General features: G+C 42.1%; 4 protein-coding genes across 11 annotated transcripts; 1 reads left to right on the top strand and 3 right to left on the bottom strand.

Annotated features, from left to right (window-relative positions):
* Nucleotides 1–20,106: 20,106 nt before the first annotated feature.
* LOC139156862 (glutathione S-transferase 3-like) lies at nucleotides 20,107–37,711 on the bottom strand. Its single transcript, XM_070732985.1, has 7 exons — nucleotides 37,554–37,711; nucleotides 29,044–29,157; nucleotides 28,461–28,512; nucleotides 26,516–26,648; nucleotides 24,864–25,005; nucleotides 22,310–22,441; nucleotides 20,107–21,405 (listed from the first exon to the last, which is right to left on the bottom strand). The coding sequence occupies exons 2-7, from the start codon at nucleotides 29,128–29,130 to the stop codon at nucleotides 21,259–21,261; spliced, it is 693 nt and encodes a 230-aa protein (XP_070589086.1). The 5' UTR covers nucleotides 29,131–29,157; nucleotides 37,554–37,711; the 3' UTR covers nucleotides 20,107–21,258.
* Nucleotides 37,712–41,889: 4,178 nt separating this feature from the next.
* LOC139156863 (serine/threonine-protein kinase ICK-like) lies at nucleotides 41,890–75,164 on the bottom strand. Of its 8 annotated transcripts, none has more exons than XR_011557383.1 (15): nucleotides 73,298–73,489; nucleotides 68,269–68,541; nucleotides 66,436–66,490; nucleotides 65,252–65,373; nucleotides 62,812–62,891; nucleotides 61,496–61,628; nucleotides 57,899–58,070; nucleotides 56,012–56,179; nucleotides 54,739–55,041; nucleotides 52,438–52,625; nucleotides 50,626–50,768; nucleotides 49,363–49,491; nucleotides 46,037–46,165; nucleotides 43,447–44,906; nucleotides 41,890–43,330 (listed from the first exon to the last, which is right to left on the bottom strand). XR_011557383.1 is itself a non-coding variant. In XM_070732988.1 (15 exons), exons 3-15 carry the CDS (start codon nucleotides 68,367–68,369, stop codon nucleotides 44,752–44,754), a joined length of 1,878 nt encoding a protein of 625 aa, XP_070589089.1. In that variant the 5' UTR covers nucleotides 68,370–68,541; nucleotides 73,298–73,343; nucleotides 74,602–75,164; the 3' UTR covers nucleotides 41,890–44,751. The 8 variants fall into 8 exon arrangements, 7 of the variants coding, with proteins under 7 accessions (XP_070589089.1, XP_070589088.1, XP_070589087.1 ...); XM_070732988.1 differs by adding an exon at nucleotides 74,602–75,164 and having other exon boundaries at nucleotides 41,890–44,906; nucleotides 73,298–73,343; XM_070732987.1 differs by lacking the exon at nucleotides 73,298–73,489 and adding an exon at nucleotides 74,602–75,164 and having other exon boundaries at nucleotides 41,890–44,906.
* FBXO9 (F-box protein 9) lies at nucleotides 74,727–104,602 on the top strand. Its single transcript, XM_070732993.1, has 13 exons — nucleotides 74,727–75,081; nucleotides 81,263–81,340; nucleotides 81,730–81,882; nucleotides 82,545–82,602; nucleotides 85,927–86,026; nucleotides 88,360–88,487; nucleotides 89,441–89,555; nucleotides 90,897–91,015; nucleotides 93,344–93,434; nucleotides 94,406–94,501; nucleotides 94,847–94,940; nucleotides 95,900–96,054; nucleotides 103,376–104,602. Exons 1-13 carry the CDS (start codon nucleotides 75,079–75,081, stop codon nucleotides 103,482–103,484), a joined length of 1,299 nt encoding a protein of 432 aa, XP_070589094.1. The 5' UTR covers nucleotides 74,727–75,078; the 3' UTR covers nucleotides 103,485–104,602.
* A 24,278-nt stretch (nucleotides 104,603–128,880) lies between these two features.
* Nucleotides 128,881–143,368, bottom strand: GCM1 (glial cells missing transcription factor 1). Its single transcript, XM_070763184.1, has 6 exons — nucleotides 143,267–143,368; nucleotides 140,658–140,910; nucleotides 134,654–134,766; nucleotides 134,385–134,504; nucleotides 130,746–131,488; nucleotides 128,881–129,043 (listed from the first exon to the last, which is right to left on the bottom strand). Exons 1-6 carry the CDS (start codon nucleotides 143,366–143,368, stop codon nucleotides 128,881–128,883), a joined length of 1,494 nt encoding a protein of 497 aa, XP_070619285.1.
* Nucleotides 143,369–144,179: the final 811 nt, after the last annotated feature.

The raw sequence follows: 144,179 nt of genomic DNA on the forward strand, positions 1-144,179 counted from the left end.
GGCTACAAAAAATTTTACTACCACACTGTGGGCGTGGCTTATGCAGGACGCCCTGCATTTTCTTTCAACATCTTTCAGTGCAAATTGGGGGCTCTGGGGTGGAGCTCCATTTTCGCTACCCCACTGCATTTCCCCCCATCCAGGCAGTAGGCCACCCTGGGCAGACCTCACTGAAGCCTCCAGACTCTTTGGATGGTGAAAAACCGACCCAATGGGCCTACCAAAAGTTTGAAAAATGAACTTCTGGTAGGTCAGTTGGGCTGGGGTTTTTTTTGCCATCCATAGGCTCCGGAGGCTTTCCTGAAGTCTGGGGAGAGCTAAAACTGCTTCCCCTGCCCTCCAGAAGGCCGAAAATCAGCTGGCCAGCACACAAACGTGCCCTGGAACTGACATAGGGCAACGCCTTCCATGCCCTCACATGTGGCTCCGCATGCCGCCTGTAGCACATGTGCCATAGATTCGCCATCACTGGCATAGGATTTCCAAGAGTATCATGATTCATAGGTTTAAATTGCCGGCTTTTTAAGAGCCCCTTTTTGCTTCAGATGATGGGTTATACTGATTCCTTAATTTTACCGTTCCTTTTTTTTAAAAAAACTTAAAGTTATATTCTTATTTATTACATTGGTAAATTCTGTGAAAGGAATCCTACAATCCAGTCTTCTAGGGCCTTTAACATTTTTCTCCTAGACTCAGTCAGGTATCTTACTGATTAATATTCTGGTTAAATGGATTAAAGAAATATGTCTAAGCATAACATAACTAGTGACATAGGCTCTGTCTCACACATCTGTGTGCACACACTCCCACTACATTTGTTTTTTAAAATCTTATTTAAAAAAACCCCAAGTTATCTTTTGTGGAGTTACATGCCAACTGTTGAATCCTATGTAAATAGTTGGTTCCATGAAAAAACGCTGTCTGTGCAGAATCGGAAGTCGCGCCTGATTGGCTCAGATGCTGACTGCTCTCTTTTGGCGGGAGCCGCAAAAGTATAAAAGAGCGGCTGCTCTCCAGGTAAAGCCAGACGCGTTCCCGCTGATAGTCACTTACCTTGGAGAGCTGAATAAAGGAACCGTCTTGTTTAAGCCTTGTCTCTGGACTCTTCACTGGCGGCGACGGACGGAAGAACCACGCGTGCAAGATGAACAACCTTCAAATCGGCCGGGCTCCTGAATTCCTCGATCCGGAGAAATCCTCCTGGGACGCCTACATGGCCAAGTTCGAGATCTTCCTCGAAGCTGCCGGAATAAGGGACGCTGACGCCGAACGGAAGCGAGCAATTTTCCTGAATTACTGCGGCCCAGAGATATTCGATCTCGCCCAGACTCTCACCGATCCGCTTCCAGCCAAATCTGTCGCTTGGGACGTCCTGCAAACCAAGCTCGCGAGCCACTTCAAGCCTACGAAACCAGCCGTCGTTTTCCGGCACCAGTTCTCAAGAATGGCCCAGCTCGAATCCGAATCCATTAACCAGTTCGCTATGCGTCTTCGAACAGTGCTTTCAAAATGTAAGTTTGATAGCCCGGAAGCTCGCCTCACTGATGCCCTAATCTTCGGCATGAGAAATGCCATGGTCCGAAACAAGCTCCTCACCGAAGACGAGCCGTCTCTCCAGGCAGTAATCAAGCTGGCACAAACCGCAGAGGTCGCCGACGCTGCTGCCAAAGAGCTGAAGGAGCATGACAAGCAGGAAGTCGTCGCCAAGATCGACTCCACGGTTTCCCGCACAGAAGCCCCAGATGACCTCAGCCCACCTGCCCTCAACGAGGACAGCTGTTTTCTGCTGCAACAGGACCAGCCGAGACAACCCAGATACCCTCGCCCCGTCGCCCCCTGCTCCGGCTGCCGAGGAAACCATCCGCGCCAACGCTGCCCTTTCCGGGACGCCATTTGCCACCGCTGCAACCGACGCGGCCACATTGCCGAAGCCTGCAGAGCACCCTTGCCTGAGGAATCTTTTTCCACACCTCGTCCTCCTCGGTTCCAGACCCAAACACCTCAACCGCGCGAAAACCAGTTTCCTCGGTTTTCCGGCCGCAAGAACTACTCAACCACTAACCGCGACTACTCAACAGGTAACAATCAATTTTCTGTAAATAGCACGGCAACAAAAAATGGGAGCAAGATTGTAATCTCACTGCTCCTAAACAACAAGCCATGCACTATGGAACTTGACACGGGGTCTAAATACACCATTATGCCATGGGAAAAGCTTATAATGTACATGCCTAGCCTCTCAAAGTCTGACCTTTTACAAACTTCATTGGTGATTAGAGATTTTCAAGGGGGGATAATACCTGTTCTGGGCCAAGTGAATGTACCTATTATGTTTAAAACTGTTAAATGTACCCTTCCTATGGTTGTTGTTGCAGGGGCTAGACACTCTCTCCTGGGGTTGGCTTGGATGGAACCATTGGGAATTGAAATTTCTGGTATTTGTACTGTTAACTCTGATAGCATTCCAAATTTCTTACAGGAATTCCCAGAGGTGTTTAGCCCCACCTTGGGATCGTATAAAGGGCCTCCTATCTCCTTCTCTATTGACCCCAAGGTTCCTCCTGTCCAGCTCAAACCACGCAGGGTACCCCTCCCGCTCCTTCCCAAGCTTGACCTACAGCTAGATAAGCTCATAAGCCAGGGCATTTTAGTTCCTGTAGAGCAGGGGCCTTGGGAAACACCCATAGTCACGCCTCTTAAACCTGATGGCTCTTTGAAGGTTTGCGCTGACTATAAGTCAACGCTCAACAAAGCCCTCCAACATCACCCTTACCCCATTCCAGTGGTACAACAGCTCCTTCACTCCCTGGGGGAAGGGAAAGTGTTCGCAAAAATCGATTTAGCCCAAGCTTACCAGCAACTCCCTGTCGATGAACCGACAGCACTCGCACAAACCATTGTCACCCACAGGGGTGCGTTTAAATGTACCAGATTACAATTTGGGATAAGCATAGCCCCTGGGATTTTTCAAAGCATAATGGAACGTTTGTTGTCAGGAATTAAAGGGACCATTCCCTATTTTGATGACATTTTAATTTCAGGAGAAAACCAATCTCAACTCAACAAAAGAATAAGAGAAGTATTACATAGGCTACAAGATAAGGGGCTAAGGATCAAACCTGACAAATGTGTGTGGGGAACCAGCAGTGTAGAATTCTTAGGATATAGAATCAATGGGGTAGGCATCCACCCCACTACTGAAAAATTAAAAGCCATCAGGGAAGCCCCAGAGCCACAGAATAAAACAGAATTGCAGGCATTTTTAGGCCTTCTAAACTTTTACTCTGTTTTTTTAAAACAGAAGGCAACAGCAGCAGAGCCTCTACACCGGCTGCTTCAGAAAGGAACCCTTTGGACATGGGGGAGAACTGAGCACGAAGCCCTTTTACAAATAAAGCAGTTGTTAACTTCCACAAGTGTAGTAGTCCAGTATAGCACTTTGCTACCCGTCAGGCTTACGTGCGATGCGTCCCCATATGGCGTGGGAGGGGTCTTGGCACATGTTTTGCCGAATAGTAGAGACGCCCCAATTGCTTTCTTTTCCAGAACAATGACCAATACTGAGAGAAATTACAGCCAACTAGATAAGGAGGCTCTAGCGTTAGTGGCTGGGGTGAAGAAGTTTCATAACTATCTTTTTGGCAGGAATTTTGAATTGGTTACTGACCACAAGCCTTTACTAGGCCTCCTAGCCCCTAACAAACCAACTCCCCCATTTATGTCTCCAAGACTAATTAGGTGGGCCTTGTTTCTCTCAGGGTACCAGTACGAGCTCATCCACAAAGGGGGTAAAACCATCAACCACGCAGATGGTCTTAGTAGGTGCCCAATGGCAGAGTTAGTAGAGGACCCTGCCCCATCTGCAGATGTTTTAATGATAGAACTCGAAGATAACCCACTAACAACAGCAAGGGAGGTGGCTGTGCACACGCAGCAAGACCCAATTTTGAAAAAGGTGGTAAACTGTGTACTCAAGGGATGGCAAAATGACTCTGTAGAAACAAACTTAAGTGAATTTAAAACCAAAAGATTGGAATTGTCATATGTTAAAGGTTGCCTGTTGTGGGGTGATAGAGTAATCATTCCTGAAAGTCTAAAGATCAAAGTACTCAACATGCTACATGTGGGCCACCCTGGTATTGTCAGGATGAAGGGTCTAGCTAGGGGGCACTTATGGTGGCCAGGTCTGGATACTGATATTGAAAAGTGGGTAGCCAAGTGTGATCCATGCCAAGAGTCTCGGCCAAATCCCCCCAAAACAACTCCAGCTGAGTGGGAGCAACCTGCAGGGCCTTGGTCCAGGGTCCATATTGATTTTGCAGGGCCAGTGGGGTCACAATATTTCTTAATAGTGGTAGATGCATTTTCCAGGTGGGTTGAAATCATTGCAATGAATAATATAACCACTAGTGCTACAATTAAGGTTCTGCGCCATTTGTTTGCCACCCATGGCTGTCCTGACATCTTAGTGTCAGACAATGGGCCCCAATTGACAGCCAGGCAATTTGAATTGTTTTTAGATAACTTGGGGATCAGATATGCTCTCATCTCGCCTTACTCACCCTGGGCTAACGGGTTGGCAGAACGGTACGTTCGGGTTGCAAAAGAAGCATTGCGCAAGTCAGGCCCTGGAGATGTACAACAGCATCTGGACCAATTTTTGTTAACACAACATATTACACCAAATTCCCACACACACATAAGTCCTGCTGAAATACTAATGGGAAGGAAACTTAGATCCCCACTGGATAGATTACACCCAAGGTATTGTACTCATAATTCTATGTATGTAAATCCTGAAAGACAATTGTACTTGGGTCAAAGTATTTTTGCAAAGAATTTTGATGGGGGTTTGAATTGGATGAAGGGAACAATTGTACAACAAACTGCTCCTAAAACATATACTGTAAAATTGGAAGATGGTCGAATGTGGAAGCGGCACATTGACCATTTACGAAGGCGCATTGAAACCTCCCCTGTGCAAACCGCTAATACAGACTCTTCCCCTCTAATAGACTTTAACGCGCAACCTGCTTTAATGGACATTCAAATGGACTTACCGAGCCAGGAAAGGTCCTCCAGCGATGCCGAGCCATCTTCGTCCTCAGAGGCCGGTGTTGTGCCTGCCCACTCGACTCAGCAGGCCGGAGCTCAAACTCGGCCCCAGCCGCACTGGGGAGGTACAGGCGAACCGACCTCCACCGTTGGAAGCGAGGACTCAAATGATCTGCGCAGGTCGGAGAGAACCCTGCGTAGACCGAGCAGATTGGAGGATTTTGTCACATGGCTTACTTGATTGATGTATTCTTGACTAAGGAGGGAGGGGTGTTGAATCCTATGTAAATAGTTGGTTCCATGAAAAAACGCTGTCTGTGCAGAATCGGAAGTCGCGCCTGATTGGCTCAGATGCTGACTGCTCTCTTTTGGCGGGAGCCGCAAAAGTATAAAAGAGCGGCTGCTCTCCAGGTAAAGCCAGACGCGTTCCCGCTGATAGTCACTTACCTTGGAGAGCTGAATAAAGGAACCGTCTTGTTTAAGCCTTGTCTCTGGACTCTTCACCAACAATACATTTTGGAACTTAGGAAAGGGATAAAATCCTTAACAAATCTTAAGATCACTTTTCGGGGACATTGGGGGTTGCCTCTGAGTAAGTGTCAACTCTTGGTGACTGTCAGAATTAGTTCCAGCAGTTTTCTTGCCAAAATTATGGAAGTGGCTTGCCGTTGTCTCCTTCAGCAGGCTAAGAGGGAGTGACTGGCCCAAGGTCACCCAGCTGGCTTCATACCTAAGGCGGCAATAGAACTGTCTCTTGCTTTCTAGCCTGATGTCTTAATTCACTATCCCAATGATGGCGAACCTTTTTTTCCTCTGGTGCCAAAGGAGCATGGGCGTCTGCTATCACACATGCTGAAAGTGCCCACACCCATAATACAATGCCTGGGTAGGGCGAAAACAGCTTCCTCTGCCCCCCGGAGGCCTTCTGGAGGCTGCAAATGGCCTGTTTCCCAACTTCCGGTGGGCCCAGTAGGCTCGTGTTTTGCCCTCCCCAAGTTCCAAAGGCTTCTCTGGAGCTGGGGGGGAGGTAAAACACCCTCCCCGGAGGCTCTCTGGAAGCCGAAAACGCCCTACCAGAGCCTCTGTACAAGCCCAAAATCAGCTGGCCGGCACACACATGCACGCTAGGGTAATGGCTCGCGTGCCGGCAGATATGGCTCTGCATGCCACTTGTGGCACCCGTGCCATAGGTTCACCATCCCTGATTTAGGGCCTCGTAACATCTGAAAGGCACCAAATTGGGAAGACCTGAGAGAATTCTAGTTCTTCAACTGCCATAGGTTTGCCATCACTGCATTATCCTGTCCTGTTGCCATGTAGTGGTTAAAGGATGACATCTTAGTTAAGAACACTAACTGCACATTTTCAGCAAAAGTGTTTCATGCAGTGCAGTTGTGATGTGGTGCTTTATGACCATGTTACTTAGTCAAGGTAGTTCTAATCCCAATTGCTGTTAACTATGGGTTACCTGTAAAAAAAAAAACCCCAAGCAAACGCAGTGGAAGAGCCTTGTTTAATACGTTCAATATTGATTAGCTCCCATTTCCATTGCAGTAGAAAAATGATCGGAGCTCAAACAAGATCATTATCCTGTAGTCTACCAAAGTGTGTAGGAATATTATAAATTAGTATTAACCCACTCCCTTAAAACATTTCTCAGAATGTTCACTGTTTTTCTAGTGCACCAAAATATCTGATTTCCTGCCCAGAAGAACACTGAGCTCTTGTATTGACTATCTGTGGTTAGGATGGAAGTCAGCAAACTCAGTTCTTGTTCATACAGAAGAAATATTTATTTATTTATTTATTTAATTTTATTGATTTAGTCCAATACATAATACACATTGAAGAGAATAGATATGTAGCAATACTGTATAACAAAAGAAATGAATAGAAGAAAAGATATAAAAGTATAGGTGAACATACAGTGATCCCCGAGTTTCGCGATCTCGATCTTTGCGAAACGCTATATCGCGATTTTTTTACCCGATGACGTCACTCCCTTCCTTTCTCATCTTTCTTTCTCTCTCTCTTTCTCTATCTTGCTTCTTCCTCTCTCACACTCTCTTCCTCCCTCTCTCATCTCTTTCTTTCCTTCTCTCTCTTTCTCTATCTCTCCCCCTCTTGCTCTCGAGCGGCAGGCGGCACCCAGGGAAGGTTCCTTCGGCCGCCCACCAGCTGATCTGCTCGGCAGCGCAGTAGCAGCGAGGAGCTGAAGATGGGGTTTCCCCTTTGCGTGGGCAACGGGGAAACCCCATCTTCGGCTCCTCGCTGCTACTGCGCTGCCGAGCAGATCAGCTGCGGCGGCCGGACAAGTGGACAAGCGGCGGACAAGCAGCGGCCGGACAAGCGGAAAAGCGGCGGACAAGCGGCGGCCGGAAAAGCGGCGGAAAAGCGGCGGAAAAGCGGCGGCCGGACAAGCGGAAAAGCGGCGGACAAGCGGCGGAAAAGTGGCGGGCGGACAAGCGGACAAGCGGTGGACAAGCGGCGGAAAAGCGGCGGTCGGACAAGCGGACAAGCGGCGGACAAGTGGGCAGGCAGGCGGCTCCTCAGCTGCTGGGTCTTCCCAGGTGCGGAAGTAAAAACACCATCTGCGCATGCGCGGCCATGGAAAAAGGGGCGCGCATGCGCAGATGGTGTTTTTACTTCCGCACCACTACATCCCGAAAAATCGATTATCGCGAGGGGTCTTGGAACAGAACCCTCACGATAATAGAGGGATAACTGTATTTGAAAGGAAGAAAAGATAAATGAGATAAGGAGAGACAATTAAATAGGGGACGGAAGGCAAACTGGTGCACTTATGCACACCCCTTACTGACCTCTAAGGAACCTGGAGAGGTCAATCATGGATAGTCTAAGGGAAAAATGTTGGGGGTTAGGGGTTGACACTACTGAGTCAGGTAATGAGTTCCACGCTTCGACAACTCGGTTGCTGAAGTCATATTTTTTACAGTCAAGTTTGGAGCGGTTAATATTACGTTTGAATCTGTTGCGTGCTCTTGTCTTTTTCCGGTTCCGGTTGAGTAGCAGGAGGGAGGGAAGAGACTGCTGCTCCGCTGGACTACGGCATTAAGATCAAATATAGGGAAACTTTTCAGTTAATTTTGAAAAACAACAGATAGTTCAGAAGGATTAGACTCCCCCGTTTCGGAGGATCGTGTTACCTTGTGTCTCGGCAGTGCTTTTCTCTTTATTTCCTGCTGTGAGAAAGCTGGGAGCCCCGATCAGCTGGGGCTCGGAAAATGGCGATTGTGACCGAGCTGGTTTGATTCTGCCCTGAATCCACACTTTTTAAGAGCATTCTGCAGTGGGGTGAGCTGTATTGTTGCAATTACATTGAGGCTCAACCCGGGGGCTGGCAGAGATAAGAAGAGTGGGGGTTGCCGCCCAGCATTGACTCATACTGACACGGACAGAGGTGGAAAAGGAGAGGTGGAGAGGGACTGAGAAGGAGCGAGCGAGTGTGTGAATGTTCAGGGCAAGCATGCTGGGCCGACTGTGCACGGGCCGAGGAGGAAAGTAGATGGAGGAAAACGTCCCCCACAACAGCAGGACGTTCCCAAAAACAACGGGATCTACCGGATAGACGCTGGACGTCGAGTGGTTACATGGTGGGCACGCTTGACGTCGGAGGGCTTTGCAGTGGACATACTCGGTGCTGGAGTGCCTGGAAGAAGGAGGGTCTGCCATTATAGTGAACAAGGAGATTGTGAGAAAGAAACTGCCAGATTGAAATTGACAGTATGAAAACCTTGTGGCTGCTGGATGCTATAACTGAAGACCAGGGGATACAGAGATACCTCTCAAATAACAGCAGAGGTACTGGTAGACATTTGGGGCGACCCATGAGAGACCGGGGGTGTCGTGGAGGTGAGAAAGCTGATAACAACGACAGTGGCAAAGAGAAAACCTGGGACGACAGAGGACAGAGTTTATACTCAGGACTGTTTGTCCTACTAATAACATCATACATCCCTCAGACTCACCTTTTTAGACTGGATGATATCTATATGAACTTGGCTTAATTGATTAATTAACTGACCAGTTGAAATATCTTCTACCTATATATTTATTTTTATTACTTATATTTATCTATATTTTTAATAATTAATATTTTAATAATATGAACTATTAGTTTTATATTAACTCTTTTTAATTAAATTATTGTGGGGATTTTTAAGTGGATGGGAGGATGATAGTGATGGCATGAATGAATGGCACTATTTTAGTAATTATTGGAATGAATGGAATACTGTGAATGAAAATGAATGGGAGGGGAGTGATAGATGGAATGGAGTGGGTGGGAGGGATTATAATATGTATGGAATGAATGAATATGACATGAATGGAATTTTTGGCACACCTGATGCTGGAGGGGCAGGAGGGGAGGGGACACTTATCTCTGGGGTGGCAGAGGGTCAAAATATCCCAGTCTTGCTGGGGAGAGGCAGGTATGGCGGAAGCCATGGAGCTAGCCGTTCCAGGGGAAGGAGGAATCGCTGCTTAGTAGCGATCCCTTCTTCAGGCTCCATGAGCTTAACTCAAAGCACTGGTGATGAGTGTAATTCTGGCCCTGGGCTCAAGTTGTTGCTACTCAATGCCAGGTCGGTGGTAAATAAAGCTCTCCTCATCCGGGATCTGATCCTGGATGAGGAGGCCGACCTGGCTTGTGTGACCGAAACCTGGCTGGGCCCGGAGGGAGGAGTTCCTCTCTCTGAAATTTGCCCAGCTGGGTTTCGGGTATGGCACCAACCTCGACCCCAGGGAAGGGGGGGAGGAGTGGCTATTATAGCCAGGGAGAGTCTTGGCCTGCGTAGGCTCATTGCTCCAGAGGTTGCGGGTTGTGAGTCCCTCCTGGTGAAGTTGGACTTAGGGGTTCAGGTGGGCTTGTTACTCACGTACCTGCCTCCCAGCTGCATGTCAACAGCCCTGTCTGTGCTGCTCGAGGAGGTGGCCGGGCTGGCGGTGGAGTTCCCCGGACTTATCGTCCTGGGGGACTTCAATCTGCCATCGCTCGGCGGTTCCTCTGGACTGGCACAGGAGTTCATGGCCACCATGACAGCCATGGACCTGACTCAAGTAGTTCAGGGTCCGACTCACGAGGGTGGGCACGCACCCGATATGATATTCCTCTCTGAGCAACTGAGTAATGATCTGAGATTAAGGGGCTTAGAAGTGCTGCCTTTGTCGTGGTCAGATCATTTCCTACTGCGGCTTAACTTCCTGGATCCAATCCTTCCCCGCAGGGAGGCAGAACCAATTAAGATGTTCCGCCCCAGACGCCTGATGGACCCAGAAGGCTTCCAGATGGCGCTTGGGGTTATTCCAGATACACTTGTCCACAGTTCGGCAGAGTCTCTTGCTGAGGCCTGGAACAAGGCTGCAGGGGAGGCTCTTGACCGGATTGCGCCGTTGCGACCTCTCCGCGGCACTAGACCCCGTAGAGCTCCATGGTTCAACGAGGAGCTCCGGGTGTTGAAGCGCCAGAAGAGACGTCTGGAGAAGCGATGGAGGAAGAGTAAGTCCGAATCCGATCGAACACTTGTAAGAGCTCATATTAAGACTTACAAAGTGGCGCTCAAGGCGGCAAGATGCGCGTATCATGCCGCCTTGATTGCATCAGCGGAATCCCGCCCGGCCGCTCTGTTTAGGGTAACCCGCTCCCTTCTTAATCAGAGGGGAGTTGGGGAGCCCTTGCAGAGTAGTGCCGAGGATTTTAACACGTTTTTCGCTGATAAAATCGCCCGGATCCGAGCAGACCTCGACTCCAATTGTGAAACAGAGTCGACTGACAATGAGTCAGTCGAGGTGACTGGGGCTAAACGTCTTTGTCCATCTGTCTGGGAGGAGTTTGACTTGGTGACACCTGATGAAGTGGACAAGGCCATTGGAGCTGTGAGTTTCGCCACCTGTTTACTGGATCCGTGTCCCTCTTGGCTGGTTTCGGCCAGTCGAGGGGTGACACGGAGCTGGGTCCAGGAGATTGTCAACGCCTCCTTGGGGAGGGGGTCCTTTCCGCCACTTTATAAGGAGGCGGTTGTGCGCCCCCTCCTCAAGAAGCCTTCCCTGGACCCAGCCGTGCTTAATAACTACCGTCCAGTCTCCAACCTTCCCTTCATGGGGAAGGTTGTCGAGAAGGTGGTGGCACTTCAACTCCAGCGGTCCTTGGATGAAGCCGATTATCTAGGTCCTCAGCAGTCTGGATTCAGGCCCGGCTACAGCACGGAAACTGCTTTGGTCGCGTTGATGGATGATCTCTGGCGGGCCCGGGACAGGGGCTTGTCCTCTGTCCTGGTGCTCCTTGACCTCTCAGCGGCTTTCGATACCATCGACCATGGTATCCTTCTGCGCCGGCTGGAGGGGTTGGGAGTGGGAGGCACTGTTCTTCAGTGGTTCTCCTCCTACCTCTCCGGTCGGTCGCAGTCGGTGTTAGTGGGGGGTCAGAGGTCGACCCCGAGGTTTCTCCCTTGTGGGGTGCCTCAGGGGTCGGTCCTCTCCCCCCTGCTATTTAATATCTACATGAAACCGCTGGGTGAGATCATCCAAGGGCATGGGGTGAGGTATCATCAATATGCCGATGATACCCAGTTGTACATCTCCACCCCATGTCCAGTCAACAAAGCAGTGGAAGTGATGTGCCAGTGCCTGGAGGCTGTTGGGGCCTGGATGGGTGTCAACAAACTCAAACTCAACCCAGACAAGACGGAGTGGCTGTGGGTCTTGCATCCCAAGGACAATTCTATCTGTCCGTCCATTACCCTGGGGGGGGAATTATTGACCCCCTCAGAGAGGGTCCGCAACTTGGGCGTCCTCCTCGATCCACAGCTCACATTAGAAAAACACCTTTCAGCTGTGGCGAGGGGGGCGTTTGCCCAGGTTCGCCTGGTGCGCCAGTTGCGGCCCTATTTGGACCGGGAGTCACTGCTCACAGTCACTCATGCCCTCATCACCTCGAGGCTCGACTACTGTAACGCTCTCTACATGGGGCTACCTTTGAAAAGTGTTCGGAAACTTCAGATCGTGCAGAATGCAGCTGCGAGAGCAATTATGGGCTTCTCCAAGTATGCCCATATCACTCCAACACTCCGCAGTCTGCATTGGCTGCCGATCAGTTTCCGGTCACAATTCAAAGTGTTGGTTATGACCTATAAAGCCCTTCATGGCACCGGACCAGAATATCTTCGGGACCGCCTCCTGCCGCACAAATCCCAGCGACCGGTTAGGTCCCACAGAGTTGGCCTTCTCCGGGTCCCGTCGACTAAACAATGTCGTCTGGCGGGACCCAGGGGAAGAGCCTTCTCTGTGGGGGCCCCGACCCTCTGGAACCAGCTCCCCCCTGAGATTAGGATTGCCCCCACCCTCCCTGCCTTTCGTAAACTCCTTAAGACCCACCTTTGCCGTCAGGCATGGGGGAACTAAAACACCTCCCCCTTGCCCATGTTGTTTTGTTGATTGATTGACTGTGTGCCTGTTTTTTATATATACTGTTTTTTTATGAGATTATTCATTTCAATTGGAATCTGGATGGGTGGGCATTGGATTTGGTATTGTGTACTGTACTGTTTTTTATTATTGTTGTGAGCCGCCCCGAGTTTGCGGAGAGGGGCGGCATATAAATCCAATAAACCTAACCTAACCTAACCTAACCTTGTTGTGGTTGAAGCTGAAGTAGTCATTGACAGGTAGAACGTTGCAGCATATGATCTTGTGGGCAATACTTAGATCGTGTTTTAGGCGTTGTAATTCTAAGCTTTCAAGACCTAGGATTGATAGTCTGCTTTCGTAGGGTGTTCTGTTTTGAGTGGAGGAGTGAATGGCTCTTCTGGTGAAGTATCTTTGGACATTTTCAAGGGTGTTGATGTCCGAGATGTGGTATGGGTTCCAGACAGATGAACTGTATTCAAGGATGGGTCTGGCAAAAGTTTTGTAGGCTCTCGTGAGTAGTGTGAGATTGCCAGAGCAGAAGCTGCGTAGGATCAGGTTAACAACTCTAAAAGCCTTTTTGGCGATATTGTTGCAGTGGGCTTTGGCACTTAGATCATTTGATATTAGTATTCCTAGGTCTTTTACTGAGTGGGGGTTGGCTGTGAGATTTTGTTTATTCCGTATATATATGAGGTTCGGATTCTTTTTGCCGATGTGGAGGGTAGAACATTTGCTGGTTGATATTTGAAGTTGCCAGGTGTTAGACCAATCTGCGACAAAGTCGAGGTCTTTTTGGAGAGTAGATGTGTTGTCTGTGGTGTTGAAAAGTTTTACATCGTCGGCGAAAAGAACACAGTTGCTTGTAATATGATCGCAGAGGTGGTTGATGTAGAGAATAAATAAAGTAGGTCCTAGTACGCTGCCTTGGGGGATGCCACTTTTAACTTTGTTATCTCCTTTGTTCTTCTCCAAAATCAGAAACATAATTTACCTTTTTGTCAAAACCACAATGAAATTAGATTAACAGAGTGTGTTGATACAACATTTAATTGATAAGACTTTATTTAAAAAATTAATATAAATTTAGAAAAGAATTTGATGTGATGTGCAAAGCAAGAGAGAAAAGCCACTGAATGAAAGTGCAGTTTTAATCCTGTAATACTGACCCAGAGACAGCCTAATAAGTTCCCACATATCCATGTGTTTAGGTAAAGTTTCCTTCCAGACTCTGTCAGTAACATGCCGACAGTCAAGCTGCTTAAAAACAGTAAGGGCGGCAATGTTTTCTGGAGACTTAGTTTGGAATGAACACTTTTCCCAGGAATCCTATTTCTTCTTTTAGAATCTTTTGCATCATAAAATTCTATTAGGAATCTAGAAGCAAGGGAAAAGTTTAAAAATGAGATTTATTAATTATGTATTGGACTAAATAAATAAATGAAATAAATAAAAAGGCTTAAGATACGTTTCTTTCATAAATATGTATCTACCTACTTATAACATATCGTTTGTGTTTATACTGGTTCAAATGGAGCAGTGAATGGATTTTCTAGCATTATTTAGTTTATTACAAAAACTCTTACATCATAAACTAAAACCATACTTGTTTCTACTGAACCCCTTCTCTATTTGAATCTAGATAAGTTTTTTTCAGTTTTGAAAAAATCAGAAAGTCAGAAAATAAAATTTTGATCCTGTTATGTGGTTAGTTAACTTCAGTTTTGTTTTGTTTTTTATCCACAAAGTATAGTTTTTATTTGAACACCTTAAATTTGTACATGAGTAATTATATCTTCAAAACAGATAATGCAGTAACTGAGGCTCATTCAGTTATAAGTTTACCAAATTTCTAGAACACTTCAATTAAACTGCCAGTTAAGAAAAGTTCATGGATATTCCAAGTTCCTGTTTAACTGGCTGCAACAACAATTAGAGCTGTAAAATGTTATTGGTGAAATGAGTATGAACTGAAATAAGCAATCCTGCTGAGCAATGAAAAGTACATTTTATGGAAATGAGGAATATTTATATGTTCTTGCCAAAATATAAAATACATGCCTTTGGTCCTGCAGTCTAATTATTATGATTCAGTCTTACTTTGGGGTACTTTGAAATTTTTTGCACTTGATGTGTGCTTCTGATAAACAGGAGATTGAGATTAGGTTTTTGAGCTCTCTGGTTTGCAATGTGAAAAATATTCTATTAATATTTTACCTGCAGAAGAACATTTCTTGTCACTGTTTGGAGACATACCAGTATACAATTTCATAAAATTTAGCATCTGTCTATCCTGTATCTAGTAGGAACAGGGATGCTCTTTTATATTGTTGTTTTATACAACAAAGGAAAACTCTCACAATTTCAAAATTAGAATAAAAAAACATGAAAGGCTTTTAAAAATCTTTCATGTCCAGTTTTTGCTGACTTTGCGAAAGCTCAAGGTGTTTGATGCAAAAGGACCTAAAATGATCAGATTTGAGGGTTTTTAAAAAATATATAATATTGAACATATTTTACTCCTGTATGTAAAGAAAAGCTAATTGTTCTTTATGTTTGTCCTAAAATTATATAATGTATTTATTATTCTGTAGATGATCATTTTCATCTGCTTCACTGTTTGTTCTCAGGTTAATGGAAAAATCCAGTCACAAATTTTATGGGAGGAAAGTTTTGAATATTTAGAATGATGCATTGTGCCACATCAAAGCAAGCACATTTCAGATGGCTACATACTTGTAATTGGTTTGGATTAATATTCCTCTCTTCAAAAATAATTAGTTGGAAATTTAAAATTATAAACTTCAGATTTATAATCTTAGGAGCCAGTTCACTTGAGCTGTGGAAGTGATGTGCCGGTGCCTGGAGGCTGTTGGGGCCTGGATGGGTGTCAACAAACTCAAACTCAATCCAGACAAGACGGAGTGGCTGTGGGTCTTGCCTCCCAAGGACAATTCCATCTGTCCGTCCATTACCCTGGGGGGGGGGAATTATTGACCCCCTCAGAGAGGGTCCGCAACTTGGGCGTCCTCCTCGATCCACAGCTCATATTAGAGAAACATCTTTCAGCTGTGGCGAGGGGGGCGTTTGCCCAGGTTCGCCTGGTGCGCCAGTTGCGGCCCTACTTGGACCGGGAGTCATTGCTCACAGTCACTCATGCCCTCATCACCTCGAGGTTCGACTACTGTAACGCTCTCTACATGGGGCTACCTTTGAAAAGTGTTCGGAAACTTCAGATCGTGCAGAATGCAGCTGCGAGAGCAATCATGGGCTTTCCCAAATATGCCCATATCACTCCAACACTCCGCAGTCTGCATTGGTTGCCGATCAGTTTCCGGTCACAATTCAAAGTGTTGGTTATGACCTATAAAGCCCTTCATGGCACCGGACCAGAATACCTTCGGGACCGCCTTCTGCCGCACGAATCCCAGCGACCGGTTCGGTCCCACAGAGTTGGCCTTCTCCGGGTCCCGTCGACTAAACAATGTCGTCTGGCGGGACCCAGGGGAAGAGCCTTCTCTGTGGCGGTTCCGACCCTCTGGAACCAGCTCCCCCCTGAGATTAGGATTGCCCCCACCCTCCTTGCCTTTCGCAAACTTCTTAAAACCCACCTCTGCCGTCAGGCATGGGGGAACTGAAACATCTCCCCCTTGCCCATGTTGTTTTGGTATTAGATTGATTGTATGCGTGTTTTGTTTATTTGTTTTAATACTCTGGGGTTGTTTTTTATGAATTTTAGCTTAAAATTGTCATTGGATTGGTGGGTATTGGATTGTCATTATGTATTGTTTTTGTCTTGCTGTGAGCCGCCCCGAGTTTTCGGAGAGGGGCGGCATATAAATCCAATAAATCTAATCTAATCTAATCTCTTGCAATGATCTGCCCAGAATTTCTTCAATGCCTTTCACTGAAAAAGTCAATTATAAATGGAATGAAAGTAGTCTTATTTAATTTTATTATTTCTGTTTCACATTTGGACAGGCCCTATTTGGACAGGGAGTCATTGCTCACAGTCACTCATGCCCTCATCACCTCGAGGTTCGAGTACTGTAACGCTCTCTACATGGGGCTACCTTTGAAAAATGTTCGGAAACTTCAGATCGTGCAGAATGCATCCGCAAGAGCCATTGTGGGGCTTCCTAGATTCGCCCACATTTCTACAACACTCCGTGGCCTGCACTGGCTGCTGATCAGTTTCCGGTCACAATTCAAAGTGTTGGTTATGACCTTTAAAGCCCTACATGGCAATGGGCCAGAGTACCTCCAGAACCGCCTGCTACCGCACGAATCCCAGCGGCCGATAAAGTCCCACAGAGTTGGCCTTCTCTGGATCCCATCGACTAAACTATGTCGTATGGCAGGTCCCAGGGGAAGAGCCTTCTCTGTGGCAGCCCCGGCCCTCTGGAATCAACTCCCCCCAGAGATTAGAACAGCCCCCACCCTCCTTGTATTTCGCAAATTACTCAAGACCCACCTATATCGCCAGGAATGGGGGAGGGGCGGCATACAAATCTGATTAAACTAAACTGAGACACCTCCCCCAGGTTTCTATATTTTATGTTTGGTATGTATGTGTTGTATGGTTTTAATTGTTGGGGTTTTATATACTTTTTCTTATATATCAAATATTAGATTTGTTTACTGTTATATTGTTTTCATTATTGTTGTGAGCCGCCCCGAATCTTCGGAGAGGGGCGGCATACAAATCTAATACTGTAAATTGAATTGAATTGAATTCCTCTTGCTACTTCATTAACTAGTTTTTATTTCAGTTGAAGAAAACGAGGGCATACTCACAGAGGTTTAGGAAACAATTGTGTGGTCTGGTGCAATTCAGACTGCAACGTTTCTTGCAAAAGAGTACCAAAGGAGCTATTGGTTGCTTTATCTTTGTTTTAGGTTGGAATCCTCTTCAGAAATTTGTCAGGTTCTCTTATCAGTTTTAAGGGACCCACCTCTTTTGAAATGGTTACATTATGAAAAAAGTGAAGCATTTATGGCAGGATTAAATTAAATCACGCATTACCATGGAAACTTCTTTGAATAGATCACTTTTTTTTTTGTTTCCAAACATGCATAATCACAAATATGTTTTGTGGACCTGGAATAAATTTCATAAATAACTGGTATTTTGTGTCCATATTCTATAGCACCCATCTCAACATCTGCCCACTGGGATTGCTGTTGCTAAGCACTGTGGGCGCATGACATAGCTCTTTACAATTGCACTACTTAGTGATGAAAATTTCAGACCCAATTGCTGTCATAATCAGAGCCCGCATATTGCCCCCACAATCCGAGTCCTCATTTTACCCACCTCGGAAGGATGGAAGGCTGAGTCAATCTTGAGCCAGTGATGAGATTTGAACTACTGACCTACAGATCTACAGTCAGCTTCAGTGACCTGCAGTACAGCACTCTGCCTGCTGCACCACCCCGGCTCTACATAACTCTTAATGGTCAGAGAAGGGGATACATTAGTTGCCCCGTGCCTGGCGATATAGATAGGTTTTCAGGGTCTTGCGGAAGGCAAGGAGGGTGGAGGCAGTTCGAATCTCCAGAGGGAGTTGATTCCAGAGGGCCAGGGCCGCCACAGAGAAGGCTCTTCCCCTAGACCCCACAAGACGACATTATTTAGTCAACGGGACGCGGAGAAGGCCAACTCTGTGGGACCTAATCAGCCGCTGGGATTCATGTAGGATTCCTTTCACACGATTTACCAATGTAATGAATAAGAATATAACTTTCAGTTTAAAAAAAAGGAAGGGTAAAATTAAGGAATCAGTGTAACCCAGGGACAGGCAAAGTTGGCTCTTCTATGACATGTGGACTTCAACTCCCAGAATTCCTGAGCTAGCATGATTGGCTCAGAACTGCTGGAAATTGAAGTCCACAAGTCATAGAAGAGTCAACTTTACCTGTCCCTGGTATAACCCATCATCTGAAGCAAAAAGGGCCTCTTAAAAAGCAGGCAAATTTAAACCTATGAATAATGATACTCTTAGAAATCCTATGCCAGTGATGGCGAACCTATGGCACATGTGCTGCAGGTGGCATGTGGAGCCACATGTGAGGGCATGGAAGGCGTTGCCCTATGTCAGTTCCATGGTATGTGTGTGTGCTGGCCAGCTGATTTTTGGCCTTCTGGAGGGCAGGGGAGGCAGTTTTAGCTCTCCCCAGACTTCAGAAAAGCCTCCGGAACCTATGGATGGCAAAAAAAAACCAGCCCAACCGACCTACCAGAAGTTCATTTTCAAACTTCTGGTATGCCCATTGGGTCGGTTTTTTGCCATCCAAAGAGTCTGGAGGCTTCAGTGAGGTCTTCCCAGGGTGGCCTACTGCCTGGATGGGGGGGAACGCAGTGGGGTAGCGAAAATGGAGCTCCACCCCAGAGCACCCAATTTGCACTGAAAGATATTGAAAGAAAATGCAGGGTGTCCTGCATAAGTCACACCCACAGTATGGTAGTAAAATGTTTGGTAGCCCTTCTGCCCACATGCAAGAGGGGGAGAGAGCACAGTGGGGGTTGTGCACATGTGCGTGGGGGAAGGACATTACATTATGGGTGTGGACACACACGTGTGCAATATTGTGCGCAAGCGTGTCCTATTGACACTCGAGCAAAAAAAAGGTTTGCCCTCACTGTCCTATGCATTATGTTTAAGGTTCTAAAATACTCACCTGAAGTAGGTATTCTTGAATTATAAAATTGTAAATTGCATTCAGGGAGTTTAATGAATGAATACATGGTTCTTAAAAAGTACAGTACAATATTTGTTTTATCTATAATTGTCACTCATAAAAAGATTACAAGAACAAGAGCCTAATAAAATCAGAAATAGGCGTTCTTTGTGGGCAATCAGGCAAAAAATATTGTTCTGTACAAGAAAAACTCATTAGGAACAATAAAATTCCAAAGCATGGGAGCCACAAATGATTTGTTATTTATTTATTAATCCGATTTATATGCTGCCCAATTCCCAAAGTACTCTGGGCGATTTACAACAAGAATATCATCTAAAAACAATGTAAAAAAATCATTTAAAACCCCTTCATAAAAACATTTTGTGGCTGAATCCGGGAGGTATATTATTTACTCAGAGCCCGGTCTTTAAGGCTTTCCAGAACGCCAGTAGGGTGTGGGCAGTATGGATCTTAGAAGGTAGTTTCTTCCAGAGAGTCGGTGCTGCCACAGAAAAGGTCCTCCCCCACAGCCCCGCCAACCAACACTGCCTAGTGAGCAGAACCTGGAGAAGACCAACCCTGTGGGCCCTTATTGGTTTAGTACATTTACATTAAATGTAAATGTTCTAAAATCTTGACATGTATACCTTTGAAGAGATTGATAAGATACTATGGAAACCTGGACATATTTGTTTCAATCCTAAACATATTTAATTTGAGTAATTTTTATACCATGTTATATTTAACACTGTGCTAAATCGTGGTTCGTTGTGTATGCTACAATGGCTGAATTTGAAACAACTTCGAATCAAAATCAAGGAATACACTATGGTTTGAAAGAACAGAAAGACTAGGGGAAGGAAAAAGAAGGTATGAACAACCCAAAAAACCTTTGTACAATGTTAAATACATTATTAAAATACAATGTTAGATAGAAAATGATTTTTTCTGTTTCTTGATAGGTTTTATTTTATTGGATTAGTAAAAAATATTACTTCATGCAACGCAATGATTAACAATACAATTTAAAACAGTAGGTAACTTTTGATAGATCACAGTTTACAAAAAGAAAAGAACATAAAAATGGTGGTGATGAAGACTGCAGTGGCCTGGGTAACTATGCTTTGACATACTGAATGGTAGGACAGAGTTTCTTCAAAGGGGTTGTATGCTTGGTTTACTTATTTGAATTAACTTTTTTGACTGACACACATTTTGTTTTCTACCAAAACTTGTGAGTTCCTATTTTGAAGATTATACAGTAAATGTCAATAGTATACCGTATTTTTCAGAGTATAAGACGCAACTTTTCCTTCCCTAAGAGACTGAAAATTTGGGTGTGTTTTATACGCTGAATGTAGCTTTTTTTGAAGTTTGTTTTCCAGCCCTAACTAGGTGCTAATTATCTTCCCACCTCTTACCTTGCAGGCCCTTTCGTTGTTACTCTCCGCAAAGAATGTTTTTCCAGCCCTGAGTTTTTGCAGGCTTTTTTTCATTGCTCTACTTGCTCCAAATATGTTTCTTTCCAGCCCTAACCAGGTGCTAACGATGTTCCCAGTTCTTACCTGCTTGCAAGCTCTTTCATTGTTACTCTCTCCGAATAAGGTTTTTAAAAGCCCTAACGAGGGGATAAAATAATATGCTGAAGCTGACCAGACTAAGGACACTAGCCAGATGAATACCTGCTAGGCAGATTTCTTTCCCCTATTTTCCTTCCCAAAACTAAGGTGCGTCTTATACTCAGAAAAATATGTTGATTTCAGGGAGTCTATTGAGTTGTCAAAATTTAAAAAAGAGAGATTACAGATAGTCTAGAATTAAAACACCACTTCTTAAAAATATGATTCTGTTAGTGAATGTTGATCTTAATCAGTCATATGTCAAATCCCTTTACAATGATCATCCTTTTTCTTTGATACAACTGTCACTATCATCTAAAAAAGAAGCTATTTTCACAGCATATAATCTAGTTTGCAAGGATTGTGTGATATTCTTGCAAGCTGTATGCGTCTCCAGTGCGAAAGCATGGCTTTTGTCTTGGGCATATTACAAAATTCTGTAATTCTGAAATCATCAGAACAACTTGATGGGATCTCAAGGACTTGGCTTCAGCTGGTGATACATCTGGAGAACATTTCTCACTGTCTCCACGTATTTACCATCAGGGATAGGTTTCCTCTGGCTTCCGGGTTCCATAAACTTCTTAATTGTTGGGATGCGACTGATCCTTGTTTTAAAAGCCTAGCGAGGAGGATGAAAACACTTTCATCAAGTGGACTTTAGCATTAAACAGTCAAAAAGCTACAATTATGACACAAGTCACAATATACGCATGTAAAACCAGCCATGTCTACTGTATTTTTCGGAGTATAAGATGCACTATTTTACACCCTGCAAAAGAGGGTGAAAACTTGGGTGCGTCTTATACACCGAATGTTCTTGTGCTAGTCAGTTGCTGAATCTGGATGCAAGGAGGTAAGCCAATAAACTATAAATATCTGTAGAATCTCCAATTATTAGACTTATTTTTAAAATACTGCTTTATTATTGTTCTAGACAACTTAACAAAATGAAAAAGCTTGTTAAAATAAATGCTTGATCTGAAGAGGCCCAGTGCTATTCTATCTTCTTTTAAATAATAGAGAATACTGTAATATATACTTCCAGAAAGCCACATCAGTTTTAAAGATCCATATAAGTATAATCTGAAATGTAACAGTGTCCTGTTTTAGTATTAAGATAAGGCAGCTGAATTAAACCCCGACTTAGTCATTTTTGGAGTAGATCTATTTAACTAGCTGGGAAGAGTTAATGTGATTACATTTAAGAAAAAATTATGGCATGAATATACTGCCATAATGTACATTTCTCCAATTCTTCGCTATTTCTATGGGTCAGGCACACATGCATAGAAGTAAATATACAACAAACAGTGTATATCATTTGTACTGTTTGCTATTTGGAAAATGGCTGGGAGGCAGAGGCCTTTTTTCCTTATTTCCACCCTAAAATAAGGTGTGTATTATACTCCAGTGCATTTTATAATCTGAAAAATACGGCAATTCATTTGATAAAATCCTGTTCAAAGCCCATAGCATAGTCTTTAAATTTAAAGGACTGCTAGGACTTTATTTGTTTTCTATACCTGCAATTGAGGAAATTCATTCAGGATAGTGGGGATTTTTTCCTCTGTCATTAAAATAGTTTCAAAGAGGTGAATGTCAGCCAAGCTAAACCGATTGCCAACAAGGAATTCTTGTCCGTGATCTTTCAGCACCTGTAAGGGCAACAGGGTTAGATGAAACCTAACAGCAGCCGCTCAATGGTCTCCAAGATTCCCGTGAAGATAACTTCTATGAGGAAAGTAAGAAATGAATTAGCCTTGTTTAGTATGAGAAACAAAAGTATTGAAACGATGGTTTCATTGTCATATATTACTCAGAAGGAACACCATAGCCATATTTCTACCCTTATCATTATAGCACTTAGACTTATATACCCTTTCATAGTTTTATGAAGCAGCAAACACCTAGAAGCAAACAAAGTAATAAGCAAAAGCCAACATGGCTTTGTCAAAAACAGATTATGCCAGACAAATCTTATTGCATTCTTTGACAAAGTGACAAAATTAGTTGACCAGAGGAATGCTGTCGATATAATTTTACTTGGATTTTAGTGAGGCATTTGATAAAGTAGACCATAAACTACTACTTGATAAGAATATGGATTAGACAGCATCACCACCAGATGGATTTGTGAACAACTGACCTACTGCACTCAATGTATTGTCCTCAATGGAACTACCTCTACATGGAGGGAAGCATGCTGTGAGGTACCCAAGGCTCTGTTTTAGGCCCAGTACTCATCAACATCCTCATCAATGATTTGCAAAACTTTCCTGTGCTCTGGAGTGGAGAGGAGTTCTTTCCCTCCCGATGGGTCGTTCCTCCCTCCCCTACCAGCCAGGCTGGGTACCGACCCTCTCTGCCCCTTCCCCCCATGGGAGCTCAGGGTGCCGGCAAAAGAAGGAGCGTTTTCTGCGTGGGACTGGGTGGATCTTGTGGGGTAGCGAAATCCCCTATTTCCAGAGTGGGGTTCAATACTGAGCCCAAAGTGGAGCTCTGTGCTGAGAGGGTCCATTTGGCTGTTGCAGAAACGCCGTCGCTACTCAGCCAATGGGAAAAGGGGGAGGGAGGGCAAAGCCAGCTGCTTCCATCAGATTTGAAAAATGGTGCATTGTATCAGGAATGGGCTCCTAGAGGGACGGCGAGCTCGGGACGGCTGCCGCTGTAGCTTCACTTGGCATTTTCTTGCTTCCAGCATGGAAGCAATAAAATGCCAAGCGAAGCAACAGCAGCAGCCAGCCCAAGCTCTGCTATGCTGTCCCGCGCTGCTGCTTCTCAGACCGCATCGATGGGACAACTCACTTGTCCACCCCATCGCCATGGCCTGAGCGGCTGGACTCCCTTTGATTTGTCCTCCCCACGGAGGCGCCGCTGGCCGGCCCTTCTACTCATTCTTAGATCCCAGCTGCATGGCCGGAGCTGGTGGGGGACTTCACTTTCTGCCTGCCCCGTGCCAAGGCTCCTGCCAGGTGAAAAATCTTTTGCCAGATAAGCTGTGGATCCCACTGAAGACATTTTAGAGAATACTCAAAATGATTCTTCATTTGCTTTGTAACCTTAAGTAAAAACCAGTACAGTATTGACTGTGTAATTTACCGGGGGGGGGGGAGAAAGAAAGATGCTAGGAAGGAAGGAAGACAGACAGACAGACAGACAGGAAAGGAAGGAAGGCAGACAGAAAAAGATGGTAGGAAGGAAGAGAGAGAGACAAAGAAAGATGGTAGGTGGGAAGGAAGGAAGACAGACAAAAAAGGAAAGGGGGGAGGGACAGAAGAAGGAAAGAAAAAAGGAAGGAAGGAAGACAGGCAGACATAAAAAGAAAGGGGAGAGGGAAGAAGGAAAGAAGAAGGAAGGAAGGAGAAAGAAAGAAAGAGAGAGAAAGAAAGAAAGAAAGAAAGACAGACAGACCTATGACCACAATTGAGCCCCAAATTTTGATTGTTAAGCAAAAGTGTTGTTAAGTGAGAATCACCACATTTTACTCAATCCATGACATTTCCTAGCTGTAACAGTGATGTGCAAGCTAGGGAAGTACCGGTACATCTGAAGGCATGTGTAATGTTCTAGTTATGGTTAAATGTGTGGCAGAAAGTGGACTCTGGATTTGTTTTTCCTATCACAGTAAGTAAGGTTGAATGTATATAATTTTACAAGAGTTCTCTCTCTCTCTGTGTATATATACGCATACAGTTTATATAGTAGATAATGTACAGTATATTTTTGTGTGCCTGTGTGTAATATTTATGTACACGTATGGCATGTATATATAGAATTAAATAGTATATTTTGGATGTTCAGTAATAGTAAATAGAGAGGGAAATTGTATCTCTTTGAGGCAAGGAGAGGCCAGGTACCCTAACCCTAACCCAAACCAGTGGGAACAGCGGAGGATTGAGGTAAGTACTTGCAATTTTTTTGCCTATACCTTACTTGGGAGGACATATACCTGTTTACCCTCTTTTAAACTTACAGAGCTAGTTTACTGGTTTTCTTTGAAATAAATAAAAGTAGGTGCCTCGGCTTATAATCGGGTCGGCTTATACTCGAGTATATACGGTATTTAGTAACACTTACCTTTTCATAAACTGGAAAATATCTTTTCGTTGATTTTTCTTTAATAGTAACAAGTTGGCGCTCTTGATCCTCCGGTGTCAAGAAAGGGAAGGACAAAATAAAGAGAGTCAGGTCCGTTGTTCCTTCCACATACATGTCAATCCTAAGAAGACAGAATATCTTGCATCACTTTGAGCGCTTATCTTACAATCTGTCAAGTGTGGATGACTTCCAATTCTTGAATCCTTTTTTTCAGAATGCCCTCTAAACAAGATCACCAATTGGCCATCATGCTGAAGAACACATAATAACTGCAGTAAAATCCTAAAATAGGTGTAGTCTGGTTAAAAATAAAATTGAATATCCCCAAACGTTAGCTTTTTAAATGGCTATACATGAACAATTTTTTCAGGAAATGTAATTAACCAGATAGCTTTAGTGGCCATAAGTAATATCTAATCAAGGAGTTAAACTTGGTTTGCAGATGCTAGACATTTATCGTTCCTTGGATTTCAGCTGACCAGTGGCAAATGTAGAGCAGATGGCTATAGTAGGAATAGCATAGCACTCGGAGAAGTTCATACCAGTTCAGTTTCTCTAATTCAAATAATTAAAGACACACAAGGAAAGTTGCTTTCCAAGGACCAGCCTGAGTAGATTTTCTTTTGGTGCAAGCCAATGTTTCTTAAATAGTGGGGTGCCCCTCCCCTGGGGAAGTACGGAGCGATGCCAAGGGTGTGGCAACAAAAACATGCTTTTTGTTGCTGCAGGGAATAGGGGGGTTTTGCACCAAACCACAGCACATAGCAGGAGATATGAAGTGCAGATAACAAACCCTTAAGAGACACCATGGAAAAATCTTTAACAGGGATGAAAAGAAAGGATGAGAGAGAGGGAGATAATGAGACAAACGTAAGTCACCCAAAAGCTAAGACAAGGAAATTCACTGTGACTACGGTGGGAGACAAGGAAAAACCAATATGTTTACTGTGTCTAAAAATGTTGGCAGTGGACAGCATGAAGCCAAATAAATTAAGGCATCACTTAAACACATTACACCCCAATCATGCTGATTAGCCGCTTGAGTTTTTTCAGCAAAAACTTGCCAGATATTGCAAACAATCGTCCCAGCGGAGAGTTGGGGGGGGGGGCAAAATGTTTAATTCTTCTGGGATGAGGGGGATTGTAACAGAAAATAATTGAGAAGCACTGGTGTAAGCAAAGAGGTACTCTGAAGCATAATCATAGTCCAATGGATGAGTTACTCACAGCTTGTATGCCAACATGCCTGTACGTTGTGTTAAGCCACAAAGTTTGTTTAGTGACAGACACGCAGGGCTCTGCCTAATGGCTCCAACAACATCCTACATGCTGTGCTTCAGCTTCCCAGAAGGAATTGGGAAGGAGAGAGGGGAGAACCACACAAACCTGATGCAGCCCGGCTAGCAAAATCACAGGTGGTTGGTTACCTGCATGGGCCTGCAAGCAAAACTAGCAGGTGGTGCTAAACAGAACTCATGGTTTCACATGGTTGACTAGCCCATGTAGTATTTTGAGGAGTGGGCCACAAATTATTTCAGTGAGGGGGATGCTTTTATGTGACTGAATCAAAGGCAGGCATAAGAGGACTGCAGCTGAAATTTCAAGTTAGCTAAATACAGTAGGGACATTACAATGCTCTCTCCTTCAGGTTTGTCCCATACAAGTTGTACTTCGTGGCAATGTAACGGAGGATGGCCCGTGTCTGCACTAGCTTCATCCCATCAATTTCCACCATGGGTGTTTGCTGAAACAGGAAGAAGCCATCTTTGGAAAGAAGAAAAACACAGCAAATGTAAATATTCTGTCCACAAAGCACATGTTTACTTTACAATAGAAGGCAAGAGCAGCCAAGGTCATTTTATATTTGTTCCGGACCATTTCTGCAATACTGATATAAAGAAATGCTTCATTCAACCAATATGGGGTTTGCTGTTCTGCTATTAGTTCTGCACAATATATCAAGACCTCATTATGCTCAATAAAACAATAAGAATATGCTAAGGCATAAAACATAATTACAAGCCACAACGGATTTCACATAATATCATGATTCAATGCACTGCATGAATAATGGCACTCATTCCCATTCCCATATTTCTGTTTAGACAAAAAGTATCATTGAACCTTTCAGCTGTCTACCCATACTATATTTGGGATTTTTACACAGCTGATTTAAGGAACGTGCCACGAGAACAGAAGCTCTATTTAAAAAGTTACAGGAGAAAAATGCACCTGTATGTTCCCATATGTTCCCATGTGTTTTCTGAAATGAGATATCTATTCTTTCATTTTTCAAGCAAGGTTTCTTCCCCATTCTGTTTGCAATTTAAAAATATGGAAATGTCTGCAGCAGATGCTTATGTTCTCCCAGAGTCTCATTCAATTTGTTATTAGAATAAGCTTAGTTTAATAATAAAACGTATGTACTGTGTCCTACTGGTCAACCAACCAAGAACTGCAAACAGTGTTTTGAGAAATAAACACATAGTAATATTTAATTAAAGTTGTCCAAATAAGGCAGTGAGTGTTGCTAGAAAGAGTACAGGCTAGAAAGGCTAGAAAGAGTACAGCATAATAGTCCAGCTGTATTATAATTCTCTCTCTGGATTACAATAAAACATAAAACCAGAATTAAAACCAGAGATACTTAAAAGACAAAAAAAACCACCCCACACAATATATTGAGCCAGAATTGCATTCCAAAGTTAGGCAACACCACATTCAGTTACTGCAAGAACACCACCAGCAAATAAGAGTTATAGTTATTCTAAATATAAAATATTGCAAATTCTTAACATCAGTTAATGGAGACTTCAGATAGTACTTTCACGAATCTGAGAAATATAGATTTGATATGCGGAAACTGATCCTTTCCTCCCAACGAACGTAGGATAATGTATATTTTCAAGGGCACGGATCCTGCGCCCTTCCAAATGTTGAGTCTTCATCTCTGGCCAGGCTGGGAGCTATAACTCAACATCTGGAACAGCACAGGATTCCTGCCCTTGAAAATGTAAATTATTCTACATTTGTGGGAAGGACCAGTTTTTGGATATTAAATCTATATTTCTTAGATTTATGAAGGTACTTTCGTAACATCAACAGATGTTACGAATTTGCAATATTTTATATTTAGAATAACTACAACTTTTCCATGCTGATGGGACTCATCCATTAGTAATGCTTCAAATATGGTTTATCAGGCCATAAAGATATACTCTGTGTTGTACCAAAATTTGAGGGGGTTCTGTGAGAGACTAAAGCCCCCCAAAAGTTCACTCAAATGGAGCAAATTTCCTATCACCAGAGCTTTTCCTCTTAATTAGGGACATTGGGATTTTTTCTTAAATTAACAGGTTTTGTGGTTTAAAAGAGTTGGACAATCCCTGGCTTAGAAGGCCACGGCTTCCCAACCTTACATTGGGTCATGATGGATTATGCCTAAGTAAAAATGTAACCGTTTTTATTATGCATTGTTCTTCAGGAACAAGGCCATAGTTCTTCTCCATCAAGAATTACAACATCTATTTGTTTCCATTGGTGCAGCAAAATATTTTCAGTTCCATCACAAATAACCTTGAAGCAGCTTCTCATATTGTTCTCGGGTCTCCAAAAATTCCTCTTCAAACTAAAAGACAGAAAAAATGCAAAGGGAATTGTTTTCAGAATTCTAAAACTCAAGTTCATAATTGAATAAAAAGACAGTTTCATGTAGTCATTCAAATGTCTTGAAATTTGACTCTTTCCTCTGCAGTATAATCAAAAGTTTTGATATTCCCTTTTTGGGTTGTGCAAGTCAGATCCACACAATTAGCAAGAAAAAGATATAGTAGTAAAGTACATGCCTTACAAGACAAAAAGGTTGCAATTGTGTGTTATTAACAAAATCAATTGGAAAGGCCAGATTCACTTAATAATGTCATTAAGTGGGGTTTGCTTAATGATGCCCATGGAAAAATGATCATAAATGGCCATAAAAGTAGGTCCAGTCATATGACAACTCACTTCAGGGCTGCATCACTTGGAAACCAAAATTATGGTTGTAAGTTGAGAATGACCTGTAGATCTTTCCTTGAAAATGGTTTGATTCTTTCGGAGAAAAGAAATTGGCAACAATATTCCAACAACCTTCTGGGTCTATAAATAAGGAAACACAGACCTCTACGCCAGCAGCTGCTAACAACCACCGTATCTGTTCCATTCGGCCTCGTCCATTAAAATAATACAATTTAGGTTTCTGGGCCATTGTTTCTTAATCTCCTGGGATGGGGTCCTGAGGAGGGAACAAACAAAGAACAAAAAGTAACAAAGCGATCGTTCTATTGCATGAACACAGGGAAGTTGAGGCAGAGGAAAGCTAATTGATCAGAACAAAATAATAGATATACAGTGGTACTTCTACCAACAAACACCTCTACTTATGAACTTTTCTATATAAGAATGGGGTGTTCAAGATTTTTTTGCCTCTTCTCAAGAAACATTTTCTACTTACAAACCCGAGCCTCCAAAACTGTAACCAGAAAAGGCAGGGAGAAGCCTCTGTGGGGCCTCTCCAGGAATCTCCTGGGAAGAAACAGGGCTGGAAAAGGTGGGGAGAAGCCTTCGTGGGGCCTTTCTAGGAATCTCCTGGGACGAAACAGGGCCGGAAAAGGTGGGGGAAAGCCTTCGTGGGGCCTTTCTAGGAATCTCCTGGGAGGAAACAGGGCCAGAAAAGGCGGGGAGAAGCCTCTGTGGGACCTCTCTAGGAATCTCCTGGGAGGAAACAGGGCCTCCACCCTCCTTGTGGTTTCTCCAATCGCACGCATTATTTCCTTTTACATTGATTCCTATGGGAAAAATTGCTTCTTCTTAAAAAAAATTCTACTTAAGAACCTGGTCATGGAACGAATTAAGTTCATAAGTTGAGGTACCACTATACTGCTACCACTTAGCATCATCTTTGCTTTGTTTGTGCAGGAGGCCATGACTCCTGTGGTTTGACACAAGGCAGGACAGTTCAGTAAGTACACTCTTACTAACGTAACCACAATGCCAGCATACAAAACAGTTTATATATTTCCATATTCAGAGAAACCTTGTAAAAAACATTAGTTAAGAGCAACATTGGGCTAACCCAGAATTGGGTCTCAATAAATCAACTGCTAATTCAGAAGTGATGTCCAGATAACTTACCTCTCACTTGATCCAGCTTCTGTGTCAACATATGACAAAATATCCTGTGCAGGTGGGAGCTCCTACTTGCCGCTGCTACTGGTGCGATGCGCACACAGTTCTGGGTGATCAGCAGTTGTACACCTCTGAGTGAGATTTGGCTTCTGCGCAGGAAGTGAAATTGTGGAGAGGCCATGCGGTCGCACAAGATTTAAGTGATTTTTTGCTTCCCTGTATGCACGAAAGCAAAAGATCACCGAAAATTGGCAAAATCTTTCTCACGCGTACATCCTCTTGCAAGATTTCGCTTCCTGTGCATGCGCAAAAGCCAAATCTCACTCAATCTGCTTGCCAGTTACCTGGAGATGTATGAACAGCTTCATTTTCGCTACCGGTAGGCAGTGTGGTGTGTACCAGGTAGCAACCCACTACTGCTCCTGTGTGAATGTCTTTGAACCCAACTATAATGGCCAGCCGAAAGGTGGACTCCAGGAAGGACGTCTTCGTGACATCAAAGCTCTGCCCATGGAATTCCCTATTGGGATTCCCCACCTCCGTTTGAGCCTCCCGACCGGCCGACAGCTCTGCAGCTCTTTTGCAAAGCTGACAGCTGGGCGGCGGGGCTTCTTGGCGTTCTCCTGAATCCGAACGCCGAACCTGAACTTTTGCCAAATTTCCGGGTTCGGCGTTTGGGAGAACACCGAAAAGCCCCCCCCCCCCGGCTGTTTCAAAAGGCGGCAACCGGGCGGCGGGGCTTCTCGGTGGCCTCCCAAACGCCGAACCTGGAAGTTCGGTAAAAGTTCGGGTTTGGTGTTCGGGTTTGGGAGGACGCCGAGAAGCCCCCCGGCTGTTTCAAAAGGCGACAGCCAGGCGGTGGGGCTTCTCAGCGGCCACCCAAACCCAAACTTTTGCCGAACTTCCGGATTCGGCGTTCGGGCAGCGGGTTCGTAAGGCGGAAAAAGTTCATAAGAAGAGGCAAAAAATTTCCAAACCCCGGGTTCATATCTCGGAAAGTTCGTATGACGAGGGGTTCGTATCACAAGGTACTACTGTACTTAGTTGCCTCCTCCAGTTCTTTTTCCTTTACAGATTTTGCAGGAAAAGCAGAAACTCCCTTTGAAACAGGGACTTTAATCTACTTTTCTACAGCAGGGGCCTTCAAACTTGGCAACTTTTTGACGTGTGGACTTCAATTCCCAGAATTCCTCAGCCCATGGATCTTAAAGTTGCCAAGTTTGGAAATCTGTTGATGTATGAGCAGAGTCAGCCTTGTTTACCAAGGTTGTGAACACACAGAAACATTTAGATTGAGATTAGTTATGAATAACTACTCAGCCACACCCAGACATACTAACTTGAATTAAAGTTTGCTTTGAGAAATAACATATTCCTATAAACAGTCTAAAGTCATACACATAATAAGTCAGAATAACAATCCAGATAGTCTTTCTTACCAGTTGTCTTTGTCATAATCAGCAAACAAAGATATCAAGCCTAAACATGTTTTATCTGTAATACATAACTAAATACAGAGAGATTGCAGACCTAACAGCAAGTAGCCATTAACAGTGAGTAACTTAGACAAAGAGAAACAGAGAGGGTAACTCAGAGAAATAAGCTATGAACTCTAGCTCTCTCTTGTAGCTGTCTGCAACACCTCAGCTAAATAGACATAGCTCAGTTATAACACATATTGTTGGTTTATATATATTGTCAACCCAAAATATTATGGACAGAGTCCTAGCAAGATCCCTGTTCTAAATGGCTGGATGCACACCTAGATTGGTTTTCTTCTCGTTGCAATGGATTCAGAATTGGAGGATAGCTCCAATCTTTGTTACTCAAAAGTGATCAAACCATAGCTCCTATCTATGGTTTGATCACTCCCTAAAAATCAAGAGATCCTCTCCCCCCTCCCCCCCCCCCACGGGGAACTCACTACCGGACTCCGTAGTATCATCCCCTAACCCCCAACACTTTACCCTACGGTTGACCTCACCAGGTTCCTAAGAGGTCAGTAAGGGGTGTACATAAGTGCACCAGAGTGCCTACCATCCCCTGTCCTATAGTCTCTCCTATATCTCTTATATCTTCTCTTCTATCCCTTCTATCTTTTCTGCTATTCACTCTAGTTATATTTTACTCCTATATTTTCTGTTCTATACTCTCTTTGATACATTCTACTCGCATATATCCTCTATAAATTTTCACTGTGTATTATTGTGTATTGGACAAAACAAACAAATGAATGAATAAAAAAAATAAAAAAAATAAAAAAATAAGATGGACATTTGTTGTTTATCTAATTGATAGAACCTAATGGGTCCCAAAGGGAACTGGGGGCTGTTCCTGATGGTGTGCTGCATGGCCTAGTTGAGGCCATGGATCAGGTCATGCCTATGTAGCCTCTCCTTTCCCACAGATCCTGCCATCCCCCATCGTTTATAGAAGGAAATGAAATAAGCTAAGAGACTTCTAGTGTGCCTCTGGAAGTCAAGAAGGAGTAAACTGGAGCAAACACATGCCAGAGCCACTATTAAGGCTTACCTTGCAGAGGTAAGGGCGCTAAAGCATAAATATACCTCCACCCTTATTGTGTCCTCAAGAAGCTATCATTGGATCCAACCATACTGGACAATTTTCATCCTGTATCCTTTTGAGAGGCCGCAAAGATATGAGTTGTACTTTTGGGTAACCTCTACTGAGAGCAGAATGGAAATAGTGCATTCATCCTTGCTCTTCTTGTCTTCCTGGTGCCCTTCAGTATCACTGAAATGATGGTATCCTTCTGGACCAGGTTTGGGGATGGGAGGCAATATATTGTGCTAGTTCTCTTCTTTCTTTCACGGTTAGTTTCAGTAAGTGTTGATCAGAAGGAGAGGAGCCTCGGTCCTTACTCTGTGGGATGCTAAAGAGCTCTGCACTCTCTTGAGTGTCTACATAAAACCACTGGGTCAGTATGCTGTTGATACCCAATTGTACATCACCAACCTGGCAAACTAAGATGTTGTTGATATTCTGTCCTAGTTTCTGGAGGCTGTGTGGATTTGAATGGGGAACAATAAGCTTCAGCTCAATCTAAATGGGTTTCTGGGACCACGGGTAACAGGAACTTACCATTTTTGGTGCTGAACAGGGTTGTACTGTCCCCAAGAGATCTGCTGCCCAATCTGTGGGTCTTTCCGAATTCTAACTCCTGTCTGAAGAGCAAGTGGCAAGTATTGCTAGGAAGAGCTTTGCCCAACTGCAAGTTATGCACAGTTGCACCTGCTCCTGGATCGAGAACTTCTACCGTATTTGGAGTCACTCATGCCTTGGTCCTCTCCAGAATGGATTACTGTAATGTGCTGTTCACAGGGCTGCCCTTGAAGGACATCAACCCACTACAACTGTGTCAGAGAGAGACTGGCAAGCCAGGGGAAAAAGTCGAGCAGGGGATTAGTCTGGAATCCTTACGTACTATAGGTACTTACCTACTCTAGGTACAAGAGGGCAAAGTCTGGCCTCCCTCCCCTCTTGAATGAACCATACCTAGTCTGGCCCAGATACAAATTACCAATCTGGGAAGATTCCTGTGTAAAATGCATTAATAATAAAATAGCTAATGGAAATCTTCACATGTGGATCTTGTTGTTCCCATCTAACATTCATCTTCTCAGATTCATTACCTACTTGACACTTAACTCTTGCCCCACAGACAATCTCTCTCCCTGACAGTCTGGTGCAAAATGCAGTAGTAGGGATAGTTATGTGTACTCCTTGACCAGTGCCTGATAACATCTCTGTTCTACCAGTTGTACTGACAGCCAGTTCACTTCCAGGCTCAATTCAAGAAGCCGGTAATCCTCTAGCTCAGGGCCAGTTATCTGCGAAACCACCTCTCCTCAATTGCATCTACCCTTCCTATCAGGGTCTGCAGGAAAGGCCTCTGACAGATTCCTTTTACTGAGGAATGTCCTCTGATGGGAAGGAGGAGAACCTGTTCTGCTGTGGGCCTCATTGGCCTTTTGAAAGACTCTTAAGGCATGGTTTTGTCTTCAGGCCTGGGGGGGGGGGGTTTCCAGTGTTTTTTATGGCACTGATTAGCTACTTGTATTGTGAAGACATTGTATAGATTATCCCTTCTGGCAAATTGCATTTTGAATTGGTTTAATATATTTTTCCTTAATGTTTTTTAATTATTGAGTTATAATTCTTTATTCCTCTTTGGTTTTCAATTGTATCAGCTTCCCTGAGTTACATACTGTATGTAAGATGGGAGGCTTTGAATCAATCCAATCAATCCAGTTACATAGTTTCTGAAGAACAGTGATACAATTGCAACTGTGATATTTATCACAATGAAGTGACAAAGCAGCAGAAGCTTTATGGTAGTAATCAGTGGTCTGCCACTACTATTAATCTTCTCATCGTTCTCATCACCCATCTTCTCCCACTAATGACTGTACAACTGTAACTTTGTTGCTTGTATCCGTACGATTTATATTGTCCAGTTCCTAATGTGATTTGATTGCTTATATGTATCCTATGACTATCGTTAAGTGTTGTACCTTATGATTCTTGATGAACATTTATTTATTTATTATTTATTTTATTTATTTATTTATTACTTAGATTTGTATACCGCTCCTCTCCGAAGACTCGGGGCGGCTCACAACACGTGGAAACAAATCATAAATAATCTAACAAATTTAAAATTAAAAGATTTAAAAGACCCCATATACTAACAGACATACACACAAGCATACCAAATATAAATTAAACATGCCCAGGGGAAGATGTTTCAGTTCCCCCATGCCTGACGGCAAAGGTGGGTTTTAAGGAGTTTACGGAAGGCAGGAAGAGTAGGGGCAGTTCTAATCTCCGGTTCTAATCTCTGGGGGGAGTTGGTTCCAGAGGGCCGGTGCCGCCACAGAGAAGTCTCTTCCCCTGGGGCCCGCCAACCGACATTGTTTAGTTGACGGGACCCGGAGAAGGCCCACTCTGTGGGACCTGATCGGTCGCTGGGATTTGTGCGGCAGGAGGCGGTCTCGGAGATATTCTGGTCCAATGCCATGAAGGGCTTTAAAGGTCATAACCAACACTTTGAATTGTGACCGGAAACTGATCGGCAACCAATGCAGACTGCGGAGTGATGGTGAAACATGGGCATACCTAGGTAAGCCCATGACTGCTCTCGCAGCTGCATTCTGCACGATCTGAAGTTTCCGAACACTTTTCAAAGGTAGCCCCATGTAGAGAGCATTACAGTAGTCGAACCTCGAGGTGATGAGGGCATGAGTGACTGTGAGTAATGAGTCCCGGTCCAGATAGGGCCGCAACTGGTGCACCAGGCGAACCTGGGCAAACGCCCCCCTCAGCACAGCTGAGAGATGTTTTTCTAATGTGAGCTGTGGATCGAGGAGGACGCCCAAATTGCAGACCCTCTCTGAGGGGGTCAATAATTCCCCCCCCCAGGGTAATGGACGGACAGATGGAATTGTCCTTGGGAGGCAAAACCCACAGCCACTCCGTCTTATCCGGGTTGAGCCTGAGTCTGTTGACACCCATCCAGGCCCCAATAGCCTCCAGGCACCGGCACATCACTTCCACCGCTTCGTTGACTTTTATGTACACTGAGAGCATATGCACCAAGACAATTTCGTTATGTGTCCAATCACACTTGACCTATTAACAATTCAATTCAACTCCACTCCACTCTATTCTACTTAAGGTCCAGCAGGGGAGCCACAGAAAATCCTCATAAGATTTGGCCACTGGAAAAAATTGACTCATTTTTGAAAGTATAATTTTCCCTTGATGGGGAGGGGGTTATTTTAAGCTTGGAAACCAGCGTGCCAGGCCTCTGCAAGACAGATTACTTCAATTCCCATCTGAGTGGAAGGGATGGCTACTAAAGCTCTTTTTTTAAAAAAAGAAGAAAGATAAAGATCAGATGCACGAAGATTAAACAAGCAGAAAGGTAGTTCTGAAAAGGAGATCTGAAGTCACGCGCTTCGCCTGTCAATATTTGTTTTCCCCCTATCATATTCATGGACAAGAGTGGTGGCAATGGAGAGAACCAACTCATGAAAGAGCATTTAGATTTAGAATTGGCTGTCCTGCTGAAGAAATATAAAAATACCTTCTCACGCCAAAATAGAAAGGCCAAAGTATTGAACTGTTTGAAGTTCTGCTAGCTGTTTGATGGGGAATAAATAAAGATGATTTTGTATGTGACATCTACAGTAATTTGGCTGCAGGGCTGAGCATCGCCAGTGTGATATCTACAAAGCTCCAGATAAGATCTTAACTACTTTATTCTTTACAAGGAGAGAGAACGCAGCAACAAAAATATCTGAAAACAAAAAGTCTTGACGCATCTCAGGAGTTTTTACGAATTACATCTGAAATTATGCGGGCAGTCAGAGGGAACAGAAGGGCAAATTCCTTTCTAAATGGAATGCTAAGAAGTGTTGCCAACAAAGGTCATAACTCATTTCGTTAAAAAAGTGATGTCCGTCCATCGTGTACGAAGAGGACCTTGACATCTAATGGGTTGTGGGCTGTACATGATGTGTCCGCAGGTGGCTATAAGGCCTATACAGGCACGAAATGTTCTGCAGACATGCGTGGGCACCATTATCACAGCATTTGCAGCTCTGGCTTTGTGGAGCGCTCGCTTCTCTTCTGCTATGGTTGTTCTTCTGTCCTCAGATGACTGGCAGGCTTGGTGGTTCAGCATGCGCCATGCTGGTCGATCTTGTGCCAGGATTTCCCAGGAGGTGGTGTCGATATGGAGGCACTTGAAGGAGGCTTTCAATTCTTATTCTATTCAATTATTTCAATGCCATTCTTTAACAAGTATGTTATGAAACACAGCTGGTGCTTGCTTCCGGGAAACCGATAAAACCAATATTATAATAATAATAATAATAATAATAATAATAATAATAATAATAATAATAATAAAAAACATGTATTTTTACTAAAATCCAAACTAATTTCGCTCTTCTCTTTCAGAAACAAAATTTCACTTCCTTTGAATCAATTCGAGGCACCGGGCATTCTTAGAATTCTCTATTGGAACATTTAGAATTTAGAATTTTTAGGATTTAGAATTTTTAGAACTTAGAATTTTTAGAATTTGGAATTTTTAGAATGTTTAGAATTTAGAATTTCTTAAGAAAGAAGTGGGAAATGGGGAAGAAAAAAGTTTTCAAAACTCCTACCGATTGTCCCAAAAGCACTCTAGTTTCTATGCCGTGTTGTGCCCCCTTTGTTTTTACCCACTGCAACCAGCCTAATTCAGAACCCCTCGGCAGTGTTGGGAACCCCCCAAAAGGGGCGAAGTTGTCCGGGTAAATTCTGTATTTTGCAGCTCCATTCCACCGCCCTCCTCCCCGGAAAAAAAAATTACCTTCCCTCTAACAAAACTTCTCCCACGATCAAAGCAAGCAAATCTGGGTAGCAAGCGATCCACCATCCTTCTCAAGCACCATTCATGGTGCTTTTCTTTCCCTGTATAGGATCTAGTACCTGTCCAAGCAGAAGAGCACCTCGTGGTCCCTTTCTTTCCCGAGCTTCCCCAGCCTCTGCTCCCGGACCGGTCTTAGAACGGAGACGTCAGATTCTCGCCGCCGCAGACCCAATTTATTCCGAGCCGGCTCCCTCCTCCCTCGCAGCAGATTGGAGGCGGGACGGGGGGGGGGATAGAGAGGGGATGAGCCGCTGGGAAGGAGGCGCTTGAGACGGTTACTTTGCATTTTTCTCAAAGCCTTTTGGAGACGCGTTTAAGGACGGGCTGGAACGGATTTTGCAGGTTACAAACCTCGCGGTTGGTTCGCGGAGTCTTTGTGCCAAGGCGTGAATAACTCCACATTTTATTTTTAAACGATGCCAAATTAGTGCCACCGTAACCTGGAAGGCGGCAGTGTTTTCTCCTTCATATAATAGGAGGCACCCTCTCTTCTTTGGATGTGAGGGCGATCTGGCTGCGACATCTGTCACCCCATTGATCGCCAGGGTTGATTCGGCTGATCTGGCTGGCTAGGCGGGTGTCCCCTTCCTCCCTCACCGCTCCATGTGCGTCCCTCCCGAAGCTGCGCGCTCGGTCGAAGAGGACGACCTACCCAGATAGAAGGAGTGTACCGATCTCCGGTCAAGGGTTTACGATAGCTGCGCTCCCCTGCTAGAACCTCCAAACAAGCTCAAGGTCCATTGTAGGAGAACGTAGGGTAGTCAAGCTTCCAAGACTCCAGACACATCCAAGTGAGGCGCTGCATGTGGCAGTCTGCCATTCTTTTCCCCCCCGCTTTTACACCTACAATTATAGAAGAGCAGTTAGTCCTAAACAGCCCAAATTTAAAAAAAAAATTCCAAGCAGAATTTATTAAGACTTTCTGGAAAGCTTAGGTCAGTGATGGCAAAACTTTTTCCCCTCAGGTGCCGAAAGAGCAGCAGAATTTATTAAGACTTTCTGGAAAGCTTAGGTCAGTGATGGCAAAACTTTTTTTCCTCAGGTACCAAAAGAGCATGTGTGCACACTATCACACATGCGTGAGTGCCCACACACATAAGTCAATGTCTGGGGTGGGCGAAAACAGCTTCTCCCCCCCTCCCTCGAAGGCCCCTTTGGAGGCTGGAAAGGGCTTGTTTCCCAACTTCTGGTGGGCCCAGTAGACTTATGTTTTGCCCTCCCCAGGCTCCAAAGGCTTCCCTGGAGCAGGGTGAAGATAAAAACGCCCTCCCCCATCCCCCTGGAGAAACAGAGAAACATAGAAGTCTGACGGCAGAAAAAGACCTCATGGTCCATCTAGTCTGCCCTTATACTATTTCCTGTATTTTATCTTACAATGGATATATGTTTATCCCAGGCATGTTTAAATTCAGTTACTGTGGATTTATCTACCAAGTCTGCTGGAAGTTTGTTCCAAGGATCTACTACTCTTTCAACAAAATAATATTTTCTGATACGTTTTATGCTTAAGACCTTCCACCATTCTTGTAGCCCGTCTTTGGACCCGTTCAATTTTGTCAATATCTTTTTGTAGGTGTGGTCTCCAGAACTGAGCACAGTATTCCAAATGTGGTCTCACCAGCGCTCTATATAGCGGGATCATAATTCATAGTTCTTTTGAAGAGAACAACACCCTCCCTGAGCCTCTGTGCAAACCAAAAATCAGCTGGTTATCACACACATGCACATTGGTGCTGAGCGAGGGCAACAACTGGCGTGCCAGCAGATGTGGCTCCATGTGCCACCTGTGGCACCCGTGCCATAGGTTTGCCATCACTGGCTTAGGTTTTTTTTAGCTATGTAACGTATGCTTTTCTCTTGATTCTAAGGCTGCGGTGCATTCATAAATTTCTTCCTCCTTTCCAACTTTCAGCAAGACGATCAGGCTCAGCAGTAAATGAGCAACCTTTGGGCCATGGCCTTGGGATATTAAATGGATATTATTATTATTATTGTTGTTGTTGTTTGTTGTTGTTATTGTTATTTATTAGATTTGTATGCTGCCCCTCTCCGGAGACTTGGAGCGGCTCACAACAACAAAATACAGTACAAATCTAATGATTAAAAAACAGTTTAAAACCCATTAATATAAAAAACAGTCATACATCCTAAACAAACCATACACAAAATGGAACGGCCCGGGGGAATCAATTTCCCCATGCCTGACGGCAGAGGTGGGTTTTAGGGGGAGTTGATTCCAGAGGGTCGGGGCTGCCACAAAGAAGGCTCTTCCTCTGGGTCCCGCCAGACGACATTGTTTCGTCGACGGGACCTGGAAAAGGCCAACTCTGTGGGACCTAACCGGTCGCTGGGATTCATGCGGCAGAATGGGGTCCCAGAGATATTTTGGTCCGATGCCATGAAGGGCTTTATAGGTCATAACCAACAGTTTGACTTGTGACCAGAAACTGATCGGCAACCAATGCAGACTGCAGAGTGTTGGTGTGATATGGGCATATTTGGGAAAGCCCATGATTGCTCTCGCAGCTGCATTCTGCACGATCTGAAGTTTCCAAACACTCTTCAAAGGTAACCCCATGTAGAGAGCATTACAGTAGTCAAACCTCGAGGTGATGAGGGCATGAGTGACCGTGAGCAGTGACTCCCGGTCCAGATAGGGCCGCAACTGGTGCACCAGGTGAACCTGGGCAAACGCCCTCCTTGCCACAGTTGAAAGATGGTTCTCTAATATTAGCTGTGAATCGAGGAAGACGGCCAAGTTGCAGACCCTCTCTGAGGGGTCAGTAATTCCCCCCCCCAGGGTAATGGACAGACAGATGGAATTGTCCTTAGGAGCCAAAACCCACAGCCATTCCATCTTATCAGGGTTGAGTCTGAGTCTGTTGACACTCATCCAGACCCTAACAGCCTCCAGGCACCCACTTCTGTCGTCAGGCATGGGGGAATTGAGATATACCCTAAGCACATATAGTTTTATGAATGGTATGATTCTATTAAATGGTTCTTAATGATGGGCTTTTTAAAATATTTTGTTTCTTTTAAAATATTGGATTTGTATATTGTTGTGATTGTTGTGAGCCTCTCTGAGTCTCCGGAGAGGGGCGGCATACAAATCTAATAAATTAAATTAAATTATTAATAAAATGGCATTTATTGCATGCTCTCTGCCCCCTCTACATCTCTTTAACTTTTATTTCCTACACATTTTTCTTTTTTGCTTGTCATTCTGTGATGCACAGGGGGCCTTTTGAGATGATGGGTCAGCAAAAGGTCAGCAGAAGTCCTTTTAGGAGGAAGTTTGATGCACTGAATAATAGAATTTGTTTCAGAACCTTCTTCAGTTATTTTTTTCTTTGCCTTGTGTCCAATTTTTAAGCTTTAATTTCATTATTAGCTCTTCTCCTGAGCATACTAGTATTATCTTATTTCATACTGAAATTATTTATTGAATTGTTCAGTGTTCTTGTGGTCCAGGTATCTTCAGCAGTTTCTCTAGCATTACAGGACAACGGCCCAGACTTTTCTATTCAGGTTTTTTGGTGATCAAGGTTCTATAAGCATGATATGGCTTGGAAAACCATGGCCTTGACTCTATGTATCTTTGTTGTCAGTGCAATGTATCTGAACTTTAATACTTTATAAAAGCTGCAATTCTCTCTCTCAAGTAGCAGATGTCTCTGTTTCATGCTTACATACACCATATCTAAGGATTTTTGAACATAGGAAAATTAAAGCCTATTATTACTTGAACATCTTAACCTATTTGCCATAATTTTATCTGCTTTTGTTTTTAAAAAAATAAGTTTTGCCTACAACAAAAAGTTTCTTACGTCTACTTGCTTTGCAGATTTTAAATTTAATTCCAATGTCCATCCCTTCCAACATCCATCTCATCCAATCCAGCATTTCTCACAATCATTAAAACTCACAAGTGGCTCTTAGTGAGTTAATTTTGAGAGCTATCTCACTTGTTAAAATTCCCTTGTTTCAATTATAAATATTTACATCATTTATTTCCTAAGAGCATATAAATCACCTTGGAAAAAGGTGATATACACTGCTCAAAAAAATAAAGGGAACACTTAAACAACACAATATAATTCCAAGTAAATCAAACTTCTGTGAAATCAAACTATCCACTTAGGAAGCAACACTGATTGACAATCAATTTCACATGCTGTTGTGCACATTCAACTTTGTACAGAACAAAGTATTCAATGAGAATATTTCATTCATTCAGATCTAGGATGTGTTAGAGTGTTCCCTTTATTTTTTTGAGCAGTATATATTATCAACTATATATCAGGCAGAAGACTTTAAAGTGTAATTATTTTCAAAGGGTATTTAAGAAATAATATCGATATTTGTTAATGCAGAAATTATGAAACAGTAATCAATGTTTAAATAATTTTATTTCAAAAAGGACTTTCTGAGATAGAAAAGGAAACAAATACAAACACAAACACAAGGAGGAAAAAATGGACAATTTTCATTTGTCAAATACACCTGCTTATTCAAATTACATTTTAATACTTTCTATACCTACTGTTCTCGACCAAAGAAAACAATACTTTTATTTTTAAAAATACCTAAAGCTTTCTATGGATGCAATGATCTGCAAACCATAGATTTCTCATGGCAGTGTCATTCAACACTGATAAATTTGTACTGACAGAAGTATTAACAGAATTATTTTTACATCCTTAACAAATATTATGAATAAGTATTGCTCAATAGGATGACAGAAACTTTGTTTACTCATGAGTAACTTACCAGGAATGTATTATGAGTAATTATATTAAGGATGGCTTAAATAAATGAAAAATAGATAGGTTTGCGCTACTTTAAAATAGGATAAAGGGAATATTTATCTTTCAAGTTCTAATATGCTGCATGAGTATATGAACTAGTTTGTAGTTTTTATCTGGTACAAATCTAATTTTACCACAAAGTAGGCATGGACACTTCTTAAATCATCTCACATTTTTGATAGAATTTTTAAAAATGGCTCTGATTTCCCCCCCCCTTTCCAGGTTACTTCCTTCCAGAAGGAAAGAAGAACTATGGGGGACAGTAGTGGAAGAATTGCTTTGGTGCATATTCCACTATATGGTTATATTATTCTGTAGTTTCTCAAAAGAACTAATGACCAAATGTACCTGGTATATAATTTCAATTTAGACAATGATATAATTCTAGACATTGCAGATATTTTTACAATCTAGAACTAGCATAAAATCCAATACCAGTGAAGATGGCTAGAAGAGTTTGCATATTTTTGTCATCAGCATAAATGCCGATCTATTTATATAGCACATCCGTTTCTGGGGAAAAGAATCTTGCTGTCTTAGGCTAATATTGGACCAGCCTTGTTGAAAATGTTATTTTCCAAGGCACTTCTGCTATCTTTGATATTGATTGTTGTCTTTAGTAATCAATTGCAATTGAACAATTATTATTTATATTGACAGTTCTGCCACATTGTCACTTCTCACAAGTTGAGCAGCACCAGGGAGGAAAACTCTGCTGCAATCAATGAGGATGAAGGCATGTAACACGGTGTCTGAACAAAGGAATGCTTTTTTCCAGCTTTAATCTGGAATTTTCAGATCCAACACAAAAACTATTGAGTTTGCTATTGAACTAATTGTTTTAACAGGGATAACTTAACATATACAAACTATAGCTTTTCTATCTACAGTGTCTGTTTTATGAAAAGGGGAAAAGGAAATAACACGAAACAGACTGAGAGGTCTAGAAAACAACGCTACAGAAGAGATATGGATACTACATCGAATGCTTAAATGGAATGCTTATTTGGGATTATTATTTCTCCCTGAGAAGATGCAGCTTCCAGCCTTCTTTCTGAATTGACATGCACAAAGTTTAATTCTTCAATTTTTATTTTTATTTTTTAGTATAAGAAGAGATAGGGCCACTGAACTTCAACACCTTTTCTATCCCAAAGCTCCCAGATTTCCATTTCTACTTTACCAAAAGCAAAACAAAAAAACCCCTCTATGTTGATTTGTAGAAGGAATGAAATTTACTTCTAACTAAAAATGAGCAATGCCAACTTATTCTTGAAAGTAAGCCTTTAATTATATGAAATATTTTTTCTACTCACTGTATACTGAAACAAGAAAATTGCATTTGGGCAAAAGAAAAGCTTAAGAAATTAAAAATAAAATGTAGGCTATGAATATATAAAAAATTTCAACTCTGATGCTGCTGCTGGTACTTACTTTAATACTTTATACTTCATTATATTACTCTACAAACCCAGCTTTGTCATATTTAATATTGCTTTAAATAGTTTCTAAGACTTACTACCCTAAAAAACATATTGCTCGCAACTGAAGCAGGATTCCCTATAATAAACTTAGTTTTCACTGTGAAACGAGGCTAGTGTTAAGTATGAAATGGCATGGGGTCCAAATGTGACCATCCTAGTGCACGACTACGCTAATATTTCACTGCCATTAACAATGAGAAGAACTATATTGTAATGCTTATGGTGAATTATACCAACCAGTAACTTTAGAATTCCATAGAAGTATGATACTCCGACCAAATACTATTCAAAATATAATTAAAGAAAACGCCTCTTTCCCTGCCAAAAGTACACGTTACCATCTATATCCTAAAATTATACAAGATTGTGGTCAAGATTGTGCTGTGCTGAATTTATACACTGGCTCTAATAATTCCCAGTCATGTAAAAACAAAATGCCAAACTTGTATTTTACTACAAAAACTGTGTGTGGCTATTTCATTATGGAGTTAGAGAAGAATGTAGCTACTCAGTGGGTTATTTTCCCAGCATACCATATTCAGAAACTTAACATAGAATATTGGATAAATGTCATTACAGTATGAACAGTACCTTAATTATATTAAATACTGCCTTATTGCTACATTTATTTGTTTATATAAAATGTGGTCAAAAAAGAAAAGAAAAATCCTTTTCTTTCTAAAAATTTGAATTTTAAAAGTTATTTAAAAAAGCCCCCAGGTCAAAAAAAAATTTCCACAATTCTGTGCTGATATACAAATGTGCACTGGTCCTATGAAAATAAATGCTCAATCATAAAATAAGAACAATACAAAAGTTACACAATTTTGCATTCAAATACATACAAAAAGTAAACTCTCTTAAAAGGTCCGGAAATGTCATAGAAAATACGGACAGGAGAAATGTTACAGGAGACTGGGTGTTTAGCCAGTGTCATGGAAAGCAAGCTCCAATCCCATAATTCAGCGGCGAGCAGAATATTTTGAAGACCAGTCAATCCTTCCATGCACTGGTTGAACAGGAGGTGGAGCCGGCAGCAACCCTGGTGTGCTTTTCATAGACATGTTAAATGATGGCCTCAAAATATGAGGTCTGATAGTCTTCAAGGAACTGTATTCTACAAATGAAGAAGGACAACATGAAAAAGAGAGAGCAAGTCAAGGTGACAGTCAGATGTGGAACTCAGATTAAAACATCCTATTCCAAATTAAAGCAGTGGATTCAGAATTCCGACGAATAGAAGAAGACCTGGTTGGGTCTTGGTTCCTCCAAAATCTACTCAGATTTTGACACTGTTATTCCCAAATAAAATGTAGTTGGGATGAGTGATATTCTATATCAGAATAGGGAATGGTAGGAAAGAGGTTCCGCTCCTAAGAACAATTTAATTGAAAGGGAAGCAAAATGCTGGGTGTCTTTTAAATTATATTTTAAATTATAAAATATATTGTAGATTATAAAAATTACAGGAGTTTAGTAATGATTCTATTTTATCTGCACATATGTTGCATCCTGTGTGATTGGTGGTGTTGATAACTCTGTAGGCATCCCATCACACAGGTCTGGTCACAGAGGTGTTAGCCATGTGAGGTTGTCCAGACAAGAAGCACAACAAGTAGTATCAGCACTATCTTTATTGTAAGTTTACTTTAAGGAGAACCTTAATCTCCTCTCATTGTAGTCTCTGAAAAGGCTCCTTCCTGAAATGCTTCTCATAGTTTTTTTTCTACCTGCAGACTGAGCTGCTAGGCATCACCCAGATAAGCAGGGATTAACACCTGGCAAACTGTCAAGTAAAGGAACTATCAAGGAGAAACTAATTCCCACCAACATTGACATACTCATTAGCACTGATGAAGTTACCTAATTGGGTAATGAGAAACCTGTAAGCAAACAACCAAGCTCAGAGACTACTTAGCACTCCGCCATTCAATTCTGAGCTACAAATATTCTCTTCTATTGAAAGAAAACATTATTATGTATTACGTGCAAGGCACAGTAGAGCATACAATTATAGCATCTATATTTCTTCTTGTTTTTTACTGTCTAACACAGAAAGTCATACATTTCCCCCCAAAAAATCCTTTCAAAACAGTTACTTATTAACATGAGGTTTTCCTGACTCAATTAACATTGAGTTGAAACCCAAGAAGTTGTGAACTGTGAGGATTTCCCAAACAAAATGCCAGAGTAGTGACTTTACTCTCATAGTAGATAACATCATTTCCAGAGGGAAACAGAGCTTACGAGAAGATGAATCTGCAGGAGATGGATCAAGAACTGGTGCCAACTGCACTCTCTGGCCAGCAGAGCCAACTTCTTTTTTCACAAAGGAAGGGACATAAGCACCCAGAAGGCCACTTGATCCTGTACAATCTAAAATAAATTACAAAAAAAGGGGGATGCATCAATGCAGAAGGTCAAGAGAAACATTCCTTAGGCACCATACACCATTTGCAATTGCTTCTTTAAAAGGAACATCAGTTCATTCCTAGTCAAAATGTGTTGGCTAGGACACTGGCATTTAATTAACATAACTTCAAATGCAAACATTATTTCAATCAGCATAAGCCCCAACTATCTATCTATCTATCTATCTATCTATCTATCTATCTATCTATCTATCTATCTATCTATCTATCTATCTATCTATCTATCTACTCTATTTATCTATCTACTCTATCTATCCATCCATCCATCCATCATACTAGATCTATACTAGTCTCCCTTCCTTTTCATTATCAGCAAAAATATGGTGATAATATATAAAATATATACAAATAATGTAATATAATATACAGTGAACCCTCGAGTTTCGCGTCCTCAAGGATCGCGAAAGGGCTATTTCGCTAGTTTGCAACCCGGAAGTAAACTCCACCATCTGCGCATGCGTGCCCTTCCACGCATGCGTAGATGGTGGAGTTTCCCCGCCGGGCAGAGGCTTCCCTGGGTCTTCCCCCTCTTGCCCCGGTAAGACCCCAGCGGCGGTGGGCTGGAGCGCGAGCTTGGGGCACCCTAGCTCCGCTTCCCAGCTGGGAAGCGGATCTAGGGAGTCCCCACCGCGCGCGCGTTGCTGGGGAAAGCGCGCGCGCTTGGGAACATCCCAGCTTCGCTCCCCAGCTGGGAAGCGGATCTAGGGAGTCCCCACCGCGCGCGCGTTGCTGGGGAAAGCGCGCGCGCTTGGGAACATCCCAGCTTCGCTCCCCAGCTGGGAAGCAGATCTAGGGAGTCCCCACCGCGCGCGCGTTGCTGGGGAAAGCGCGCGCGCTTGGGAACATCCCAGCTTCGCTCCCCAGCTGGGAAGCGGATCTAGGGAGTCCCCACCGCGCGCGCGTTGCTGGGGAAAGCGCGCGCGGTGGGGACTCCCTAGATCCGCTTCCCAGCTGGGGAGCGAAGCTGGGATGTTCCCAAGCGCGCGCGCTTTCCCCAGCAACGCGCGCGCGGTGGGGACTCCCTAGATCCGCTTCCCAGCTGGGGAGCGGAGCTGGGATGTTCCCAAGCGCGCGCGCTTTCCCCAGCAACGCGCGCGCGGTGGGGACTCCCTAGATCCGCTTCCCAGCTGGGGAGCGGAGCTGGGATGTTCCCAAGCGAGCGGGCACCCAGGGAAGCCGTTGCGCGAGCAACGGGGTGGGCGGGCGAAGGGCGGGCGGCAGTAGAAGCAAAAACACCATCTGCGCACGCGCAGATGGTGTTTTTACTTCCGCACCGCTACTTCGCTAAAAATCGATCATCGCGTGGGGTCCTGGAACGGAACCCTCGCGATGATCGAGGGTTCACTGTAATATAATATAATATAATATAATATAATATAATATAATATAATATAATATAATATAATATAATATAATATAATATAATATAATATAATATAATATAATATAATATAATAAACACACATGCACAGTAAGAGTCCTGTTTTACTATCATATGGGGAAAAAAACCATGCCATCAATCTCTAAAACAAGGGTGTCAAAATGGCAGCCCATTGGCCCGATGTGTCATGTGCAGGCCACAACCACCCCAGTTCCACGAAGTGGAAAAATGTCATGAAACATCACGTGACAGCAAGGCAGCAGATTTGACACCTGTGCTTTAAAGGGACACTATCCCTCCTACTTTGTAGTATTGGCAGTTCTGTGTTAGCAAATACTTCAAAAGAAAAGGATTTAGGCGTAGTGATTTCTGACAGTCTCAAAATGGGTGAACAGTGCAATCAGGCGGTAGGGAAAGCAAGTAGGATGCTTGGCTGCATAGCTAGAGGTATAACAAGCAGGAAGAGGGAGATCATGATCCCGCTATATAGAATGCTGGTGAGACCACATTTGGAATACTGTGTTCAGTTCTGGAGACCTCACCTACAAAAAGATATTGACAAAATTGAACGGGTCCAAAGACGGGCTACAAGAATGGTGGAAGGTCTTAAGTATAAAACGTATCAGGAAAGACTTAATGAACTCAATCTGTATAGTCTGGAGGACAGAAGGAAAAGGGGGGACATGATCGAAACATTTAAATATATTAAAGGGTTAAATAAGGTTCAGGAGGGAAGTGTTTTTAATAGGAAAGTGAACACAAGAACAAGGGGACACAATCTGAGGTTAGTTGGGGGTAAGATCAAAAGCAACATGAGAAAATATTATTTTACTGAAAGAGTAGTGGATCCTTGGAACAAACTTCCAGCAGACGTGGTAGATAAATCCACAGTAACTGAATTTAAACATGCCTGGGATAAACATATATCCATCCTAAGATAAAATACAGAGAATAGTATAAGGGCAGACTAGATGGACCATGGGGTCTTTTTCTGCCGTCAGACTTCTATGTTTCTATGTTTTGTTTAGAATGATGCTTATTAGAAGCTGTTATCCTTGTAATAAACCCCAGTCCATATGAAAAGATGCCATAGAAGTTTTAGCTTTATTTATTTCTCTGGTATTCATTTCTCTGATAAGGTCACATAAAACAGCAACCTGAATGAAATATAACTAGCAATGGGCCAAATTTCTGCTATAGCCAGCAGACTTTCTGAACTGGCAGTGAAAGGCATACTGTTATTTTTTAAAAGGAGTGGTTTTTTGTCATAAGAATATTAAAAGTCCGATTCATAGGAAATCAAAGAATGTAATCTATCCAGAATTATTAGGGAGAAAATATCCACTGGACTCAGTCAAACTAAGAATGCCTTTGAGAACTTGGTTCAGGGATCTTTTAGAAGTATCCCATTCAGAAGATGGGACAGGGTCAGAGGTTTTATGGCTAGTAGAATTCGAGACCAAGCCATAAAGAACAAATTGGAATCACTCTACACTTTGTAAATATGTTGTTGTTTCTGGTTTTAAAAAATTATAAATTAGTACACCCTCATTTGGTAGAGGGACTGAATAACTGTTGTTGGGTGGTGGGAGCACAATTCACTGTGCACTGTTTTGTATTGTGGGTAGTTTTTTACATTATAAAAATCAATAAAATATATATTTTTAAAAAATAGAAGTATTCCCATTCAGAAAACTGGGAATGGTGAGGATCAGAATGACTTTAATAAATCCCTCAGAAGTTTTAGTAATACTTCTTACTGGTATTCAGCCTGGTGATCCCGCCTGCTGTTGCCGACATCTTTCTAGGCAAACTAGAACTTGGCCATGGATTTGGTAGGACAGAATCTTTGCTTGAACTAGACACCAAATTATTCCTTGGGCTTATTCCTAAGGTCAAAACAAGACAACTATTAAAATGCCGCAGATGTATTACAAACTGATATATCTTTTTCTCTTCTATTTCTGTGCTGTTGTAATTCCCAACTAATGTAATTATTTGCAACCGTTACTGCAGATTGGTGCTGATTATTTTTTTTTAGAAAAAGAAGATTCTTAAAAGATTCTTTCATCCTAGAGATTTGGACAGTTAATCAGTATGTGCCTTTAGAGAAAAGAAACAAGAGGTGCTGGAATAATGAAGAAATGGCAAAGTGGGCTGCTCAATGCTAACATTGTGTCACTTTCCTTAGTTAATTTAAACAGTTAGATGGTGCAAATACTGACTAATTAGTACAAAAGATCTTTCTGTTGCCATTCTTAGTTTTCAATCAGATGATGACTTCCCAATGTACTCCTTAGGTTCAACACAAAATCACAAGCTTGCATTCTGTCTTGTCTTGATAGATACTCCATTTAGCTTGGATATCACCGTTGCTTTGACTGAAAAGCTGTTTGATTATAGTTGCTGACCCTATAGAAAAAGGTGAGCAACCTTCTACCAATTAGTTATTGCAGTCTTTATTTATTTTATTTTATATTTTTGAAGGAAGCAGTTGTAAGCCACAATGGAAGAAGAATTCATTGTCTGATTCGACATGGGAGAATTACTTTGCTTGGTTTTGGGTGTGTTAAAGCAAACAAGAGTTGACATCTTTTTAGAATGCTTTCTACCAAAAACCTATGAGAAATTCAGTTTCTGTTTGCCAGCAAAGTTTTTTCTATAAAAGCAAACCAGTTACTATCAAAAAATAGACTGAACTTCGTGGAGGAAAGATGGCATAAGTAAACATACAGATCATAAATTGAATAGAATTTAATCTGTGAAAATATTGTCTGCAAAGCGCATAACAAAGATACTGCTTTCACATGGTAGAGCAAATTTATAGCATTTTGAAAAGTCTACCATTTGTCACATCTGCTACTATTTGGACACACAAGCAAAGGAAACAAAAACAAGTATTTATACAACAAGCAGTTTGAGGTTGTGAATTCATATGGTACTACTCCCCCTCCCAATTTAAACGCTATTTCTATGAAATATTACAGAAATGATTATGGTTTGGATTTGCTTGTTTTACTAACCAGGTAAATACCTAGAATGTTTCAAATAATGTTGTTTGGCTGCAGAAACTTGGCATGCTGGCATGTCCTGTTGAAGATAGGAAGGTGCGCTGTTTCCTGTCCCTAAACAGGCTGAAGATTTCAGATCCAAAATACTTTCAAATCTGTAACATAAAATAAATAACCTACTTCAGATGCTCACAATACACCCCTCTATATCAATTCACATGCTTTCTCCCCCCCCCCCCCCCCGACCAAAAGAAGTTTCAACTGAATCCTTCCAGGGCTGCTGTTGTGAGATGAAAATGGAAGAAGGAATGAGTATTGATATGTTGAGTTGCATATAAAATAAAAGGTGGGATAAAAATCTAAAACAAAAACACAAAAGTTCAGGGCAAATTCCCACATGTTTTTCTGATGCTCAAATACCAAAAATAACTACATACTAAAACGATTAATTAAGATCACATAGAAAGAAATCTGTAATGTTCAAATAACTTTTGCCTTGCTCCATCACATACTTGTTAGGTAAGGTTACTTAGACAGGAGTTTCCAGTGAAGGAAATAGGTCTCAAGCCTTAATAAATATACATGTAACTAAGTTGTTCTCCTCTGAGAGTAAGTTCCATTAAATTAATTTGGATAATCTTCTAAATAAAGATGTGAACAAACAGCTAGATAGCTATTGAACAGGCTCAATAATTATTGATGAGACAGTTTTTTACCTTAATATCAAGAGATGTTTGTATATTAACTGAGCAAAATCACCATATGACACACAAATGCATATTTACACAGGATACTGGAAATGTGATTTTGTGCCATTTGTTGCTCTGTAGGAGAATAAACTGGCTGCACACATGGTGACAATACAATTTGTGCATTCATATTTTCTCGGAAAAGGATATTACTAAGTTCAGCTTTAATAGATCTTATATAGATCTTTGAAGAATGGTCGGAAACTTCAGATTGTGCAGAATGCAGCTGCGAGAGCAATCATGGGTTTTTCTGAATATGCCCATGTTACTCCAATACTCTGCAGTCTGCATTGGTTGCCGATCAATTTCCGGTCACAATTCAAAGTGTTGGTTATTACCTATAAAGCCCTTCATGGCACCGGACCAGGATATCTGTGAGACCGCCTTCTGCCGCACAAATCCCAGCGACTGGTCAGGTCCCACAGAGTTGGTCTTCTCCGGTCCTGTCGACTAAACAATGTCGTCTGGCGGGACACAGGAGAAGAGCCTTCTCTGTGGCGGCGCCGACCCTCTGGAATCAGCTCCCTCCAGAGATTAGAACTGCCCCTACCCTCCTTGCCTTTCGTAAATTTCTTAAAACCCATCTCTGTCGTCAAGCGTGGGGGAACTGAGACATCTCCCCCTGCCTATGTAGTTTTAGTGCATGATATGACTATATGTATGTTTTTTTATTGGGGTCTTTGCTTTTAGATTTTTAAATGTACAAGTGTTATTTTAGATTTTGAATTATTAGATTGTCAATGTATATTGTTTTTTGTCACTGCTGTGAGCCGCCCCGAGTCTGCGGAGAGGGGCGGCATACAAATCTAAAAACAACATCAACAATAACAATATTAAGCAGGAATGGAATATAGCCTATAAATCAGGGAGGAGTTATATGAATCCCTACAAGGGTGTCTGAACTTTCTATCAGTTCTAGCCAACATGGCCAACAGTCCTCCATCATTGGAGAAGCCATATATTGCCCATCCTTATTTTTAAAATATATCACTAAGATAAGAATGGCTGGCTGGGAAAGTCCAAACATCTTAAAGGCTGAGAAACCTATCATACACATGGGAATTCAAAAGCTTACCTACAAAGAGCATCATCACTCTGCCCTTTGTTTTTAAAATCTGTTCTACTCAGGGAAGAGTTCCTATCACTCTCTTCCACGGTATCCCACTCCTCAGAATTTTTTAGTGTTCCAATAATGTGGCTCCATTTTTGCCGGTTCTTTGGTTTGAGATCACCATTGGCTTCTTCTGTGGGAATGGAAGTTCTCTGTCAAGATAAAAATATGCCAGAGTTTAAATAGCTTTGTAAATGCAAAGAAATTGGGGGTCACTCTCTGTGAGCATATGATCAGCTTCCAGATTTCTCATACTCCTATAGCTGCTGGAATCTGATCCCTCTCTTGGTCTACTACCTTCTTAAAAATGAAGGTATTGCAATCATAGGAAAGCAATAGTTCAGCAGCAGATACAGTCGAATCACTGATCACGAAAGTTTCTGACCATGATCAAATCAGGTTCCAAACAAAAAAAAAAATCACATTTTTTCCCCCACAGCCAATTTCCCCTTCTGTGCCATTTGTTTTTTCTTTTGTAAGTATCAAATTTTCAAAATTAGGTTCAGGTCATGACCAAATCGGCTTGTGACCAAAGTTATGGAACAAATAATGGTTCTGACCAGAGGTTCTATTCTATGTATAATTGATTCCAATCACAGAAAGCTTCTCCAATTAAAAAAAAAGCTTAGCTAGATAAACAGTTTGTTACAAGATAAAGTATCTCACAGATCAGGGGTGAAATGCTCCGGGTTCGCTCGTGCCTATTAGTCGTCGGAGAGCTGGTTGCAAAGAAAGATGCATTCATTCATTCAATTTTTATGCCGCCCTTCTCCTTAGACTCAAGGCAGCTTACAACAGGTAAGCAATAGCACTTTTTTTTTAACAGAGCCAGGCTATTGCCCCCACAATCTGGGTCCTCATTTTACCTACCTTGGAAGGATGGAAGGCTGAGTCAACCTTGAGCCGGTGATGAGATTTGAACTGCTGACCTTCAGATCTACAGTCAGCTTCAGTGGCCTGCAGTACAGCACTCTACCTGCTGCGCCACCCCGGCTCTGCCCGTCTGCTCGGACACAGCCATTTGGGGTTTTTTACCCTTTGTGCATGCACAGAATGCTTTGCACATGTGCAGAGGGTAAAAGACCCAAATGGTGGAGTTAAATTTATTTGCTGCCCAACTCCCGAGGGACTCTGGACGGCTTACAATAAAACTGAAGATCAAAAACAATTTTTAAAACGATTTAAAATTCACTCAATAAAATCATACATCTCTTTTGGGGCCGGATCCACGACATAAATCACCCGATCAATGGCCCCAGGCCTGCTTGCAAAGCCAGGTCTTTAAGGCTTTCCAGAAGGTCAGTAGGGTGGGGCAGTACAGATCTCAGGAGGTAGATGGCTCCAGAGAGCTGGTGCCACCACAGAGAAGGCCCTCCTGCAGTCCTGCTAACCAACATTGCTTAACTGACAGGACCCGGAGAAGGCCAACCCTGTGGGCTCTTATCAGTCGCTGGGAGCTATGTGGTAAGAGGCGGTCTGGAAGATAGTCTAGCCCTAAGCTATGTAGGGCTTTAAAGGTGATAACCAACACCTTGAATTGCATCCAGAGTCTGATTAAGAGCCAGTGCAGCTCACGGAGAGTTGATGTGATGTGGGTGTACCTAAGTGCACCCACAACAGCTTGTGCAGCTGCATTCTGGACTATTTGTAGTCTCTGAATGTTTTTTCAAGGGTAGCCCCATGTAGAGAGCATAATATCAGTCTATAAAGCCTTAGTAAGACCACACCTAGAGTACTGCATCCAGTTTTGGTCACCACACTATAAAAAAGATGTTGAAACACTGAAAAAGCACAGAGAAGAGCAGCCAAGATTATTAAGGGACTGGAGGCTAAACCATACGATGAACACTTGCAAGTACTCAGCATGGCTAGTCTAGTGAAGAGAAGGACCACGATAGCAGTGTTGCAATATTTGAGGGGCTGCCACAGAGTGGAAGGGATGAAGCTATTTTCCAAAGCACCTTTGGGCCAGACAAGGAATAATGGATGGAAACTAGACAAGGAGAGATTTAACATGGAAATAAGGGGAAATGTTCTGACAGTGAGAATAATCAATCAATGGGACAGCTTGCCTTCAGAAGTTGTGGGAGCTTCATCACTGGAAGGTTTCAAGAAGAGACTGGATTGCCATCTGTCAGAAATTATGTAGGGTCTCCTGCTTAGGCAGGGAGTTGGACTAGATGCCCTACACAGTCCCTTCCAACTCTAATTAATCTGTAATAATTGCACCTGTTTAAAAAATGCAAAGTGTTCAAAGCTTCTTACCTGTAGAGAAAGCGTGGTGTGGATTTCTGGGAAGACTCCCTGACTTGTCTTGGCTTCCTTTAAGTGATCCCTCACTGTTGAGTCTGCTTTGTGTGGGTAGGACAGGGATTGAGAAGAGTAGCTCTGCGGACATGGTCTCAATGAGAGGCCACTTTGTGCTTTAGGCGGGGGTGCTGCTGGCGGAACGGGCTTAAGGTGACTTTGGCTTTTGTCAAGAAGGTCTCGTTGTTGCTTTCCCAGCTCCCGAATACATTGAGAAGGGCCCAGGGCTTGGCCAACTTGGAAGTAAGGATATCGAAGTGCCTAAAATCCAAAGGAAAAATTCATTATTTAGTGAAGAAGTCCAAGCAATCAAACAAGGGTAGGAATATGGGAATATTTTCAGCCTCAATAGCCAGAGCTGGATTTCCTATAATTCTGAAAATGGGAAGGAAAAGCCCAAGACATCCTAATACGTGCAGGATTCAAGTTCCAGAAACTTTTTGTTTTTATGTGATTTATTTAAAAAAAACCTTCAGTTTCTTTTGATGCTTTTGACAGGCTTTTGAGCCCAGTTGACAAAGAGTGCCATGCTTGGTAACAGGAACGAGTGAACTGTGCGACCTGCTTTAACTCAAATGGACATTTTCCTGTAATCCTGCAGTCACTTTGCCTAGGGAAAGGCTCTTTTTAAACAGGTACAGTTTGCGCAACTATTCCGGGAAAAAGAAAAAGGTTCCAGCTTTGGCTCTAAAGGGTAACACATCTCTCAAGAATACCAGTTGCTGGGGGGAAATTAGCGGGAGGGTGCCCTTTATGTCCTTTCCTGCCTATGGGCAGATGGCTATCCTCTGTAGGGAACTGAATGCTCAGCCAGGTAGCAAACCTCATCATATGTTTTCAGAAAATGAGATGCTGTGTTAATGTAACAATTGCATGAAGAACTGAAGAATATGTTGCAGCAGTAGTAGCCACAACACATATATTATAGAGGACAGTTCTCCAATGTCTCCAGCTTTGCGGACTGGCGAGAGGTGGGGAAAGCGGATGGTTCCGCAGTCTGGTTGCAAACCCCTCACTGACCACTAGTGGCAACAAATTGCCCACCCTGCATAATGAGGAGACTGATTTAGGGCTTGTAGCAAAAGGAAATCAACAATAGTTAGAAGCATAACGGGCAAAAACCTTTCTGCATATTCTCCTCTTTGATGGTTCTTTCAGTTTTGAAAGAGAAAATGTGCTATGTTATCAACAACATTATCTATAAAGAGCTATTACTAAAAGAATATCAAACCTGACTGGCAGTTGGCCGCTTTTTGGAGTCCCATTGCAGCATGTCTCTCATGAGCTGGATGGCCTCACTGCTGGCATTGGGGATGAGGGTTTTCAGGTTATTTGGTACACACTGGAGCCACCGGAAATGCATGATGCCTGCAAGCTGGTAGCCTTCGGGCCAATCGTTCTGAAAAAGGGTTAAAGAGGACTTATATGAAGAGAACTTTTGTAATATTATTGCAGCCTTCCATCCATATTGTAGATAATCCTCAACCTGTGATGGCTGGACTTGTTAGGACTGCAATTTTCATTGCTAAGTGATGCAGCTGTAAAACATGACTGTGTCACTTTAGTAAAGTGCAAACCTGCAAACCTGGTTGATGCTGGTAGGCGAGGCAACTTCCTGCTGGCTTTCCACAATAAGTCAGTTGGGAAACTGGTAGGAAACTGCAAGTCCCAGGCTGGAAGGCAGATAAGTTACTGCTGTTAGGTAGGGAAGGGAGTGAGGAGGTGCATTGGTGATATGGGGAGAAGTGGAGGGTGTACAAGAGTTTGGGGCTGCATGAAAGGTACAGCATGGGTCAGGAAAGCATGAGACAGTAGACAAGAGGCACAGTGTGGACCAGAGAGGATGCACGAGAGGAATGGCATGGGCTGGAGAGGGGAGAAATGGTGCAGCACAAGTCAGATGTGCAGGGGTATGGTGCAGGTTGAGGTAGGAATGTGAAGCCATAAAAGCGGCTGATATAACATGGGTATACAAAGGCTGAGAGATGGTTTGCAGATAGGGGAGACTTGTGGCCTTCCCTACAGGCTTCTCCATTGTCTTTCTGGGGAAGCTAGCAGTAAAGGTTGCAAAAGCAGGGTACAAAACAGTTGCTAAGTGCCCAGATAATGATCATGTGACAGTAGAGTGCCTGGGATAGTTGGAACTCTGAGGTTGCATTGACTACTACCGAGGACAGTTCATAAAAATCTGGCTTGAATTGAAAGTTTTAATATGATTATCGAAACTGTTAGAGAGAATCATATTGAGTTATGCTTTTAAATCAACACAATTATTTTGACAATTTATATTGAAATAATCTGTTATCCAAACATGCCAACTTGAAAAAATGTCAAAACTAATTTTTGAAAACAACTTTTAACAGTGTCTGCAGTACTATGAAGAATTAAAATGACCATTCTCAATTATGGTCAGTAACTAGTGGGCTTTGAAAGTAAGTATCCCTACCACATCTGATGCCAAGCCTACAGAATAGGATCTAATGTACTTGGAGCAGAAGAACAAAGGCACAACACAATTCACCTTAAGAATGGACAATTATTGCAGTATAATCAACTGAACCTATACTGAACCTATACTACAATCAAAAGACACCTCATCTAGGCTTGATTGAACACATACTAAGGGAAAGAGAGAGGAGGATCCTTCAATCATCCAAATTTTCTTGCCCTACAGCTTTCATCTTCCCTAACTCTAGGACACATTATCTTCGAGAATATTTTTTGCTGATAAAAATTTGGGAAAGTCATAGGAACTAATCTTAAAAGGAAATAATCTTAAAAGCAATCATCATCATCATCATCATTTTAAAAACTCCAAATATGAGCAATCTAGGCATATCTTTTTCCCAAATGCTTAGTCCCACTGAACTCACTTAGTTTCAAGTAAATGTACACATGATCAAGAGATATAATCTATGCTATTTTGGGTTCTTCATGCAATGTGTCATTGTTTAGCTGTTGATAATATACTGTAAACCTGGAGTCATTTTAATTGTCTATCTGATATCAACCCAGCATAATGGGACCTGTAATGCACTGAGAAAAAGACAAAGTCCTTAGAAGCTATTCAGGTCTGCAATATTCTATACCCAACAAAGGCCAGATCGCATTTAACTACCTTTTTCGGCGTTCCAAGCACTTGGCAAATTTTGAAAATAGTATCAATTTCACTGCTCCCGGGAAAGAGTGGCCTGAGGGTATAAACTTCTGCCATGATGCAACCAACAGCCCAGATATCAATGGGAGAACTGTAATTAGTGGACCTCAAGAGCACTTCAGGAGCTCTGTACCTGAAAGCCAAAAATAAGCAAAACAGCAATATTTTTTTCATGAATTATAGTACTTAAAGCAGCTGCTAATGCAGGATAAAGACATTGTGGGTGTTCACTACCCACTCCTTTCTCGGGGTAAAACTCTATAGTAATTACACTGAGTTGCAGCTTAAGTGTTCTATCAGGGCTCATGAGTTTTCTTATCTCATTGGATGGCCTGTTACATATACTGTGTTAAGCCATTCACTGTGAATTCGCCCGCAGTTCTTATCTATCAACAGGATTATAGAAAGCATTTATGGAAAGACTATATATGGTTCATGCCAGTAATGGGTTCTAAATCCTGTCCCTACCAGTTCGGTCGTGTGCGCATGCTCATTCATGCACGCAACACTTAAACAGAACATAGCTTAAGACAATGAAGAAACACAGCCTCTGCAGTTGTATAACACAAAGTACTCATGAACCACTATGCATCAGTACTTGTTTAATAATCTCTTAATTTTCATGTAGTTGTGGGGAATACCGATGGGTTCTCTAGGAGTCAAACACAACTTGATTGATGGCACATATTAATTAATTAATTAATCAATTCCATGTAACCTGGCTGGAATAAAGCCATTGGAGCCTATTGATAGCTTTCAATTACTGTACAGCCAATTGGCTACTAATTTTTCATAAAATGATAGGCTTACTTACGACTCAGATTTGAATTCTAATTGTCATCCTCCCCTGGTCATAAAACTGAATTTCAGGGGCCTTGCAACTGGGTTGCATTGACTACTGTTTGTGGTATCCTGTTTGAGTCTTCGGAGAAGGGCAGCATACAAGCCCAACCAACCAACCAATAAATCCATCCTGTGGTCACATGACTGCATTGAGCTACAGTTTTGCCCCAAACTAGCATTTACTTTGTTTTTAGCAAAATTGTACCCAGACTAAACCACTGGTTTGCTTAACAACCATAGCATTCACTTAACCACAGCAAAACACGATTTACAACTGTGATGGACAGGCACCATTATGGTTGTAAGTTGAGAACTATCTGTACAAATGTGGAGCAGGTATAAAATGCCTTGGATTCGCTACAAGTTAATAAATGCTGAAGCCCCTATACTAAGTCAAGGAAATCTTGTTGCTGAAAGAATCTTCAAAATTTTCTTCAAACACAGAAATACTATTCCTATGTACAATTGCCTTTGTCTGGCTACTCACTGTTAGGTTAGCTCTGCATGCTTTGTATTGTGGTCATGTACTATAGCTAAAATGTGTTTAAGCTTGATATCTTTGTTTGCTGATTGTGACAAAGATAACTGGTAAGAAAGACTATGTACTTTAAAGTATTTGGACTGTTATTCTGACTTAATACAGTGGAACCTCGACATACGAGCAGCTCTACTTACGAGCTACTCGAGATAAGAGCTGGGAGGGGAGCGACATTTTTGTTCGTCTCCCGAGCTCACATTCGGGATACGAGCGCCAAGGAGCTGTCTCCTGAAGCCGAACACTAACTTCCGCTTTCGGCTTCAGGAGACAGCTCCTTGGCGCTCGTATCCCGCGTGTTTTAAAAGGTTGCAGCCGGCCTGGGGGGCTCGGGGGGGAGCCCCTGAGCCCCCCAGGCCGGCTGCAACCTTTTAAAACACGCGCGCCGCTTCGCAGCTCTCTGCTGAATCCGGAACGCTAACTTCCGCGTTCGGATTCAGCAGACAGCTGCGAAGCAGCGCGTGTGTTTTAAAAGGTGACAGCCGGCCTGGGGGGCTCGGGGGGAAGCCCCCGAGCCCCCCAGGCCGGCTGTGACGTTTTAAAACACGCGCGCTGCTTCGCAGCTCTCTGCTGAATCCGGAACGCTAACTTCCGCGTTCGGATTCAGCAGACAGCTGCGAAGCAGCGCGCGTGTTTTAAAAGGTTGCAGCCGGCCTGGGGGGCTCGGGGGGAAGCCCCCGAGCCCCCCAGGCCGGCTGTGACGTTTTAAAACACGCGCGCCGCTTCGCAGCTCTCTGCTGAATCCGGAACGCTAACTTCCGCGTTCGGATTCAGCAGACAGCTGCGAAGCAGCGCGCGTGTTTTAAAACGTGGCAGCCGGTCTGGGGGGCTCGGGGGGAAGCCCCCGAGCCCCCCAGGCCGGCTGTGACGTTTTAAAACACGCGCGCTGCTTCGCAGCTCTCTGCTGAATCCGGAACGCTAACTTCCGCGTTCGGATTCAGCAGACAGCTGCGAAGCAGCGCGCGTGTTTTAAAACGTGGCAGCCGGTCTGGGGGGCTCGGGGGGAAGCCCCCGAGCCCCCCAGGCCGGCTGTGACGTTTTAAAACATGCGTGCTGCTTCGCAGCTGTCTGCTGAATCCGAACGCGGAAGTTAGCGTTCCGGATTCAGCAGAGAGCTGCGAAGCAGCGCGCGTGTTTTAAAACGTCACAGCCGGCCTGGGGGGCTCGGGGGCTTCCCCCCGAGCCCCCCAGGCCGGCTGTCACGTTTTAAAACACGCGCGCTGCTTCGCAGCTCTCTGCTGAATCCGAACGCGGAAGTTAGCGTTCCGGATTCAGCAGAGAGCTGCGAAGTGGCGCGTGTGTTTTAAAAGGTTGCAGCCGGCCTGGGGGGCTCGGGGGCTTCCCCCCGAGCCCCCCAGGCCGGCTGCCACGTTTTAAAACACGCACGCTGCATCGCAGCTGTCTCTGAACGCTAACTTCCGCGTTCGGCGGCAGCGGTTTTTTTTGTTGTTGCACGGATTAATTGACTTTACATTGTTTCCTATAGGAAACAATGTTTCGTCATACGAGCGTTCTGACTTACGAGCCTCCTTCCGGAACCAATTAGTCTCGTAAGTCGGGGTTCTACTGTATGTGTATGACTTTAGACTGTTTATAGGAATATGTTATTTCTCAAAATAAACTTTAATTCAAGTTAGTATACAGTATTTATTTATTTTTTTGTTCGATTTTTTATGCCGCCCTTCGCACAGCCAGCAAATTGCCCCCACAATCCAGGTCCTCATTTTACCCACCTCTGAAGGATGGAAGGCTGAGTTAACCTAATTCACATATATCTGTGTGTGGCTGAATAGTTATTCTCAACTAATCTCAATCTAAACATTTCTGTGTGTGCACAGCCTTGGTAAACAAAGATTACTCTGCTCATACATTAACAGTTTCCTAACCTTGGCAACTTTGAGACACGTGGACTTCAACTCCCAGAATTCCCTAGCCAGCCATGGGGAATTCTAAGAGTTGGAAGTCCATGCATCTTAAAAGTTGTCATGGTTGGGAAGCCCTGCATTAGAGAGATTGATACAGAAAGGAGCGCTCTTTTTTTTAAATCAGCCCTGTTGCCTATATTCAAAGCCGGATTCTACTTCATTATTTACCTAACAGATACAAAACAGAAAATTTAAATAGAAGTGTGAATAATTATCACTAATAGTCCAAGTAATGACTCTAACCTAAGTACTTACCACCGTGTCGAAACATAGTCTGTATAGGGAGGTCTGGATCTAATTTCACGTGCAAGCCCAAAATCTGCTATTTTCACAAGTTCTGGTCCCATGCAAAGGAGATTCTCAGGTTTTAAGTCCCTATGAAAAAAACCTGTAAAAAAAAAACACGGGTTAGGCTTTTTTCTCATCGTTCTGCTTAGTTTTCACTTTATAGGCCCTTTTTAAGAATTACAAGAATGAACTGTTTGGAAAACATCACACTGCAATTTCGCTTTTGTAATATTTGGTCATTGCTTTCATTTTAGGCGGAGGGGTTTTTAAATTAGGAAAAAAAGTTATTTGGTTATGCTTTATATTTGGAAGTAAAGATCAGAACAGATACCTTACTAAACAAAGCAAACATGGAAATGAGTAAAAACAGTTACATAGTTGGGGGAAAGATCAAAAGCAACATGAGAAAATATTATTTTACTGAAAGAGTAGTAGATCCTTGGAACAAACTTCCAGCAGATGTGGTAGATAAATCCACAGTAACTGAATTTAAACATGCCTGGGATAAACATATATCCATCCTAAGATAAAATACAGAAAATAGTATAAGGGCAGACTAGATGGACCATGAGGTCTTTTTCTGCCGTCAGACTTCTATGTTTCTATGTTTCTATGATTATATATAGACTCTAAAAGGACAACTGAAGAAAGAATTGATGCTTTCACATTGTGGTGCTGGAGAAGATTAAGAATCCCTTGGATTGCAAGGAGATCAAATATATCAATCCTGTGGAACCTCCACCCTGACTGTTCTTTAGGATAGATACTGATGCTGAAGATTAAATATTTGGCCACCCAATGGTAAGAGAGGACTCCTTGAAAAAAATCCTGATGTTGGGGAAGATGGAAGGCAAAAGAAGAAGAGGACAGCAGAAGATGAGATAGTGTCATTGACGCAGTGGACATGAGATCAGGCAATCTCTAGAAGGCAGTGGAGGACAGGGGCCCCTGGTGTGCTATGGTTCAGGGGGTGCAAAGAGTCGGACACAATGCAGTGACTGAACAGCAACAACAAAAATTAGAGACTGAAAGATTCCTGGGTTTTATGGATAAAATATTTAAAATTTGGAACGATACTAACATGAGCTCCTTTTACAGCCTGAAATAATAATAATAATAATAATAATAATAATAATAATAATAATAATAATAATAATAATAATAATAATTGTTTTACTCTTTGAACTCAAACAAGAAGTTTCTGTCCAAATATATCTGAGATATTCCTTCTGTGTTATACATACAGATGCGGAGAATCATCCAATTTGTCATTTAAATCTTACCGTGTTTATGTATGAATGCAAGGCCTTGAAGAATCTGATACATAATATTCCTGACAGTGGACTCTGGAAACAATTTGTTCCTGTAAAGCAGAAACAGAACTCAAAGTCATTATTCACATATGAGGTTTCTTATCTTCAGTCCTTTCCAAGTGCCGATATAGTGGGAAGCTATCAATAGATCAGAACGCAAGCAAATTAGCTCAGACATTCTGAAATGGTTTGGTTCTGGAGCAAGTCCTCTTCTATTTATTTACAGATAATCCTCGATTTATAACAATTTGCTTAAGGACCATTTGAAGTTATAATACTGAAAAAAGTGACTTATTACTATTACATATTACTATTTTTTACACTTATAAACTGTTGCAGCATCCCAATGGTCACATGATTTACATCCAGATGTTTGACAGCTGGTTCACATTTCTGATAGCTGGGGTCATGATCACCTTTGGAAACTTTCTGACAAGCTAAGTCAATGGGGAAGCCAGATTCACTTAACAGCTGTGTTACTGACTTAACAACTGCTTACTGAGTTAACAACTGGTTCACTTAACCAATGTAGCAAGAAAAGTCTTAAATGAGAAAAAAACTCATGTAATAGAATTCTCAATTAGCAATATAAATTTTGATCTCAATTGCAGTTGTAAGTTGAGGACTACCTGTATTTAGGACATTCACATGTAGCTTTACTGTTGCTGATGTCGTATAAGCAACTGAGAAAAAGATTCTCACAGTAACTTACTCAGCTTCAGAACAGTGATGGAAATGCCATGCTAGTCAGGGTGCCAGCCGACTGATTGAGTATTGGCATTAGCACTTGGTATCCTTGAGCACGTGGTGAAGTTAAAGCAGAATCCATCGCATGAAACGTTGCGATGCAAACCGCTGGCGAGGGTAAGTGAAACTCATACCTGATGGTTGGTCAGTTAGCCAGATGACTGGATTTGGCATTTTTGTCTACCTATCGACTCCTTTCCAAAGATCTGGGATAGGCAGATGTTGTTGTTTAATACTATTAAAGGTATCATAGCAAAATGTCAACTGTAAAGTAAAACTGTCTTTTGCAACTGACTGATTTTTTTCAATGTGAATGGTATTCAAGTGTACTCCAGATGTTTTGGGATTGCACCCAAGGTGCCTATTTTACTATTCCTACTACCTTTACTTCCTTTTGCCACAGTAATTCTACTTTTGTTTGCAGGTCTTTGTATTTTGTGATGCTGCTCCAGTTCTTTCTCTGCTATTCTGCTGTCTCCAGGTAATGCAGTGTTTACAATCCAAACTCTGGTCTTTCTTGTCAACAGTTGCTAAGCCTGGGATGTTGAGTTACAGATGCTTGTCTGCTTGAATTTTAAAGTCCCAGATCATTTTATTTTCTATTTATTTTGTTTATTTTATAGTCCAACTAATTCTTACTTGCAGGCAAATGATTTTTTTTGCAGATCTGTTCCTTCTCTATCATGTTATTGTTTGTAATAGATCTGGGCGATCTTGCAGCATTTAACTAGAGGGTCTACTGTTTCAACTTTTTTGCAGAGGCAGCATTTGTTGTATATAAAATATATATTTAATGACAAAGAAGTTTGACTTCAATTTTTATTACTTTACCACAGTTTTATATCTATATCTACACTCACTCACTCACTCTCTCCCCACCACATATGTTGGTGGGTTAACACCTTGAGTAATTGATGTAGTTGATGTTTGCAGATTAGGGGTGACATCCTGAATAGTTGTGGCAGTTGATGCCTGCAGACTAGTCATCTGTTTTATAATGTATGTCTGCGGTGCAATATCCCGGGTTTTGGTTTGGCTCCGAGTTTATGATCTGGCTATGTGTTTATGGCATGTGTCAGTTTGCTTTGTGTGTGTGTCGGAGGGGGATGCAGCAGTTGGAGGCGCCATCGTGGTTCTTTCAAAATCAATTTCATTTCCTGTTGTTTTGAGATGTTGGGAAAGGGAGGAAGTTTTTTCTTCTTTTCTGACTTTGTTCTACGATGTGTGCGTTTATTCTCCTATTAGTTTATAACTAACATCAGACCCAGAAGAGCACAGGGAGCCACCACCACCAATCACCCTCACCAGACCCAAACCCATACCCACCCCACAGACAAAATACAACCAACATCCAGAAGCCAAGCCACGGCTTCTGAATTCCTGAGCTAGCATGATTGGCTCAGGAATTCTGGGAGCTGAAATCCACTAGTCATATAAGAGCCAACTTTGCCTACCCTGTCCTAACCTAATATTTTTGCTCGCCCTTGAACTGGTTGTTTAATACATGCCTTCTGAGAACTACAAATGATCATTCTTATCATCCTTTGTCTAAGTGCAGAGAGCTATTGCACATATTAGTTTAATAACATCTGGGAAGCCAAATGACCTCTCCTTCTTTCTTAGGTTATGCCATGCAACTGTCTCTGTAAGAAAAACAACATACCTTTCTTTCATTAACTGATAAAGGTTTTCTTTCATATACTCAAATACAAAGTACAGATTATCATTTTCTCTGATAACTTCTTTTAGTTTCACTACGTTGGCATGGTTAAGTTTCTTCAAGGACTGGGGGGGGGAAAAACAGAAAACAATTACAGACATTGTGACACAGCAGACTTCAAGATAAGTGACAATGAATCATTGTTCTAGAAATGTAATTTAAGATGCAGCTAAACTTAAATAGGACGCCATTCAACAAACAAACTCGGATCTCTAGAACTGGATGTGTACAGTCTTTCAAGTTGTGTACTGATGGTAATTCGCACTACACACTTTCCAGCATCACGAAAGCCAATTTCTTTACAGAAATCTTCATGCAGTGAAACACAACATCTATCCATAAGCTTTTGATTAACAGTCCTTCCAGCTCTGAGAAAGGCAGTATAACACTGCAGTCTCATGTTTTTTCTTCCACATCTTCCCATTACGCTTACAACATATTCACCAACTAATGTTAATTTTTCACAATTGTTTCGTTATTTAGATGCTTACATGCCAGCTGCTGGGCAATGGATATGTCAGTCAACTTCACAGCAGTCTTAGAAGGCCTGTCATTAGATCTCCCTTTTCATAGCTAGGGAAGGACCAAGCATGTTACCAAACCTACCTAAGCTGATTCGTAAAACAACTCTGATCTGAAGAGCAAAATAACTTCAAAGAAACGCTAAGAAAAGTGATCTGAAACCCAATATAAACAAATTTATAAACATGGATATGGTCCCACTGGAGATGAAAGCCCTTTTATAGCTGTTTTGCAATACAGTATACCAAATTCCAAACTCCTATTAATTCAACAGTGCATGCATCTGTTGTGGGGGGTTTTGGGGGACGGGGTGGCATTAATGTCCTGTTGCTTCTTTTATCTACTACTGATCGCCCAAATCAGATGTTTATTTATAACAGTCTCCACCTACGATTTAAATGTAGCACTAAACTTTTACCTTTGAAGTCTCAAGAAAGCCCGTTTAGCTTTCTTGCATCATTTATAAACACAAACAACATAGGTCTGTCTTACTCTCAGGAAAAAAATATTTTAGAAAAACAAAAGTGTAGGTTACAACATTAAACAGCTGATTTAACACTAAAACTCCTTCAGGGAGTTTAGAATCAGAAGGAAGTGCAAAGTACCTTGACTTCACGAAGATTCATGCATTCCTCCCAGGAATAAAATTTCCTCTTCATTCTGCAAAAGGAATAAGAACTCTATTATTGGACACAATTTGTGTTCCAGTTCCATTGTAATATAAGACTGGAGAAATAAATTCAAAGTCACAACAACGAAAAATTTACAAACAACCGAAAATCTACAAACTCATTCTTTGCCTCTAAGCTTTTGTTTTTTGTCTCTCAAACATTTGTTTTCATTTTCTAACATGAAAAGAACTTTCAAAAGCAGATTGTGTGATATGAAAATCTAATTATGTAAGAGGGGAAACATTCAAAAAGCCATTTTGTATTCCCAAGTGGTTGAAAATCAGTCTCAAGGTTAGTACAATTGAAAATCTGAGCTTTTGGTTTCAAAATAAAGTACCAATTTTTCCCAACTAAAGGATCAATTTTGCCTTGACAAGTTGAAGCCATATTGTTGTGTTAGAACACGTTTGAACCACAGTCTTCAAAAATATGAACATGCGTCATTGTCTGATGCTCAGATATGATATTTAGGGTTAAAATAGAATTCTTTATTGGTCAAGTATGATTGGATACTCAAGGAATTTGTCTTTGGTGTATATGCTCTTAGTGAACATAAGGAGAATAAAAGATATTAATCGAGAGTAAAAAGATACACCACTTAGTGATAGTCAAGATTACTAATAAGCTACCAAATCGCACTAGGAAACAAATAAAAACAATATACATTGAAAGATACAAGCAACATGGTTATAATAATAATAAGCAGGAAGAGATAGAAAGAATAATAGTAATACAATCTTAGTAAATTAATTATGACAATGTTGTGGGAATTAGTTGTTAAGCAGTGTGATGGCATTTGGGGAAAAACTGTCTTTGTGTCTAGTTCTGGTGTGCAGAGCCCTATAGCATCATTTTGAAAGTGGAAGTTGAAATAATTTGTGTCCAGGATTGTGAGGGGTCTGTAGATATTTTCACATCCCTCTTTTTGACTTGCACACTATATAGATCCTCAATGGAAGGTTGGTTGGTAGCAATTAGCATTGGTTGCCGATCAATTTCCGGTCACAATTCAAAGGGTTGGTTATGATCTATAAAGCCCTTCATGGCATCGGACCAGAATATCTCCGGGACCGCCTTCTGCCGCACGAATCCCAGCGACCGGTTAGGTCCCACAGAGTTGGCCTTCTCCGGGTCCCGTCGACTAAACAATGTCGTTTGGTGGGACCCAGTAGAGCCTTCTCTGTGGTGGCCCTGACCCTCTGGAACCAGCTCCCCCCAGATATCAGAGTTGCCCCCACCCTCCTTGCCTTTCGCAAGCTCCTTAAAACCCACCTCTGTCGTCAGGCATGGGGGAATTGAAATTTTCCCTTCTCCCTAGGCTTATAGAATTTATACATGGTATGCTTGTATGTATGAGTGGTTTTTTAAATTGGGGTTTTTTAGATTGTTTTTAATATTAGATTTGTTTACATTGTCTTTTTTATTGTTGTTAGCCACCCCGAGTCTTCGGAGAGGGGCGGCATACAAATCTAATAAATAAATAAATAAATAAAATAAATAAATTATTTTTTCTGCAGTTCTAATTATCCACTGAAGTCTGTGTTTGTCTTGTTTGGTTGCAGAACCAAACCAGACAGTTATGGAGGTGCAGATGACAGACTCAATAATTCCTCTGTTGAACTGAATGAGCAGCTTCTTGGGCAGTTTGTCCTTTCTAAGTTGACACAGAAAGAATATTCTATGTTGTGCTTTTCTGATGACATTTTGATGGACAGCAATTTTGAAAGGACAACTTTGAAAGGATGGCAATTCAGAAAGATCCTTTACCTCTTAATGGCAATCAGCTCTCCTGATTCAATACTTCTACCTAGGAGGACAGAGCCATATGTCCCATCTCCCAGCTGCTTGATAGTTGTGTATCGATTCATGATAGGGATCCTCCAGAAGGCAATCTCATTTCAGTCCTTGGCATTCTCTTTGCTGTGGATGAAGCATTTCCCCTCAGACTGAAGCCAGATTTTCTAATGACAGCACAACCCCAAAGTATCCAGGATTTTGTGAATGTTGCCAAGTTCATATTTTCAGAGATTCTCTTTTGGTCTGTGAAAATACAGAAAAATTGTCATCACCTGGCATGCCTTATCGTATGAAGGCTTATACGGTATTTTTCTTAATGGTATCATCTGAATACTTTCGAGTCTGCTAAGCAGAAGCTATAGCTGACCGTTGAATAACAGTGTATGACAAAAAGCTCACACAGCCTAGTCTAATATTCAGATCTTCCTAGTAGTAGATATATTCTTTTAGCTCTTCTCTAGAGTAGCAGTTTTCTATCTTTCATACTCTTCTGTCAAAGAGTCTAGATCCACCAGCTATTTATTTATTTAAATGGGTAAAATAACCCTGTGTGGTTCACAAAAAAAGCAACACAACAGAAAGGTATACAGTGATCCCCCGGTTATTGCGTCCCCGACCATTGCGAACAGGGTAATTTGTGATTTTTCAACCCAGAAGTCAAAACACCATCTGCGCATGTGTGCCCTTTTTTTCTATGGGCACGCATGCGTAGATGGGGCCCGGCAGATCAGCTGCTGGGCGGCTTCCCTGGGTCTTCCCCCTCTTGCTGGCGGGAGGGCGAGCAGCGGGCATCAGCAAGGAGTTTCCCCACCGCCCACGCAAACTCCTCGCTGCCGCCTGCCCTTCGCCCGCCCACGCCGTTCATTCTCGCCGCTTTCGAGCTGAGTCCTGAAGCGAATTCGCTCCGGGACTCATCTCGAAAGCGGCGACAGCCAGCGCGGAGAAGCCGTTCGCCGGCGCTGGCTGTCGGCGCTTTGGGGCTGAGTCCCGGAGCGAATTCGCTCCGGGACTCAGCTCGAAAGCGGCGACAGCCAGCGCGGAGAAGCCATTCGCCGGCGCTGGCTGTCGGCGCTTTGGGGCTGAGTCCCGGAGCGAATTCGCTCCGGGACTCAGCTCGAAAGCGCCGACAGCCAGCGCGGAGAAGCCGTTCGCCGGCGCTGGCTGTCGGCGCTTTGGAGCTGAGTCCCGGAGCGAATTCGCTCCGGGACTCAGCTCGAAAGCGGCGACAGCCAGCGCGGAGAAGCCGTTCGCCGACGCTGGCTGTCGGCGCTTTTGAGCTGAGTCCCGGAGCGAATTCGCTCCGGGACTCAGCTCGAAAGCGGCGACAGCCAGCGCGGAGAAGCCGTTCGCCGGCGCTGGCTGTCGGCGCTTTTGAGCTGAGTCCCGGAGCGAATTCGCTCCGGGACTCAGCTCAAAAGCGCCGACAGCCAGCGCGGCGTGGCTATTTTAAAATGTCGCCGCCGGCATGGGGGGCTTGCCAGCACCCCCAGGACCCCCAACCCGGGTTTGGGGGGCTGCTAGGAAGCCCCCCATGCCGGCGGCGACATTTTAAAACAGCCGCGCCGCCCCCAATCTTCGGCTCCTCGCTAGCGCTGCGGGAGTAAAAACACCATCTGCACATGCGCAGATGGTGTTTTTACTTCCGCAGCGCTACTTCGCGAAAACCCGCTCGTTGCGGGGGGTCCTGGAACGGAACCCTCGCAACGAGCGGGGGATCACTGTAAACCCAACATTAAAACTATACCTCATGGCACCCCAAATGCAACACTCTCATACATTTGTTGAGCTCCCATCTCATTGTAGGCCATTGCCTTGAGGAAGAGGCAGCATTTCACAACCTATTAAAAGAGTGGAGGCCTAGTCAGGATGGAGGCTAATTCCACAGAGCAGGGGCAGCTACAGAAAAGGGGTACCTCCTAGGTCCCTCTTTCTAAGATGACAACAGTTAAGAGAAGAGACTTGAAGTACACCCACACAATTAGTTGTGGGGAAGACCTCAGGGAGAGGAAATCCACAAATAATTTGGTCTTGTGCCATTGAAAGCTTATCAAAGGTGATAACCAATGCCTCCGGCTGTGGGTCTTGCCTCCCAAGGACAATTCCATCTGTCCGTCCATTACCCTGGGGGGAGAATCATTGGCCCCCTCAGAGAGGGTTCGCAACTTGGGCGTCCTCCTCGATCCACAGCTCACATTAGAGAAACATCTTTCAGCTGTGGCGAGGGGGCGTCAGTTGTGACCCTATTTGGACCGGGAGTCACTGCTCACAGTCACTAATGCCCTCATCACCTCAAGGCTCACCTACTGTAACGCTCTCTACATGGGGCTACCCTTGAAAAGTGTTCGGAAACTTCAGATCATGCAGAATGCAGCTGCGAGAGCAATCATGGGCTTTTCTAAATATGCCCATGTCACACCAACACTCCGCAATCTGCATTGGTTGCCAATCAGTTTCCGGTCACAATTCAAAGTGTTGGTTATGACCTATAAAGCCCTTCATGGCATCGGACCAGATTACCTCAGGGACCGCCTTCTGCCGCAGGAATCCCAGCGACCAGTTAGGTCCCACAGAGTGGGTCTTCTCCGGGTCCCGTCAACTAAACAATGTCGCTTGGCGGGACCCAGGGGAAGAGCCTTCTCTGTGGCGGCCCCGGCCCTCTGGAACCAACTCCCCCCAGAGATTAGAATTGCCCCCACCCTCCTTGCCTTTCGCAAGCTACTTAAAACCCACCTCTGCTGCCAGGCATGGGGGAATTAAGATTTCTTCTCCCCCTAGGCCGTTACAATGGTATGCATGGTATGTTTGTATGCGTGTTTGGTTTTGTATATTAAGGGGTTTTAATTTGCTTTTAGTATTGGATTATTATTGTATACTGTCTATGATTGCTGTTAGCTGCCCCGAGTTTTCGGAGAGGGGCGGCATATAAATCCAATAAAACTTGAAACTTGAACTCCGGATGCGTCTCCGGAGAGGGGCGGCATACAAATCCAATAAATAATAATAATAATAATAGTAATAGTAATAATAATAATAATAATAATAATTCTCAGTAGCTGATAGTTGTTGGAGTTCTTTCTCAATAATAATAATAATCTGGAAAGAAATTAAAAACCAGGGTAGCTTGCATTGTAGCAGCGTAATACAGGTAGCCCTCAACTTATAATCATTCATTTAGTGGCCATTCACAATTACAACGGCACTGCAGTGAAAAAAAGAGACTTATGACTGTTTTTCACTTATGACAGTTGCAGCATCTCCATGATAATGTGATTCCCCTGTTGCAACCTTCTGACAAGCAAAGTAAATGGGAAATCATATTCACTTAATAATGATATCACTAACTTTATAAATTGCAATGATTCACTTAACAGCTCTGGCAAGAAAAATCATAACATGAGGGCAAAATGCACTTGAGAATTATCTTGCTTAGAAATGGAAATTTTGGGTTAAATTGTGGTGGTAAGTAGACAAATAAACTAACTGTACAGATACAAAGGGGCATTTTCTCCCAAAAAGAAATGTACTATATTTACATGTATTGTGACATTTGTAAATTGTTATTTTTATTATATAAAACTAGAAAAATACTTTGGACTACACATACATATACTTGCAAAACACATACATAATTATGTACAATTGATTTTTAAAATATTAGGGATTTTAGTTTAGTTATTTAGTTAATTAATTGGATTTGCCATTGTATTTTATTGTTTTTATTATATGCTGTAAGCCACCCTGAGTCTTCGGAGAAGGGCAACATAGAAATCCAATCAATCAATCAATAAATCAATAATCAGAAAATTGTGATAATTCAAACAAGACTTGAGGTGGTGTTTCACTAAATTGCCCAAATCCAAAGAACATCAAATCTCACAGAAATAAAAGTGGTAGGCATTTCATCTACTTTCTTCCATATTCTTTTACTGATTTCTAATTATGAAAGGAGTGAAATCCAAGCAAAAGGGATATATTTACATATATCCAAACCTTCTCCAGTTGGGAATCAGCAAAGAATCTAGGGTCTTTTAGAAATTTGGCAAATGCAAACACTCTCAGTCCATCTTCTACAGAACCATCACTTCCTTTTTGACCTTTCTGATGATATCAGCCTTTCCTGACCCTGGAAGAAATCAATCTCAGTGGTTGATAGTGGTTGGAGTTCTTTCTCAACCCCTGGAAGAAGAAATGGCTGACTTTCAAAAGCTATCCCAGGATTATGAAGTCACAAATTTGGGCCACAGCTCTAGGAGTTTTAGAAGTGTAACACAAGGATTGTTTAATATTTGAAGTATAGGAGATAATACCTCCTATAATTGTTTTTATATAACATTTGTTAAAAGAATAGAAAATAAAGCAGATCAAATTGTTGTAAGTCGCTCTGAGTCTAAGGAGAAGGGTGGCATAAAAATTGAATAAATACATAAATAAATAAATACATAAATAAATACATAAATAAATTGCTTAGTAACAATTACCTCAATATTCTTGGAAGATTGCATTTATCATTTTTTTTTTAAGTTCATCCAAAGAAGCATTTGTATTAGATCAGTTGCAAATTAATAGCTTTATACATTGCAATTGTTTAAAAGCAGTAGCTTTAGAATCTTTCTAATAATAGAAATCTAATCAAAATTAGCCAAATTTCGTACATGAAAATCTTCAATTTAGCAAATAAATCCCGTTTTAACTATTTACACACACACACCACAAAGTTTCCATTTCCCATTTATTAGTCAGGCCCAGAGACATAACTCAATAATTTTGAGCATAAACAAAGGCTGGAGGATTAACTTCAGCTTCTGAAGCCCCAAATCTATCATATCTGGAGGAAGATGTAAACAAGCTTACATCACTTATCCAGATGAAGTCTATTAATTTTACAGCACATGCAACCTCCACATTTAGAAGGTTGCAACGGCTACAATTAAGGAATTCATCCTCAATAAAGAAAGAAAATGTGAGCGTGGAGAACTAGAATCACAAAGATTATACAAACCGTGCTAAGAGAAGCTGTGGATTCTTCCATCAGAGGGAAAACAAAGCTGAGAAGGATTCAGTGCATTCAGATGGGTAATGACAATATTTCCGCCCAAAAGAAAAATGCATACACAAAAGGAAAATACAGCCACATTGGAGAACAACCAGGAGCTTTTTCTGGTGAAAGCAACTCAGCAGCTCCCCCATAAGGACTTTTGTTAGGTCTGCCTGGAGGTCGGTGAAATTTTTCCACCCCTTGAGAAGCAGTGAACCCAATTTAAGTTTGATGTAAAAGTACTACTGTATCTGTAAAAATTCTCCACTTTTTTTCAAATGGGGTTTAATGTCCAGTATGTGAGAAAAGGCCTCATCATATATAGTGTATATTTATCAGTGGGTTATTGTAGGTACCATAATGCAAATTTGAGCTCAACCAATTTTTATATACTGTACAGTTAAGGCTCGGTACCCATTCTTTATCCATACACATTTTACCACACCACAGACCAGGAATAAAATGTATTTTGTGCTATGAATATTGATGTCACCAAGCAATTTACAGAACTTTTTATAGGTTTAGGAACATGGGATAAATCACTACCTCAAACAGGGCAGGAACTGAAATCTAACAGCAGACACCAAACAAGATTAGTGTCAAAAATAATGAAGGGATAAAATTGCAGTCCACATACTAAATCTTAGCTTTAGTAAAGAATGGAGAAAATAAAACTTTGGTGTGTCTAGTAAATGCATTACATATACATTATACTATTCTGCTTTAGTACGCAAAAATTGTGACAGATCACACAATTATGTAGAGCAGGGGTGTGCAATCTTGAATATTTTAAGAACTGTGGACTTCAATTCCCAGAATTCCCTAGCCATTCATAGGGAATTCTGGGAATTGAAGTCCACAAGTTTTTAAAAGTGGCCAAGGTGGGACACCCCTGATGTGAAAATTCTGCTAGTGCAGGGGTAGGTAAAGTTGGCTCTTCTATGACTTGTAGACTTCAACTCCCAAAAATTCCTGAGCCAATCAGGCTAGCTAAGGAATTCTGGGAAGTCCAAATATCATAGAAGAGCCAACTTTATCTACCCCTTGTGCTAGTGCAACCTAAAAATTGAACTGCGGTACAGTATTTGAGGGAGTCCTGGGACAATACAGAGAACAATTCCCCTATTCCTCTTAATGTGGCTTCCTTTCCATAGCCGCAACTGGAGGGAAAAAACCGTTCCCTGGTTTCTAAATTCGAAAGCCCTAAACCAGCCAATCCCAAGAGCCGACTGGCTTGGCCACCTCCCAGAATCCCTTACGACGCTTACGTTTCCTAGCGCAAAATACGCAGGGAATGAGTCACAGGGCCGCGCGCAGTCTTCTGGGAAGCGCAGTCCACGTGAAGCCCTCCGCTCCTTGTGTTTATGTTGGCGTCTGCGCATGCGCGCTCCGCTGATTTGCCTGCTCCATCTCGTTCGGTCGCTGACGTTCCCTCGCGCGCTCGCAATCGCTCCTCGTTGTCTTGAGAAAATGGCTGCCGTACGCCGCGCTCGCAGTGACCCCCGCTGCGTAGTTCGCTTTTCTGACCGAGAACTCTGCTAAATTTTCTTCCCTGCTTGGTACCCCGTTCGAGAGGGAGGTGAATAAAAAGAGTCCCAAAAAAGAGACCCGACGGCCGTTGAAGAGGCGGCGGAAACCTTCAACCAACCGGACAGGCCGCCCGAGTTCGAAACGGCCACAGCGCTGCCGTTTGGCGAGAGCGACAGTTGGACGGACGGCCTGGCTGCCTCAGCCTCGGCCTCAGCATGGTGAGGGGAGGGGCTGCGGAGCGGATGCGCGTGACGAGACGCGCGAGAAAGGGCGGGTTGGTGGGGGTCTCGCGCTCTAACGGACTGCCGCCGAAGCGGAGAGATGGCCCCGCCCTTGAGAAGGGTCGACGCGTGAGGGGGAGGCGAGCCGGTCGATGCGCGTGGAACTCAAATCGCCTCAGTTCGGCCCTTTGCTGAATGTTTGTGGAACGTTATAATAGGCTTAGAATGGGAAGGTGCTTCGCGAATAAAGAAGCCCCTTGTTAACCAAGTGCGCGAGACACCTTTAGGATATATTAAAAAACAAACCCAAAGGGTCACAAATGAGCACGCCATCCAGTTTAAAACGCAATAAAGATTTCCAAGGCCAAGCTGTGCATCACGTTAAGGGTCTCCAACCCAAGCTGGCTGGACAATTCTGGGAGTTGCAAGTCCTCCAAGCTTAAAGTGGCCAAGGTTGGAGACCCCTGTTTTAAGTAGATTCGATCGAAAAGATCAAACATACCCGTCCATCGCCAGAAGGTGCTGAAGCCTTTAGTTTAAATAAGCGGTTTCTGCTTGATGTCAGAAACAGAATAAGAGATTGGATGAATGCAGTTCAGAATGTCAGAATAGAACTAGGCACTTGTTTCTACCAAATCTCTGGAAAGTGCTAGCAAAGAGACTTAAGGTGACATCGGCACTGCCTGCTCTCTTTTTCATGTGGTGGTTTCCAAGGGGAAAAAACAATATAATCAGCCTAATAACTTTGGCAAAGGTAATTTTTTTAATCAGTCAGACACAATCATACTAGAGAAAATTAGGTGGACACATGCAATTTAATTGTTGATTTGTTAGACAAGCTGTAGTGAATATATAGCTATTGATTTTTTTTGGACCCACTTGCCAATTCTAATGTGGTTTACAATATATGAAATAAAATTTTAAAGTGTCATAGTAAAACCAATAAATATAGACATCTTTAAAAGATCTATTTTATTCATCATGGAAGAAACATGGAAGAGGCACACCTGATTTGGGCACTGGTGTTCCAGTGGGAAGGGTCTATTGCTGAGAAAATCAAGTCTACAGGTTTACACACACACAAATCCATCTGGGGTATCCATTCTCTAATAGATCAACATATATAACAATATCTCTAATAGTACAGATTTTACATGAAGGAGACTGTTACAAAAGTGATTATGAAGGCCCACCTTGACATCTCTGCAACAGTATTAAATTGATACCACCCTCTCAGAAAAGAGTGGACTACTACAAAACTGTCTCCAATCCTCTCTTGCAAGTACAGTAATACCTCATGATACGAACTTAATTGGTGCAAGGAGGAGGTTCGTAAGACGAAAGGTTCGTAAGACGAAACATTGTTTCCCATAGGAAACAATGTAAAGTCAATTAATCCGTGCAACCAAAAAACCCCCCGCAAAAAAACGGCTTTCGGCGACTGCTGGGAAGCCGTGCGGCTGTTTTAAAAGGTGACAGCCGGCCTGGGGGGCTTCCCAGCACCCCCCCGAACCCGGGTTCGGGGGGTGCTGGCAAGCCCCCAGGCTGGCTGCGACCTTTTAAAACACCCGCGCCGCTTCCCAGCTGTCTCCTGAAGCCAAATGCTAAAGCCGAACTTCCGCGTTCGGCTTCGGGAGACAGCTGCGAAGCGGCGCGGGTGTTTTAAAAGGTCGCAGCCGGCCTGGGGGCTTCCCAGCAACCTCCCGAACCGAACCCGGGGTTCAGCAAAATTTTGCCTCTTCTTACGAACTTTGTTCGAGTTACGAACCGGCGTTCGGGAGGCTTCTGGGAAGCCCCGCCGCCCGGCTGTTACCTTTTAAAACAGCCGCGCGGCTTCCCAGCAGTCTCCGAACGCCGGTTCGTAACTCGAAAAAAGTTCGTAAGAAGAGGCAAAATTTTTCTGAACCCCGGGTTCGTATCACGAGTTGTTCGTAAGACGAGGGGTTCGTATCTTGAGGTACCACTGTAACTCAAAAAGATACCATGTTATAATACTGAAACCTGCAGAGAGGTGCACAGAATAGGAGAGTGCATCACAGCTGGGTTTTTTTCAGAGTAATTTTTTTTAAAAATTTTTTCCTGCACATCATAAAATACAAAAAGCAATATACCTTCTCTTTTGTTACAATAAAATAGTTTTGGATTAGTAAATCTTATATAATCAAATTATACATTCTTAAATCCCATCTATTTAATTTCAGGTATCATCACACACCCCTTATTCCCTTCTTTCTAATTTCATCATCCAGATAAATCTTTATTAATGTCTAGTTATGTCCATCATTAATATTCCTTAAACTATTTGTAAAATCTAAATCCTTTGGATCTTACAATCTTAATGTCTAAGCCATAGTGCCTTCTTCCCTCTAGTAAAAATCTCAAAACAAACTAAAATCCCTTATATCTAAATTTATCAATATAAAATTATATACTTTATCAATTTAAAAAACAAATAAATACAAACATTTAAATTCATTACTTCTTATTATGCCATTATTATATTTCATCAAACCCCTCTTGATAAATTAAAATTAAGCAATAAAAACAAATACTCTGATTTTCAAATCTGTAAACTCCATTTAACACACTAGTCCAAATTGAATAAACCTTAGAAGTCTAAATAAAATCTACTTAAGTCACCTTAATATATTTCATTTACTGTACTTATAAATTTTATCAAAATTCATAAATCTACTGCTAAATGAATAAAAAAATAACTACTAAAATTTAAAAAACCTATTATAAAGTATTATAAAATATTCTAAATACAATCAACCATTTTCAAAAAGCCCTTTTCCTTGTCTATATTTAATATCTGTCTCTGCCATCTTTTTATCTTTCATTTTCATTTTACTCTTCTTCATCATCCATCTCTTCTTTAAATAAATAAAAAGTCCCCTTTACAAATCCTCTTTTTGCAAATTCCCATTCCTTTTGAAATTGGCAAAAATCTGATAACCTTGCTTATATCTTCTCTTAACAGTGCTTTTTAAGACAGGGGCATTGATATCTTCATCCACCAAACCTTTTTCAGAAGTTTCTATAATTTTACCCCTAGATTTCTCTTGTTCCACCTCAGCATGTAAAAATACACCATCAAAAAATATGTAATATATCCCCCAATTAATTCATCCTTAATCCCAAAATTATTTTTATTTCCACATTCAGTAATTGTCTCTTTATATGTTTCAAGTCCATCTTGTTCTGGTACATCTTCTACTCCCACTTCATGTTCTTCAGCTTTTTCTATTCCAATTCCAAATTCAACAATTCCATTATAACATTTGTCAATGTCCTCTTTGCCATCTCCAATTTGTAATCCTATTCCAGTTCCAATTCCAATGTCAATTATTAATCCCATTTCATGGTGGAAACCTTTAATGTCCTCAGAAATCTCCATGTGAAGCTCATCCAACAAGTCTCTTATTTCTCTTAATTCCTCCATCTCCTTTTCCTTTACGTAAAAAATGGCTAATTTTGTCCAGCTGCTTAAACAGCCTACAAAAAAGCCAACAAGGCGCTGTGTGTGTGTGTGTGTGTGTGTGTGTGTGTGCAGAAGCAACAACAGGTTTAATTAATCCATTTCATGAAGGTCGAGACTAAGTAAACAAAAAATTCCAACTCGAAAACTTTCTCACGAATACAGTCTCTACCAACAGATGGCAACCATACCGTCCTTAAATCTCTCATTGTTTTTTAAGTTTTCAACTTTTCAATCCAAATAATATATATCTAAAAAAATTAAAAATAAAATTTTACAAATTCAATATTCTTCCAAAATTATTTTTAGACATTAACTTCTATTCCCATTCAAAACAAAAACAGCAATTGTAGTATCCATTTAGCCACTCTCCCCAATTTCTCTAACTCCTTTTGCAGTAATCCATAAGCAGAAAGTAACAAAAAGATTTCTTCCTCCGGCAGCAATGCTCAACTTGACAGTTAATTCTCCTCGCCACAACACCAGCACAAAACTTATATTTCCTTTTCTTTTCTGGATGACTTCCAATTCTTCAAGCAACTCTTTCTAGCACGCAGTCTCCTCAGCTAATGTCGGCTAGCTGCCTTCGCACCACTGATGGTGGAGGCTCCAGGTCTGGTCAACCCTGGGGTTTGCCGACCCCAAACAGGGACCAAACCAAGTCCCCTTCTTCCCCTCCCCTCCAGGGAGGTTTGGGCCAATTCAAACTGAATCAGCACCCCCAAACAGCAGGGAATCGGCGTTTCCCCGCGGGAACGAAAGAAACGCCGCTGCCACCAAGGCGCTGACCACGCTCCTTCACATCACAGCTGTTTCAAGTTGCAGCTACAAAAACAAGTGCTCTGTTTCATGTTTTGCTTAGAAAGGATCCAGATAATCTGTCTCATCTTTTGTAGTTGAAGCCTAACTGCCTTTTCTGCAGCTTTTTTAAGCAGTAATAGTTGGATAAGTGAATCCAGGGAAGTATTTTTTAAGAAGAGAACAGTTTCTTTAATGGCTGTAGGCATTGCCCCTTCCTCCTTTAACAGTGTGTTGATTAACAGCTGAACTATGTACTCCAGTTGTTGTTAGAAGTTCACATTGAAAAGCAAGGATCTAATTTGCACATAGCCTCCTCAGGGATCTGCCTTGAAGAAATACCACAAAACAATAGTTTACAAATTACAATTTCCATACTGCACCAAATAAAATCTAAACTGTATACATTTGATTGTCCTTCTTCCCCTGCTTCCTGAGTCGTTTTACAATTTAAATTCGTGGAGATTAATAGTTCACAGAAAGCCCTGAGAAGTGGGACAGTTTTACAAATTGATTAAAGAAATAAAATAATTGCAATACATTCTCGATATAGAGAGTGAAAAGCATGGGGGTGGGGAAACGTCAGACTGGATGAGCCTTTTAACTGAACAGTTTTTAAACCAGGGATGATGTTCATCTCTATTATCATCTAGTTCCAAGAAGCAGTTAGTTTTCTTCAACATTAAACTTGATAACAGAAATGAGAGAGAACAAGTTGAAATTAAATCCAGATAAAACAAAGGTGCTTTTGGAAAAAGTTGGACTTGGAGAGAGTGGTAAAACCTGTTTTGGATGAGATTATCCTTCCTCAAGAGGAACAGATTTGCCACTTGACAAGAGTTCTGAATCTGCAGGTGAAAGCTATTATATAACATCCATTCTTTGGTTGTAACCTGTCTTGAGTTCTGAATTATATTTATCTCATAGCTGTCCTTGAAGAGTACTTGAAAATAGCAATAGATAGGTTGCTGTCTGATACAAAGTGCAAAGATCAGACAATGTTTGTAGTGAAAGATTTGTATTGGACTTGATTATTTGAGGTACTGCCTTTGTTATTGTGAATCTACCACAATAACATAATAGAAAAGATAATAATGGTTAACATAATAAGAAAAATAAAATAAAAATAAGATAATGAGATATTTTGGAAGATTGCTTTGTGGTACCTCTTGTAGAGCATCAAAGCAATAGCTCAAAAAAAGTATTTATGGTTTGCAGTCTCCCACCCATGCCACTAGCGGATCCTATTTTGTCACAGTATTTTAGAGTTGGCTTCAAATCAATGAAATTTTGCTCCATCTTAGAAGGAATTAGTTTCCCAGTTGTATACTGGAAAATTTTGAATGTATACACTGAACATACGAAATATTTGTTGAGTTTCCTACATTGTAATAATGCAAACCTCAAACATATGAAACAATTCTGAAATTTTAAATGAAGCAATGCAAAATCCTTAAAACCAATGAAATAAACAATTACCCTGATAAGTAAAATCAAAGGGGAATAGATACATTGTCAGGTAGCCACCCTGAGTCCACGGAGAGGGGCAGCACACAAATCCAGTTAATAAATAACAAAATCTTTGCACTATGGAAGATTTCCTAATCTTCAGAATCAATTTATTCCCAGAGTGGATATACCACAGGAAACATCTGTAACATTAAAGGAATTTCAGTAAGCCATAGAATCACTAAGATATAAACTATAAACTATAAAGATTGATTAGGCCTATGTTGAAGCAATTACTTAGGTAACAAGTTGTTTAGGGCTTTTTATTAACATTGCAAAGCTTTGCGCAACAGATTAAAATGGACCATCTCTTAACATTTTTGTTAATATCTGATTTTGCGATACTGCTATATAATGACTTGGAGTACTAACTTGATGTTTCTTTATTAGGCAGAAGGAGAAGAAGATTCTTGCTCTGACATAGTAAAGGAGGATGACAATGACAGTTCTGGTGAAGCAAATCTTGAGGTGTGCTGTTTTATCTTCACTCGTGTAGTCATATAATTTTATTCTGTATTCCATGTGCCTTTGTACTTTTGTCTCAACACTTTAAAACTTTCCTGTATATTACCTTTAAAAGGAAACAGTTTTATTTTGGGGGATGCAGTTGCAATGATCCTAGAAATAATTATTTTTTCCTGATCCTAGAAATAATTATTTTTTCATAAGAATAATTATTTATTAGAAAGCATGAAAAATCAACAGAAAAGTATTTCTGTCTATGTGACAGAAATAACTTATATTCTTGATGGGAACACATCCCTAGAAATGCAGTATTCCTTTTATTTCTCTCTCTAGAACTTCAGCCGCTTCATCTTATAATGTTTATTGATCATTCTTTAAAAATTGATTTTTAGGCAGAGCTTCAAATGTTCAGAGCCCAGTGGATGTTTGAACTTACCCCAGGGGGGAGCTGTACAGGTCTGGAAACTCGATCCTGCAGAACAAGAGGGTCTTTATTAAAGACTGTAGATACCAAAGGGAAACTCGAACTTGCAAAAGAGGAAAAGGTAAACAATTTAAACCTCCAAAGAGTCATGGGGTGCAGTGGTTACAATGCAGTACTGCAGGCTAATTCTGCTGACTGCCAGCAGTTTGGTTTCCACTGGCTCAAGATTGACTCATCCTTCCAAGTCAGGAAGAGGACACAGATTGTTGTGGGTAATATGTTGATTCAACCACTTAAAGAGGGCTGTAAAAGCACTATGAAATGGTGTATAGCATCTTAGGGCTATTGTTATTGCTTTTGCTATTTCTAAACTGTTAACATTCATCTTTAAGTGTTTCAGTATGTAGAAACTATAACCTATTTTTTAAAAAATTCTATTCTTACAATTGAGCTGTATCTTACTGAAATAAAGCTGGTCCTGAATTCCCTGTACATTTGTTTGGATTTATGTTCAAGTAAAGCACAAATACTATTATCGGTCAGATATTGCAATAAAAAAAACACAGGATTGCAGTGCAGTTAACATGAGTAACATTGAAGTAATCAGTTTTGGTCCATAATTAGGATACTTATTAAAATTTAATTAGCCATGGAAAAACTGCGTTGACTTATTTTTAAAATAGTATTAAAAAAAATACTAATAGAAGGTTGTATTTCATTACTTGTCAATTTTCTTTGCTTACATGTAAAGAATTCCAAAACAAATGTCTAATTTTTATGCAGGCAAGAGAACTATTCCTGAAGGCAGTGGAACAAGAGCAAAATGGAGCTCTTTATGAAGGTAATTTAACATTCCGATTTAATGTCATATATTAATTTCTTGGACCATGCTCCTTATGAGCTCAAACTATTTACTATTATAATGAAAAATACAATGTAAAGATTAATTATTAAGAGGCAAAGTGGTTGTCAAGCCGCCAGCATATAATTTATGTATATACAGTGGTACCTCATCTTACGAGCGCCACGAACCCGGTGTTTAAGATTTTTTTTGCCTCTTCTTCTGAACTATTTTCACCTTACAAACCCAAGCCACTGCTGCTGGGATGAAGGGGTTTCTTTTTTTCCCCTTTTTTGAAGAAAGAAAAGGGAGGGGTGGCTTGGAGGGGGAAAGAGTTTGCAGAGAACAGTGTGCTTGCAGAGGCACTGAAAGGGTGTCTTTTGAAGAAAGAAAAGGGAGGGGCGGCTTGGAGGGAGAAAGACTTTGCAGAGAACAGCGTGCTTTTAGCTGTTCCCCTTTAGCTTCATCTGTTCCTGTCAGTATCTCATCCAGTTCCCATTTTCTGAAATTAAAACCATATTCTTTTAAATCCTCGTTATGTCTTCATTGTATTTGCAAACATGTATACAAATCTAACTTAATTCCTTGTTTTTCTATGTCTTTTTTTCACTTCTCCCTTTTCTGTTAAAATGTCTTTGTATCTAATAATATTTTGTATATTTTTCAGTTTTGGATATGTCAACACTTCCCTAGTTGAAAGCCACATTGCTATTTCTCTATAGTGTTTTTCTTTTACTTTCTCCTACACCTTTAATAAGCTATTTCTTATATAGTGTCTCTGGAAATATGAATGCATTCTATTTTTCCTGTACCATAAGAATGCATGCCATCCTAATCGCAAATCATGTCCTTCCAACGTTAAGAACCTTACATGATCCCTATCACAATCATTAAGTGTTGTACCATAATGCACTTGGGGAAAAGGAATCCTAAATCTGCGTATTGCATTGGCAGTTCTGTGTTAGCAAAAACTTCAGAAGAGAAGGATTTAGGGGTAGTGATTTCTGACAGTCTCAAAATGGGTGAGCAGTGTGGTCGGGCGGTAGGAAAGGCAAGTAGGATGCTTGGCTGCATAGCTAGAGGTGTAACAAGCAGGAAGAGGGAGATTGTGATCCCCTTATATAGAGCGCTGGTGAGACCACATTTGGAGTACTGTGTTCAGTTCTGGAGACCTCACCTACAAAAAGATATTGACAAAATTGAACGGGTCCAAAGATGGGCTACAAGAATGGTGGAAGGTCTTAAGCATAAAACGTATCAGGAAAGACTTAATGAACTCAATCTGTATAGTCTGGAAGACAGAAGGAAAAGGGGGGGCATGATCAAAACATTTAAATATGTTAAAGGGTTAAATAGGGTTCAGGGGGGAAGTGTTTTTAACAGGAAAGTGAACACAAGAACAAGGGGACACAATCTGAAGTTAGTTGGGGGAAAGATCAAAGGCAACATGAGAAAATATTTTACTGAAAGAGTAGTAGATCCTTGGAACAAACTTTCAGCAGACGTGGTTGGTAAATCCACAGTAACCGAATTTAAACATGCCTGGGATAAACATATATCCATTGTAAGATAAAATACAGGAAATAGTAAAAGGGCAGACTAGATGGACCATGAGGTCTTTTTCTGCCGTCAGTCTTCTATGTTTCTACCACATATTCTTGACAAATCTATATTTTCTATTATGTATACCGAGAGCATATGCACCAAGACAAATTCCTTGTGTGTCCAATCACACTTTGCCGATAAATAATTCTATTCTATTCTATTTCTCATTCCTTCAACCATGTTAGCATTGCCGTTTTATAATAAATCTCCCAATTCAATAGACTGAACTCTCCTCTAAGTCTTGTATCCTGCAACATTTTGACATTTAATCTTTTCTTCTTCCCTTGCCATATATATTTCCATATTATTTTATTCAAATAATATTTTTTCTCCAGTTTTATCAGTATTGTCTGGAATAAAAATAAAATGATTGGCAACATATTTATTTTAATTAAAGCTGTTCTTCCCATTAGTGTTATTTGTAGATTTTTCCACTCTTAAGTCTCAATTTCATTTCTCAATTTATAATAATTATCTTCTTTTATTGTTGCCCATCTAGCTGATAATTGGATACCCAGATATATAACTTGCTTGACTATTGGTATGCCTAGCTGCTCCACTATTTTACTCTTGTTTTTCTGTCACATTTTTTACTATTATTTTTGCTTTGTCTTTATTGATTTTCAGCCCTGCCACTTCTTCTTATTGCTCTATTTGTCTCATAATCTTGGGCCTGTTTCTACTGGAAAAATTCATCATTTGTAGTTGCGTTATCATAAATTTCCAATTCACGTTGTCAAAGGCTTTCTGTGCGCCTAAGAACAGCAATGCCATTTGTCTCTCTGGATGTTTAAAGATAAATCAGCAAAATATGGATGAACATGAACCATATTCCAAGTTATGCTCAACTTTGAGTTGAATTAGGTAGACATTTGGAAAATAAAGATTTCTGACTAACCTACCCACAGGGTTATTATAAAGATTAAAATTTATTTGAAAACATTTTGAATTGCAAATGATATTATAAACAACCAATTTACTGCCACAATAATTTTGAAGCAAGTATTGTGATAAATGGACATTGGGATGTTTTAAAATATTTTTAATAAAGACAGCAATACGGTTAATGTACAAAATCCCCTCTCCTGTCCCTCCTGATTTATCCCCCCCCCTATTTTTTTAAATGGGAGAGGAATATGTTGCAAAGCAACTTCATATGTTTTTATTCCAATAATGTTTTTGATCCTCATGTATTCAAGCAGGCATCTTGGGATCATTGATGGATGATAAAGTCACAACCTTACCAATTTATCTTAACCGTGAATGGATGCTTTGTGATTGATCTTACTAATAAAGACAGTGGCTAAATATATCCTCAATATTTCAAATGTGCTAACTGGCCAAGCCAATTGTGCCAGTTTTATTGTTACACTTTAATCTCAGAGTACTTACCTTGCCCTGTCTATTAACTATGCAATGATCGTTGCTGATTCAATCCATTGCTCCATTCTCCCCAGCCTGGTCACCACATTTTATGAGTACCTGTAAAAATATGGAAATAGTTAAATATACTATTAAAATGGCCTTTCATTAATTACAGTGATTGTACTCTCCTACTATCATTTTTTTTGCAAAATATGTTTTGCATTAATAATATAATAACAAAAGAAAAGTTGCATAAGAACTCTGCTAATGCATTGATTTTTAAAAGTTTATCTTTAATAGTTATTCCAAAGTGTATGAACAATCAATTTAAATAAGCATTGCTTTTATTTTTAGCTATTAAATTTTATCGTCTGGCTATGCAATTGGTCCCAGATATTGAGTTTAAAATTACCTATACCAGATCTCCAGAAGGTGACAGTATTGGGAAAAGCTAGTAAGTATATATTTATGTAGATAAGCATGTATTATTTTAAAAGATTGTACTCAGTATAAATTGGAGATCTCTCCCTGTGTGTGTGTGTGTGTGTAGAAAGAGTGAAGCTGTTAGATTGACATGACCCCAGTAAACCGATCTTAGTGAATTAGACTATTACTATAATGTATATTTACAGATAGCTCAAATATAGAAAATATTCTTCCGAATTTACATGGTAAAAGGGATCTTACTGCACAATTAAGGTACTGTATTTTTTGGAATATGACACACCTTTTTTACCCACCCACCCTCAAAAAAGGATGAAAACTTGGCTGCATCTTATACTGCAAATGTAGCCCCACTCAGCCACCCTCATCCTTTGGCCTCTGCCTCCCAGCACTTTATCTCCTTGAAACAAACAGGGTAGAGCCTGATTAGCACAAGCAACTCATTATCAGCTTCCCAACTGTCAGCTGATATGAGGTTGCAGCCAGTGCTAAACTTGTTTTCCTCCCCCAAAATTAAGGTGCATCTTATACTCCGAAAAACATGGTAGTTTCCAAAGGCTTACTGTGTGTGTGTGTGTGTGTGTGTGTGTGTGTGTGTGTGTGTGTGACAGTAAGGGTTTTTTCAAAATGACTTTGTGTGTGTGTGTGTGTGTGTGTATAACATATTTTTGCTGATAATGAAAAGGAAGGGAGACTAGTATAGATTTATTTCAAGCTATTTTGCTCTTATCAACTAGCTATACCTTTACTGGGATTTGAAACTGGGAAGTCTGCCTATAAGGCAGTAGCTTTAACCTATTAATTCGACAGAAAGAAAACCCATGTATGTATGTATATCTGAATGATAAACCAAAAATCTATTGAATCATGAGAAATTTTAAGAGTGTTCTAGGTCTCAAATTACCACTTTTCTAACAGAATTTACTTTCTCATATACTATTGGTGAAGAAACTAGAAGAAGTTTTAAAAAAAGGCAGTATCCCCAAACAAGGCAAAACAATGTGATACATACACGGTTATTCTAATATTGAAAATCCAATATGAGCTGAAGGAGCCAACTCTCTTATCACCATTAGAAAATACATGGAGCCCTCAACCTACAACCATTTCTTTAGTGACCATTCAAAATTACAAGGGTGAAAGTGATTTATGACCATTTCACACACACTTGTAGCATCCCTATCATTACATATTCAAAATTCAGATGCTTGGCAACTGGCATGTATTTAAATAGTTGCAATGTCCTGGGATCATGTGATCACCTTTTGCAACTTTCTGAGAAAATCACTGGGGAAGCAGATTCACTTAACTGTTATTAATTTAATTTCAGTGGTTCACTTAACAAGTGTGGGGAGAAAAATTGTAAAATGGAGCAAAATTCATTTAACAACTTGCTTTGTAACAGAAATTTTGGGCTCAATTGTGGTCACATTCTTTCTCCCACTCTCAAAATCAAAATATGTGCTTTTGTAGTAATAAAAGAAAATCCTTTGAAACATTAAAAACTGGAAAAAATGACAGTTGGGAAAACCATTATAGCATTCTCTTTTAATGGTCTTTGTGTCTCATATGAACTCTTGGAAGCTGTTAAGGCAATATTATATACAATGGTGTGTACTTGACTTCACGTTTGGGACCATTTTTTTTTGCAAAATACTAATTAGTATGTAAATGTATGGACTTGAATATTAACAGGATTGGTCTATTCATCTGTTGTACAGGTAGTCCTTCAGTTACAAATGCAAAAGAGCTTTCCTATTCCATTCGTAACCTGATTCATTGGAGTGAATCTTATACCTTGAACAGGGTCACTCCCTCCTTTCTCTCACTCATTGCTAATTGAATGTGAGGCTCATTAAATGCACATAATATCTGCCCCTCCGATGCTCCGTTTGGGCCTTTGTGGGCCTCCCCCAGTCCGTTGCAAGCCGAAATGGAACTTTCAGACCCACTCCCTCAAATTTCATTTCAGCTTGTAATGGGCTAGGTAGGCCCACAGTGGCCCGAATGGAGCGTCAAAGCGGTGAATCTGCCATTCGGAAGCTCCATTTTGGCCTGCAATGGGTCTGGGCAAGCCTGTGGAAGCCCGAATGGAGCATCGGAGGGGCAGATGTGCTCCTCAGAAGTTCCATTTCAAATCGCAACATGCAGAATGAATGTTGCAGAGCCTCGGCAGTTGTTCGTAAGGGTGAACAATTGCTGTGGTGCTACAAGATTTCTAGTTTTGAGACTTGTTCGTAAATGCTAGAAAACACTTATCATGTACTTTTGAACGTTTGCTAAGGAAACGCTCATAACCTCTATTATAATTTTCTGGTCTCATATTATGCCTGTGTTTTGTAGTATTGAAGATAATGAAGACGATAGCAAAATGGCTGACCTTCTCTCTTACTTTCAACAACTCACTCTTCAAGAATCATCCATCAAGCTATGTCAGCCTGAGCTTAATCTGAGTCAGACTCATATCTCAGGTAAATGAACATTTCTGTAAGAAATTAGTAAGCACGTTTTAGTATAGAAGATCATGAAAGGGGTGTTTGGAAACCATGCTGAACAGTAAAAAACAATTTGAGATGTTTAATAGGAACTTAAAGATTTTAGCAATAAAATAGTTCCTTCATTATTATAATTCATATATGTTGCAGGTTTAACATAATGCTTTCCTGGCAGTAAATACATTTAGCACAAGAAATTTATTCTAAATATAGGGATCTATAGAATTTTTTTTGTTTAAAGTTATAAATTGTAACTCACATTTTGTACTAAATTTCACTGGGTTCCTAACTGAATGCCGATTTATAAAAAGAATCTGTTAATTGTGACAGGTGCTGTAAATGCTTGTTCTAGAATTCTAAATCTAACAATTAAAATAAAATAAAATACATGCTCTTGCCATATATTTTGTTATGTGAAATTGAACAGAGAAAATTTCATGTTTAGATATTCACATCCATTGTTATTAGAGTACATACATGTAAACATGTTGACATGCAGACTATTTTTTATAAAATGAATAATTTATTAATAATTCAGCAACCTGCAAAAATAGCTGTTGGGATGAAAATATGCGATGTTTTAAAAACACTATATTTGAAGATGCATTAATGTTTGTTTAGTATAATATAATATCACATTAAGAGTAGAATCCTTTGTTCATTCTTGTAAGCAGAAGGGAGGTTTCCCTAAAGCGTCCCATATCCCCCCACCCCTCAATTTATTGAGTTCAGTGATTCTCTAGTTGCTTTTTGCTGCTTGCTTGCTTTTGGTGCCAAGGGCTATAAGAGGGAGGAGAAATAATAGCAGCACTGCATTCTATTTCATCCCAAGCCAGTACTTTGGATGCTAAGAGCCTCCCCCAAATTGGTGGGTTTTTTAGCATTGGACTACTGGAATAATTCTAATTTTTACATTTTTCCCCCCATAGTGTTACCTATGGAGCTGTTAATGTATATTTTTCGATGGGTAGTTTCCAGTGATCTGGACCTGAGATCTTTAGAACAGTTATCATTGGTCTGCAGAGGTTTTTACATTTGTGCCAGGTAAAATTAAAGCTATCATTCAATTAAAAATTCATTTATCCAGATAAAAGGGAGCAATTCTAGGATTTTGAAATAAGTGGTGACAACCAATTTTTTGTGGTTATAAAAATAAGGCCTTTACTAAAAGTTACTGAGTTTTTTGAAGTTTTAGGTAAAAGATGTAGTCAGTTAACTAATAAAGAAGCTTCACTAAAACAACTAAAAACTTAATTATCCGGCACTATTCACAGCGAGTTACCAAATAAATCTGTTAGGGTAAAATAATAAATGTATTCCTTTAAAATGTTTAAATGAATTACTATTGCTGCAGTTAGGTAAGTTAAGGTAATGCTTTTATAAATGTAAATTATTCAGTGATTAATTCTTTTAATTTTGTTCTGAAAAACCAAGGCCACCTTAAGATTATAGTTTTAAAATCATGAAAGTAAAAAATTATGAAATAAAAAACAAGTATTAAAAAAAATCAGAAACTTATGAAAGTGTGAATATTAGTGATGGAAAGTAGTTATATGTTTCCATTAATGGAAAAGTATTGAGGCAATTTATCTCTAGTTCTCTAAGTCTTTGGATTCTCTTCTGAAAAATTTATTGGAGGTGTGCAGATTGATTTCATTTCAAATAGCTGATTTGATTTCATCTGTTAACTTAATTAAATTTAACTATTCAACTCAATTTGGAACAAAAGTTGTTTTGACTTTTCTATGCAGTTTGATTCAGTTCCAAGATTTGATCAAAGTGATTTTGAATTAAGCATCCGAATAAAACTCTGCTGAGCATATTACTGTATTCCATAATGTTTTGTTGCACGAGAAGCTCTTGTTATTCTGATTTGGCACGTATAACACTTATGCATATATACAGAAAGGGGGGAGTTTTAAAGATAATTCTAGCATCGATTATGATATCTGATTCTAGTCTAATTAAGTTTAAAGCATATGCCTATGCACACACAGAATACAAAACTGATGAAGGAGGGAACAGGGTGAATTAAATCTTATCAAAGTGCAATTTTCCAAAATTTATTTAAAACCAAATAATAAAATCTCATTTAAAGATACTATACAACCAGTGAAGGGCTACCAAAATTTTTACTACCACACAGTGGGCGTGGCTTATGCAGGACGCCCTGCATTTTCATTCAAGATCTTTCAGTGCAAATTGGGTGCTCTGGGGTGGAGCTCCATTTTTGCTACTCCACTACGTTCCCCCCTGTCCAAGCAGTAGCCCACCCCTGCATACAACTGTCATTTGCACTGTTTGATAATCAGTAACATACAATATTTCTGAAACTCTTGTTTGTGTTAACATTTCTATAGTCAGATTACACCGTCTTTTTTCCAGGGATCCTGAAATCTGGCGTCAGGCTTGTTTGAAAGTTTGGGGCAGGACATGTAATAAAATGGTTCCTTATACCTCGTGGAGGGAAATGTTTGTGAAAAGACCTAGAGTTCGATTTGATGGTAAGAAACAGCAATGTTGAAATGATAATCAGGAAAATCAGGGGCCATATAATTACATCAATAGTTTCTGATTATAAATGGAAAGATTGGTTGGAAATGTGACTGAAACATACTTGGGATTACAGTGATCCCCCGCTCGTTGCGAGGGTTCCGTTCCAGGACCCCCCGCAACGAGCGGGTTTTCGCGAAGTAGCGCTGCGGAAGTAAAAACACCATCTGCGCATGTGCAGATGGTGTTTAACTTCCGCAGCGCTAGCGAGGAGCCGAAGATTGGGGGCGGTGCGGCTGTTTTAAAAACGTCGCCGCCGACATGGGGGGCTCGCTAGCACCCCCCCGAATCCCCCAACCCGGGTTTTGGGGGGTGCTAGCAAGCCCCCCATGTCGGCGGCGACGTTTTAAAACACCCGCACGGCTTTCCAATGAGTCCCGAAGACAAACGCGGAAGTTTGACGTTTGTCTTCGGGACTCATTGGAAAGCTCCATTTGTTTTAATATAGGCGCGCCGTTCTCCGCTGACTCCTGGCGAACTTCCCCGCTTTAGGAGTCAGCGGAGAACGGCGCGCCTGCTTTAAAACGATCGGAGCCGGCTCCGATCGCTTCCCCCGCTTTAGGAGTCAGCGGAGAACGGCGCGCCTGCTTTAAAACGATCGGAGCCGGCTCCGATCGCTTCCCCGCTTTAGGAGTCAGCGGAGAACGGCGCGCCTGCTTTAAAACGATCGGAGCCGGCTCCGATCGCTTCCCCCGCTTTAGGAGTCAGCGGAGAACGGCGCGCCTGCTTTAAAACGATCGGCCGGCTCCGATCATTTTAAAGCAGGCGCGCCGTTCTCCGCTGACTCCTGGCGAACTTCCAGGGCGAAGGGCGGGCGAGCGGGGTGCTGGGGGGGGCTTCGCCCTCCCGCCAGCAAGAGGGGGAAGACCCAGGGAAGCCGCCCAGCAGCTGATCTGCCGGGCGCCATCTACACATGCGTGCCCATAGAAAAAAAGGGCACGCATGCGTAGATGGTGTTTTGACTTCCGGGTTAAAAAATCGCAAATTACCCTGTTCGCAATGGTTGGGGACGCAATAACCGGGGGATCACTGTACTAACAATTATTGGCATTGTAAATATATACTTTGGCCTTATAATATAGTTGCACTTAAAAAAACATATAATCACCTTTGTAATAAACTTTTTTACTGAATAGAATAATTGGGATATTTGCTTTTAATGAGCTATTCTCTGGGAAGGATCTTTCCAGGAATTGCTAATGAAGCCCTCCCAAAAACAAAGTGGCAAGGACACAGTTTTCCTGGATAATAAGGAAAATTTTAATTCAATAAAGATGTTTCAATTTGTGTGTGGGTATATCCAGAAGCTGCTTTGTAATAAAGACAGGATCATGAAAAAAGTTAATTGAATTATTCATTAAAACAATTGCTTATAAATAAAGTGCTCCATTTGCAAAATTAATTCACTTTTTCTGTAAACACTTAAATAGTATTCGGTTGGAAGAAAGCCTCTGCTCCTTCCAACAGAATTAAAAAAGAAATAGTACCATAGAGGAAATGGCAGAAAGGAAAGAAACATTTACAATAAGAAAATGAAGAAAAGTGAAATGAGAGAAAGAGGGAAACAAACTAATTGAGTGATTAGGGTACAAAGAAGAAAAGATAAGAGAAAGATTGAAAAAAGATGAACAGAAGCCTTTAGGCATGAGTGCATGAATGATTATTATGTGTGACTTCTAGTAATTTGAAGTACTTTATTCCCAGCCAAGTATGCCTAGCACTTGCCCCTGTTTAGACATTATGCCTACTCTATATGTGACCATTTCCTCAAACCTAAAGGAGAATAGTGTAAAACTTTATTAGTCCCATCTATCTTATTCTGGCTTTTCACATATTGAGGTGAGCCTATGTGGAAGGTGAGAGGAGAAGGAATTACTTATGTAACTCTTGTCTCACTGAGAGTAAGAACTAATCAGTGTGTAAACACCAAGAATTATTCTTTCTCTCTCCTGCCTCTATTGAATTCAGTTTCCTGTATGATTTTCAAGTAGATGCTCTATATCATCTTTGTTTGCGCAGCAATCTTTATTTCAAAAATATAACAAGACTTTCCAACTTAAAGATAATAATTTGAAGGAAAAAATATATCATGTATTTGAATGCATATTAATTGAATTATATAATTCAATGCAATGATATAATAATTGTAATAGATGAGATTATAATTGGTAAATTAAATGTGTGCAAAGAAGATTGAAAATTGTAATATGCTGTCTCAGAATCCTAAAATATACATAATTGAATATTTAAAGTATAATAAGCAGGTAACTATTTTGTAGGGGTATATATCAGCAAGACAACATACATTCGTCAAGGAGAACAATCTCTTGATGGTTTCTATCGGGCATGGCACCAAGTGGACTACTACAGGTACAGTAATTTTAAAATAAATTCAATTATCTCTCTTGCCTTCCTTCCAATGCAGTTCACATATAATGCTGCAGCCAAGATATATAGTGAATTAAAATGATTACATGTGTGTAAAAAGTAATGATGGTTTAGATTAGAGCCATGTATTTTGCGACACTTTTTTAAATAATTCTGCTTTTTAGACATTTCTAAAGTATTTAAAAATTATTAGGAGAAAAATGTGTGGGGATTCCAAACTCTGAATTTTCCATGACTTCCAGGCTATGAATAAACGGAGCTAGATTATAGTATGTAAATTAAATCCTGAAATGAGCTGTTTTTGAATGATAATTTGATACCCTAGTATTTAATCTTCTTGTTAATAATCCACTACTGGAATAATTCCAGTAACAAAACTGATTCATCATAATCATGAAGTTCTGTTGACATGTTCTTTTGGTGCATTCTGTGACAAGGTTCTTTGTATGCAGTGAGGATTCAGAGCTTTTTTTAATTTCATATCCATATCATTCACTTTTAATTTCTTTATACTTGGAGACTTTGGGAAAAGCCACATGAAAAGCTCACTTTTCTTTGTACCCAGAAAAAACAGAACACTCCCGATTGATTAATACTTCATATATTATCTGGCTTTTTTTTGGTGGACAAAAAAATGAGTCCCACATTTAATGCATGACAGTTTGCTCATTGTATCCACGTGTGAGTAATACATGCATTTGAGCCTGTTGCTCCTAATTCAGGCATAGGCTGACATACAACTAACCTGATTTCTGTATGAAATTGAGCAACAGTCAGATATATTTGGAACTTTGTGCAAAGCCTTTTGTATCCTTACATTTATCATTTGTACATTAATATTTGTTTTTACCTAAAGTATGTTTGTTGGGAAAGATGTTTCTTCATTTTATTGTTATTTTTAATACATTTTTATGACAAAACCAAATTGGGAAAATGTTAAACAATTCTTTTAGGTACCTGAGATTTTTCCCAGATGGCCAAGTAATAATGCTAACAACTCCAGAAGAACCTCAGTCTATTGTTCCTCGATTACGGACTAAAAACACAAGGTATCTTCAACATCTGAATTAAATAATTATATTGTCTAAGGGATCCCTGATACTTTTAATGAAAAATAATTAGTAGAGCTTTATAGTAAAGCGACTATAATTTTTGATTGCTTAGATGATTAGACTAAAGAGTGTTATTTGGAAACTACATTTAAAGTTATCTTTGATGAAAGAAAATCGTGGTTTCAATCTAAAATTAATTATAATTTCATTTTAAGCTCTTTGAATCTTAGGGATTTAAATTGGTCATTATTAATTTAAATCCTATTAATTCTTGGACCTAATTTAATACCAGCAGTGTTTTTATTAGCACTTGAATGAATATGTTTTCATTCTAAATCTCAGAACTGATGCAATCCTGCTTGGACATTATCGCCTTTCCCAGGATACAGACAATCAAACCAAAGTATTTGCTGTAATGACAAAGAAGAAGGAAGAGGTATTTATGTAAGAAAATATTAATGGTCAAAAGTAATCAACTGATTAATAAAACAAGAACACAAATAAATATTGTACTTCAGGGTAATTCATTAAGTAAAAATGCAACTTTGGACTAGTTCTTTTTGCAAAATACTCTGTCCAGATATTCTTAAATTCTGAATTTAAAGGAAACTATCTTTTGGCATATTTTTTTCTTTTAAAATTTGGAAGAACTTTAAAAACAAATTTAAAATTCTTGCACATCTAGAAAGTAGTGAAATATAAGGATTCTGCATCCATCTTTGGACATTGTTTTATAATTTTAATTGCTCTTCCTCCTCCTGCTTTGAACTAGCGAAGACAAACTATAAATTTAAAGATAAGACTTATTTGGAATTAAGGGCTAGAAGGTGAAGAAGAAAAGACTGAGGAAGTGTTGAAAGTTAAGGGGAAAATTGAAGGCTAGGCATATTAGAAATTAATAAGACTTTTCCTGTTTTCTACCACTCAGTAATTTTCATAGATGCTTAATATTTTCACTATCAACATTTAAAAGTCTAGTTTTAGAAGTAGGATACTTATATTATTTTTAAGTATCATGTTATATTTTATATCACTCTGTAGAAAAATACACTTATAAATGCAGAAATGTTTTTGTCTAAATGAAAATCAGCATTCATAGACTCCTAGAAGAAACTGATGTAGAAAAATATATCTTTCACAATTGTATCAATGCTGATTTTCATTCAGACAATAAACATGTTCTGTGTTTTATCATTTCTTACAATAGGATCATTGTATTTTAATTTTATCCATTAGCATAGGATATTGCTTATTATGGTTTATTAGTACCGGAATATTTTGTATAAATGAAAATGTCTTTAAAATGTAACATCTTTTTTAACTAGGATACAGATTTAGTAGTTATCTTTTGCTGCATATTCTTGACAGCCTATTCTTTTCTTGTTTGCTGTGTAGAAACCAATTGACTATCACAAGTTCAGATATTTCTGTCGTGTCCCTGTGCAAGAAACTGATCACAGTTTTCATATAGGGTTACAGCTGAATTCCAGTGGCCGTCAGAAATTTAATAAACTCATTTGGATTCATCATTCTTGCCACATAACTTACAAGTAAGGTTTTTTCCCCAAATGTTATTTATTTATTTTTTTAAATCCTTGAAACCTAATCTTTCAATCCTAGCTAATAGAAGATATTTTATTTCTTCCTTTTTTACAAGCACTTTTGTGCCTTCATACAACATGTAACAAAACTTGACAACAAAAGGAATTATATAGACATTTATAGCACATAATCATACCACTTATGTAGTAAGAAATGTCTGCATCACTACATTTTATTCTGGAGCCTGTAAGATTAGAAGAGTTAGAGTTCATTTTGTAATATAAAAATACAGTGATCCCCCGGGTATTGCGATCCCGATCATTGCAAAACGGCTATATGGCGATTTTTGAACCCAGAAGTAAAAACACCATCTGCGCATGCGCGCCCTTTTTTCTATGGGCACGCATGCGTAGATGGCGCCGGGCAGATCAGCTGCTGGGCGGCTTCCCTGGGTCTTCCCCCTCTTGCTGGCGGGAGGGCGAGCGGCGGGCATCAGCAAGGAGTTTCCCCACCACCCACGCAAACTCCTCGCTGCTGCCGCGCCCGCCGCTTGTCTTGTCCGCCGCCTGCCTGCCCGCCGCTCGCCCGCCCACGCCGTTCGCCTCGCGCCGCTTCCCAGCTGAGTCCTGAAGCGAATTGGCTTCAGGACTCAGCTGGGAAGCGGCGCGAGCGGCGCGAGAGAGCGGCTTGTCCGCCGCCTGCCTGCCCGCGCGCCCATGGCTCGCCCGCCCACGCCGTTCGCTTGCGCCGCTTCCCAGCTGAGTCCTGAAGCGAATTGGCTTCAGGACTCAGCTGGGAAGCGGCGCGAGGCGAACGGCTTGTCCGCCGCCTGCCTGCCCGCGCGCCCGCGGCTCGCCCCGCCCTTCGCCCCGCCCACGCTGTTTGCTTGCGCCGCTTCCCAGCTGAGTCCTGAAGCAAATTGGCTTCAGGACTCAGTTGGGAAGCGGCGCGAGCGAGCGGTGTGGGCGGGCAAAGGGCGGGCGAGCGGCAGCGAGGAGTTTGCCGCTTCCCAGCTGAGTCCCCTTCCCAGGAACCCCAATCTTCGGCTCCTCGCTAGCACTGCGGAAGTAAAAACACCATCTGCGCATGCGCAGATGGTGTTTTTACTTCCGCAGCGCTACTTCGCGAAAACCCGATCATTGCTAGGGGTCCTGGAACGGAACCCTCGCAATGATCGGGGGATCACTGTAAATACAACTACAGTGATCCCTCGATTTTCGCGATCTCGATCATCGCGAAACGCTATATCGCGAGTTTTCAACCCGGAAGTAAACTCCACCATCTGCGCATGCGTGCCCTTCCATGCATGCGTAGATGGTGGAGTTTCCCCGCCGGGCAGAGGCTTCCCTGGGTCGGCGGCGCGAGCAACGGCGTGGGCGGGCGGCACGAGCGCAGGGAAACCCCAGCTCCGCTTCCCAGCTGGGAAGCGGCCCCAGCAAAGGCGTGGGCGGGCGGGGCGACGCGCGCGCACTTGGGGACACCCCAGCTTCGTTTCCCCAGCTGGGAAGCGGAGGTGGGGTGTCCCCCAAGCCCGCGCGCGTTGCTGGGGCAGCTTCCCAGCTGGGAAGCGAAGCTGGCAACAGCGTGGGCGGGCGGGGTGTCACTTCGCCGCTCGTGTCCTGGCTAAACCGGGCGGCAGGAGACAGACTTTGAGTTTTTGGCTGCGGGGGGAGAAGTACGTAGGACTTTCCTAACTCCCTCCCCCCGCAGCCAAAACTCAAAGCCTGTCTCTTTTTTTTCTTGCGGCGAGCCCAAGCCGTTCCTCTCTCGACCGCAGCCGAGCTTCCCTCGGCCACCTTTGGCCCCGTTGCCTCCTCCCCGCCTGCCTTTCCTCGCCAAGCGCACAAAAAAAAAGATAGAAGGCTTCTACCAGAAGCCGGGGACGGCGGGCAGGGGGCATGAAGGATCTCCCCGCCGGCCTCGGGAGCGCGTGGGAGGGTGGCGAGCCTAGGAAGACCAGGCGACACCGGCCGCCGTCGAGATAGAGGAGGAAGCGGATCGGCGCTCCGCCCCGCCAGGGTTCCTCTCCATGAGGGCGTTCGCCGAGCTGCCCGTCTTCAATTCGCAGTCTCACCCGGGCTCCCGATCCTGCTAGGCGGCGGGGAGACTCGGCGGGGAGCACGCGCGTCAGGGACCCAGAGCACCCTTGTGGCCGCCCATTCATGCCGCTCCGTCGCTCGCCATGCCGGTTTCCCCTCAGGAGACGCGCCTGAGTGGCCTTTTTGCTGTTCCTCTCAAGAGTTCTTGCGGGGGAAAAGCCGCTAGCCGGCTTTCGGAGCTCCTCCGCCATCACCCGGCTTCTGGTAGAAGCCTTCTCTCTTTTTTTTCTACCAGAAGCCGGGTGATGGCGGAGGAGCTCCGAAAGCCGGCTAGCGGCTTTTCCCCCGCAAGAACTCTTGAGAGGAACAGCAAAAAGGCCACTCAGGCGCGTCTCCTGAGGGGAAACCGGCATGGCGAGCGACGGAGCAGCATGAATGGGCGGCCACAAGGGCGCTCTGGGTCCCTGACGCGCGCGCTCCCCGCCGAGTCTCCCCGCCGCCTAGCAGGATCGGGAGCCCGGGTGAGACGGCGAATTGAAGACGGGCAGCTCGGCGAACACCCTCATGGAGAGGAACCCTGGCGGGGCGGAGCGCCGATCCGCTTCCTCCTCTATCTCGACGGCGGCCGGTGTCGCCTCGTCTTCCTAGGCTTCCTATGCAATACAGTATGTATGTAGCACGTTCACGCGACCCCCGTGAGGCGGTGGAGAGAGGTGGTGGGTAGAACCTCTCTCTCCCTCTTCCCCCACCCACGGAAAAAATAAAGCAGCCCCAGCCAAAGACGCCCAGCGAGAAAGAGGCCTCCGAGCCGGACTTGTTGCTTCTGCCTGCCAAGAGAGCCGGGCGTGGGCAGCAGCCGAGAAAAGTCGGCGCGGAGGTCTCTTTCTCGCTGGGCGTCTTTGGCTGGGGCTGCTTTATTTTTTCCGGGGGGGGGGGAGGGAGAGAGAGCTTCTCCCCGCCACCTCTCCTCCGCCGGAGCTCTGCCGCGTGCGCCCCTTCGCAGCCCCCTCGCTCCTTGTCCTGACAGCCCCACCCCACCCCAGCACTTTGAATCATTGTTCTCCGGACCCCTCCCGCTCAGCCCGGCTGCTGGATTCAAAGTGCTGGGGTGGGGTGGGGCTGTCAGGACAAGGAGCGAGGGGGCTGCGAAGGGGCGCACGCGGCAGAGCTCCGGCGGAGGAGAGGTGGCGGGGAGAAGCTCTCTCTCCCTCCCCCCCCCCCGGAAAAAATAAAGCAGCCCCAGCCAAAGACGCCCAGCGAGAAAGAGGCCTCCGAGCCGGACTTGTTGCTTCTGCCTGCCAAGAGAGCCGGGCGTGGGCAGCAGCCGAGAAAAGTCGGCGCGGAGGTCTCTTTCTCGCTGGGCGTCTTTGGCTGGGGCTGCTTTATTTTTTCCGGGGGGGGGGAGGGAGAGAGAGCTTCTCCCCGCCACCTCTCCTCCGCCGGAGCTCTGCCGCGTGCGCCCCTTCGCAGCCCCCTCGCTCCTTGTCCTGACAGCCCCCACCCCAGCACTTTGAATCATTGTTCTCCGGACCCCTCCCGCTCAGCCCGGCTGCTGGATTCAAAGTGCTGGGGTGGGGTGGGGCTGTCAGGACAAGGAGCGAGGGGGCTGCGAAGGGGCGCACGCGGCAGAGCTCCGGCGGAGGAGAGGTGGCGGGGAGAAGCTCTCTCTCCCTCCCCCCCCCCGGAAAAAATAAAGCAGCCCCAGCCAAAGACGCCCAGCGAGAAAGAGACCTCCGCGCCGACTTTTCTCGGCTGCTGCCCACGCCCGGCTCTCTTGGCAGGCAGAAGCAACAAGTCCGGCTCGGAGGTCTCTTTCTCGCTGGGCGTCTTTGGCTGGGGCTGCTTTATTTTTTCCGGGGGGGGGGAGGGAGAGAGAGCTTCTCCCCGCCACCTCTCCTCCGCCGGAGCTCTGCCGCGTGCGCCCCTTCGCAGCCCCCTCGCTCCTTGTCCTGACAGCCCCACCCCACCCCAGCACTTTGAATCCAGCAGCCGGGCTGAGCGGGCGGGGTCCGGAGAACAATGCCTGGCGCCGCGCTCCGATGCCCGAGCTCCTTTCGCCTGCGGCTCCTAGCCCACCGCCTCGCTGGTTGGCTTCTCCTGCTCAGCCTCGCCTCGGCCTTTGTGCACGGCTTGTCCCGAAAGCCGCCCCCACCGCAGCACTTTGAATCCCGCCGCTTCTGCTGGATACGGGCGGTGGGTGGGACCAGCGGCGCGGAAGCCAGGGCTGTGGCAGCTCGCCCCCCCATCGCCCGTATCCAGCAGAAGCGGCGGGATTCAAAGTACTGGGGTGGGGGGGTGTCCCGACAGCGGCGGGTGAACGGGGCGAGCGAACGAGGCGGGCAAACGAGGCGAGCGGGGGGGGGCGAACGAGGCGGGCAAACGAGGCGAGCGGGGGGTGAACGAGGCGAGTGGCGAACGAGGCGGGCAAACGAGGCGAGCGGGGGGGTGAACGAGGCGAGTGGCGAACGAGGCGGGCAAACGAGGCGAGCGGGGGGGGTGAACGAGGCGAGTGGCGAACGAGGCGGGCAAACGAGGCGAGCGGGGGGTGAACGAGGCGAGTGGCGAACGAGGCGGGCGAACGAGGCGAGCGGGGGGGGTGAACGAGGCGAGTGGCGAACGAGGCGGGTGAACGAGGCGAGCGGGGGGGTGAACGAGGCGGGCAAACGAGGCGAGCGGGGGGGGGCGAACGAGGCGGGCAAACGAGGCGAGCGGGGGGGTGAACGAGGCGAGTGGCGAACGAGGCGGGCAAACGAGGCGAGCGGGGGGGTGAACGAGGCGAGTGGCGAACGAGGCGGGCAAACGAGGCGAGCGGGGGGGGTGAACGAGGCGAGTGGCGAACGAGGCGGGCAAACGAGGCGAGCGGGGGGGTGAACGAGGCGAGCGGGGGGGGTGAACGAGGCGAGTGGCGAACGAGGCGGGTGAACGAGGCGAGCGGGGGGGTGAACGAGGCGGGCAAACGAGGCGAGCGGGGGGGCGAACGAGGCGGGCAAACGAGGCGAGCGGGGGGGTGAACGAGGCGAGTGGCGAACGAGGCGGGCAAACGAGGCGAGCGGGGGGGGTGAACGAGGCGAGTGGCGAACGAGGCGGGTGAACGAGGCGAGCGGGGGGTGAACGAGGCGGGGCGAACGAGGCGAGCGGGGGGGTGAACGAGGCGAGCGGGGGGGTGAACGAGGCGAGCGGGGGGTGAACGAGGCGGGTGAACGAGGCGAGCGGCGAACGAGGCGAGCGGCGAACGAGGCGAGCGGCGAACGAGGCGAGCGGCGAACGAGGCGAGCGGCAAACGGCGGGCGGGCATCAGCGAGGATCCGAGGCCACGGGGAAGACCCAGGGAAGGTTCCTTCGGCCGCCTAGCAGCTGATCTGCTCGGTAGCTCAAGGAGCCGAAGATGGGGTTTCCCCTTTGCGTGGGCGGCTGGGAAACTCCAATCTTCGGCTCCTCGCTGCTGCTGCGCTACCGAGCAGATCAGCTGCTAGGCGGCCGAAGGAACCTTCCCAGGGTCTTCCCCACCTCCCACACGCAAACCCCACCATCTGCACAGTGCGGCCATGAAAAAAAATGGCGCGCATGCGCAGATGATGTTTTTACTTCCGCGCCGCTACTTCGCGAAAAATCGATTATCGCGAGGGGTCCTGGAACGGAACCCTCGCGATAATCGAGGGACCACTGTATCTGAAAAGTGAGAATTGTGTGTAATATCACATTGTTTCTAGATGTTTCCATCTAACTAGCCAAATATTGCCAGCAGAATAGAGTGATGGAAGAATTTGGTTGTTTATCAATATGTAAGAAAAAGAAAAGAAAGGGAAATTCCATTGAGTGAATTAAAATCCTTTTGTAATTAGATAGTTTGAAATGTTTACTAGATATTTTCTTATAGATGAAGCAGAATACTGATTTTAATTTCCTACGCAAATAAATCTAATTTTGGTCAATAATATTGAACAAATCTAGCCAGGGCAATCAAACATCAAAATATTTGCCAGACTTGTCTCACTTCTTTACATGGACAATTTGAAACTCAATGGAAAAACCAGAGTTTTTCCATCCAGAATAGAATCACTGCTCAACGCTGGATGAAGACAATCATTACAACTATCTTGGCTGGTAACATTAAGCTGACTGAAGTCAAGAAGAAAGTTAGAAATGAATAAATCAAGAGAGTGAAGAAGATCTTAAAGTCTAAACTCACTGAAGGAAACATCATCAAGGTATAATCAGGCCAGAAATGTATTAACGAGGGAGATAGCGAAGCAAAAAGTAGCTATTCCGAAAAGCTAAGGAATCCGTTCTCAACAAATGAACTAGGAAACATGTGGAAAACTCTTAAAAACATCACCGGTTATGGCAAACCTCCTTCCCAAGCTGAAGGAAATCAGCAACTGGCAGACGACTGGAACATGTTCTACTGCAGATTTGAAAGGAAACTATAGTTCTGCAAAAAAGCTGAAAAAATATTGGACTACCTACTTAGTGGTACAACATTGTACAGACCGATTATAAATAGTAGCATGACAAAGTAAGAACAATAGTGCATTGGAATATCTGCAAAAATATAATTTGCCTGCAAGCAAGAACTGGTGGAACCAAGTACAGTGGTACCTCTACCTAAGAATGCCCCTATTTAAGAACTTTTCTAGATAAGAAATGGGTGTTCTAGATTTTTTTGCCTCTTCGTAAGAACCATTTTCTACTTAAGAACCCGAGCCCGGAAAAATTTCCCAGGAAATTTGAGAGTGGCACGAATGCCCAGTCAGTTTCCTGCCATTCCCCCTTTAATCCCAGCGAACTCGGGCTTTTCTGGGCTGCCAGAGGAGCCTTTCAGTGGTTTTCCTTTCTCTGGGCTCTTGGAGGGGAAATAAACCACTTCTGTATGGTGACTCCCTCACGTTGCTTCCCATACACCCGGCGCGAGGTTGCCTCCAAAATATCTAGATGGAGATTGTACATGAGAATGTTATTATTTTGTTTAATACAGCATAAAAAGTTGTACAAGATGTCCAGGTTTTGTTTCTCTCAACAAAATATTGCCGGAGATGATATGTCTCGTTGTTGGAACCTCAGCTGAAGTCATACTGTAGAAGGCTGCAGTATGGGGTCAAATAAATGCTTACATCACCGCATGTATTACATCAGATACCAATGTTCATTGAAGATGTGTGCATGATCACAGAAGATTTCATCAAAATCCATGATGGCCGAACAGGGACCGCCAGATCACTTGACATGAAATGACCCTTTTCTTCCTTTTAGGCAAGGACAGACATGTTTATCACTTTTTTCTCTCTTTTAGGTCGACTGGTGAGACAGCAGTCTCTTCTTTTGACATTGACAAGATGTACACCCCTTTATTCTTTGCACGAGTGAAGAGCTTTACTGCAGTTTCAGAAAGGCCTCTCTAAGAAGTTCATATTTCTTGCATGAAAGAGGTTACAGCAAAAAAACACTTAAGTTATAAATGTGAGTGTGTGTGTGTGTGTATGTGCGCGCGCCTGTATGGATGGAGGTGTGTGTATATACATGCGTGCACATGCACACATTATATGCATATATATATATATATATGAATTTTATTTTAAAATTGGGAGATCTTTTTGGAAGAATATATACTGGAAATACATTTGATTTAGGGTGGCAGGGTTATCTTTCTGGTTTTGATGTCAAATTTACACTTTATTTTAAAATTGTTTATGTTGTGAAAAGACTTTGTAAGATACAAGGCATTTTTGCCATCTCATTTTATGAGCAAAATTTATAAGCTGTTCTCTACAAAGTAAGGCTTCATCTGCCTATGCACCTTAAGTTCAGGAATTGTTATAAACATACTGCTGTACATAAAACATTGTGTGCGTGCTTGGGGAAGGCTCAAAATGTGAAGAATTTGTCCTGCATCTATGCGTGGCCTATAAATGTATAATAAAAATTCATGTTTTGGGATTACCTTTCAGGTAGAGATGCTGATTTCAGCATAAACTGCAGCTTTATTTTGGGGGGGGGGGGGAGAAGAAAAAGCAAAAGGTGAAAGTTTACCTCCGATGTCATTTTTTAAAATTATCTGGTTTTAAATAATCAACATAGTCACTTCAGATGTTATTAGGCTTCAAGTAGATGATGACTGGACAGCCACATTGCTGGACTGGTTGCCTTTGTCTTCTTAATCCTGGAAGTGAACACTAAAGTGTATCATCTGAATTCTCTTATGCAAATAAACAGGGCTGCATTTTGCTTTGTTTTGTTTTTAGCTCTTCTCCTAACTGCTAAAAATACTGTACACCTCTTAGGTGTTTTGTAACACTTGATCTTTTCTTTTGGGACTCCTACAGATGTTCAGGTACTGTGTGCTGCTTCTCCTGCGTATGTAATTTGGGAATTGGATGCGACTGCTGTATTTCACCTATCATAAATATGTATTTACTCATACAACTCACCATTCTAAATGTTTTCCTTTTACCAAGTTGTGTCATTTTTTTCTTTTCGGGGGAGAATATGGATGAAATAAAGATCACTTTGTTTAAAGTTCCATGATCTGTGTTGCCTACCATGCTGAGTACTCGTTACTAGCCAGTCTGCGGAAAAATAAGCCAACAGACATAATGAAAGTAATAAAGACTTCAGGACGGATAAGCCCTTTTAACTGTATGCCATCAGTCCCCAAAGGAAGTAACCTATTGGGAAGATTGGGGAAGAGGCTTGATGAGTTGAACAGATAGAGGGCTAAGGAGAATTAGGCACTGAGAGAATTATCAGGAATACATGCAGTATAGAGGACGAGGGTAAGGCCACCAGGCATGGCCACCTCAGTTTGTAAGATTTCTCCAGATTTTGTCTTGGCTGAAATCCAGAACAACCAAATGCATGGAATCTTTTTATTCAGCTAAATTATTACTTGTCCTAAGTAGGGATATCACACTCATTTTCATTGAGGGCCACATCAGCATTATGGTTGCCCTCAAAGTGACAGTGGCATGTAAGTCTAAGGCAACTCACAGCAGCCAGGTGGGCTTGGCTGGGTGGTTGCAGTGGGATCTCTGTGACTAGATGGGCATGACTGGTCTTGAGCTCCAGCGCAGCATCTGACCCAAGGGCCGCCAGCCCACCCAGTGGCTGGCCTGGCCCAAAAGCGGTGCTTCCCTCCTGTTGCATGCTAGATGCAGGACCCAAGGTGGAGGGGAGGGCAAGTGAAATGGGTTGAAGCATTTTATTGATCTGTTTCACTTGCTTTCCCCTCGGGGGAAGACACCGCACTGGGGACATGACTGCTGCAGCACATGCGTGCAGCCCCGGGACATTGCCCACCTCCCAGGAGTTCCGGCCCCACTCGGCTCTGGCCCCATTGGGATCTAAAGGACAGAGCGCTCAGGCTGGTGAAGGCTCCAGAAATCTCTCGGGCGCCTCAAGGCCTGGGTAGGTCCTCAAGGCTTTGCTCATGTGGAAGGGCTTCCTTCCTTATTTTTCCTTTCTTGCTCTCTTCCCATCTTTGTCTTTCCCTTTCTCCTTTCCTGTCCCTTCTTGCATGCTCAAATGCAATAGGGAAAGCATTTGATTTTGCTAGCCCGGAGCTGAGCTTTATTTTTGCTGCAGAAGGCTGTTGTGGCCAAAAACAGATCCTGGGACAGCTGCGTAGCCTTCCCGAGCTCCATTTTTGCTGGCAGAGGTACCACAAGCCAGTCCTCTACTGTTTCCAGGGCAGCCATGCAAGCCAGATCTAAGTACCCCATGGGCTAGATGCGGCCCATTGGCCTTGAGTTTGACACCCCTGTGTTAGACTGATGAAAAAATGCCTAAAGGCAAAATGTGTAGCCTGGTAAACATGAAGACTATTTTGAGGTGATACAACCAATGTGCACACACCAGTGGTGGCTTGCTACCAGTGTGGTAGGTGACTCTTGGTAGCGGCTGCCAGACTGCACAATTTTCAGAGAGGGGCGGCATGCAACTAAATAAATTAAATAAATAAATAAATATATTTGCCCACGACCGCTCCGGTGCTGATCCTTCAGGCACCACCATTTATTTTATTGAATTTTTTTTCTCCTTTGCTTCCTGCGCAAGCGCAGAAGCAAAATTTTGCAAGGGGACGCTTCCGCGTGTGAGATTTCTGCAATTTTTTGCTTCCACACATGCCAAAATCTCTCTTGCACACACCCCTTCGCAAGGTTTGAGTGTGTTTTTGCTTATGCGCATGCATGGAAGCAAAACCACGCTGGGGGCATGTGTGTAGTGTGTGCACGCACCGGTAGCAGCAGATAAGAGGAATCCGCCCTGCACACACCTAATACAAATCACTTTCAGTAACACCTAAAGGTATATTTAGGAGTCTGCGGAGAGGGGCGGCATACAAATCTAAATAAATACAAATACAAATATTGCAAAAGGTGTAGCCATCTTCCGTGACTTTTCTGATTAAAATAAAATATGCTGAGCCATACAACATGCATCAATTTGTATTCAGAGTACAAGGTACACTGTGCCACTGGTCATTTTGGCTCCGTGTTTTTGACTTCACTTATCTTCTGAATCTCTTATTCCTGTTCCAAGATCAACAGTTGACCAAATGGGCAATTTGGGAGGGAAAAGGGCAAAAAACCGAAAAGAGTGGTAGAGCTGGAAATGCCTGCTCCTAAATGAGGTGAGTGACCCTGACTCTTAACTGGATTGAAGGAACCCTCATTTTTTGCCACTATCAGATAACCCTACAGGATAATAAAAAATGATAAGCTGATAAATTTTGTACCTTTTTATTGCAAAATGAAAACAGAATAATTACAAAAAATTATTCAACGTCACTCTATCAGAATGGTTTTTTTACAAGTGAAAATAATGTCTTTTCATGCTTCACTGCTACAAATGCCATGTTACCAGAAATATTTATTAATGTATATCTCCTTAAAATCATGTGTTTGTGTATCTGTCTCACGGATTACAAAATGGGTTGTGAGAAAGTATGATGTGTGTGTGTGAAATAATGCCCCACTGGAATGTATTCCAGAGAATGGCGCATAGAGGCTCTTAGCAGCATTCTCATCAAGTTTTAACAATATCAAATGGTTTGTTCTGGAAAATTCAAGTTTGTTTGTGTTGCAACACAGGATTTTAACTAATGAAGAGATTCAGACTCCATGATCCCTCAAATGGGCCTTCTTCTGAGTTTCAATCTTTAGAGATGACCTCTACCTTTATTTGCTTCACATTTGAGTCTGCGGAGAGGGGCGGCATACAAATCTAAATAATAAATAAATAAAATAAATAAATTTGATCCTACGAGGTACTAACATGACTTGGTAATGGCCACGTTTGGAGAATGATAGTTGCTTGCAGGGACCTTTGTAGCCATGGTCATTGGATTCAAGCACGACTAAGTCTGATCCCCATGTTCTTATGTGTTCATAATATGTATCATACATGCTAAAAGAAGCCAGGGTTTTAATGACGTTAAACCCAATCCAAGGAAGACACAGAAAAATCCTGGCAAAATTTGGCTCTTCATTTGCTCATACCAATAGACAGAATCTTGCCAGACTAAATCCTTACTGACCTCGTCCTAATAGACATGCCCTGGGAGATTCTAGGGAGAATCTATCCTCATTTTCTTCCTCTGCTATCCAATTTTCAGTTGTATTGTCTTGTCTCTCCCCACTCCTTGGATGTGTTCCTCCCTTACAGGGAAAATACCAGTTTAATGTAGTCCATCACATTTCTCCCTTTGTCAGCACCATCCATTACATCTGATCTGGTTACAGCTGCAGACTCCTGCTACACCTCTTATAAGTATGTTGACTTAAAGCCTTTAGTGATAGAACTGCAAGCGCTTGAGCAGTGGAATAAAAGAGTTAATAACCTTAAGAAGACTAAATGTAATTTTTTTCAAAGCGAATCTTTTTTTTCCCCAAAGGGGGGGGGGGGGCAGATTAATTCACTTACTAAGACTGCAAAGCCCAAATATTTGTTTGTTTGGATTTCTATTCTGCCCTTCTCCGTAGGCTCATGGCAACTTACATAACAGGAATGAAATACGGATATAACAATGAGAAACCCAAACATAAAATTTAATACTAAAACCCCAGGATTATTTTATGATGTAGCAAGAAAGCATGGCCAGTCACAAATATTTTTTCTCAAGACCACCAGTGGACAGGACAGAACATTGGCCTACTTTTGTAACTTCATTGGACATATGGGCAATGAGGTCTAGTAAGAGTGCCATCCTAGCTACTTAAAGGTAGGACATGTTAAGGAAAGGCTCTGAGCATCACCTGCTGGTAGGAAAACACCCTTAATTGTTCTCCCTAGTGTCGGGCAGGGTAAGGTAGATGAGGGGAATGCAACAGTTGTGTAATGCCTTGTGCCAGAATAGCAGGTTGCTATCTCACAGTTGCTTGGCTCCTGTTACTTGTTAGCTGGACTATTTATAAACATGGCTCTGGCAGGCTCCTTCTGAAAGAATGTTAAACCTTGAGCAAAAGACTCCTAGATCACAGAAAAGGCAATTAAGTGGCTTTGAGGCCTACACTTTGAAGGCTGTATGTTTTCATTTCTCTTCTTTTCCTCCCTCTCCCCTACCTCCCTCCCAATTTATTTGAAATGACAAAACCAGCTGAATTACTAGATAATGTATGCACTGTATTAAGAAATAAACTTTTCAAATAATATTTGGACATATTAACATGTTAACAATATGGAGGGAATTAGGAGCTCAACTTTAAAAAAAAAAACAAGAAATGTAAGTAGCAGCAAGACTAGAATACAGTGATATATCTTCTTACAAACCCCTCGTCATACAAACTTTTCGAGATACAAACCTGGGGTTTAAGATTTTTTTGCCTCTTCTTCCAAACTATTTTCACCTTACAAACCCAAGCTGCCGCCACTGGGATGCCCCACCTCCGGACTTCTGTTGCCAGCGAAGCGCCCATTTTTGCACTGCTGGGATTCCCCTGAGGCTCCCCTCCACGGGAAACACCACCTCCGGACTTCCGTGTTTTTGCGATGCTGCAGGGGAATCCCAGCAGCATAAAAACGGGCGCTTCGCTGGCAATGGAAGTCCGGAGGTGGGGTTTCCCAGCGAGGGGAGCCTCAGCGAAATCACAGCATCACAAAAACACAGAAGTCCAGAGGTGGGATTTCAAGGACTTCAGTGTTTTTGCGATGCTGCAATTTCACTAAGGCTCCCCTTGCTGGGAAACCCCACCTCCAGACTTCCGTTGCCAGTGAAGCACCCATTTTTGTGCTGCTGGGATTCCCCTGCAGCATCACAAAAACATGGAAGTCCAGAGGTGGGGTTTCCCATAGAGGGGAGCCTCAGGGGAATCCCAGCAGCGCAAAAACTGGTGCTTCGGCTGGCAAAAGGGGTGAGTTTTGGGCTTGCACGCATTAATCGCTTTTCCATTGATTCCTATGGGAAACATTGTTTCGTCTTACAAACTTTTCACTTTACAAACCTCGTCCCGGAACCAATTAAGTTCATAAGATGAGATATCACTGTATATGCAAAATGTACGAAATAAATAAACTGGAGAACTAAGAACAAAGGTAGGTTAGTGACTAGCTAAACATTAGTCACCTATGTAATAGTACTGAATATCTGTAGTTTGGATATAGGATGAAGGGATTCCCTTAAACTCTGCTGAAGACATTATATAGCTTGGCAATGAAATAAAGCACCACAACTGCATTTGGGATCTTACTTCAGCTTTGCTGAAAAACAAAATATGAAATACAAAAGTAAATAGGAAAACAGTGGGGGAAAGGAAGTGAGGGAGGGCTGGGAAAAAGAAGTGTTGTCTTCCGACTCCCTTTCTTGCAGCCGAATGTTTGGAACCCACCCACAAGTCCGGAGAAGAGCCGTCACTCATCACTCAAGTAACCCCAGAGATAGGCAAATTTGGCTCTTCTATGACATGTGGACTTCAACTCCCAGAATTCCTGAGCTAGCATGATTGCCTCAGGAATTCTGGAAGTCGAAGTCCACAAATCATAGAAGAGCCAACTTGCCTACCTCTGAACTAGCCCAATAAAAATAAGGATGTGGGTGGCTATCAATAAAATGGACTACAGAGGCTGATTTGTAATAAATATGAGTATAAACTGCCAGTAGATGGCAGTCTATGATTTAAAAACACCTAACATAACTAGAGTCAGAAAGACTATGGCCTGTGTGGGAAGGGAACCTTTGCCTTTAATATAACTGCTCAGCATCATTCCTTGGCAGACTTGATGGCTTCTAACAGAATACAGAATAATAATGTTGGAAGTCTAATCCACTGCTCAGGCAGAAGATCCTATATCAGTGATGGCTAACCTATTCTGGCCAGAGTGCCCGAAGCTCATGGTCTAACCCCCCAAATGAAATGTGTGCTCCCCCCATGCCCGCCCCACAAGCATGTATGACCCCCTTGCTTCCGCCCTGACCCCTCTGCTTATGTGGATGGCATCATGGTCCTTTACCATTCCAGACAAATAGCTGTCCAATCTCTTCTTAAAAGCATCCAGTGTTGGAACATCCTTAGATCTAGGTTGTTTTTCTCCTTGCTTAGTTTCCATCCATTGCTTCTTCAGGTGCTTTGGCGAATAGGTTGTCCCCTCTTCTTTGTGGCAGCCCCTCAAAATATTGGAACACTGCTATCGTGTCACCTTTAGTCCTTTTCACTAGACGTACACATTCCTGCAACTGTTCTTCATATGTTTTAGCCTCCAGTCCTGTAATCACCTTTGTTACTCTTCTCTGAGCTCTTTCAAGAGTCTCAACTTCTTTTTTGTATCATGGTGACCAAAACTGGACTCAGTATTTCAAGTATTTTCTTACCAAACACAATCTTGATTGTTGATGCAATCTAGGACTGCTTTGGCTTTTTTTTTTGTCGGTTGCAGCACAGTGCTGGTTCATATTTAACTGGTTGTCCTTAGGACTTCTAGATCTCTCTCACAGTTACTGTTGTGGAACAAGGTGCCTCTTATTCTATAACGGAGTACTTGATTTTTCTTGCCTAAGTGTAAATTATTTTAGAACTATTGGACATCAACACTGTGAAATCTAAGGACTGTATGATTTAGGGCAGTGATGGCGAACCTTTTTTTCCTTGGGTGCCGAAAGCGCATGCGTATGCGCTATCGCGCAAGTTCCCACACACAATTCAATGCCTGGGGAGGGCGAAAACAGCTTCCTCTGTCCCTCGGAGGTCCTCTGGAGGCTGGAAATGGTCTGTTTCCCAACTTCTAGTAGGTCCAGTAGGATTGTGTTTCGCCCTTCCCAGGCTGCAAAGGCTTACCTGGAGCCAGGGGAGGGTAAAAATGCTCTCCTCATCCCCCTGGAGGCTCTCTGGAAGCCAAAAGCACCTTCTTGGAACCTCTGTGCAAGCCAAAAATCAGCTAGCCAGCACACACATGCACATTGGAGCTGAGCTAGGGCAATGGCTCGCGTGCCAATAGATATAGCTCTGCATACCACCTGTGGCACCCGTGCCATCGGTTCACCATCACTGATTTAGGGCCGTGTAACATCTGAAAAGCACCAAATTGGGAAGACCTGAGAGAATTCTAGTTCTTCAACTGACATAGTAGACCTCATAGTTTTCAGTGAGCCAGAATCTTGAGCCAGAGTCACAGTAAGACTTGAAGCAGATGGAATATGTGGTGTGTATGAAGACAGATTATATATAGATTGCATAAAGGGAAAGAAGAAGGAATTGTTGAAACAAGAGTTTGATCATTCAGGTTGTATTCACACTAAGCCACAATTCACAGAATGATCACAGTGACTTGGACTTGTACAAGATATTGAACCATAAAATAACCTTATGGGTAAAGTTTGTGCAACTAAATATCCAAAAAACCCACAGTTTCACACAATCTCTGCCTTCCTCCCCAAAAGGAACAATATGTAGGATTCCCTTCAACATAACGAAGCTTACTTTTTTCAGATATGGCCAGAGGCTCAGAATAGTTTGTACCCCACAAAGATACATACATCTAATAAAGATGCAATGTTGTCTTTGTTCGGAGTAAACCATATTTTTAAATCATAGTTCATAAGGAGTGCCCTGAGCTTGTCCTGCTGTTGTCCTGTTGATGCAGGTGTGGTTTCCACCATAGTTTTCTGTTTGATCATTTGTCTGGTGTTAATCTCTGTTTAATCTCTTTTTAAGAGGAAAACCACACCCCAACCAACACTGGTAGAGACAGCTACTGTATATAAACAAAACACTGATGGTATTACTCAGACAGGTAATTCTTCAACACTCCGTGGCCTGCACTGGCTGCCGATCGGTTTCCGGTCACAATTCAAAGTGTTGGTAATGACCTTTAAAGCCCTACATGGCATTGGGCCAGAATACATCCGGAACTGCCTTCTACCGCACGAATCCCAGCGGCCGATAAGGTCCCACAGAGTTGGCCTTCTCCGGGTCCCGTCGACCAAACAATGTCGTTTGGCGGGGCCCAGGGGAAGAGCCTTCTCTGTGGCGGCCCCGACCCTCTGGAACCAACTCCCCCCAGAGATTAGAACGGCCCCCACCCTCCTTGTCTTTCACAAATTACTTAAGACCCACCTTTGTCGCCAGGCATGGGGGAGTTAAGTTATCCTTTCCCCCTAGGCTACTACAAGTTATGCATGGTATGTTTGTGTGTATGTTTGGGGTTTTTTTTATAATAAGGGTTTTTTAGTTGTTTTTATTAATTGGATTGTTCATGTTGTTTTACCACTGTTGTTAGCCGCCCCGAGTCTGCGGAGAGGGGCGGCATACAAATCCAATAAATAATAAATAATAATAATAATAATGAAACATCTGCAATCAAACAATCAAGCTCAGAGAGCTCACATGACTCCAAGGAAAGAATGGGCAGATGTTCTGTGTTTGCAATACTTGGTAAACCACTTCATTTTGCCAGACTCTAAGAATAGAACAGAACCAGAATAGAATAGAATTCTTTATCGGCCAAATATGATTGCACACTCAAGAAATTTGTCTTTGATGCATATACTCTCAGTGTACATAAAACAAAAAAGATACATTTGTTCAGCTGGTTTTCTTGTCACTTCAAATAAATTTGGAGGAGGAAGCAAGAGATAGAGGAAAAGAAGAGAAAGCCATGACAAAGATGTTAATTATCCTTCGTTGTGCAGGCCATGATCTTCTGAGAATTTAAACCCTAAAGCAGTTATTTTGGTACTCTTCTGAAATTTCAAGAAAGTTGGCCCTTGTTCTATACAATAAAAAGGTAGAATTTAAAGTTTATCTATTTTTGCTGTTCTTCTCTCTCTTCCTAATCATAGGAACAGTCGTGTATTTGAGATGATTAACTTGATGAATAAAAGATCAATTCAATCAAATTCAGACTTTCATTTTCCTTCAGAGTAAATTGTGGGAAGCATGCGAACACAAAAAGATAAAGCAGGCATCACACTAAAGATACTTGAACACCTAAAAAAAACCCTCAGAGATTTAGAAAGTGGGGAATCGGTTAGAGAAAAGAAAGTGTGCAATTGTATTTTTTTTCTTGTTTGTTTTCTCTGAATTATGTGCACAAAATGTTTCTTTCCCCAGCAAAAAAACCTTTTGTCTTTGGTTAAAAAAATAGGAAATTCCTGAGCAACTGCTTTGCAATATACTATCTTGTCTCCAACCAGGCAGAAGATTAATGAATCCTAGGCTAAAATTGCAGGCCAAATATCACTAGATACTTGGATTTCATCAATAACAGAGAGCTGAAGTCAAAACGAAAAAGTTATGGAAAATAGTGTTAATTTTGTGACTCTAGCTATAGACTTACTTGTGTAGGAGTGCATGCATACACCTACACATATATGTACAAACAACGTACAGTACTTTTAACTACTTCTTCTCTGTAAGATTCCTTATTAAAGACTATGGTTGGGAAAATCTAGTCAAACTTGAAAAGCTAAAGAAAATATGAAGAGATGAACATTTGCCTGGTTATGTGACAAAACAGAGGTGATTTCAATCTGGTTTTTCTTCTTGGCTTGGAGTTCTAATTAAAAGGCTTTTTATGATATAATATATATGGGATAGTAAATGTAAGTGTGTATGATTATCATATTTTTTGAAGGTAAAAATTCTCCTTAGAGGCAGTTTTTTTAAAAAAAATGTTAACAGTATGATCTCTAAGTTGTGAAAAATGCCATTTTAACACTTCAGGCTAAAAAGTGGCATCCATTAAAACATTCTCCTGATCCTTGTGTAGAAGAGTTCAGTGCTAAATCAATTTGCTCACTGACTGTACTCAGGGCCACCATCAGGAATTTTGGGGCCCCATACAGCCTAAGTGTCTGCCCCCCCCCCCCCCCCGCCATTTTAAAACTATTTTAAGTCGCCAAGCCACTCCATCCCCCGGGGATCATTTCCCGCTTCACGCCAAGCGAGGCGGTCCCATAGGCCAGTGTTTCCCAACCTTGGCAACTTGAAGATATCTGGACTTTAACTCCCAGAATTCCCCAGCCAGCGAATGCTGGCTGGGGAATTCTGGGAGTTGAAGTCCAGATATCTTCAAGTTGTCAAGGTTGGGAAGCACTGCCATAGGCTATTTCAGGAACTGGGTTAAGCCGATTGTGTGGACTCATCCAGGAGAAAGAAAGAAGCGGGAGTGACAAGGGAAAGAAAGATCCTGGCATCGGTCAGGCGGAGCGAGGCTTATTTACGGCTCCTTGGCACTTCTCCCTTCTTGTTGACAAAACCATGTGCTTTCTAGCGAGGGGAGAGGGGAGGGAGATCCCACAACCGGCAGCCACCAGAGAGGAGCTGGAAAGGACGAGGGGAGAGAAAAAGCAGGGTACCAGCAGTCAGGCAGGTGTCTTGAGGGGGCACTCCCATCTGGAAGGAAGAGAAGAAAGGCGAGGGCGAGCTATGAAGGAAGGAAGGAAGGAAGGAAGGAAGGAAGGAAGGAAGGAAGGAAGGAAGGAAGGAAGGAAGGAAGGGTAAAAGGGGCGATCAAGAGAGGAATGGGTGAATGAATGGATGGAGGGTGGGAAGGAAGGAAGGAAAGAGAGAAGGGACAGGAACAGAGGAAGGGTGCAAAGCAAGCAAGGAAAGGTGTGAAAGGGGAGAGTAAGAGAGGAAGGAGTGAAAGAAGGGAGGAAGGAGAAGGAAAGCAAGAAATGGAGGGAGGGAAGGAAAGGAAAGAAAGAAAGAAAGAAAGAAAGAAAGAAAGGGGGAAGGGACAGGAACAGAGGAAGGAAGGAAGGAAACTTATGAAAGGGGAGAGTAAGAGAAGAAGGACTGAAGGAAGGGAGGGAGGGAAGAAGGTAGGAAGGAGAAAGAAAAGAAGAAATAGAGGAAGGGAAGGTAAGAGAGAAAGAAAAAGAGCAAGAAATAGAAAGAAAGAAAGAAAGAGAATGAAAGAGAAATAAAGAGAGAGAGGGGGAATGAAAGAAATGGAAGGAGGGAAGGAAGGAAGGAGAGAAAGAAAGAAAGAGGAAGAAAGAAAGCAAGAGAAAGAAAAAAAGAATGAAAGAGCAAGAGAGAAAGAGAGAAAGAAAGAAAGAAAGAGGAAAGAAAGAGAATGAAAGAGAAATAAAAAGAGAGGGGGAATGAAAGAAATGGAAAGAGGGAAGGAAGGAGAGAAAGCAAGAGATGTTGTTACTATTATTAAATGCAGATCCCAGGATTCCATGCTGCTGCCTTGGAATTCTGGGAGCTTCTCTATGGCACTGAGTTTCCAAAGATCTCCGATTTGAGGCTTGTGGGATGAATTGGGGAGCAAAATTTAGAGCAAGGGAAACTTCAGTGTAGCCTGCTTTCCTTCTGGGTTAACTTTGAGGCTATGTCATGATGAATTTCATGGGGAGTGGAGGGGATTCCTGGGAAAAAGGGCTTTGGAAGGTGAGTCTGCAGACCCCACCTTTCTCTCTGATGGGCAAAGAGGAGGCATCTCCCGAAGAGAGGTGAGGCCCCCTCCCCAATTGGCTACCTAGCCCGATTTCCCATTGCTGCTTCTGGGGCCGTTTCAGGCGAGGAAGTGTTCCAGCTGGGGTGACCTTCATGTCCCCCTCCCCAGCGCCCACGGGTCAGACCCCCGCCCAGCCCCTACTTTCCGCTCCCTCTTGCCTGCTCAGGTTGCTGCACCGAGGTGCCCCCGCCCCAGCCCCCTCCTCAGTTAGCCTGCCTTCTCTGCAGTCTTCCGCGGCGGCTTTTCGGGCGGAGGGGGCCTGGTTCCGTGGCGGGTCCGAGCCCCCCCGGCCTCCCCCGCCCGGGGCATTTCCTCTCGGCATCAAGGAGGCACAGCGGCGGGCGGAGAGAGGGAAGGGGGGGCAGCGGCGTCCCTCCTGGCCTTGGCGGGCCGCCCGACCCTCCCCACCTCCTGCAAACGCGGCGGGCGGCGGGGGGAGAGCGAGGAGCCGGCTCCGGCGGGCGCAGGGCTTGGCTGGCTGGCTGGCGGGGGGAGCGCCGCTGGTGGTGCAGAGCAAGACCCTCCTCTGGGAGGGAGGGGGCCAGGCAGCAGCTAGCCAGCCAGCCGGCGGGATGGCGCTTCCGAGTTCGCAGCCGGCCGAAAGGAACGCTAGAGCGGGCGCGCCTCCAGCCGCAGCAGCTGGGCTCAGCAGGAGAAGCGCCGCCCCCCCCCCCCATTATTCAATTTCCCCGGGCCCGGTACGCCCCTCCCAGTAAAACCTATCGGCGGCCCTGACTGTACTTAAGGAGGCTTTCTTTGGGCAGCAAAGTTTCTTGTCTAAAGATTCTTTTCCCTCCTCCCTGTTCAGCCTCAAAGACTGCTAAACTCAAAATATTCTTAACATTTCAGAACTAGGTTGATGCAAAACTTTGCACCTGTCAAAAAAAGGGAACAATACTCCAAATGTTTCATGGTGGTCAGCCTACTTTAATTTCCCTTATTTCTCTCTTGTCAATTTGTGCACTGCTGCATAGAACTGAGGAAATATTTTGTTTATTTGTTTATTTGTTTGTTTATTTATTTATTTGTTTGTTTGTTTATTTGTTTATTTATTTGTTTATTTGTTTGTTTATTTATTTGTTTGTTTACTTACTTACTTACTTACTTATTTATTTATTTATTTATTTATTTATTTATTTATTTATTTATTTATTTATTTATTTATTTATTTATTTATTTATTTGTATGCCGCCCCTCTCCGCAGACTCGGGGCGGCTAACAACAGCAATAAAACAGCATATAATAATAATCCAATACTTAAACAGTTAAAAACCCTTATTATAAAACCAAACATACATACAAATAATGCTTGAGTTCAGTAATGGAGATTAGAACTGCCCCTACCCTCCCTGCCTTCCGTAAAGCTCTTAAAACCCACCTTTGCCGTCAGGCATGGGGAAACTGAAACATCTCCCCCCGGGCATGGACAATTTATGTATGGTATGTTTGTGTGTGTGTCTGTTAGTATATTGGGGTTCTTTTAAACTTTTTCTTTTTAAATATTTAAACTATTTGGATTTGTTATGATTGTTTATGCCATGTTGTGAGCCGCCCCGAGTTCGCGGAGAAGGGCGGCATACAAATCTGAAAAATAAATAAATAAATAAATAAATAAGCAAATAAGCAAATAAGCACATAAGCACATAAACACATAAACACATAAACACATAAACACATCATAAACACATAAACACATAAACACATAAACACATAAATAAATAAACAAGTAGCTGTGAAGTCGTCACAGCTACTCTCCTTCAGACATTGTCCAACTCACATGTTTACCAATGATTTACGTTCAGAATCCTGATATCAAAGCACAGAGTCCTTGGAGAATCCGGAGAGTCACAAGCCGCAAGCCACTATCACAAACAGATAATCTTCCACACTGAGAGGCCAGCACACTGCCCATTTAACAGCAGTCCTAATTAGTTGCGCCACACCCAACCACAGGTGAACTCTCTTATCACTTGTAATACCTACGTAGCTGCTCTCTTCTATTCATGGCCCTTTGCATGTGTGCGTCTATAACTGCTTCTTCATCAGAGTCCAGTGAAGATAAGGAGGAGGATGAATGGCTTCCTAATGGGCTGTCTGCCATGACCCACTCTAAGGGTCCCATTTCACAGTCACTCCCTGCTTCCGATGTGTTCTGTCGGGCTTTCTGGTAGACTCCTCCCAAAAATTCACAGGTACAAATTTCAGACACACAAATTGAAAATTCAAAAGAATGTTATTATAATGAAAATTCACTTAAACCAAGCCCTCTTTTGGTATAGCAATGAGCACTCGTCTCCAAACAAACTGGTAATTTGTACAAGTCCCTTATCAGTTCTGTGATACTTAGCTTGCAGCTGTGAGGCAATTCACAGTCCTTCTTCTTTCACAAAGTGAAACACACATTGCTCTGGTTTAGTTTCAAAGCGGGGAAAAATCAGCACACAAAAGGTCAAAGTCAGTAAAGCAGGCACAAAACACAACGATCAGATAATCCTCCACAATGGCCAAACCTACAGGCTGCTATTTATAGCAGCCTCACTAATTACCACAGCCCCACCCAACCACAGGTGGCCTCATTTTCTTGGATAATAATCTCTCAGTTGTTGTTGCCTATGCATCGCTCTCCGCATGCATGGCTGTATCATTAACTCTTGTTCTGAATCCAAGGAGGAGCTAGATAATTGATCTCCTTCTGAGCTGTCTGCCACACTCTCCTCCTCCCTGTCACTCATGTCTTCTTGGTCAGAGGAGCCTTCATCAGCAGATTCCACTGGGAGCAAAACAGGCCTGCAGCATGTGGATGTCTCCCCCACATCCACAGTCCTTGGGGCAGGAGCTGGGCCAGAGCTAACCACAACACGATGATACTTCAGTGTCAGAAGCAATCAGCAGTAAAACAGGCCTTTGACACTGGGAGGATTCACCCACATCCACCCCCACATTCCTTGGGGCAGGAGCTGGCCCAGAGCCAACCACAACAATCTACTATATAAAGTGTAAGTGAGCACAAGCACGCACAGCTCTTCTAAAATTATACACATTCAACCACGATAGGAAAAACATACACAGAGCCCAGAAGGCAAAAAAAAAGGGGGGGGGGGAATCAAAATTTTGCTACTGGTACTGTGTACCTGACCAAACCTTTGCTACTAGTATTGCATTCCTGACCGTTCCCGTAGGAGCCCATCACTGCTTGAGTTGCACTAGTGTTTAAGCAAAAATATAGCAACAACCAGGGGCGAATTCCCATTACTGCTGCTCCTGGTGCGCTGCGCATTCAGCTTCACTTATCTTGCGTATGCACGCATCCCAGCATATTTTTGTTTTTGAGCATGCGCAGGAAGGAAAATCTTGCAAGGGGATGTGCACAAGAAAGAGCTTTTTGTGATTTTTTTTTTTGCTTCTGCTCATGCGCAGAAACAAAAAATCACTGAAATTTTGCACAAACTTGTGTCCTCTCATGAGATTTTGCTTACTGTGCATGTGCAGAAAAAGCACACTGGGATGTGCATGGGCATACAAGAGACCCAAAGCTGCATGTGCAGCGCATCAATTGCTACTGGTGCGCCGTCCTTTACCATACCGGTAGCAACTCACTACTGGCAGTAACAGACGATCGCTCAACTTGGATTGAGTTACGCCAGTAAGAACAGAAAGTTACAGGCTGTAAACATAAATGATTTTATGTCTTTGAAAAATTCTCTTTATGACCAGTCCTCAGGGAAAGAATGGATTGGGTAGATTATGTATTATGCAATGGAAGATATTTTCCAAAGAGCTTACAAATTTATTTTATTTATTTATTTAATTGGATTTATATGCCGCCCCTCTCCGAGGACTCGGGGCGGCTATATACAAGTTATAATATACAAGTTTGAGTAACTGGTTAAGTGGGGGGAAAAAACCTCACTCCAGATACATTAGACAAACTCTTTAGACAAAGCAGCATTTGGGACCATCCTAGAAAAGAGATCTATAAGCTTGGATGTGTTTCTGCCCAGGCAAAATTTAAATGATTAGAATCATAGAATTGTAGATTGGAAGGGACCACAACGATATCTAGCACATCCCTCTGCAACGTACTGAAAACAACAACAACAAAACCATCTTTGAGAGGTTACTATCCAGCCTATTCTTACAAACCTCCAGTTTCCCCAGGACAGTGATGGTGAAACTATGGCATGGGTGCCACAGGTGGCATGCAGAGCCATATCTGCTGACACACGAGCCATTGCCCTAGCTCAGGTCCAACATACATGTCTGTGCTGGCCAGCTGATTTTTGACTTGCACAGAGGCTCTGGGAGGATGCTTTTGGCTTCCAGAGAGCCTCTATGGGGATGGGGGAGGACGTTTTTACCCTCACTTAGTTCCAGGGAAGCCTTTGCAGCCTGGGGAGAGGAAAACACAAGCCTACTGGACCCACCAGAAGTTGGGAAACAGGCCATTTCCAGCCTCCAGAGGACCTCGGGGGTGGGGAGTTATTTTATCCCTTGAATTATTAGTGTGGGCACTCGCACATGCACAATAGTGATCACTTTTTTGGCACCCAAGGTAAAAAAGATTCGCCATCACTGCCCTAGGAAGACTATTCCTCTGCAGAGCTTACCATCAGGAATCTTTTTATGGATGGAAGCTGGCCAAGGAGCGATTCAACCTGGAAGTTTCTGACGGTGACAGTGATCAACCAGTGGAACAGCTTGCCAGTTGAGGTTATGAATGCCCCAACACTTGCAACCTTCAAGGGGAGATTGGACTGCCTTCTGTCTCAAACGGTATAGGAACTCCTGCTTGAGCAGGGGTTTGGACTAGATGACTTAGTAGGTCTCTTCCAACTCTAATAATAAATCTAACATTTATTTATTCATTGTTTATTATTGTTATAAACATCTCAAGGCAGCAAACCTATCTACTGGTAATGTTCCTGGTAATGCTCAATCCACCACCTATTTTTCCCACAACAACAGCTCTGTGAGTTGGGTTGGGCTCAGGGGGAAGTACTGCCCAGACGGGGGTGAATGCAGTAGGGTAGCAAAATAGCGCTGAGGGTCTTCATCCCCCGGCGCCTTTTGCTGGAGGCCCGGGAAACACTGGCACTCGGCGGAGCCGCCATCTTGATTCTCGGCCGAGATCTCGCGAGACTTCGTGAGATCTCGGCCGATGATCAAGCCAGTATGGCCTGATCAGTGACGTGTCCGGGCGGGGCCTCCCAGCTCTATAAAAGGGCTGGCTGGCTTGGGTTGGGCCTTTTCGCCCAGACATCGGAGAGCAGACACCCACCCGCCCTCCCTATCTTTCAGTGTGCCACTTGGGGTCGCCCTATGGGGCTGAATAGGAATTTTTGGCGGCCCTGGGCGTTTTAGCAAGGCCGTTTTTTCGCCTATTCCACACTGCGGAGACGGATAATCGGTTTAGGTTATTTGGCTTACCTTTGGTCATTTGGGTAGGCAGGTTAGGGGCGGAAAACTGGGTGGTGGTTTAGCAACTGCGTGTTCTCCATTGGGCATCTTTGGGGATGATTGACAGGTTCTCTCCAAAGGCTTGTGGTGCCGACGGCCTGAGCAGTTGGGGGGAACCTGTCTTTGGGTCCCGCCCATGTAATTCCCCTTGTATGGGTTAGCCGGCGGGACCTCCCACATGCAAGTGCATGGCAAGGTCTCAGGTGAGGGAGTGGTCCCTCACCTGGATTAGCATGGAGCTACACCCATAAGTTGCCCCGAAAGTTTATTATACATCATTTTCCGCCCCGGAAGTAATTGTTTGACCCTGCGGGTCCTTGTTAGGGTTATAGTTAATTATGCTGATTATGCTAATTTATTTAAAATAAATTATGCAAATTTATTTTAATAAAAATGACCCAGTTTTAAATCCAGCTCATTGTGTCTGTGTCGTTACTCCGCCTCTCCTGCAAATGGAGCTCCACCCCAGAGCACCCAATTTGCATTGAAAGATAAAGATGTCGAAAGAAAATGCAGGGCATCCTGCATAAGCCATGCCCACAGTGTGATAGTAAAGATTTTGGTAGCCCTTCACTGGTAGGACTGAGAAAGAGTGACTGATCCAAAGTCAGTGCTAAAATGGGAATTGAACTCTCGCTTTGAAGCCTGGTGCCTTAATCATTAGACCAAACGGGCTCTCCTTCTGTTTGAAAGAAAATTAGATGGCGGCCCTTACATCCATTATTGCTGGTTCCTTCTATGGCCATGGAAAGTAGTTCATGATCATCAGCTTGTAAGCGTCCCTTATATATTTTTATTCATTCATTCATTCATTCATTCATTCATTCATTCATTCATTTAATTCAACTTCTATGCCGTCCAATCCCGAAAGATTCAGGTAGGCTCACAGCAACAATGTAAATGCAAAACGATAAAAAAAGAAGTCAAATTTAAAAAATTATAAAAACCATAATTAAAAAACCATAAATTGACCAGTCACGACAGCATAAACCTAAACATGGTCATCATTATTAAGATTGACAGTATTGAGTATTTTTATCTTCAGATTCAACATTTGTCTGTCTGTTTGTTTATTAAATTTGTTTACTATCCATCTCGCCATATTCCTTCAACCGTTCTTCATTATTAGCCTTTCTTTTGAACTTTGGAATATGTTAGCCATGTAAATTTAATTCATCAAACAAGTATGTAGCCATTCGGAAAGGAGTTTCTTCTCCGCAGAAGAAATCTGCAATGGCATTCCTAATCAATAGTTACAATCATGATTCACTCAGTAACAATGATGACAACAATACATCCTTATTATATCTAAGCATCTTTGTGGGTTAAAGATGAACCTTGGGTCACATTCAGCCCTTGATAAGAGAAATACAATCAGTTAACAAATATAACTTAAATTTTAATTTTTTTTAGCAAATTCAATTGGCCTGATTATTACTGTGTATTTCATACTTGCTCACCATAAAGTTTTTTAAAAAGGGAATATTGTGCATAATTAGTGGCAACTTTTGGTTAGCTTTTGGAGGAGGGGCACCCAAGGCTTGCGGGGGCGGTTGCATGAGGCCCTAGTGCCTTAAGTGGTGAGACGATAATCAATCTAGTGATTTTTCAAAAGATTTTTTCCAAGGGTTATAAATTGGGTCACTAGGATTATCTCCAGAGTACTGAAGAAAGCCTAAAGCAGGTGAAGTCCTTGCTTAAGGCCAGTCTTCAGGGGGCATGGCAATATTTTAAAGACATTGGAACGAGAAGCTTTTGTCCTTGGATGGTATTTCAAGCCACCTTAGTATGATAATCTACTAGAAACTGCTACACTAAAAACCAACAAACAGACCTGTCACTATTTCTCCATCACACTGACCAGCCTGATGGGACAGGGCACTTAAAACTCTGTTTTACTGTACATCTGTTGCTCTATTGACACGAAAAGATAATAATCTATATAGCTCTTGGCCCTATATGACCCAAAGATCATCATGGGCTCGTATCTGTCTGACTTTGGCTGATCTCAGAAAAGCTAAGCAGAGGAGGCTTTGATGAGCACTTGAAGGGAAGGACACCCAACTACTGAGACCCCAGGCAGTTAGGGGAAGTTCACAAAATGTTCCAAAAACAGAGAGTAAAACCATTAGTCCATTAATGTATGTGGACATGTCCTGGTGACCTCCAAAAGATAAGCTGAATCTGAGGGACTCTATGTCTTCTGGCCAAAATAATCATATAAAACTTTTTTATTTTATTTTATTTTATTTTATTTTATTTTATTTTATTTTATTTTATTTTATTTTATTTTATTTTATTTTATTTTATTTTATTTTATTTTATTTTATTTTATTTATTTTATTTTATTTTATTTTATTTTATTTTATTTTATTTTTTTTATTTTATTTATTTTATTTTATTTTATTTTATTTTATTTATTTTATTTTATTTTATTATTTTATTTTATTTTATTTTATTTTATTTTATTTTATTTTATTTTATTTTATTTTATTTTATTTTATTTTATTTTATTTTATTTTATTTTATTTTATTTTATTTTATTTATTTTATTTTATTTTATTTTATTTTATTTTATTATTATTTTATTTTATTTTACATTATTTTATTTTATTTTATTTTATTTTATTATTTTATTTTATTTTATTTTATTATTTTATTTTATTATTTTATTTTATTATTTTATTTTATTTTATTTTATTTTTTATTTTATTATTTATTTTATTATTTATTTAATTATTTATTTTTTATTTATGCGTATAGGCCACCCAACTCCTTCTGGACTCTGGGCAGCATACAACATGTAAAAAGCAATTAAAAAAACAATCTAAAAACCCATTAAAAAATCATTCATAACTTCTAGTGGCCAGATCCCAATGGTTCGGAGTGATCAACAGCCCCTGGCCTGCCGGCAAAGCCAGGTCTTCACAGCCTTCTGGAAGGCCAGCAGGGTGGGAGCAGTATGGACCTCAGGGGGCAGCTAATTCCAGAGAGCTGGAGCTGCCACAGAGAAGGCCCTCCCCCATGGCCCCACCAACTGACATTGTCTAACCGACGGGACCCGGAGAAGGCAAACCCTTTGGGCCCTTATTGGTCATTAGGAGCTGTGTGGCAGGAGACGGTCCTGGAGATTTATCACCTTTCACACCCAGGGGAGTTCTAATTACTTTCATGAGCTCTGTGTAGAGCTGTGTTCGAAAATAAGCTAACAACAAGCTAAACATCTTAATTGGTTGAGAATTTGGCCAGTCAAGTTTGGATAAATATCAACTGGCCCGGTCATATTTTGCTATTCCAAAACAGTTCTGTTTGCTTGCAGTTTGTTTGAAAGACAGATTCAGTGTTTTTATTTTCTTTCAAGGTTCTAAATAGACTTTTCCTGAATCTCAGGAAGCACAATTTTTCTCGTGATCAGAGCCACTGTGGGAAAGGGCTCCAGCCCTACCAATATCTAAGATCTGAAAATTATGTACCAAGTTCCTTTCCTCTCCTCTCCTCTCCTCTCTTTCTCTCCCCTCTACTTTCTTCTTTCAAACTTGGAAGTCTATATACCAGTAATCAGCCTGAAATAGATTTTTTAAAAATATGCTCTTTCTTAAAAGATTGTATGATCTTCTCCACTCACCAGGACATGGCTCTGGGTTGCCATTCAGATGGCATTGGAGCTATCACTGGCTTAAGTATCTTGTAGAAACCTCTCTACCCCAACCCACAAAGTTTATCAGGAAGGTGGCAAGACAAGGTCTTCCTCCCACTAAAAGAGCGCAGTTGATTGTGTTTTCACCCATGATCACCATTCCCTATTTTTTTTCCACCTTTGCAAAATGAAAAAAAATACAGATGACCTGATAGGCTTCCTAGTTCTTGAATCTAGCACTTTCCAGATACAATAATTGTGGAGAACCCAGATTGTTGATTAAAGAAGCTGCAGTCCAACACACCTGGGCTATATACGTGCATTTGTTAACTCCAGATGTACCCTTATCCAGTAATGGGCAGCCAAACTTTTTACTGCCACACTGTGGGTGTGGCTTATTTTGTGGGTGTGGTTTAATGATCATGTGACTGGGTAGGAGTAGATTGTCGGCCATCTGACAAGGTGGGAGTGGCTTGAACGATCATCATCGTACAAGTGAACTGTTAAGTCCTCGACTTACAACCTTACCAGTGTTGCTCGCTGGGGTAACAATTTGCTTTGCGTTTCCCGTGCTCTCCTTCCTGGGTTGCTCCCACCTACACCTCAGGCTGAATAGCTAGGCAAACAAGTGCTGCCAGAAGCATAAATGCTGTCAGTGCCATTTCCACCATGCCTTCTGCTTGCACCTCAGGCAGGAGGTGGCCGCGTGAGGCTAGAGGAGAGCCGGGCAGGAGAGAGGAAAGCTCGTCCGAGGCCAGGAAGGAGGAAAGAGGAAAAAAGCAAGGAGCACAGACACAGCAGCAGGGGAAAAAGGAGAGCCGAGCTGAGACCAGTAATCCAGGAAGTGACAGCCGCCGATCAGCTGGAGCTGTGCACACATCTTCATTTCCGCCGGTGGAACTACGTTCCACCCCATCCTGCCTGCTGCCCAACCCTGCCCTTATCACTAAAACAATGAGCAAGTTAATTCTTGGCATAGATTACATTTACACAGTATGCTTGTATAAGCTAGTCCTTGACTTTACTATAATTCAGCCAATAATTATGATTATAAGCAGGGACCGATTCCCGTTTTGGCCACTATCGGTGCACTGTGTGTGCAGCTTCGGGTGTCCCAGCATTTTTTTGCTTCTGTGCATGTGCAGAAATCAAAATCTTGCAAGGGGACACATGCATGTGTGAGATTTCAGCAATTTCTTTGCTTCCACACATGCAGAAACATGCACAGAAGTAAAAAATTGCCGCAATCTTGTGCACATGTGTGTCCATCGCAAGAGTTTGCTTCCTGTGCATGTGCAGAAGCAAAATCATGCTGGGACACTCGAGTGCACACAGGAGACTTAACTTTTACTACTGGTGGAATGACCTTGACCGTTCCGGTAGGAACCTGCTACTGATCGTAAGTCATTGCAGTCATTAAGTGGATTACTGGATCTTATTTTACTCGTATTACTTTTTTTGTGGCAGTCGACTCAAATTTAGACAATTGGTGTTTTTTAAGCAGAAACCAGGGGAAAAAATTACAATCCATCGAAAATTGTGTTCATGTGACTGTGAGATACTGCAAATGGATATAAAGGTAAGCTGGTAGCCAAGCACCACAAATGTGATCACAAAACTGTTGGGTTGTGTGTATGTGTGACTGTTGTATCTTCAAAGTTGGGTGGGACGGAGATATTGTAATATTGCAGGTAGTCTTCGACTTAAGATCACAACAGAGCCCAAAATTTTGGTTGCTAAATGAGACAGTTGGATGTTTGTTTGTTTGTTTATTTATTTATTTATTTATTTATTTATTTATTTATTTATTTATTTATTTATTTATTTATTTATTGGATTTGTATGCCGCCCCTCTCCAGAGACTCGGGGCGGCTAACAGCGACAATAAAACAGTGTACAATAGTAATTTGGTATTGATGATTAAAAATCAATTAATATAAAAACCAAACATACATACATACATACATACCATGCATAGAATTGTAAAGGCCTAGGGGGAAAGAGGATCTCAATTCCCCCATGCCTGGCGGCAGAGGTGGGTTTTAAGTTGTTTACAAAAGGCAAGGAGGGTGGGGGCAGTTCTAATCTCTGGGGGGAGTTGGTTCCAGAGGGCCGGGGCCGCCACAGAGTAGGCTCTTCCCCTGGGTCCCGCCAGGCGACATTGCTTAGTTGACGGGACCCGGAGAAGATCCACTCTGTGGGACCTAACTGTTGTTGTTGTTGTTGTTGTTGTGTTTGTTTGTTTGTTTGTTTGTTTGGTTGGTTGGTTGGTTGGTTGGTTGGTTGGTTGGTTGGTTGGTTTTTATGCCGCCCTTCTCCTTAGACTCAGGGCGGCTTACAACATGTTAGCAATAGCACTTTTTAACAGAGCCAGCCTATTGCCCTCACAATCCAGGTCCTCATTTTACCCACCTCGGAAGGATGGAAGGCTGAATCAATCTTGAGCCAGTGGTGAGATTTGAACTGCTGACCTACACGTACAGATCTACAGTCAGCTTCAGTGGCCTGCGCTTACAACACTCTACCTGCTGCGCCACACCGGCTCATTACGTTTTGCTACGTTTTACAACCTTTCTTGCCACCGTTGTTAAGTGAATCAATGCAGTTGTTAAGAGTTGTAAAGTGAATCTGACTTCCCCATTGACTTTGTCAGAAGGTCACAAAATGCGATCGCAAGACCCTCGGACATTGCAACCGTCATAAATATGAGTCATTTGCCAAGATCTGAATTTTGATCAGATGACCATGGGGAATGTGGCAACAATTGTGAGTATGAAAAACAATCATAAGTCACTTTATTTTACTTGGCATTGAGCAATATTTTACTGTAGAAAAGGGGAATATGCCGGTTTCATTCAAGCATGATAAATTGAATGTTTGTAGCCATGTATATGCTTGCCCAGTTTCCTCCACTTGTAACATGTTTTGCAGTGCAAATAGGAATGCTACACTATGGTAAACAGCCTGCAATCCAATGTGTGCCAGGATAATTTCTGTAGCCATTTGCTGTTTGAGGCTCCAAGGATACCAAGCAGATAATTAAGATTCATACAACCCACCTGCACTGAAAAAGAAGAAGAACAAGGAAGGCAGCTGAAATATGAGGTGTATGGTCATCACCTCCTGCCAGCCGTTACAGGAGAGAGGCTCATGGCTAATTATGGACACCTAAAATAATTTCAGCTGGAATTATGGGATGCAGTTCCATCACACCAAGATTTTTGGTTTCTTAAAATCTCTGGCTTCTTCCAACATCTGTATGTTTGTTTGTTTGTATGTATGTTTGGTTTTACAAATAAGGGTTTTTTAGCTGTTTTAGTATTGGATTTACATGCTGTTTTGTATTACTGTTGTTAGCCGCCCCGAGTCTACATAGAGGGGCGGCATACAAATCCAATAAATAATAATAATAATTACTAATGTTACAGCTCTGGGCATCCTTGTAGTAATCATTTACTAATGTATTAATAATTATATTTATAAATAATTAAGTACGGAGAGGGGTGGCATACAAATCTAAATAATAATAATAATAATAATAATAACAATAATAATAATAATAATGTAGTTAATTATTAATTATTTGTTTTAACAGCAAAACGTGTATCCATCCTATTAAGTACATGTTGGATAAGAACTGTGTTGATTTATGAGGCTTTTGGAGTTGCTTTCTGTTGAGTAATTGGCCCCCAAAAATGAAAGAAGGAAAGCCGTTCTATAAGATGGTAGCAATTCAAGGGCATAAAAAGATGAAAGATCTGCTAATCTATCTTCGCCAAATATACAGGATCATCTAGGAGTGGGCTTCAAAATTTTAGCAAGGGTTTTCTGTCCAGTTGCTGGGTGGGTGTGGCCATAGTAGGCGTGACATAGTCAACCTCCTGCACTATGATGGTGTGAGGTTTGCCTTCCCTGGGCTCTGGAGGCTTTTCTTGAGCCTTCGGGAAGGCAAAAATGGCACTGACGGCCCTATGGAGGCCAGAAACTGGCCCATTTCTGGCCTCCCTGAATTTCCAGTAGGCCCATTTTTTACCCACGTGAGCCTCTGTATGCAACCTACATTTATCTGCATCCAATATGGGCCAGGTAGGGACTTCCGGGAGAGGAGGGTTGGGCAGTGTGGTGGCAGTCAAGAGTTGGATTTGGGGGTTCTCTGAACTGCACAGAAACATAGCTGGGGGTTCTCCTGAACCCTGCAAACCCCTAGCAGCTCACCCCTGGGCTGATCTGACTATATTTTCCCTCTGCCAACTTTTGAGTTTCCATTTTCCAAGCAAAGGAACAGTCTTCTGTTGTGTACAAAGAATGAATCACTTACAAATGAGTGTCATTTTTGTCTGCACCAGGACAATTTTTAATGTGAGATAGTCAGAGGTCATTATGACAATTTCATGGACAATCAATAAATTAAGGTGTAAAAGTATCCTTTTAATCATAATCAAAGCACCAAAACAGCAATGAATACCAGTATTTGGAATTTTAGAATATAAAAATACCATTGCGAAATTGGATTACATCTTGCTACTCAAAGCAAAAGGTGAAAACATGACAAGTTAGTTGTATTGTTGGAGAGCAACCATTCCTGATGGAAGGAGGACTCAAGCAAGAAATCTCCCTACAAGAGGGCAAAGTCTGACAACCACCCTGTCTCCCACATGCCTCTAAGCCTGATCTGATCTTTATCAAATGAAAGCTGCCAATCTGGGGAGATTCCTGTGCCATAGGCAGAAAACAATAAAATAGCTAGTTTGAATGCAATACATGTAGGTCTACTTTCTCCATACTAAGGAGCATAGTTCCCTCTAAGCTGAGCAGTGAGCAATCGCTCACTTAAAAATCATCATCAACTCAGAGTTTTCCAAACCTGCCCAGAAGCCAAGAGGGAAAGAGTGAGAGGGAAGGAGAGAGAGAGGAAGAGAGGAAGAGAGAGAAACAGATAGAAAAAAGAGAGGAAGAAAAAGAGAAAGAAAAAGAATGGGAGTAAGGAAGAGAGAAAGAAAATCAAAATCTAGTTTGAAACTAGCTCAACTATTTAAGTGGCATTTTGATATTGATAGAGTTGCCCTATTATGAGCTCACTGTTATAGACACAAAGTACAGTATTTTATTTTGAAATTCTCTGAGGCAAAACAGGGTGGGTTTTTGTTTGTTTGTTTGTTTGTTTATTATTTCTGTGCCGCCCAGTCCCAAAGGGACTGCCGCTCAGACACTATACCTTTCCGCCCACCCCCCCAAAAAATTAGAGGGAACACTGCTAAGGAGAGTCTATTTGTAAATGATCATTCTGAATAAAATTAGTTCTATATTTTTTAAATTAAAAATTATGCCTCACCCTAAGGGGAAAAAATGCTTTAAAACATGATGGATACACAAGTAGATGAAGCACCTGGGCTCCCTGGGTGCAGAGGAATGTATCCAATAGTGGAATTCTCAGTCTTGTACTTTAATGATTTATCTGCTAGTGCAGGTATAATATTAGTCACTTTATTCACCGTGAAATACTTCACCCAACTTGCTGCACACATTTTTTTAAAAAATTCAAGAAATTCAACCACAAAATGTAAAAGAATACAGTCCCCATAACTGACATCCAGAATCGAGTGGCAACACAATGTTTGTAACAGTTGAGAATCTATCTCACAACTTGGGGGAGGTGATAAAAGAGCTTCACCGTAAAGGAAAGAAGTTGAAAAACTTGTCATTGTTGCAGTGGTCGAGATTTGTATATTTTGGGTCTTCCTCGCTGGGCCACTCGTTCCATTTGAGAGGTAAGGAATTCTGGTAATAGTGATGGGCAGCATCTCCAACGAGGTAGGGGTCCTCTGGAGACAGCTGGCAGAAAGAATGGTTACCGTTATAAAACGGGGGTGCTTTGATTTCTGATATATCTTCCCCGAGTAGATTCCCAGGAGACCTGAAGGAGTGGTAACCAACCTCCATTGAGGATTCCCACCTACTAGGAACATGTTGGGGACTTAAATCTACTGTGTTAAAGGAAGATAGTGTCTCGCTGGGTAGTCCTGGAGGAACTGTAGTAGAGCCACTGAGGTATTTCATTGATGGAAGATGTCTTCCTAAGTCAAGGTTTTGATTCCAGCTTTCCGGTTCCCCATATTCCCCGTATTCAGAACAATCGGATGCTAACAATTCCATTGGGTCTCCACCATCATATTCACTGCTTCCAATTGGCTTGTACTTGTCCAGGTATTTGCCGTAGCCCATGTCTTGAGTGTGCTCCAATACATAGGGCAACTTTGCGGAACCGAAGCCTTTGGTGAAAGTCAAGCAGTTATTGAGCTCTTGAGATGGGTTCTCTCTGAAGTATCCATTGAAGCTACTGTGTGATATTCGCTCTTCGTGTTTGGGAACAATGAACAATAAAGTATCATCACTTTGCATCTCTCCTGTCAGGGACTTAAGAAAACATCATGTTATAATTCAACTCTGGTAAAGATCCATTCATTCTCAAAGCAAAATTATAGCTGAATTCCCAATGTTAGGTCCCTTTCAACCTTTTGAATGTTCTCCATTGCTTTGAGAATCAATTCTTACACAGATGGTGAAAACTCAGAAAAGGGCAAATTTGACAGTTATAGGTGGGGAAGGCCAGATAGGAAGTTTGCAACAAAGAGGAAGTCATGTTCTCCATTAGGAAGAACTTTTAACTCACTATTTCTGCTTTCTCCTTTTTCTCCTTACGTCTACCTTGACCTTAAAGAAGGATCCTGTCTTTTACAGCGCTGGATGATTATATCGGAAACTTCAGATCGTGCAGAATGCAGCTGAGAGAGCTATCATGGGCTTTCCTAAATTTGCCCATGTTACTCCAACACTCCGCAGTCTACATTGGTTGCCGATCGGTTTCTGGTCATAATTCAAAGTGTTGGTTATGACCTATAAAGCCCTTCATGGCATCGGACCAAAATATCTCTGGGACCCCATTCTGCCACATGAATCCCAGCGACCAGTTAGGTCCCAGGGGAAGAGCCTTTTCTGTGGTGCCCCTGACCCTCTGGAACCAACTTCCCCCGGTTATCAGAGTTGCCCCCACCCTCCTTGCCTTTCGTAAGCTCCTCTGTCATCAGGCATGGGGGAATTGAAATTTTCCCTTCCCCCTAGGCTTATAGAATTTATACATGGTATGTTTGTATGTATGATTGGTTCTTTAAATTGGGTTTTTAAAGATTATTTTTAATATTAGATTTGTTTACACTGTCTTTTTATTGTTGTTAGCCACCCCGAGTCTGCGGAGAGGGGCGGCATACAAATCTGATAGATAGATAGATAGATAGATAGATAGATAGATAGATAGATAGATAGATAGATAGATAGATAAATAGATAAATAAATATCTGCTGTATTTTTTTAAATCAAGCAATAAGTGAGTAGGACTATTGAGAAAATATAAAATAATATTTGTTTGTTTGTTTGTTTGTTTGTTTGTTTGTTTATTTATTTTTTATTTATTTATTTTTTATTTATTTATTTTTTATTTATTTATTTGTTTGTTTGTTTGTTTGTTTATTTATTTATTTATTTATGTATTATTTATTTATTTATTTATTTATTTATTTATTTATTTATTTATTTATTTATTTATTTATTTATTTATTTATTTATTTATTTATTTATTTATTTATTTATTTATTTATTTATTTATTTATTTATTTATTTATTTATTTATTTATTTATTTATTTATTTATTTATTTATTTATTTATTTATTTATACCTCAAATTTATATGGCTGCCCATCTCACCTAAAAATGATTCTGGTCAGTGTACCACAAAGATATACAGTAAATCAACAAAACATTATAATATGGATGGGGTTGGCCATTGTCTCCTTCTAGAATTTGACATGCTGACTTCCCAGTTGATGATTTTGGTGTTTGTTTTTTGTGGTCTTCAATACAAATGCTAACTAGTGTGACTTTATCAGGTTTTAAATGTGTTTAAATTTAGATTAGCCAAATATGACCAAGTGCTGCCTCTTAACTTGACTTCTTTTTGAAATATTATCTTATAAAGAAATGGTTGTCACTTCTTGTCACTTGATTGCCACCAAAGGAACATTACTTCAGGGAGGGCAAATTGTACTCAGGCTATACTAATAGCAAACCTTCGATCAATTTCCCCTATATGTTGAGTCCTTGCTGGATGCTCAGCTTCAGGAACATAATATGCAGGGGTGGCCAGCAGGCAGGATGGAGTGGAACGCAGTTCCACCGGCTGAAATGAAGATGCGTGTGCAGATCCAGCTGATCGGAGGCTGTCACTTCCTGGATTACTGGTCTCGGCCCGGCTCTCCTTTTCCCCCCTACTGCTGCTGCTGCTGCTGCTGCGTCTGCGCTCCTTGCTTTTTTCCTCTTTCCTCCTTTCTGGCCTCAGACAAGCTTCCCTCTCTCCCCTCCAGCCTCCCGTGGCCACCTCCCGCCTGAGGTTCAAGCAGAAGGCGTGGGTGGAAGCGGCACTGGCAGCATTTATGCTTCTGGCAGCACCTGTTTGCTTAGCTACCCAGCCTGAGGCGGGGGGGGGGGTGACCCAGGAAGGAGAGTGTGGGAAACGTGAAGCAAATTGTCATCTCAGCAAGCGACACTGGTAAGGTTTATTTATTTATTTATTTATTTATTTATTATTTAGATTTGTATGCCGCCCCTCTCCGAGGACTCGGGGCGGCTCACAACAGAGAAAAACAAATCATAAATAATCCAAGTAAGTTTAAAACATTTAAAATTTAAAATAAAACCCCATATACTAACAGACACACACACAAGCATACCATGCACAAATTAAACATGCCCAGGGGGAGATGTCTCAATTTCCCCATGCCTGACGGCACAGGTGGGTTTTGAGGAGTTTACGGAAGGCAGGAAGAGTAGGGGCAGTTCTAATCTCCGGGGGGAGTTGGTTCCAGAGAGCCGGTGCCGCCACAGAGAAGGCTCTTCCCCTGGGGCCCGCCAACCGACACTGTTTAGTTGACGGGACCCGGAGAAGGCCCACTCTGTGGGACCTAATCGGTCGCTGGGATTCGTGCGGCAGGAGGCGGTCTCGGAGGTATTCTGGTCCGATGCCATGAAGGGCTTTAAAGGTTGTAAGTCGAGGACAGTTCACTTGAATGATGATCGTTCAAGCCACTCCGACCTGATCACATGGACGGCAAGCCACTCCTACCCAGTCACATGACTATTAAGCCACACCCACAAAATAAGCCACACCCACAGTATGGCAGTAAAAAAATGGCTACCCATTACTGATCATATGCGATAACAGTACATGGTTGTTTGTATATTGGATTCTGTGAAAATTTACCTCCATATTTCTGTTCCTCTTCAGTCTTGGAGAAATTGAAATATATGCTTTCTGTATTGACCTTCTTGCTTCTGCTTCCAGTTTGGTTTCTGGTCTTGGGTGATCATGAGCTCCCTTTGACTTAACAAATAAACGAAGAGAGACAAAATGATATTAGATTTTTGTTCCTACTCTTCTGATATCATGTATTGCTCGTCATCAAAATAAAACAAGTCCACGTGAACTCACTTGCTTTAAATGAATTCAATATTTGTCTTGTTTTCGCTTACCTGAAAAAATATGAACCGTCCTTCATGTCTCCAGAAATTTGTTACAGGATATCCACCATGGCCTCGACATGGAATCAGTTTCAAAGGCCCGTTGCAATTAGGGCATGGTTTCCCTGCAGGATATATAGTCCATTTTTTAATGGCATTCAAAACATATTGTAAGATTAATCCCGTCTTCAGGTCATATAGAAATAATCATCATTATGAGCATTGAAATCATAGTTTAATATAGAATGCCCAAACCTGAATCCCCACCAGATATATGGATTACTGGGCCAGAAATTTCAGCGGTGGCCACACCTGAACTAAGAAAGTCCGATAATTGAAACTTGCAAATATGGTGGAGATGGTTTTTAATAAGGAAAAAAAGTGGGTATAATTAAAAATGGTGCAAAATTTTAAGATTTCCTGATTTAGATTGGAATAATATTTATTTGATTAATAAATAGACAAATAAAGATCTCCCCTGTCCAGCTTGTCTGACTCGTCTCCAGTACTTCGCCAAGGGAGCCTCCACTGTTTGAATATGTTTGACTATATACCGAGGAGCATAGAACGATATTACCATTCATAGAACAATGTTATCTTCCCATTGAAGTGGTATCTATCTATCTATCTATCTATCTATCTATCTATCTATCTATCTATCTATCTATCTATCCATCCATCCATCCATCCATCCATCCATCCATCCATCCATCCATCCATCCATCTATCTATCTATCTATCTATCTATCTATCTATCTATCTATGTATTTTTCTATCTATCTATCTATGTATTTTTCTATCTATCTATCTATCTATCTATCTATCTATCTATCTATCTATCTATCTACTCACATTTTGCATGCTTTTGAACTGCTATATTGGCAGGAGCTGGAGCAAGCAATGGGAGCACACCCTATCCACAGCACTCGGGTCTCAAACAGCCAACCATCTCGTTGATAAGCCCAGCACCTTAACCAGTAGGCCACTGCAATACACTGGTATGTGCTATTTATTTCCATGGCATTCTTTTTCAAGGATATTTGACACATAAAAGAACTTTCACACGAACAGGGGGCTTTCTGATTTTCATATAGCAGAATAGGATAGGGTAGGGTAGGGTAGAACAGAACAGAACAGAACAGAATAGAATAGAATTTTATTGGACAAGTGTGATTGGACACACAAGGATTTGTCTCCGGGGCATATGCTCTCAGTGTACATAGAAGAAAATATAGATTTGTCAAGAAACATGTGGTGCAACACTTAATGATTGTCATAGGGGTCAAATAAGCAATGAAGAAACAATCAATATTAATAATATATTTCTAAACATCTCCTAGACTCCATGGCAGTTTTTCATTTATTCAAGGGGTTGGATTAAAAGGATTCTTAACAATGTGTAGAGCAGGGGTGAAATGCCCCCGGTTTGCTCGCGCCTGCCAGTTGTCAGAGAGACGGTTGCAAAGGCAGTGCAAGGTCCTCCCGCCCACCCAGATGATGCCATTTGGGTTCCTTTACCCTCCGCGCATGCCCAGAATGCTTTGTGCATATGCAGAGGGTAAAAGAACCCAAATAGCGGCATCCAAACAGGTGGGCAGAGCCTCGCACTGGTTCTCCGATGACCAACAGGCACAAGTGAACCGGGAGCATTTCACCCTTGGTGTAGTGCCCATTGAAACAAGTGGAATTGTTTGTTTGTTTGTTTGTTTGTTTGTTTGTTTAATTAATTAATTAATTAATTAATTAATTAATTAATTAATTAATTAAATGTCTTTAGTCTTTAGAGTTTTCCAGAAGGCCTCTGCACATTCTGTTTTAGAGCCGGTTCAGGCTGCCCGGATCGCCACAGCACATCGCCACCAATCGCCACGTCTACGCATTGCATTTTCAGCCTCTATATCCCCAGTTTTGGGCCTCCATGTGTTGCATTTTCAGCTGGTTCCAGGCTGCGGGAATCACCGCAGTACATTGTCAGCTCTGCGCGTCGCGTTTTTGGTCTTTGTGCGTTGTGTTTTTTTATTTCTGCATGCTCTGTTTTAGACCTGTTGTAGGCTACCAGGATTGCTGCCGCCGCTGCTGATCCTTGCTGCCTGGGACCGGCCAAAAATGTGGCATGTGGAGGCCTAAAATGGCCGAAGGGTGGGGGCCGGTGGGTGGGCGGGGCTTCGGCAACGTTCAGTGAATAAGACACACTGCAATTTTCACCCACTTTTAGGGGAGGGGGAAATATGTCTTATACTCCAAAAAGTACAGTAATTCTCAGTGTATAATGTCTAGGTATATTTATCTATGTAATAGGGCTGTATGTTACCATTTATTCTTATTACTATTTTCTTTTTTTCCCCTTCTTATTTGTATGATGATGATGATGATGATGATGATGATGATGATGAAAATTATTATTCTGCCGCTTTGCAAGACACAGTGAGTTTTTGCACTCGAGACAAATTCCTTGTGTGCATAATCAGACTTAGCCATTGGTGGGCTGCTGATGGAATGGTTAATTGTGTGCAGCTCCTCGGCTCTGCGGCGCGAGTGCGAGATAGAGCACAATTTTGCTTCCTGTACCTGGGCAGGTAGCAAAATCTCGCACAGGTTGTATTTTGCCGAGATTTTTTGCTTCCCCATTCCGGCAGCAGCCTGCCACTGGACTTAAAGTGTTCTGTTCTGTTCCATTCCATCCCATTCCGTTCCATTCCATTCTACTCTATTCTGCTCTATTTATCCATGATTTCATAACATAAACCCAATTATGTTTACCGAGAAAGAAAAAAAACTCTTTGAAATAAATGGACATATGATTACAGCCTCAATAAATATCACTGTTCCTATTTTCCCAAGCAATAATATCTAACAAGTATCTATTTACAGCATTCCAAAATTGTCTTAAGTTGTTTGGTAAAAGAATTTAGTAGCTGAAAGACATTCTTTATCTAACTTTCTCTACCGTTGCAATATTTTTACAACGCTATTTACGATAAGCATCAACTTGTAAAAGTATGCTTTACATTACTTAACATTTTTCAAATAGTTTTCAAATATAATACCAAAGCAAGTGAGAGGAGCAAGAGAAGGAGATTAGTTAATTATAGATAGTCCTTGACTTATGACCACAATTGAGCCCAAAATTTCTGTTGGTAGGCAAGGCAGCTGTTAAATGAGATTTGTTCCATTTTATGACCTTTTTGTCACAATTAAGCAAATCACTGCAATTGTTAGGTGAATAATTTATTTATTATTTATTTTATTTATTAGATTTGTATGCCGCCCCTCTCTGTAGACTCGGGGCGGCTCACAACAATAACAAGAACAATGTAAGAACAAATCTAATAATTTAAAAAACACTAAAAACTCCATTATTAAAGGCAAACATACACACAAACGTACCATGTATAAACTATATAGGCCCGGGGGAGATGTCTCAGTTCCCCCATGCCTGACAGCAGAGATGGGTCTTAAGAACTTTACGAAAGGCAAGGAGGGTGGGGGCAGTTCTAATCTCCGGGGGGAGCTGGTTCCAGAGGGTCGGGGCTGCCACAGAGAAGGCTCTTCTCCTGGGTCCCGCCAAACAACATTGTTTAGTCGACAGGACTCGGAGAAGGCTCACTCTGTGGGACCTAACCGGTCGCTGGGATTCGTGCGGCAGAAGGCGGTCCCGGAGGTATTCTGGTGGTCATTACTGTGATTATTCCTAAATATCCCTACCTTAACTGTAAATTTTCTATGATTTTGGTGCCATCTTAAAAACCGCTTTCATTACTCTTTCCCCTATGATTTCTTTCTTATTTATTGATTCTCTTTGCTGAGCTATCTTTCTTGACCTTTATTGCTTGACATTGAGAGTCTGCATTCAGCATCTCTCTTGCAACCCAAGGCTTTCATCCTCCATCTTTTGTTGTCTGTCATGATAACTTGTTTTGACAACCCTTTTGCTCTTATCCTCCTTGAAATATTGTTCTGCATTGTTTTTCATAGGATCTTTTTCTGTCGCATAACTCTTTCAGGTTCTCTTTTGCAGAAGCTAAGAATGGTGAATGGATTCACTTGGATCTAATTCACTCCAAATGTTGCTGACATGGTCTGTCCGATTTAATATTCTAATTTTAATTTTTTGTGACTGAATTTTATAGTAATTATTCATATTCTTCTCCATTGCTCCATGAGGATTCTTATATGTAAAACAGGTATATGAAATATAAATAGATGGAATATGGACGGCAGCTCCTGTTACTTGCAAAAATGCTTTTCAAACCTAGGTACTGTATATCCTATCCTTAAAAATAAAATAAAATGAGACTGTGACTGTGACTACACAACAGGGCTTTGTTTAAAAGTATGTCCATCTGATCTAAAAATGAAAGTGAGGGAAGGAGAGAGGGAGGGAGAATGAGTGAAAACAACCCCAACAAACTCTTAAATTTCGACTAAGTACACTTATCCCCCAAAGTTGCTTATCCATGGGCTAATTGTTTAAATAGAAGAAGATTTTCATTCCATTGGATAATAGTTCTTGGGGGGTTGATCAGCACAACAGTTTGGAAATCTGTCTCATTTCACATGGTGGATCAAAGCACATATCAAAAGATTAAGAATAGCTCCCCAAAAGTGCTTTGAAGACAACAATGACTCACAAATTCTCTTGGTCCTATGATTCCATATATTAGTAGAATGTGTTAATAGGGGAGGGATATGTCAATAAGGGAAAAATATTTTACCGCTGACATGTCTTTGTATATCTTCTTATAGTCCTGTCTCCAGTACATGTCAGGAAACTATAAAACTCTTCATTGTGGTTCTTATCCTATTTTTTAAGTACCAAAGGACCTTAAGGAATTTTCCTTGAAGAAATTGGGCAGGTGTGTAATTGTCTACATTATGGGATCGCATTTGCCTCTAGAAATTGTGAATGCTCCAACACTGGAAGTTTTTAAGAAGATGTTGGATATTTGTCTAAAGTGGTGTAGGGTTTCCTGCCTAAGCAGGGGGTTGGACTAGAAGACCTCCAAGAACCCTCCCAACTCTGTTATTCTATTCTATTCTAATTTTATTCTATTCTATTCTAATTCTATTCTATTCCATTCCATTCCATTCTATTTTTCTTATTTTTTTATGATGCATTTAGAGAATCTTCTTAATGAAGCTACTTCAGAACACAAGAGATAGTCTCTTACCACTCAAAAAATAAAAATAAAGGAACAGTCCTCTTCTGATTTCTAAAGCTAATCTATAAACAGAGAAAGAACAGGGCTTTCCCTGTTTTTCTAGTATTCGTTTATTTATGTTTAATTTTATGTATTTACTATTGTGGTGATCTGTTCCAATTGGTAGCTTCTGGGATGATGACAATGACAACAACAACATCTATGCCCCCCAACTATCAGTAGATTGAAAACCATAACAAAAGAAAAAAAAATAAACTGCCTAATAAACACTAGGAGGGAGGAACTTTGAACATGAGGTGGAAGTATTATATGAACCTTTGAGGTGAAATACTTCCACCACATATGTCTACCAAAGACCTGCCTGCTGTCTAAATGTTCCTAGTCTCATCTGAGGGGAGAGTCAAAGCTCTTTTCAGGGTATCTTTATCAAACTTTAATCCCCAAATTCACCAATTGGCAACCACTATAGAGAATGTTTCATCATGATCACCTTAAAAAAAACCCATCTTGATGTGATGGGCTGAATTTCCATTTTGGATACTTCGGTTTCCACTGCCAAAATCAGTTGACGTTGAACACCTGCCCACCCCAGCACAATGTTTTACTGTTACTTGATGCATCATCTTGAAGAGTTTGTATTAATTCATTTCAGTGGAATCTCCAATGAACTTTTGAAGATTAACATTAGATTCCAGATTTTTTTTTTAAAGGGGAGTGGTTGGATTGGCTTTTGTGATTAATATTAGTTGGATAGCAACTAGAAAGGATCTTATAGGGATGGTTGTTGAGAATACTTTTTCATGCAGAAGAAGCCATCTCAAGGAACATAGACGAAGAATCTTTTCCCTACTTACTTTGCTGTTTCTGCCTAGCTTTGTCACATATGGCTGGTCTCAGGTACAATTTTCCTCCATCTGAAGTGGAGCAATCACTGTCACAGACCACGACACCAAGGCAGGATTTTTTCAATATGCGCGAGTTGTGATTGTTGGTGTTCCTCATGGCCCAGCTGCTCAGGTGCCTCTGAGCATTTTTATCTTCTGCGCTGTAGATATATTTTACGTAGGAATCAGGCCATTCCTGAAACCAGTCTATCTGTTTCACATCCTGTGAGGGAGCCAAAGAATTTTACATTTGAAACGAAGAAAGAGAGAGAGAGAAAAGTAATACAGCTGTTTTTCATTCTGCAGATTTCTGAGTGTGTGATGCAGGCTGAGATGATTTTGAAAAGTTTAGACTACACACCCAGAAAGAGGACTTGCTGAAAAACATACAAAAGGTTGGAAGGGAAAATATTTAGGCATTAACTTCCCATCCATGGCCCTTAACATTTAGTCATATATTATTATTATTATTATTATTATTATTATTATTATTATTATTATTATTAAATTAATTAAATTTGTATGCCACCCCTCTCCGTAGACTCGGGGCGGCTCACAACAGTAATAGAAAAAACAATGCACGATACAAATTTAATAATTAAAACTAAAAACCCATAATTTAAGAAAACATACACACAACATACCATACATAAACAGTATAGGCCTGGGGAAGTTATCTCAGTTCCCCCATGCCTGATGGCAGAGGTGGGTTTTAAGGAGCTTACGAAAGGCCAGGAGGGTGGGGGCAGTTCTAATCTCAGGGGGGAGCTGGTTCCCGAGGGTCGGGGCCACCACAGAGAAGGCTCTTCCCCTGGGCCCCGCCAAACGACATTGTTTAGTCGACGGGACCCGGAGAAGGCCAACTCTGTGGGGCCTAATTGGTCACTGGGATTATAGAAATAAGATTGGATAGAAATAAGATTGGATGTTTCACTGAAATCAATTGAAATTTAGTTAAGTGTGATGAGCGAATATCTCTTCAGTTTCACTGACTCTGTTTCAAGACTGATTAATTGTGTTCAATCCATAATATTTGTCTCGTTTTAATATCATTAGATGGAGGTACAAGGACAAAAGTAGATTTCCAGCTACACTCATTTTTTGTTTTTATACATTATTGACTTCTATATTTAATTCATGCATAATTTCTTGCTGACCCTTAAGACCATTAAATATTAGGATGTCTAAGAATGACAGAACTAGATTAATTACATTCCCTGAGAGGGGAAATGTTAATTACACTCATCTTTAAGATTCCAAATTTATCTGTCTTCTTGCAAGATGTGGTTTTAATTCATGTGTGCAGAGGGAAAATGCAAATTGATGCAACAGTTTTCCTCAGAAAAATGACACATTAGTTTGTGACTATTAGTTTGGTCAAAGAATAGAAAAAACAAACAAACAAAGAATAGAAAAAATATATGTTGCAATAATAAATTGCTGAAATGAGAATACAAGCTGCCAAGCACATTTTGACCAATTTAATAGGGTCTCACTAATATTTGGTGAATTCTTTACACCTCTCCATTACATCAGGGTCAACTAGTGAATTTCAGAGGTTTCAAATGGAGGTTTGAATTATATGTTAGCTTTGGATGATAATGTTGACAATGGATTGGAAGTAGACTCATCCCATTGATCAATGTTTCCCAACGCTGGCAACTTTCAGATGTACATGATGGATGGGGAATTCTGGAAATTGAATTCCAAACATTTTAATGTTGCTGGCATTGGGAAACACTGAAATAGATCAATGCAGATTTAAATGAAATAGTGTATATATAAATCCATAAATCCATCCATCCATCCATCCATCCATCCATCCATCCACCACCACCCCACACATACATACATACAAACATACATACATACATATATACATACATAAATTTATATTTATATTTCTAGTGTGTGTGCCTATATACTGTATATTGCTCAAAGAAAAAAAGGGAACACTCAAATAACACATCCTAGATTCTCATTGAATACTTTGTTCTGTACAAAGTTGAATGTACACAACAGCATGTGAAACTGATTGTCAATCAGTGTTGCTTCCTAAATGGACAGTTTGATTTCACAAATGTTTGGTTTACTTGGAGCTATATTGTGTTGTTTAAGTGTTCCCTTTATTTTTTTGAGCAGGGTAGGTGCAGCAGGTGTGTATACACACACACACACACACACACACACACACACACAAACATACAGTATATATATTCCAGCATATTCCAAATCCAATTTGTAATTTACTGGATATGTCCATGTAATTTTCTTGAAAAGAGAATGGAAATAGTTTGCCATTTCTTTCTCTGAATAGGTTTTCAACCTTTAACCTACCAAGTACTCTCTTATCCAAATATCAAGTAGCTCCAACCAACTCCATTTAACTTCTAAGATAAGGTAAGGTCAGCCTGATACTGCCACCTGCCGATGCACGTAGTAGTATATGGAATAATTCCAATGAATGCCGCATTAACAATAGTAGCTAAAGATAGAAGACCATGGTTTCTGCAAAAGTTAATATGCAAAAATGATAATTTATGTTTGTGTAAAATAAGCATTATGTTAGAGCAACCTACCTTGGGAAGTTTGATGTCATTAATATCCCAGCTGAGAATGTCCTCATTTTTAGAAGACAAGTTTTCTTGTTCCATGCTAACATCAGCAGCAACTCTCCGCATGTCAGGATTTGTCCCCTGGATGTAATGAGAACGGTCTCCACTGTCAGTTTTTGAAGTGGTATGGCAGTCCCGGCTAGCAAGCAGTTTAGGGCCACAAAGCAATTTCCCGAAGCTAAATCATAGGTTGCTCATTAAAGATAAAATCACTCTTCTTTTGCTAGAAAAACCCGTTCCATTAAGAGTTTTGCAAGCATCCAAGACAATGGAAACTGTAGCTTCCAGATAAGAGTGTGGTGTTTGGGAGATAGCATTAACAGCAGTGTATAGCAGGAGTCATTCCCATTGTTGTACAATTGAAGGAATTGGAACTCTCTCTTGTTTTGCATTTAATTCACACTCAAATAGATGTAGTTGTACTGTTTGTTACAAAAACGAGGACAAGGATTATGACAGCTCTTGTTCCCTCTCTTGGACCCCATACCTACCTTAGCTAATAGTAAAGCATGTCATATTGATGGATGGGAGGGGGACTTGGGTTCAAGAGATAGTTCTCTCTATATTCTGGTAGAGAGAAAGAAGTTCCCTAAGGTTGGGCTCCAGCATCAGTTTGGAAGATTAAAGTTCTGGTCCCAGTGACTGGATGGAATCCTGCAACATTATCCTGGGACATGTATATTTGCCTTCATTTGTCATGCATATCCCTTAATTGGCTTGGGATTGTAGCAGTGGGACCTAGTAACTGCTCCTTCCTTCCTTCCTTCCTTCCTTCTTTCTTTCTTTCCTTCTTTCCTTCTTCCTTTCCTTCTTTCCTTCTTCCTTCCTTCTTCCTTCCTTCCTTCTTTCCTTCCTTCCTTCCTCCCTTCTTCCATCC

Source organism: Erythrolamprus reginae, chromosome 1 (genome assembly GCF_031021105.1).
Source record: "Erythrolamprus reginae isolate rEryReg1 chromosome 1, rEryReg1.hap1, whole genome shotgun sequence".
NCBI classification, from domain to species: Eukaryota; Metazoa; Chordata; class Lepidosauria; order Squamata; family Dipsadidae; genus Erythrolamprus; species Erythrolamprus reginae.

Coding starts and splice junctions, on each gene's coding strand:
- LOC139156862 (XM_070732985.1), bottom strand. CDS start 29,130: ATGGCCCAGAAACCTAAATTGTATTATTTTAATGGACGAGGCCGAATG. Junction 28,513..29,043: donor TAGCAGCTGCTGGCGTAGAG/GTCTGTGTTTCC, acceptor TCTGTCTTTTAG/TTTGAAGAGGAATTTTTGGA. Junction 25,006..26,515: donor AACCTGAAGGAGAGAGCATT/GTAATGTCCCTA, acceptor CTGTCTTCTTAG/GATTGACATGTATGTGGAAG.
- LOC139156863 (XM_070732987.1), bottom strand. CDS start 68,369: ATGAATCGATACACAACTATCAAGCAGCTGGGAGATGGGACATATGGC. Junction 66,491..68,268: donor GAGCTGATTGCCATTAAGAG/GTAAAGGATCTT, acceptor TTCCTTTTGCAG/AATGAAGAGGAAATTTTATT. Junction 46,166..49,362: donor GATCACCAGGCTGAATACCA/GTAAGAAGTATT, acceptor AATTTATTTTAG/ATTGTACAGGATCAAGTGGC.
- FBXO9 (XM_070732993.1), top strand. Junction 88,488..89,440: donor GAGTCAGACTCATATCTCAG/GTAAATGAACAT, acceptor TTCCCCCCATAG/TGTTACCTATGGAGCTGTTA. Junction 89,556..90,896: donor GGTTTTTACATTTGTGCCAG/GTAAAATTAAAG, acceptor TCTTTTTTCCAG/GGATCCTGAAATCTGGCGTC.
- GCM1 (XM_070763184.1), bottom strand. CDS start 143,368: ATGCGGAGAGTTGCTGCTGATGTTAGCATGGAACAAGAAAACTTGTCT. Junction 134,767..140,657: donor AGCTAGGCAGAAACAGCAAA/GTAAGTAGGGAA, acceptor TATATCCTGCAG/GGAAACCATGCCCTAATTGC. Junction 131,489..134,384: donor AGAGGAACAGAAATATGGAG/GTAAATTTTCAC, acceptor TGTTTTCTTAAG/TCCCTGACAGGAGAGATGCA.